The sequence below is a fragment of the Tinamus guttatus genome, unplaced genomic scaffold, assembly GCF_059628265.1.
Source record: "Tinamus guttatus ecotype Peru unplaced genomic scaffold, ASM5962826v1 Tinamus_guttatus_pri_ptg000079l, whole genome shotgun sequence".
Taxonomy (NCBI): Eukaryota; Metazoa; Chordata; class Aves; order Tinamiformes; family Tinamidae; genus Tinamus; species Tinamus guttatus.
In genome coordinates, this window is record NW_028288613.1 from 725230 (window position 1) to 868230 (window position 143001).

General features: G+C 49.2%; 1 protein-coding gene across 1 annotated transcript; it reads left to right on the forward strand.

Annotated features, from left to right (window-relative positions):
- The first annotated feature begins 8628 nt into the window (after window positions 1-8628).
- Window positions 8629-80362, forward strand: TCERG1L (transcription elongation regulator 1 like). Its single transcript, XM_088519990.1, has 13 exons — window positions 8629-8898; window positions 9337-9483; window positions 10476-10656; window positions 19358-19534; window positions 53679-53804; window positions 58753-58847; window positions 60337-60425; window positions 64989-65143; window positions 70217-70286; window positions 71973-72108; window positions 74585-74674; window positions 77437-77555; window positions 80100-80362. The coding sequence occupies exons 1-13, from the start codon at window positions 8629-8631 to the stop codon at window positions 80254-80256; spliced, it is 1812 nt and encodes a 603-aa protein (XP_088376116.1). The 3' UTR covers window positions 80257-80362.
- The last annotated feature ends 62639 nt before the right edge of the window (window positions 80363-143001 follow it).

The following is a 143001-nucleotide window of genomic DNA, read 5'->3' on the forward strand; positions in this document are numbered from 1 at the left end:
AAGTGCATGAGAAAATGATTATTAACTGCATGAGAAAATGATTTAAAAATATAACTCAATTATCTCACAGACAATATCTGGCCACACGAACAGTCATCCGTACAGAGATCCGCCGTGGATTTTCTGAGACCAGCTCCTGGAGAACTGGCAGTTTCCAAAGGAACTCCGAGTGCTAGGACATGACGAGGGTGTTCTGGCTGGCGTAGCCAGAGCCTGCCCACGGCACACAGCGTCACCGGGGCGGTGTGTGTGACACCCCGCTGATACCTGTGCCCTCCCGGCGTCAGGGAGAGGCTCCCTTCCCTCCATCCCTGCTCTTCCAATGCACCTGCCAGTGCCGCAAAGTGGCTGCACGAGGGTCAGGGTTTTACCCTGGCTGCATTGCACAGCTATCGTGTGGATGCATCCTGAGGAGGCCCCTTGCACGGGTGTTAGCCCTCCTCGCCTGGTCCACCTTGGTGCACAGGGAAAACAGGTTGTTGCAGTCCCAGAGCAGCGTGGAGACTCTGTGGGCTCATCTAAAGGAATATTGAGAGCCGAGTGGCTTGAGCCTGCTCTCTGGGGAAGGATGTCAGAGGCAGCTGTCTCTGCCCTTATGTTTCTGCTGCAATGGGATGGAGCTAAGAGTGGCTAACTGAAGTTATTCAGTCTGACTATATAGAAAGCAAATCATTCTTGCAATGAGTGTGCTCTTTCTTCTGCAGTTCGTGAAGTCGAATGTGCCCCAAAACTTAGTCTCTTGTGTGCTCATTAATAAACCATTTTAAATACTCATCTTTCTTTGAACCCCCTTCTATTTCTTAACTACCTGAATTTGTCTTGCTGTGTGCAAAATCCTGCAGAGCTTTATTCTGCACTGTGCTTTAGTTCTGTTTTTAAAGAAACAAGCAATTTGACTTCTGCATCCCCGATGATTAGAATGAATTTGGATTTTAGTAAACAAGGCTGGCTGTGCTAGCAGTGGTGGTTGAAGTTTGCCATCACCTGCATGCTCCCGTTTGCTGTTTACGGGGACACTGCAGTGCACTGATCTCTCATTTGTTTTCCCTTCCGAAATAATCAGGGTTGGAAGCATTGGTATCAATAACTCCATCTTTGTATAAAAATAACTTCTTTTTAGAGTCTTGTGTAAATCACTGGAAAACAAATTGATTGAAGTAAAGTGATAAGGAAATTCCTATTTTACAGTTCAGCTGTAGCTTGCCACTTAATCATCTTTGTGCAGTCGTGTGCTGCTCTGATAGCTGTCCAAACTGCTGCTTGGGTAATCTGGCACCCAGCAGGGTTAAGATTTGCTATAATTTCTTGATGTGGCCATTAAGAAAGCTGAAAAAGGCAAGTTCGAAGACAGGGGGAGTAAATGGATAATTAGGGAATATGAAAATGTTAATGGGAGAGTATTCTCTAAACCCTTCCTCAATATTTCATTTGAAAACTCCTGCTTCACCATATATAGGAAAGCAGACAGGTAGGAGGAGGTGAGGAATAATTGCACTCCATATTTAGCTAGGAAAAAAAAGAGGAAATCCTGCATTAAAATCTGTGCGTTCCGGTGCAGGCCCCTGTGCCCAGCGCTGTCCTGGGTCTGTGGCCGCGCGCGACCCGGCTCGCAGGGCTCTGCAGCACCCGCAGGCAGCGGTGCCGGGCACAGACCGGATCCTGCAGGAGCAGGAGCGGAGGCAGTTTCGGTGTGGGATTTTGTTTGGTTTGATGCCTTTGCTTTGAGGAATTTGCTCAGTGAGGGATTGATTCATGCTCTGAAGAGCCGTGGAACCTGCTCCATCAGCGGCGTGCGCATGTACTGCATAACTCCTCCTCGGGCACCTGGCATTAGCACTTAAATAATGCGAGAACCTAACAGTTTGAGACATCGGGTTTAATCCCTTCTGTTTAGGCGCTGGGTGACTACGCTCCGGTAGCCACCATTTCCAAGAAACAGGATTTATCAGAGCTTTGGAGGAGCTGCATATGAGAATAAAAATAGCATCTGTGATTCGGCTGGCTAGAACAAAAAATGTAAGGACAATCAATCCTTATGCCACAGACTATAAGCTGATCACTAGCTGGAATCGGAAGCTCATTTTCCTTCCTCGTATATACAGCACTGCACAATTAGGTGCATAGTGGGTTTTTTTCATACATTTGAGAAATATCTGCTATTTACTACTTTGGAAACAAATGACTAGTGCAGTAGATAGGGATTAACCCAAGAGACAGACTATTAGTCTATGTTTTTATGAGAAAACTCAACAGAATAATCACCTGGCTGGGTCATTTGTTTGCCTGGGTGTTTTGACAGCTCTGCTCGGGAAGGAATGAGAGCTGCTCGGATGGGGTTCCGAGCGCTGCGCTGCGCGGCTGAACCAGGCGTTCCAGCACTGCCAAGCCAAAGCAGCTCACGGTCACGCTCGCTCCTCGCACGGTGCAAGACACCGCGACGGCCGACGAGATCCCTCTGCAGTGCAGGATCACCAGCGTGGCCTGAGAGGCACTTGCAAAGGCAGCTGGAAAACTCGCTCCCGGCACTGCCGGTGCCGAGGCAGCGCGCTGGGAGCGCGGAGAGGCCGGTCGGAGCGCGGGGAGGCCGGTCGGAGCGCGGCGAGGCCGGTCGGAGCGTGGGGAGGCCGGTCGGAGCGTGACGAGGCCGGTCGGAGCGCGGCGAGGCCGGTCGGAGCGCGGAGAGGCCGGTCGGAGCGCGGCGAGGCCGGTCGGAGCGCGGAGAGGCCGGTCGGAGCGTGGCGAGGGGTTTGGTGCAGCCGTGGCGGTTCGGCTCGGCGCCGGCACGCGCAGGACAGCGGGCACAGCCTGCCTTGCGCCCACCCTCCCAACCCAAACCCTCCCGGGGGGCTGCTCTGCTCCCAGGGGTGCTTACCTGGCTTGGACAGTGCCATTACCGCTGGAAATGCAGTCATTACCTGGTATTGCCCTGTTTCATCACAAGACAGCCTCACCCACAAGAAAAGGGGCTAATAATTTCCTCAGTAAGAAATTCTATAGCCTAAGTCTATAATTTAGATCTTAAGTAAAGGCATCTCTCTTCGTATGCTGTAGACCCGTTTTCAGACTTGAAAATGAAGATGATGGGTCTAATCCTTTGCTTTCAGTGCTAAATTGGCTATTTGGATATCTAAAGCGCTCTTTGGGGTATTCAAGTGCTAATGTGTGACCAAACATTAGGCTGATTAGCTATCTTAGAGGCTTCTCTCTCCCCAAGGCACTTCCAAGCTGAAATTACAACAGTTGCACAAAGTTATGCCCAGACATTTCTCTTTCCTTCCACTGTGGGCTGTCTGTTGGTTCTCCCTTCGTCCCGTCCCCGTGGGAAGTGGCAATGCTGCGGTGCTGCGCGGCCCCGCTCCCTCCTCACCCTTGCAAAATGCCTTCTACAGCCAAACTGGATTTTCCTTGCTGCGATTTAAGACTATTGCTTCTTGTTCTATCCAGCAGGAGCATGAAAAACAGATTAATGCTTTTTTTCTTGTCAGCAGTCCTTTTGCATATTTATAGATGATTACCAGGTCCCTGCTTCCCCCCGCTTCTCTCTTCTTTAGTCAGGCAATCCCGCTACGAAGGCAGCAGCATCATTGTCAAGAGCTTCCTCCAGCTCGGAGCGCGGGGAGAGTCTTTCAGAGTCAATTAGGAGCGCGGCTGGAGTGACAGGAGGGATCGGCGCTGCCGACGGCCGGGTACCGCTCCGTCTCCTCAGCAGTGCAGGCACATCAGGCTCCAAGATGACAGTAAATGCTCCTTTGGTTCATGAAAATGTGTAACGAGCTTGTCAGCAGCGGAAGACTATCATTCCCAGGGGCACTCCAATATCATGGATTTTGGCATGAGCTCCGCGAGGAGCGGGGAAATACGACAACCTCCGTGTTGCTTTTCTCAGCTGCAAGGACATCCCTTGATCGCAGACCGACAGCGGCAGCGCGGGCGGCGCACGTGGGCCCTCCCGAGCCGAACCCCGCGATCCCGGTGCGTGTTGGCGGGGGAAGGAGCAGCGCGTGGCGGCGGCGTTGCGTCCGCGGCTCCGCGCGGCCCTGGGGGACACTGCGCGCCCCGGAGGTGAGCCCGGAACGCCGCAGGGAAGGGAGGCAGGACAGGAGAGGAGGCCTCCCGTTCCCAGCGCGCTCGGAGCCGGCCTGCGCGGAGCGCGTCGCCCAGCGCTCTCCATCCCTGCGCGGGTGGCAGCAGGAGGTGGGATCTCCCGGCCCTTGGCCGCGGGTTTTTCCCCAGAAACGCGGTATTTTCTGGACGCTGCTCTCAGGTGCCTTTGATTCATGCCAGCTGCTGGGGCTGAACTCAACAGCACCACGCTCGACGGAGCGGCCGGGAGGAGCAGAGCGGGAGCCGTGTGAGGAGCCTGGGTTTGGAGGCGGTCGACCTCGTCACTTCTGTAGCCATCTCCTGGCCTACCCAGCTACTGCTTTTCGACCACGTCGCATCTCCTGCATATTGTTATTTTGTTATAGATCTGCCACACAATTAGACTGGATAACAGCCAACAACGTCCCCAGGTCCGGTGAAGAAGCGAACCATAATTTAATTTTCTTGAAGTGTAGGAAGAGGAGGCCCAAGGAAAGAAAGGGCAGCTGGTGTTTGTGCGCACGGGCGTTCAGCCGGGCTGCAGGATGGTCGGATGGGAAACTCTCCTCGGACGACTGACCGGGTGAGCTGGGGCCGCCTGGAGTTGTGGAGCTTATACAGACTTGCCCACCTACTATTAGCAAAGCATTTAATGAGAAAGAATATCGGGAAGATGTTAACACACACCTCCACACAAATTCTGGCATTTAACGCTAGGTAGAGTCTTGTAAGGATATTCCATGTAGAAAACAACACGTGTGTGTTTCTGGTAGGAAGAGAAGATAAATATGACCAACAAACAGCACCTTGTGGCACGCAGGCAAGTGCATGGGCCCTTCTCCCTCGCCATCCCCTGATGAGGCCGTTTCGCCATTTAATTTTTGGAAGAGAATTGAGGCTCCGTGTTCACCTCCTGTTGTGAACATCGTCTCACCGGGTCCCCTTGCGGGGAGGCCTCAGCCCAGCGAGAGGGAGCTGCAATTGCTGCCAGCAACCGCGCCGGCTGCATTGCACCGGGATGAGGTGACAGAACCATCCCTATCCCACCACATTGCACTGGGATGGGGTGACAGGACTGTCCCTATCCCACCGCATTGCACCGGGATGTGGGTGACAGGACCATCCCTATCCCACCACATTGCACCGGGATGTGGGTGACAGGACCATCCCTATCCCACCACATTGCACCGGGATGTGGGTGGCAGGACCATCCCTATCCCACCACATTGCACCGGGATGGGGTGACAGGGCCGTCCCTACCCCACCGCATTGCACCGGGATGAGGTGACAGGACCATCCCTATCCCACCACATTGCACTGGGATGGGGTGACAGGACTGTCCCTATCCCACCGCATTGCACCGGGATGTGGGTGACAGGACCATCCCTATCCCACCGCATTGCACTGGGATGGGGTGACAGGACCATCCCTGCCCCACCGCATTGCACCGGGATGGGGGTGACATGACAGGACCAGCCCTGCCCCACCGCATTGCACCGGGGTGGGGTGACAGGACCATCCCTATCCCACCGCATTGCACCGGGATGTGGGTGACAGGACCATCCCTATCCCACCGCATTACACTGGGATGGGGTGACAGGACCGTCCCTATCCCACCGCATTGCACCGGGATGTGGGTGACAGGACCGTCCCTATCCCACCGCAATCCACCGGGATGGGGTGACAGGACTGTCCCTATCCCACCGCATTGCACCGGGATGGGGTGACAGGACCGTCCCTGCCCCACCGCATTGCACCGGGATGGGGGTGACAGGACCGTCCCTATCCCACCGCATTGCACCGGGATGGGGGTGACAGGACCGTCCCTATCCCACCGCATTGCACCGGGATGGGGGTGACATGACAGGACCATCCCTGCCCCACCGCATTGCACCGGGGTGGGGTGACAGGACCATCCCTATCCCACCGCATTGCACCGGGATGGGGTGACAGGACCATCCCTATCCCACCGCAATCCACCGGGATGGGGTGACAGGACTGTCCCTATCCCACCGCATTGCACCGGGATGGGGTGACAGAACCGTCCCTGCCCCACCGCATTGCACCGAGATGGGGTGACAGGACCGTCCCTGTCCCTGCCCCGCTCCCGCAGGTGCACCGAATCCGGCGTGTCTGTGTTCGCGGTTCGGGTTGCAGTCTATTAATTGGTGCTTGTGCGGGTCTGCATAATAACCCGCTGCTTTTTGCTTTAAATAATGAAGCAGATGTTCAATCTAGGCTAGCCTATAATAATTTCTGAGGGAAGAGGTTAGTCTGAGATGAGGCAGAACAAATAAACTGGAATGGAAATGTGTGGTTTCAACACAGGAAATGAAATGTCGAAGAAATGATGTTTCTCCTCCACCTTCAAGAGAACAAGAGAATTATGGTCCTTTCAAAAAAAAAAAAGTAATATCGTCAATGTTACATACATTGGAAAAGTATCTCAACGATTTGCAAGGCTGTACATGGCAGTAAATGTGTCTCCTAGAGCAGAGGGGAGCAGACACCATTGCAAACTCTTCAAATTGTGTTTTTTCTTCCCCAATTAAGCCTCCAGTATCTAAGACTAACAAAGTACAGTTTGCTATTTTGCTGTAATTTTCAGTACTTTATAGATGAACTACTGTATGTTAGACAGACTACTTAGGGACTGCTGCTTTTCCGAGGAAAGAACCTTTTATTTATTTATTTATTTTGTCATTACCTTTCTGTTTCTCTGCTCATTTACAATAATGTTTAACATGAAGTGATTTTTGTGCTTAAAAAATAGCCCAAGGACTAAAATATTTAGAAGTGATCTTCTCTTTATCTGATTTCTGTCACTTTGCAGATTGCTCACATCTGCATTTCCCAGTGGCTCTCTGAGTATAATTGTGAGCAATATATTTTCCTGAGCTTGTGTTTACCTGCATTTCATACAATAATTTGATTTCAAAGCTTCTTGGGAATTACCTTTGCTAAGGTTATTCACTGTCATTAGCGACTCAATTCCTTTGCACAGGAATAAATTTGGAGAGGCTGACGCGCATACATTAATTTATCCGACCTTTGACTTTGCTCTGTACAGCTTTAAGAAGTCCCGGGTTTATCTATGTACGGCTGAATAGGCTTGATGCAATAATTTTTCCATTACTTTTTGACAGTTTGGGAATTTGGCGATTTACAAATTTGGGCGTCAGTGCAGCTGGGTATTTGCTTTTCCTCGCTGTGCAGCATTTGGCTTGCCACGATGATGAAGAACTGGAATAATCCTGGTGGTTTGGCAGAGAAATGTAAGCAATGATTTTTCAACTGTAAAGCTGAAGCGCTCATATGTTCTGTGAATTCAGGCTCGGCTTGTTTTATTGTTATTCATTTCTTTAATTTCTGCGGGAGACGCTGGGAGCTGGGATGTCATTAGCAGTCCGGGAGGGAGTCGCTCCGCTCAGCGCCTGCTCCCGCGGATGAGGGGGGTACGTGGGCAGGCACCTTCCCGGGCCTGCGCTGAGCACTGCTTTGGGGCAGACGGAGATGGCGGCTGCGCACGAGGCCGCTCTGGAGGGCACGGGCTGCGCCGGGAGGGCAGGGGGTCCCGTGCGGATCCGCTGCGCGGGACGGCCGTGTCCCGGCTGCGCGCCCGGCGCTGCTGCCTGTTGGGCCTCGGTTCACCACGGCACCGGCGCGAGCGCGCGGGCGGCCGCGGCCCCAGGGGCAACGTCCTGCGCGAAGGTCTCATTTTTGACGAGCAGCGGGTGCCATCAGCAGCCACAAGGCCCAGGGAGGCCAGCGGCGCTCCTGGAGGCAGCGAGACGGCGGGGGTGGTTTATTCCCCCATTTATTTATTTACGCCTGCGTTTGGGGCGCGCCTTGCGGTGCTGGAGGCAGGAGGGCTGCTCAGGGGAGCAGCACCCCGAGCGGGAGGCGCGCGCCACGTCGCCCTCCGTGCAGGACCGTGCAGTGACCTTCCTGTTGGGATTTACTGTGGAAAGCAGCAGAGCCCATGGCCGGGCAGCCTGGAATTCCCCATTTTTATTAACTACTCCCTTGCCTCGGCAGGGGCCGGGGCTGGTGCCTGCGGGAGCTCCCTCCTTCCCGAGGGAACCGTCCCCCTGTGCCTCCTTCCTGGAGGAGAAACTGCTCCCCCGGCCCCTTCCCCGAGGGGAACCAGCCCCAAATGGCTCCCCCGGCCCCTTCCCCCGGGATCCTGCCCAGCACCCTTAGCCCTTTCCCCCCAGTCCCTTCCCCCGGGATCCTGCCCGGCGCCCCCGGCCCCTTCCCCGGGGTCCTGCCCGGCGCCCCCAGACCCTTTTCCGACACCCCCGGCCCCTTCCCCTGGTCCCTTTCTCGGCATCCTCAGCCCCTTCCCGCGGTCCCTTCCCCCGGGGATCCCGCCCGGCCCCTTCCCGCGGCCTCGCGGCCCCCCCGGCTCCTGGCGCCCCCCGCGGCGCCGCGGCCGCCCCGTTCCCGCCCCGCGGCCGGGCGGGGCTCGGCGGGGCCGGTCCCGGGGCGGGGCGCGGCGGGGCGGCCGCGCGGACTCGGGCTGCGCGGCGCGGGCCATGCGCGATGCTGCCGCCGCCCGCCGCGCCGCGGCCGCCGCTGCTGTGGCCGCTGGGCGCGGAGCCGCCCGCGCCGCCCTGGCTCTGCGTGGCGCCCGGCGCGCCGGGGCTGCCGCTGGGGCTGCCGCTGCCGCCCGCGCTGCTGCTGCCGCCGCCGCCGCCGCTGCTGCCGCCCGCGCCGGGCTGGCCGCTGCCCCGGGAGCCGCTGCCCCGCGAGCCGCCGCTGCTGCTGCGGGAGCCCCGCGCCGCGCCGGCCCCGCCGCTGCTGCGCGCACAGGTAGGGCCGCCGTCCCGCGGCCGCCGCGCGCCCCGCGCTTCCTCTCGGCTCTCTGCAAAAACGCGCCTGTCGTGCCGAGACTGACGGGTTTGGTTTGATTTATTTTTATTTATTTTTGTGTATTTTTCCTTTTTTTTTTCCTTCAATTTTGTTTTTAATCGCGTGCGCGATAAAAAGGAGCAATTTGGAGGCGTATTAGAGAGACGGAGCGCGCTGCCCGTTCCGTGCCTGGCTGCCCCTGCGCTCGTTTTCCAACGCCCCCTTCTCTCTCCCCCTTTGTTTTTTTTATCTTTTTTTGCCGCTTTTCACCCGCCGTGAGCGCGGGCCCCGCGCGCGGGGGCTCCCACGCGCGCTCCGGCTGCCCGCGCCGGCGCTCGCCTCCGCGCCGCGCGCAGCCCCCGCGCCGGCTCCTTCCCCACGCGCCGTCTCTGTCCGCAGTGGGTGCTGGGGGCGCCCGCCCCGCTCGTGGGCTTCGCGCCCTCCTCGGCCGTGGAGCTCGTGCCGGTGCTGCCGCCGCTGCTGGCACCGTCCGTCGCGCCGCGCGCCGGGAAGCGCTGGCCGGGGAAGCGGCCGCCGCGCTGCAAGGTGAGCGCCGCGCGTGGGGACCCACCGGGGGGCGGCGGGACCCGCGGGGTCTGCGGGGGGCGGCGGGACCGGGATGCTGCTGCGGGGGGCAGTGGGGCTGGGATGCTGCTGCGGGAGGGGGCAGCGGGGCCGCGGGACAGCGGGGGTGGCAGTGGGACCCGCTGGGATGCTGCTGCGGGGGGCAGCGGGGCCGGGATGCTGCTGCAGGAGAGGGCGGCAGGACCGGGATGCTGCTGCGGGGGGCAGTGGGGCCGGGATGCTGCTGTGGGGCAGCAGCGGGGCCGCGGGACAGCGAGGGCGGCAGCGGGGCAGCCGGCCCTGGGGTTCCCGACCTTCCCTGCTCTGGGCTGCTGGAGAGCTAAAGTGGCTTTAATAGCTGGCTAAATTAGATAAAATGTTTTATTGCCACCACATAAGGTGATTTTGGGGGCTTTCGCTTCTCAGTGCATCTTTTTTTTTTCCTCAGAAAAGGGCCGGAGTGGGTGAAATTCTGCCCCCCGTGCCGCTGCTGGCAGTTCTGCCCTTTTCATGAATTGCCCTTTCACAGCTCGGGCCTTCTCTTTGCCTGAGGTTAGGCACGTGTGTAAATCTACCTAAATAATTAAAATTGGCTCTTGTTGTTTTATCCCATTCCCCTTCTCCCAGGTCAGGAAAAGCTGGAACGTGCCCTATTGCAGTGGGGCTTGTCCTGGAGCCGCTGTGTCCGGGGCACAGCTGGCACGGCCTGTTACCCTTTGCAATGCTCTATAAGCTGATTAGTCACGTTAAAAGCCTGTCAATTTGGAACTGATCAGCTAACTGCTGCCTACCACGCTCGTGGCGCATAAATCAATCTTTTTCTTTCCTTTTTTTTTTTTTTCTCCAAGTTTACCCCTGAATTCAGATACTATCCATATCATAATATTGAGATAAAGATACAAAACTCAGAGAAATAAAAATGCGAACGAACTGTCTTCATCCTTAACACCATCTTATTTATTTATGTTGGGCAGATATATTTAAATAATGCATTTGCTCTGGATTCAGCCTGGATACATCCTGAGGAGTCGAGAATCTTCCAGGGAAATGAGAAACCCCTGTTAATGACAAATCAAGTAGCTATGGCTATAGCGAGGCCAGGCGCCGCCTCGAGGCCCCTGCCCGCCGTGGTGCTGGCACCTCAGCTCCTGCCAGGTCAGTGACACCTCAATTCTTGCCTTTCCTTGGCTATTCTTAACAGCTCCCAGAGCCGAGTAAGTCATTATCTAAAGTAAGAGTTTCGCTCTGTTCATATGGCAATCTTTTGCTAGAACCCTGATTGTAAAAAGCTTTTCATCCTCTAAATTACTTTAAAGAAAGAAAAGAGCATATGTAACCATAGAGGGCTGTAAGGTTTTCCAGTAACCAGCTGTCCCCTTCCAAAAGGCACAGGCAGAGCACCCGCAGGACACTTGGTATATTTTCAAACTAAAGAAATTGCTGGTGTAGTTTGCATGTATTTCGTGTCAGTTGCTAATTTTAAGATTTTGATGTGATCTGTGTAGACAGCTATTAGTAGAGAAGAGTAATTGATCCATCAACTCATTAAAACTTAGTTTGCAAGACAATATTCATGAAATAAATTTCATTAATCTGCATGACGTTACAGCTGTTAGCAGAAAATTGTTGCTAGTCCTACTACTAAGCTTTACCCTTGAAAAGAACAGACAGCATACTGCTCTAAAGATGGACCTGTTTTGGTATTGCTGTATTAATTTGAACTACCAGCTGTCTCACAGAAAAGGTTAAGAAGTAAAATGCTGCTGGTATTTAAACCGCCACCACGCACTCTCAAATTCAAAGTCAGACTGTTCTTAATGGCTTGCTGACATGAGTTTTGATCTAAGAAATGTGGAAACTGTGTTTATTAGTTGCTCACAAAGCCACTTGGTTGTCTTATTTTGCATATTTCTTATTTAGAAACTGCACAGCACACACAGTTGTCTTATATTTTTCCAGTAATGCAGAGATTCAGTAAGAGTGTGCTGGCAGAGATCTTTGTATTGTTTGGGTTAATTTGCCACAGCGATCAATTAGCAGTGAATACTATTCAGCATTGAAACATGCTGAACAGCTCAAATCCATCCGGTATTTTAATGTCTTTAGCAGTACTCTACAGTAAGCTGCATCTGCTCCTGCCGTTGTTTGATGCTCCACTCTAGTGCTTGTTGGCTTTGTGCTGCGAGTGATAGCGAGCATGGATAATAGTGCCACGGGTGAGAGAGGGAAACACGGATGTGCTGCGGATGTCGGTCCGCGCGGTGTCCCCAGCCCGCTGGAGCGGGTTTGGTGGCCGTGCGTGCGGAGGGCAGTGCTTCTCACCCCGCTTTGCTGGGTGGCTGCGTTGGGCGCCGCTCGGTGCTCACACCGCGCTCTGGAGCGGGGCCGTCAACTCAGGCCATGTCCACAGTGAGGCCCCGCAATGAGAGGGTTCGTCTGGCAGTGCATTAGGAGTTGCTTGCGGTGGCCTTACGAGCCCGCTCCAAGTTGCAGGAGAGAAGAACAGGTTGTTTCAGAGCATGTGCTTTGCTGCTGCTTTTGGGGTTTTTGGGGAGGGATAAGACCTCAACCCTGTGTGTCCTGGCTGCAGAGCTCTCGGGTGGCTGAGGCTGGTGCAGCTCCGCTTCCCTCCTTCCTTGGTCTCCGCGGTGGCCGGTTCTGGCAGGGCTGTCCCCAAGGGGCTCTTGCTGGCTGCGCAGCCCCGCTGTGAGCGCGCCGTCCCCGAGCCCCGCGTCCCGCGCGCCGGCCGCTGCTGCTCCCGTCCCTCCTCCGCCTCTCCAGCTCCTCCTGCTCCTGGTCATCCCCCTCTTCCACAATTCCCTGCCTCGCTGGCCTGGCTGCTCAGCCCTGCAGCATCCCGTCTTCTCCCGGGTCTGCAATGTTTGATCTCGGAGCCTAAAGACTTTGTGTTCTCAGACAGCACGTGGTCATCGCCAATTTTGTAGTGACTGTGAGTTTCTGTGGGTTTAGCATTTCTTTGTGGATTTATACAAAAAGGAAAACTCTGCTGTTTTTTGAGAAAATGCATTCGCCTTAGGGTTTCTCCTGAGTGCAGCTTTTCCAGCTTCTTGATGCTGGTTTCTGAGAGCCACGGAGGATGGCTAAGATGAGTAAGGTTAACTTCTGGATCCGCTCTGGACTTCCAAGGCTTTCAGGGCCTCGGCCTTGCGCGAGAGCCGTGACCCGTCACAGGACAACGCGTCCCCGGGAGGCCGCCGTGCTGTCCTGCTCTGGCCCGTGCGAGGCTCCCGGGGGCTGGCCCGGGTGGAGGAAACGCTCCAGCTGGTGCTCATCCAGTACCAGCCCCGGAGCTGCGGGGAGCAGCGCGGAGCTGCGGCGGTGCCGCGAGAACGCCAGGCCCAACGTCGGCCGCCCCGACCCACGGCCATGCACACGGTCACAGACATAACGCTTGGGAGGAGCGTCGCGCTAGTTCTTGAGCTATCCCCATGTCATCTTCACACCCAATGTAAAGATTAATGGAAGCACCGAGGGACAATTACAGGGATGGTTTAAACCGAAAAGTCCACAACCTTCTTGTGGACCATGTGGCTGCATTCATTTCGGAAGCATTTTTTACAGGAAGATTTGCCATCCACGGTTATCAGTAATAATGTAATTATTTTCTCAGTTTATCAGCAACATTAGATAAAGGAATGAAGTATTGAGTTAGTTGAATGTACATAATTTAACAGCTGGGAGAATCAGTGATTGGAAGGTGTTATTTGCTGATAGAAGAGAAAGTTGCTGTAATTCTCTAATATGTTAGAAAACATAGAATTATATACTTCAAATTTTGTGTATTTAAAGTGAATAATAGTATTTGAGTTTCTCCCTAGATATAACAGCTCATTTTATTCCTGTTGGCTGTTGTATTTTTGGGGAGGAAGGATTCTTGTGCGAGAGGCAGGAGCGGTGTTTGTCCCGCTGCGCTGTCCCTCCCGGCGTGAAGCCGCGGTGGGTTTGGTCACGCGTCGGATGTGCCTGCGTGTCCTGTGGATCCCCTCATCCGGCTGACGAGCAGGGCCGGGCGGAAGGCGCCGTGGGAGCTCCGGGCCTCTGCGGGGCTCTGGCTCTCGTGTAGCGCTCCGTGAGGGCGGGATGAGGAGCCACCAGCCAGGCCACGCTGTCCGCTCGTGCTCTGTTCCCTGCCCGGGGCGAGAGCAGCGCGGGGTTTGGCGCTCTGGGAGCCCTGGAGCTCCGCGTGGCTCCTGCCTGCCCCGAGGTGCCCGTGGACGCAGCTCGGCGCGGCCACGTCCCTGTGCGAATCGCGGCTGCCCCTCGTGCTGGGGAGGGAGCGCTGCCTTCCCCGGTGGGCCCGGCCGCTCGCTTTGGCGCCGTGGCGACGCGGGAGGGCAGCGAGGCCGCTCGTGCAGTGTCCTGCTGGGTTCCCGCCGACGGCTACGTGGGTTAGATGACATTCAACACAAAGCGGTGATAAAAGCTGCACGAGAGTTTCCTCCCGTTTCCTTTTTTCCCTGTCAGGGTAAGAGGTTCTGCATTTTGTGGTGGAAATGCGGATACCCAAGAGTCCTGCGGGTGGGGAGTGGTGCAGTCAGGGTGACACAGGACACGAAGCTCCTCCTGTTCCAGCAAAGGGATGGCCGGAGTAATGAAACAGATTCCAGGGCTTTGGAATGGCACCTCACAGTGCTTGGTGGCCCAGGGCAGATGCTGCCCGGACGTGGCAGCAGCCTTGGATGCTCTTTTTTGTCTTTTTACGTGGACAAAATAGAACCTGACTGGGAACTGTGGAAAGGGCCTGCTGCTTTGGAAAGGTTTGGAGAAAACAGCTGCACAGGTTTCACAACTGTTTGTAGCCCAAAGATGTCCCTCAAATACAGAGCTGCTGGCGAACAAGCAGGTCTCCATCCGTCGTAGGAAGGGAGAGGACGAAGAGAAGCACGAGGGTCACTCGTGCGGGTTTTGGTGCTCTTGGACATATTTAGCAGCATAGAGCAGTGCTTCTACTCCAGGACGTATAAAGATGACCTGTGATATCCCCTAATAAGCTGTTCATCCTTGCTGACTCTGTTCTCTTCGGTTGGAAGTTGCACCCTGGGCCCTGGTGCGGGCGCTGCAGCCTTCCTCGGCCTTCCTCGGCGGCGGCTCCGGGACTGATCCCTCCGGCAGGAGCGGAGCATTGCAGGAGTGTCCGGGAATACCCGGGCAGTGTCCGGGAAGCCGTCCCTGTGCGGGAAGCCGTCCCTGTGCAGGGTCGGGACTTTGTGTTGTGCTTCCCAAGGCCTGTGCTCTGTGGGTGACCTACCCGAATCGAGCACTGTTTCAGGCTCCAGTTACGATTGCTTTTCACTGAAGTTTATTTATGTAGAACTGTATGCAGTACGTTTATGGGAAGGCTGACTCCTCCGTAATATTGCCTTACTGCCATCCCAGGATCCCATTATGAAGAAAGTCTCGTCTTTCAGTGATTTGCAGGAACTGTTTTGATTTGGCGAGAACAAGGTACTTTCGTTTATTGCATATGGGCAGAAAAGTAAGCTATTAGGACTGCTGTTGTGTTACTGGCAGACACATGCAATATGTATATATAAAAACAAATGTGCTTTTTTTTCTTTTTAACTTCATAGCGCAGAAGAGCAGAAGTATCAGTAAGTTTTCTTTTGCATTGAGATATATGCGCTATTTAAGTCAACTCATAGCTTCATTTCATGTATTGATGGATACTGCTTCCCTGTTTACCACCTTAGATCCCAAGGTGTGTGTGCTGAGGTGGGAAGGCCACCAGGTTTTCCGTAACCCGAGTTCTGCAGGCCGGGATTGGGGTTTTCCGGTGGGCAGCGGGCACGGAGCGGCCAGGGCCGCGCGCGGCCCCTCTTCCCGGGTCCGGAGCTGTGCACGGAATGCCGCGAGGGGCTCCCCGAGCCGCGGCCGTGTCCCCGCTCTTCCCTTTGGAAACGCCTGTGCGGGGTTTTCCGCTGGAGCAGGCGCTCTGCTCGGGTGTCTGCAGGAAGCCGGGGCGGCCTCCAGCTCCGCGCAGTCGCTGCTCAGCCTCTCGCACAGCGCAGGGCAGAAACAAGTTTGAAAAATTGTTCCCAAGATGTCATTCCTTTTGGAAAAGGAAACCATGTTTTTATAGTTTGTGTGTATCCTCCTTTGAGCTGTGTTTATTCCTATGGAAATAGTGGGAACTGTTACTCAGCAAGTGAAATCTTAGACCACCTGCATGTAGCATATTGGTCCTATTACCTTCATGGAACCAGAAAATCATCTCTAAAATCGTAGAGAGCTGAGTGGAGCAAGCAAGGAGAATGCCTAATGCTTGATCCCAGTGATATGTAACAAACAGCCCTTTAATCCTAGCAGCGAATAAAACAATAATAAAAATAGCTTCTCTCTCCAGGTGCTATCAGTTTGTGGGGAATTATCTAAAAAAATTACTGCTATTTTCAACATAAAGAACTATAATGCGCACATCAAATCTGAATAATCACAGCCTTTCTGCAGATGTGAAGTTCAGCTCCAGGTTATTAAGTTTGAAACCCCTAAACTCTCTGGTTTTGAGCTGTGTCCTCGCTCTGCCTCCTGCAGGGGCCATTGCAGCTCCTCCGCACCGCGGGGCACCGGGCCCTGTTAGTGACAACCTGCTTGAGGAATTAAAATAAGAAACTTGTGTTTCATTTCAAAGAGAAGACTGTGCTCGTACGCCTGTCTGTGAGGTTTGAGACCCCGAAACTTTTGCGAACTTTGTAGTCAAAGTGTTTAGCTAGGTGAGGTCACCCCAGTTAAACCGCGTGGGTGTTCAGTTCCATGCACCCTCCGTGGTGCATGCGTTCCCGTGCAGCGCCTTTGCAATACTGAGTATTCCAAGCGCACGCAGAAGGCCGTGCGGGTCCCTCTGGACGCTGCTGGGTCCCGGGTGTTTTCCCGGAGCCGCGCGGCGCTGCAGGGCGCTCCGGCCACCCGTCCCCGCGGGCGCCGCGGCCCTGCGCCGTGCTGGGCGAGGAGGGAAGGCCGCAGGGTCCCGGGTGGCCTGGGCGCTGCGGTGCCCGCGGGAGGAGCGGAGCACGGAGCCCTCGCTGGGCGCCCGCAGCAGGCGCCAGGCACAGGGCAGCGACGCCGCGGTGCCTTGGGGAGGAGGCGCCGGGGCCTGCGCTGCTCTTCCTCCTCCGGGACAGCCAGGACATTCCAGAGCCTTCAGCCTGCCTGACGCGTTCTGCTCTCTTCATTTGTTATGTGGCTCTTTTGGGGAAGAAATTCCTATCTTTTTGAAGAAGATGTTTTCCTGCAGTCAAAGCTGAAGAAAAAGACCGAAGGACTATAATTGAGTGCATTTTTCAATGTGTTACCTGTACGCTAAATTTTCAAAATAAGGATTCTTTTTTCCTTAAGGAGAAGAGTAATTCCTGTTCTTTTGCATTTCCATGGAGGAAAACACAGGGATTTCATTTTCAACGTGGCAGGCAGTATCAATAGCAGCAGTGCATGTTCCGGTGCGCTCTGCCTCGCTGCAGAAACCTGCTGGGAATGCAGAGAGGCCGCGAGCGCGGCGGGAGGAGGCAGCGCGGTGCCGGGGACGCGGGGGGACGCCGCGCTCCGAGCCGGCTCCGGCTCCGCGCGCCCGGACACGCGGGAAGAGCTCCCTTCCGCTGGGGACAGCCTCGCGGTTGTCCTGCCCCGAGGATACGGTGCTCATAGTGTTCTCCTCCTAATTTCAAGGCATTTGGCTCTAGATGTTTGGGTAAGTGTTAGCCCACTAATAATAATGCGAAGAAGCCCCTTCCAGAGGTATTTGGCAGTGCTTATTGTCTTGCAAAGCCGGATTTGTTCCTAAGAAGATTTTTTTTCTCTCCTGCTAAGCAGAATGCAGGAGGAAATCCCTAACAATGGAAAAGTCGTGTTCTGGGCCACTTCCAGTAGGAACATCTGATTTTATGTAAGAGATTGATGAATCGGTGCGATGAGGTGAGTGCTGAGATAGGGGCTGCGCTTGGCCCCAAGGTGCCCTCCCGCTGCGTGTCCCCAGGGGTTGGCACCCTGGCCTTTCCTTCGAGGAGCTCCATCATGAGCAGGGAAACCACCAAAACTCCCTGCAGCCGTAAGGAAATGGACGGAACTCCCACGAGGAGCCCCTTGGAGCGCCGCCTGCCTTGTTGGGTTACTGGGAGCACTTGGGCTGTCCATGCGTGCTCTTGTATTTCTGTGTTGCTTTCCTGGGCCTCGAAATGAGGGCGCTTGAATGGAGCCTGCGTGTTCAGTTTAACCTCGTGATTGGTGTTATTCCTCCAGTAAGTAAAGCTGTGCTGGACAGCAGGGTTAGTTGGAGGTGGATTTTCTTGTTGTTTTAGTATTTCCATCGTGGCCCTGGTAGGATAATCTGTTTTTCATCTGCCCGTGGCTGCAGGATCAAAGCTGCAGCATAATTTGTTAGCGGGAGTTTTACTGTTGGGTTAGCGCCTGGGCAGGTGTTTTAAGGGAATTGTGTTTGCAACTGACAGATACAGTGGAAATAATAGGAGTTTTTGGTGATGCTTACTGAAAACATCAGACTTCTGGGTTGCTGATGCAGAGCTTGGTTTGTTGGCAAATAATTGCTGGGGGGAGTCAGAGGCAGCGCAGGCAGCAGTTACCCGGCGCAGGTGACCTCACGGCTCTTGGTTAGCGTAAGCAAAGCCCATTCCTTCCCAAAACCCCCAGCCCAGCCTTTCCCGCGGCGATGCGCTTCGGGAAGGAGGCGATGGGAACCCTGCAGCGCCCCGCGCGCGGCGCCCATCGCACCGCGGTTCTGCACAGCCGCCGCTTGGCTCCTCTCGCCTGGAGGATTCCGCGTGCACCGAAAACATTTGCTAAATGACATAATAAGCTAATGATTGCTTAATTTTTGAATACATAGCTCAGTGCAGACAGAGTAACAGCTGGTGTTTGTCAAATTAGGTTTTCTTCTTAAGATTTTTACTACTCATTTTCTTGTTTATTTAACATACTTAGCCCTGATTGAGCTCTGAAGGCCTCCTAAGGTCCTTACGCTGAGGGGTGAATGTTACACAGTGAAAAGTGCACTCAAGCCTGGTTTGCCAGGCTGGGTTTGCCAGGCGTGAGAGTTTTCATTTAAAATCACTAGAAGTTTCCTGTGGAAAATGTTTTCTAGCGGAGGGTTGCTAGTACACACGACTCTTACCTTGGGTGTTTGCATGCTTCGTGTTATAGGAAAGCAGTGCAATGTATAACACTAACATTAGACCAAAAAAAAATCAGATTTGAAATCAGGCAACTTATATTTAGGTGAAAACCAAGTAAGATTTTTCAGGCAAGGTTAGGAAGCCATTGGATTGAAAAAGGCCTCCAATGAATTCAAATATATATATATATATATATATATATATATATATATATTTTCTGTGGATTTATCATTTCAACGTGGTAACACTACACAGTTCATAAATGACTTGCATACGGTTTATTTTGTTTTATCCCTCTAGGCTACAGTGGCATGTTTAAATACATGGATGTTTTATTCTCTGAAGATGCCCCAACTACAAATTCAGATTTTCAGAGTAAGAATGATGAAAGGGGGATGAGCTGTTGCAGGAGGGAAACTGCACTGAGCGAACAGACAAACTCTTACATGAAGTCATTCTTAAACTGTGCTGGGGCACACTTTCCACATGGGATTTTATGTGACTTCTGAGTCCTCTGAAAATATTTAAAAATAACCAGTATTTCACTGAGGTGGAGATGCCAAAGATGGAGGCCATGTGAACAACACTGAGCACTTGTGTTTTTTCTTGTTTTAAAATCCAGAATGCTGAAGAATGTTCCGTGAACTCGTTTGCTCCCAACTGAATGAATCCATGCTGTATTCCTTCCTCCCTCCCTCCCTCCCTTCCTTCCGCAGGTGACTGCCGGAGCAGCCTGAAGGCCGTCGGCGGCGCCCGGAGCATCGCGGTGGCCGCGGCCGCCGTCGTGGCGCTGGAGCCGGAGACGCCGCAGGGCCCTTCGCCGCGCGTGCAGCCGTGCCACGTGCTGAGCCTGGCCCCGCTCCGCATCCCCGTCCTGACGTCCCCGCTGCCAGGTGAGTCCCCGTCCTGCTGGCGTCGGCTGCGCTGGGGACGCAGAGGTGGCCTCCGCGCGGGGCGCTCGGTCTTGGGGTGAAACACCCGCTTCTGGGGACTGTGCGGCCGTGCTCGGGGCCTGGAACGTTCCTTCTGGTGCTGCTTGCAGGGCTGCTCTGAAACTGTGTCCTAAGAACGCGTCAAAACCGAGTGCGCCATATAAACTGTCAGGTTTTGTTTAAGCAGTGTCTTGTATGGATAGATATGAAGTGAGTTGCTTATGACTGCATTTTAGAAATATTATTTACCAATTATTAATTAATTAAAAGTTTCTATGTGCATTTTTCCATCTTCTTTCGGTATTTGAAGTGCAAGATAGTAAAATAGTGAAATAGAAATTTGCAGAGAGCATCCAGCTATGGTTTGAGGTGTTTAAATGAAATCCTCGTGTGGAAAACTATCTATCTATCTCGGTGATTATTGTGCCTGTTGAGCTACCATCAGAACTGTCCAGGTGAATGGCTTCTAGGAAAGTACAGGCAGAAGAAGCTGTTCCCTATGTTGATTCTGTGAAACTTCTTGTGAGTTTGGAGGAGGTGGAGCAGAGCAACCCGTGCCAATGAAGGTGGAAACCGTGCAGACGTGTGGAGAGGCGTGTGCTTCAGTGCAGGACCAAGGCTGTAGGAGCAGCTTCGTGGGGCTTCGCACGGGGCTCTGGCTGGATCCCCTGCCGTGTGCTGCATCCCCGTCCTTAGGGGAGAATCCAGAATGGGAACAGTCATTCTGCAGCGGTGCTGGGAAGGGAGGAGCTGCCGGCGCGGCCTTCCCGACGGCCCTTCCCTGAATCCCAGCGCTCGCGCCCTGGGTGAAGCCGCTGCGAGACTCGTGCTTTACTGTACTAGCAGTAGCAAGAGCTGCCTGAATTGTGCTAGACATGCTAGGATATTCGGATCCCGGGAAGCTCGGCCGTTTGGATGCCGGGCCCCGCTTGCAGTGATGACTGTTGCTTTCCCTGGAAACGGGTGTGCGATGCTGGGCTGTCACTCACCGTGCCTGGAGTGCGGAGCAGTCAGTCACAGCATCTGCACGGAGCCGGGGGCTTCCCCTGCGGAATGTACAGTAGCTTTTAAAAAAACAGAAAGCCTGAGCTGCCCAATATGTGTAAAATAAATTTGATATTCACCTAAGCATTTTTCTCTGTGAAGCATCAGGTCTCCGTAGCTTTGCAAAGACCGCCACGAAGCGTTTTCAGGGCGTTTCTTTTGTAGCGAAGCACAGTTCAGTGTTCGCCTTGGATGGTCTCTGTCACACGGGGCTGCAACAGCCCCGGCCGCGCGGAAGCACCGGGGTCCTGCCTGTCCCAGGGACACGGCAGCTTCCACGGACGCTGCGGAACGAAGCGACTTGGACAGACGGGAATGAAAAGAGCCCGTGACTCCAGCTGAGAACACAGCACTGAAGCCTTTGCAGAAACATCTAAAACAGGGTTTTCTCTACGTGCTGCTGCTGCCTGTGGCTACCTGTGGTCTCTGCTGCTGAAATACAGCATAGACAAGATGCTGAAGTTGGGTTTAACTTATCTTACAGGAAAAGAATGGTCAGCTGGTCAAAGGCAGCTACCTGCTGTCAAAAACAAAATTATGTTTCTATATTGCAGTACAAGTTAATGATTGGGAAGGCACTGAGCAAAAGTAATCTAATGCACAGATAATCCCGAGTGTAGAACATATCTTACAGCCCTGTCTGCCTTTGAGTTAAAAACATCGGTGTGTTGGCATTTATGAAAGATGACTTATTGTTCTCCAAAAAATAAATCTTTGAAAGAACAAAATCTGCGGACCCTGGGGGCAGTTGCAAGATTTTTTTTACAAGCATTTTTCTTGTTTCATGTAGGATTTATAAAATAACATGGTAATTAATGAACTTCTCATGTTCTCCATGTCTAAAGTTTATGTAAGGCAGCGCTCACTAGTATGAATGGATTTAAGAAGCAGAAGAGTTGATTATTTACATCTTAAATCTACATGTATATCGTTATCTGTAACACTAAGCAATCGTGTGCCTAATTATGAACAGTTAATTGATTAGATGGGAGATAGCGATTACAGCACCCGCTTGTGTAAGGCTTTAGTTCCAGTTGCAGCGTGGGTGGGATTTGCTGGATCGATAGTGTTATAGTTGGCTGCATATTTATTCCTAAAGAGGCGTTTTAGGGTGATTGCTTACGCGCCGTCGCGGTCGCCTCTCCGGCTGTGCCGCAGCTTCCTCAGGACCTTGCTGATGACTGGGTGACTCGCTGACCCGGCGAGCTGGCGAGGCCGGGACGAGGTGAGCGGGTGCGTGAGGAGCGCGGGGCGGTGGTGGCAGGCCGCCCGTGTCGGGCTCCTCGTGCCGCCCGGCTCCGCGTTGGAAAGGTTGTTGTTTACGGCCTCTAGGAACGGGAAGGCCGCTTTAATTGCGGTGTCGCCCAGGCCGCTGGACAAGCCCATGGTGCTCATCCTTGGCACGCTGTGAGGGGTGGGAGTTACACCAGCCTGACTGTGGTTCGTGTCTGTGTTCCCTCCCGATTCGTGCGGTTGAAGGCGGTTGTTTCCAGCCCATACAAGCTAGTTTGGGCCATCAGCGTGATTGGAGTGCCTGTAAGTGCACAGCAGAATTACAGTAAGTATGAGGAATGCTCCTCTCCCCCGTTCACCACAGACGCATGCAAGGAACAAATTTGCCTTAAAAACAGGGCAGTCGAGGGTTTGGGGCTTGGCTTTGCTGTCTCCTGTGCTCCTCAAAGCAGTAAACGGCCCCAGGAAGGAGGGCGGTTGGGAGCTCCGGGGAGGTGCCTCAAATCCGGGTCTGCCGGGAGAGTCCGGCCTGTCCTGGGAGCGACGCATCCTCCCGGCGAGCAGGACGTGCTGCAGCCCCGGGGGCCTTTCAGCGTGTGGAATTCTACCTGGAAATGCATTTTGATGCTTTCCTAAGAAAAGCTGAGCATAACTAACTAGTGTGCTGCTTTGATGCCATGTTTGTTGATGAAAAAACTTAATTTTTTTTTCCTGACCTTTTTCTTTACCGAAGGTGAACATTTCCATTTGCCTTGTTGGCAGAGTCTTTGATACACTGATCTTCTGCTATTGAGCTTTCCCTCCCTGGAATCACTTCCAGCTTCTCTTAAAAGCTGTTTGGCTTTTGCTTCAGCAGAAAGCCGGAATTCCAGCAAAACGGTGTCCGAGGCAGTGCCAGGTAGGAGGTTGGGCATGTGGGAGCGTTCAGGATGTTGAAGGACGGGACGTTTGAGAGCTGCTGCAACGAGGGGACAGGGGCCTTTTCTGAGCTTTATTCCGTTCGTAGCGTTGCAGAGGGAGGATAGAAAGGGGATTTCTTCCTTTGTTCCTATTCATTCATCTGCTTACACGTGTGCCAGGCAAAGCATTCCTTTAATATTTAAATATTTTAATAATTAATCTTGCTATTAACGTAGTTTTTGTGCCAGGCTGGGCAGAAGGGCTGACTCAAACCCTTGGAGCTCAGGCTCGGCAGTGTGGCGCTTCCCAGCGCCGCCGGACGATCCCTGGGGAAGGCCCAGGGATCAAAACGAGGCCCTGCAGGAGCTCCTGGAGTTACCTGGTGGAATTCGGGACCCTGGCAATCTCCAACGCCCTCCTAGGGCTGCTGAATCGGTATGACCAAAGTTGTGATTTAACTTTTAAGAGTTGTGGTGTTTATTTTTATACTTTTGCATATGATTTCATAATTATTCAAGTGAAAAAAGGTAAAATATGAGACTGCGGTTATGGACTCTGTAAATTAGCAGCAAGTACAAATATTAAAAAAGGCACCATCTGCCGTATAAACCATTTGCCACCTGTTCTTTTGCTTTCAGAATTATTTAATGGTTTAAATCTAATGTTTTAGCCTGCCGCAGAACAGCTGGGAAGTGACTAAGTATTTTTCCTATCGGTAAGTTAAACCGCCGAGCAGCGTTGCACGTTAGAAGCAGCTCCCAATGCCAGGATTTTTCCGGCTGGCCTTTCATGTGTCTGTCAGCTTGCTTCATTAGGCAGTTCTGCTGACAGAAAACACGCTTTCCTCACAACAATTACTCAGTTGTTTGCACGGTGCTTTCTGGAGACGGAGGGAGGGTCCCGGCGCTCCGGGTGCTCGGGAATTGCAGTCTCCTAAAACATATCCATAGGAAATGCGCTCTTGGAGCCCTTCCCTTGCAGTGCTGGGTGCTCAGAGGGTTTCTTGCTGCTTGGGGGACTCTGTTTTTCCCTCATGCAATAAATATATTGCAATAAAAATATTGTATGAGGGGAAAGAAAGGGGTTTGGTTTATCCAGGGTTCTCTTGCCCAACACTCGCTGCGGTCAGCAGGGCCGTTCGCCCCACGGTGACCATCCCACCTGGGGATTTTAGGGGAGCAGGGCATAATGTTCATGGAAAATAAAAGGAGCAATTCCCAGATGCTCAAAATGGAAACATGATCCCTGTCTACCCAGGGAGCTGAGTGTCTGTGCGGGTGTCCGATACATCCAGCAGCTGAAAAGGCTTCACTTGGAATACTGAGCAGTGTTAACAGGGCTGTAGTAAATGATCTGCCCGGCTTTAATGCTGTGTAATGAAGCAAGCAAATGAATGTTTATAGTTATTAAAGTGATAACTTCCTGCTCGAGCTAATATTCAGCATAAAATTACTTCTCAGTTTCATATCTGTGTTGGCATGTGCCAGGAGTGCGCCTACAGGGGGGTTCTGGGCTAAAATACTGCCGGAGATCGCACTTAAGAACATTAGTTTGCTGCTGCTGCTGGCAGTGAGTCTGTGCTGGAAGCTGCCGCGCTCGGCTGTCCCAGAACGGGATCGTCTCCCTGCGGCGGTTCCGGGCGCCGCGGGAGGACTCGGCGCCTTGGTTCCTCGGCAGGACCGGGAAGGGGACGCAGTGCGGGAGCGGTGCAGGATAACACGAGGTAGGAATTCTTGGTGCTGCGGCTTCTCTACCACATCACCACTGAAAAATAATGCAACGTTGTGGTGGGCAGGTCTAAAGGGGCTTCATGGGTCTCCATTTGGCTGCTCTACATGGCAGGACAGCCTGTGCGAGTCTCTCATGGCAGCGTGTGTGGAAATACCCCCGGAGGCTCCGCGCGCTGCAGCAGCCTCGACGGGACGAGCGGGAGGGCAGGAGCCTCTGCCGTGGTAGAGCTGCCGCGGCGAGGGCTGCTCCGAGCCCGCGTCTCGCCCCTGCAAGGGCTGTGTGAGCTGGTTGTGTTACAAATTGGTTCTCCTTCATTCATACCTCTTGGATTAAAAAAAAAAAAAAAAACTCTAGTGTGAACCAAAAGAAACCAGTGTTTTGAATGTAATATCAAGATATTGACAATAGCAAAAACTTAATTAAATACTTCATGTAGTGGCGAGGAAAGGCAAACAAGGCAGATCCTTTGGTTCGTGCGCAGCTGTTTGCTTGGTAAATGTCATGGAAGTCAGACGTGCTTTCCCGTGTATTTAACTGCTCGTTAAAGCGAGCGGGAGGGCCTCTTCTCTGGGAAACGTCCGTGCAAGAGGAGTGGGGTTGAACCTGGGTTCCGCCTGTTGCTGGGGCGCGTTGTGGCCCTCGCAGGGTGTCTGGGCAGCCGTGCAGAATGGCCCCGCTTCCCGCTGCGCCCGGCCCTTCCCAAGGGCCCGCTCCGCCTGTGCCCGGTGGGATCGCTGCCGATCCGCAGGGACACAGGTCCCTTTCCTCCTAGCTTTGGTGTATGGATACAGGCAGCAGCAGTGCGAGGGTATTAGCTGTGTGCTGCGCTCGTCTTCGTGGGTGGTGCGTGTGTGTTATGTACCTGCTCAACCATTTCTATGTGTATGGAAGTCAATTGATGTCTCCTCATTAACCACGAGACACTGTTTTTCCTTAGAAGGACTTTTCCACAAGGAATTCTTCCTTCTATAGCAGACCAGAACTTAGTTGTGATTTGTGCAGCTGAGGCTGCAAGCTGAGAGCCTCCAGGGAAGGAGTCCCTGGCCCGGCCATTCCTGCACGGCAGGAAGGTTGCTTGTTTGTGGCCAGGAGTTGTTGTTGGTGGTGACCGTGAGGTTTGGATGGCCGTGGGGTAGACCAGCCGTTCTGTTCTGCTGCAGCGGGTCCCTCGGGTGAGCCCACGAGCGAAGCCCGAGGGAGGGACACGTGAGCCAAGGCCTGGTATGCCAAGGCCAAGGTGCTGCCCTTGGGACGGCCCGAGGAGCGCGGGGCGAATGCTGCCGCGGGCAGCGCAGGCGGTGGAAGGTGCAGCAGCAGGAACAGGGCTTCGTACGTGTTTCCCTATCACGAGAGAAAATGTTAAATATGCTGCCAGTGAGAAGACGTGCGTGCTTTTTCTTATTTATTTTCTTTCTGATGCTTTCAGCCCAACTTACTCTTTTTTGTGCGTATCTTTTTTTGGCTTCTTTCGATGCAGAAAGAGCTGCAGCGGGGATGTGAAGCAGCGTCTTCTCAGGGCTTTTCCCCTGTGGTGCTGAACTGGGTCTGTGTGTTCTGTAAACCAGTAAATGGGATGCAAACAGCAAAGTTGACGATGGCAAAAAACCTCCTCGGTCTCAGAGAAGGGATAGGTTCCTGTAGAATTTGCACTGCAGCATTTCCCATCTTGCAGAAGATGTTTAAGATGAAGATTAGTTGGGAAATAATTCTAGAGCAGTCCCTGCAATTGAAGGCATTTGAAAAAGGCTAATAATTTGTTAGTTTTTTTTCTCCTAAGCAGTTTGCTTAATGTAATCGTGAACATAATAGGCAGTGAGTAAATTCCACATCAGCAAAGCGTGCTCCAGATAATTTAAGAATGCTATTACCCTTAATCTGGGAAATTAGGAGTAATGCAGGCGCACCTCGCGCTTCGGGAGTGCAGAAGCGGAATGTGGATATGAATTTCAGGGAACCGCAGCGATCGGCGGCCGCGGGAGCTCCGCAGCGCCCGGCTCTCGCGGCGGTGCCGCCGAGGGGGCTCCGGCCCCGTCACTGCCGGAGCGAGCGGGAAGGGCGTTTGTGCCTTTTAGCCAGCGTTCCTTCATTTAGCCCATAAAACAGCTTTGCCCTTTTTGACCTCTTGGATGGCTGGAAACGAATTCACGGCAATTTTCATGGTGTCTTTAGCTAGTTAAAGTTTGGAGTCGGTGGGTGTTTTCCAGTTGATCTTCAGTGTTTCTCCATCAGGCCCCACTGTAAAAGCTTAAATAAATTTAATGAGGTAAAATGAATCTTACCTCATTGAATAGAATATAAACAAGAAAACTTAATTACATTCCACAATTTGAAGTGCTCCACAGACGTCTCCCTGGAGTGGCTACGCGGGATTTCATTGATTTCCTTGTGAGCTGGGTCCTGTTTGCTGTGCGCGAAGGAGGCGGCGCCGCTCTGCTCTGCAGCTCCTGGGATGCAGCCCTGGAATGGCTGGAGTGTCACTCCCTGGGACGCAGACCCGGAATGGCAACGTGCTCCGGGGAAGCACCAGTGCTGTCCCTGCGTGTCCGATACCCGGCGGTGCCGCTCCGCATGTGCCAGCCTCCGTGCAGGACCCCGAAACGAACGAGTCCTCGGGCACATCTGGGAATATGGCTGCAGAGAGGGGAATGGAATCGCTCCTGGTCTCTGCTTTACCAGTGTCAAAATTGCGGCCCTGCTTTATCACTGACATCCTCCCGGCCATGTGCGTTTGAGAAGATTTTTCTCTGAAATACAAACGGATTAGTTCATGCAGAAATAATTGCCCTGGAATAGCAGATAGAAATGTGAAGTTCCACAGATCTGGTGCTGCATAATTTATTTCTTGCTTTCACAACCGCAGCCTATTAAACCAAGGAGTTGGGGGTTTTTGCAGGAGTTGGTTTCCGTTAAGGCTGGACGTAGATCACAGGAGCTCTACGCACGCGGGTGTGTTAACGAGCAGCGGGAAGCGTCGATGGGATGAGCCGGGAAGGGGCAGCCCGGGCCGGCTCTGCTGGTGCGGAGGAGGCCGAGCCAGAGGCTCCGGGCGCAGGAGCGACACGGAGAAGCAGGAGCCCCGGCAGGGATTTGCCGCGGGATGAGGCGCTGCCGCCTCCGCACGGGTGCCCCGACCCCGGGCACGGCTGGGGGCTGCAGGAAGTCCCGCTCCCATCGCGTCCGAGGGCTGCAGAAAGTCCCGCTCTCGTCACATCCGAGACATCCCGCTGCTCGGCGGGGAAGCCCCTGTGGGAGGGTGTCCCCTGCGTGGACGCCGGTGCCCGGGGAAACTCGCCGCACTCCTGAAACTCAGCGCTGCGAGCGGCGTCTGAGGAGCTGGAGCCCCGTCCTGAGCAACGCGTGAGCCGGTGGTAGAGAAACCCTGTGTGTACATGGAAAGGGTAAACAATCCACTTTACTTTTGCAGGGAGCAGAAACGCCTGATTTCAATTCACGCACTGCTTATTTTTATGGTAAATCTAGAGGCTGACTTAATTCTGCAGCCTTTGCAAATCACACAATACAAGCATCCCATTTTAACAAAATCTAAACGTTTTAACAAAAGACCGGTTTGACTTTCTGTGCAGTGCTGCAGAGTACAATGTCCTTCCTTTCATTGTGCCTAACAGATGCTCTCGCGTTACCGTAGGCAAGGATGATTGTGCTGGGAGAACGGCAGTGTTTGCGTTTTTGCCAGCGTTAGTGAATTGTTTGCTTTCCAGAGGATCGCATTTGCTGGGCTGCTTGGTTTTTGCAGCCTGCCGTCGCTTTGAAAGGATAGGGATGAGGATAAGGATAAGGATGAGCGTCCTTCGCTGCCGGACCGTTCCTGCTTCGCCTGCGCGTGTGCCGCGCCGGCTGTGCGCCCGGGACGATGGGGTGAATCTGCTCACGTTGTTGCTGTGTGCTTGTGAGTTCAGGTAACTTATGGAAGTGAGAACGAAGGTTAGGCCTGATGCACGTTACAGCAACCCGTTCAGGGACAGTGAAGACCTTGCAGAGCAAGGCCCGAGCTGGGCCGGCCCCGTGGCACATGGAGTGCTGTCCGTGCCGTCGGCAGGTTACTGCTGTCTGCGTAGCTGCCAGCTACGTGCAGTAAACGTTGCAAGCGTGGAAAAGCGTATTGCAGGAAAAGCTCAATGTCATCGCGTAGACGGCGCGTGGGGCGTGTGTTTGTGTTTGTGTATCCAGGTGTGCATCAGCACGCGCGAGGCCGCCCCTTTCCCTCCCCGGGAGCTGTGGCGCGGGCGCCGGGCGTCCTTCCCTGCTGGGGCGAGGGCACGAGCTGGTCCACCCCTAACGTCCTTGGGGTGCCCTCGCCTTGAGAGGAAATTCCTGCTGAAACTGCTGCCTGCAGGTGCATTTTAGATCTGTAATGTGTCCAAACCAAATTAGTTCCCCCTCTTAAGGTCAATTCCAAAGCTGTGTAGAACAGTTATACTCGTACAGTTCGCCTGATAATCTGCAGGACCAGGAGCCTGGCTCCCGTTAGCGAGTGGTTTTCAGTGAGCTCCGAGGACAGGTTTCTGCCGCAGCCCCAGCAGAGCACATGGGTCCCGCGCGGTGCTTTGTGGCCAGTGCTCGTTTAGCACCGGGGTAACGGGGAGGCCAGTGTGGGGCGGCCCAGCCCGGCTCTGCCTTTGGAGCTGCAGGAACGAACCGAACCGAACGGGGCCGGCTCTGGCGAGGGGAGGACGGCTCCGTGCTCCTGGGAATGAGCCCCAAGGCCGCGCGCGGGAGCGGTGACGGCAGCCGGGATCGGGAGGAGGGGTGGCAGAGCGCGGGGAACGGAAAACTGGTGTTAATGTTTTGTTGGCTGGAATTGTGACGAATGTGTACTTTCCTTTTCAACAATTCATCTACAAGCAGGGACATTTTTGCATTGCTTTTCAGGAACGGGGTTAGGGAAGAAATTTCACTGGGCTGCAATTCCCTGTCACCGCTGCAATTCATTTGCAAATTATCATTGCAGTTTCAGAAGAGACGTCCACTTTGCTTACTTTCATTGGATGTATATGTGTTTTCTCTAGTCTTTCTGATACTTGTCTCCTTTTTTTAAACTGCCTTCTCTTTCCTGTTAAACTAGGCAAGATTACATGGAAAGGCATATGACCTGCTAAGGAGCTTGTTCCTGACGGAGGGAGCGCGCCCTTGTTTTAGTGTGGAATAACGACGGGGTCAGTGCAGGAGGGTCTGGGCTGCAGCCCGGGCTCCTGGGGACACCCCTGTGAGTGAAGAAGCCAAGAGCAGCAGAGTGCAAAGCCCGAGAGCCTCCCAGCCCAGAGGCTGGGCACGCGGGATCACCGGGATGGCGTCAGGAGCTCCTGGAAGCGCGAGGAGGTGCCGGGAAGCGTCCTGCGTCCTGCAGAGGTGTTGGAGCGTCCTGATGCGCACGAGAGACGTCCAGGCGCGCCGCGGAGCGCGGGCAGCGCCCCGGCCTCCTCTGCGATTGCCCCGGCGTTGGGTCGCCGATAACACGAGGACTAGAAATGTGGAGTTCTGCCTTGTCGCTTACCCCGTTTCTCCGGGCTGCACCACTGATCTTTTTAAAGAAGGGCACAGAAGAGCTTCCAGCAGCAGGAAATGCTCTTCAAAAATGCGTCCACGTTGAGTTTGCGTTTCTGTGTCGCTAGTGTTAGGACTGAAGTTTCCCAACAAGACTTGTATTTTCAAATCCTCGGAAGATACAGAAACTAAGGAGGCAAGGAAATTGCCTCAAGCATTGGGAATAACAGCAGCTGGGGCAGCCGAGGAGCTAGCAGGGAACCCTGGCTGAGACTTTCAGGGTTTGTGTAATTTACTTTTCTAAGTGCAGGTCTCAAAAAAGTTGTGGCAGTGTTCAGTAATCTTGTTATTTTTTGTTATTTAATATGTCATTTTAATAACATTAACATATAACACTTGTAGGGATATTGCAGTGAGAAATCTCATTAAAAGTTGGGAATGGTTTGTGCTAACTTTTGCCCGTTACAGAGGCTCTAGTTTCAGCCTGGCCTTTTTTCCAATTAGAGTGCACAGGTGGAGCAGATCAGTGTGTTCCTGCACAAAGGAAATTAATTCCTGGCTGGGATGGTGTGCGCGGCACAGGCGGTGCCGGGCCCGGCGCGCTCCGGTGGGGACGTCGCGCAGGAAAACTAGTGATTTGTGTCACCGCTTCCCCCAAAAGGCGAGAATGGGGAAGCTAAAAACCCATCTAAAAGTAATTCCACTGAGGAAGCTCTTAAATCGCAAAGTTTCTGCTTTCCCAAATGTGCCAACAAGACTTTCAGAAAGCAATTAGACTTTTAACTGTCTCCAATTAGGATCTTTTGAATGGCAAAGTGATGGAGGAGTGGGGACACAGAAAGGTTTGTGCAGGATTCCTCTTCAGCGGGCTTCTCACGCTGAAACCCCCCGTGCAATGAATATTTTAATGCCTAATAGATGCAGCCGAAGGGCTGCGGTTCAGCGCCGTGCCGGAGCCCTCCCGGCCCGCTGTCCCGGCTGTCCCTGCTGCGGTGGCCGCGCGGGGCACCGGTGCCATCCTCGCCCGGCCGCAGGGACGGGCACACGTGGCGATGCCTGGGCTCCCTCGGGCCGGGAGGAGGGTCCCTGCAGCAGCGCGTCCTCGCTCCGCAGGGCTCTCCGGCTTTGGAGACGTCCCCAGCGCGCGGCCGGGGCTCTCGGGCTTTGGAGATGTCGTTCCGCAGCGTGCGGCAGCCGGCGCGCTCGTGCGGGGCGCCCCGCATGCTCACTGTTTCCGTGCAGGCGTACCGGGTTCCTGTTCCGCGTTGGTCGGGTGCTGCTCTCCGAGGATCCCTGCCTCGTGGCTCCGTGTCCTCCATCCAAAGCGACGGCTCCGAGCGGAGCCGCGTGGAGCTGCCGCCCCGCAGGGCAGAGCGCGGTGATCACCCCGGCCAGATCCGGGTCAGCGCTGCGTTCCGCACCAGCCTGCAACAGCGTCGCTGCCGTGGGAGCGGGGGAACGGAAAAGGAGACCGCCCAGAAGTGGCCCCTTCCCTGAGATTTGGTCTTTTGGAACCTTTTACCCCATCCGGCTCTCTGACAAGTCCCTGTAGCTGTGGAAATGGTCGGGAATGGTCAGCCTGCGTGCGGAGCCACCTCTGCACTTCCATGGGTGTTGGCTTCCCTGGAAGAGTTCTTACGTTTGGTTTAAGCAGCAGTGACTGGTCTGTGTCGAGCCAGTGCCTGTGCACGGGGGGAGTTCGGAAACGCACGGTCAGTGTGCTTGGGATTTGGAAATGCACATTCAGTGTGCTCGGAGTTTGTAAATGCACATTCTGCATGCTGGGAGTTTGGACACACACAATCAGCGTGCTGGGAATTTGGAAACGCGCATTCAGCGTGCTGGGGCCGCCGTGCTCCAGCCTCCTTTGGTCTGGAGCTGCTCTCAGTCCTCGCTGTAAAATCCCCCTTGGGACCATGTGGAGGCTGCCGGCACCGGCTCCGGGGAGGCCGGGAGCTTCCCAGGAACACGAGCGAGCGGCACCGCGCTGCGGCGCGGGAGCCGGCGGGAATCCCTCTGCCCAGACCAGGGAGAGTTGCTCCTAGTTTCGCCTCTTTCTTTCTTTTTTCTGACGGCCACCACAAAACGTCAAAACAGAGAGGTTCTCCTTAGCTCAGGGCTGCAGCGTGCGGACGAGCCGCCTGATCCCCGGGCTCCCTTCCTGCTCCGTGCGCTTGTTCCGAAGCTTTTGGTGCTCCGGGGCTGAAGGCTGGACGAGGGCTTAACAAACCTCTTCCTGGCTCTGTCTTGAAAGAAATTGGCAGGAGTTTAAAAAAAAGGAAAATTATTTCAGTGTGTTACAGAAGGGCATGGTCCATATTATTTTCTGTGTTTTGTGTATTATGAAATAACATCTAGGTCAGGTGCAAAGTTAGTTTAAATACCGTCATTTTAACTGGCTGTTTGCACCTTGTAGAGCCGTTTCACAAGGTCCAGGGGAGTGGGAAATCAAACCAGATACACCAATAATTTGCACAATATTTCTTAACACAGAAAGAAAATGGCTGCGTTTCCTCTCATTCATCTCAAATGAGGAGTTGTGTGTGTGTAGTTGTAACATCTATTTGACACTAATCCTTCTGGAGGGAAGAATTTCAGGATCAGCTTTAGCAGATGAGGAGTACTGCGTGTCGAACCTGGGTTGCAGTCTGGTGTTTCCAGTCTCCTCCTACAGTTTGTTTCTTGTGAAATCTGTGTGGAATGAGATAATGAGCCGTATTTTCTCTTCTTCCTTTGGGATGAATCATCATGTTAAAACCCCAGTGAACGGCACGGTGCCGTGCAGGTAGTTCCGTGACTTGCAGCCGCGGTGCCCCGGGCGCTTCCCTGTCCTGCTCAGGCTGGACATCCATCCCTTCCCCTCCAACGGGCAGCAGCGGAGCCGCTGGCGCGTGGGGGCTCCTCCTCGGCGCGGTCCGGGCTGCCGGGAACACGTGGATGTTTCCTGCAGGTCGCCGGTGCCGGCGCTTTTCCTGCCCAGCGCCCGGGAGCCGAGTGGGTCTTTGGAGCCCGATCCCGGCGTTCCCGCCGCTCAGCTGGGGCTGCTCCGGGTGCCGGAGGGAACCCATGGGATGCAGGAGGCCGTGCCAGGTCGGGCTGCTCGCGGTGAAACCCAGGCTGCAGCTCTGGGGTTTGGTTTGTCACCCAGCCCTGACTCCGGTGACAAAGACGTGGGAGCAGCACCGTGCCGTCGTGATTCAGCTCCGTGTGATCACCGTCCTGCCAGGATTCGGCTCTGCTCCAAATACATCTTTCTTAATTATCTGAAACCGATAGTGACACTCAGCCTGCCAGTTATGTGGCACTATATTTCTGATTTGGGCTTTAAGGGACCCAGGGGTTAGTGCTCACAATAAAATGAAAATCATAAGCTCACAAGTGGCTTTCACACTTTGATAAGTTTCCTAGTACCTTATCAGCTCCCTTTCCAGCATCAGATCAGATAGAGCGTCATGCACTTATTTTTTTTGACAAAAAAGAATGAGATAAGATATAAGTTAGTGTTTGTGAGACAACAGAGGTATCGCTAGAAAGCATAGCCCAAGCTGCAGGGCCGTGGCGATGCCGGGGGCAGAGCGGTGCCGCGCCGGTGGGTGGAAGGGGCTGCGGGCAGGGAAAGGTGGCGACAAAGGCTGGAAGAGCCGCGGTGTGCATGGTGGCTGCGGGCTCCGCGCGCTCCGGGCACGGTGCGGCCGCCGATGGCACGGGGAGGCTGGAGCGGCGGCGCGGGCCGGGGCGGCAGGCGGCACCCGGACACGGCACAGGCTGCGGGTTCTGAGTCCCGGGGGCTGGCAATTAGCCGCCTTTAATTAGAATCCGGCTGTGGCAGCGGCAGGCGGAGGTGCCCCCGGGGCCGCCTCGTGCCGCGTTGGGCCCGGCCGGCGCTGGCCGTGGCCGCTGGCCCGTCCCGCTGGAGCGGAACCCCGCGAGAGGCGGCGCGGGTGCGGGCGGCTCCAGCCAGCCGTCTATTTTCTCAGCTGCAACTCGGAAATAATTGGAAGTCTGACTTGCGATTCGTGCCTTGGAATTCCCTGAGCACTTGCCAAGGTCCATGAATAATTCCAAGCATTGCAGGCAGAAAATTCTAGGTGTTCTGCTCTCATCCCCGCGATGGTTTGCTTGGTGTACAACCAAGCAATTGCATCTTCAGTTTAAAATGAGCGTTCCCAGGAACATGAAGCAGTGGAAAGTGAACGTGAAGCAGGGCTCGATCAGAAATAGATCTATGCCTGGGTCAGCTAACAGTGATCTGGGGTGAGCAAGAAGCGAAAGACCTCCGCGCGGAGTCCCCACGGTAAATATGAGCTTAAGACATGTAATTATTTATCATCCACCAGTTTCCCTGCATCGAGGTGAAACAAAACACTTTGGAGTCTGTTCTTCTCTTGATTCCTGCCCTGCTTAATTATTGTGTTCCCCTTGCTGATGTTCTGCTGATGCTTCTCGCCCCTAGAGGCTGAGATGCCCTGGTTGGGAATCCTGCAGGGTCCCGGAGTGTGATGGGGATCCCGGATCGCGCTTCCTGGCCGGCGCAGGAGGGGCCACGAGCTCTGGGGCTGGAGAGCTGCTACCCCGCGCTCCCTGCGGGTGCCGGAGCGGGGATCGCGGGGCTGGGTGGGAGGTTGTGTTACCAGCAGCTCGGGTGACCCAGCGTGGCCAGCGCAGAGCCGGGGCAGCTCCCCGGCTTGTGGGGACGCGGCCGGTCCTGGCCCGTGCTTGGCCGGGAGCTGCCTGCGAGGAGGAGCGCGGTGCGGAGCGAGGGAGGGACGCGGGCCGAGCTGGGGACCCGCGCCCCGAGCGAGGAGGAGCGCGGTGCGGAGCGAGGGAGGGACGTGGGGCCGAGCTGGGGACCTGTGCCCCGAGCGGGGACACCAGGGTTTGGCTCCATCCTCTTGGTCTGAAGCAGCTGCAGGTGCCGGGCGGGTTGGCTGGACCCAGAGCAGCGGTGCTGTTGGAACTGCAGGCGGTTCTGTGGTGAGATGGACGTTAACCGCGTCGGCAGGGCATGGGGACCTCCCCTACCTCCCGGGCTTAATTCTTCCCCACTAATCTTTGCATCATGTGCCTTGCACAAACACCCAAACCAGGAATGCCAAGGGGACCGGTTGTGTTGTTTCCATTTATTGCACCTGGAGAAGATCTGGAGCTAGAGACGGACCACGCGGGTGTCCTGCAGAAGTCAGGCAGCGTGCGTGCTTTTAAAAGCCAAAATGTGGGTTTTTACTCAGAAACTGTCCTGCTGACACAAGCTGTACATGCATGTAACAAATACGTTTCTGCGTGGTATTTGTCTTCTGGCATGTTCAATGAAGCTGGAGGAGATCACATTAGGAGATAAGGAAGGCAGGAGAGATGTTTGCATTATTCCACCATTTGTCTTTCCTAGTTGTCCTAGACAGCCATATATTATTGCTGTTGCCAGCTTGTTTTGCATCAAAATCTGAGTTGAGAAAAGCAGCAAGTTATCTGGAAATACTTTGCCAGGCTTGTGACACATGAAGGCATTTTCCTCCCAGCTGCTGCTTTCCAGGCCGGTCCCGGCGCGGAGGGGAGTTGGTGCCGCGCGTTCCCGGCGTTCCGCTTTGGAGCCGCTTCCAGCCGTGCGGTTGGTCCGTGGCTTTGAAAGAGTTCTTAGGGGCGTGGGGATGCAAAAGGGGAGCTTGTGAATCCCGTAAATTCTCAGTGAAACTTTTAAAATTTCCTCTTTAAAGAATATACAGGGTCAAACTGATTTAATAAAAATCTAAATAAAATTCTGCTCTTCGTACATGGAGGCAAAGCTGAAAAAACTCCTGAAATGGTTACCTAGCGCTGTCTTTTATTGCTATGATCAGAGCAGATACAAAATTCTCCACTCTTTTGCTGCATTCAAACTAATTATGGCTCATTAACAGATATTTGCTGAACATAATGGCCTTCCGAGGATGCAAGTCTCAAGTTCTGAAAGTTTATTATATTTTTTTTAATTTAATATACTTATCAGTAGGCTTATTTTCAATCTACATATAAATGAGTGGCTATTTTTACCCTCAGCCCATCAAAGCCGATGCAGACCTGTGTGTTTTGCTCCTATTCCCACCATCTGTTGGATTGTTTGCTCCGTGGTCGTTCAATACGACCATGCTTCAGCACCTCGGCTGCAAGCAGAAAATCTGCTGCTTTGGTAACACTGATTTTTATGGCTGGAATCCTAAGATTTGCGGTTTGGCCAGGACACCTGGAAATGTAGTTTATCCCACGTTTAGGATTGTCTTTGGAGCAAGAAGAGCCTGCGGCCGCGGCGGGGCCTGTGCAAGGAGAGCGCGGGGCCCCTCCGCGCGCCGAGAGCTTCCCTCCTCAACACGCTCAAATATCCTGCGGAATGAATCCGTCCCCACCAACAGCCTCTCCCTTCCTGCCGTTTTGCCCTTGGCGCTCGGTGTTCTTGGAGCTTCCAGAGCTCCGTGGCCTCGCGCAGGGAACCAGCGCTCTGCGTTGGTGCCATCCCTATCTTCGAGCTAGCAGACTAATAGAGTAGGTTAAAAGCCAAAGAGCTCCCTGGATCACTTAAGTAGAGCATCTCTAATTGAGCCTAATGACTGCAAATTACAAAATTTTGTGATTTCAGGGTAAGCGTCAAGTGCAATTAAAACTAATTAAGAATTAGAAAATTTACTTTGTTGACTTGCTATAGTATAGTTGAAGCATATTTCAGAATAAAACTAATTATGTGTTTGTTAGTGCAGATAGCATATTCTGAAGAGTAATATTATCCTTTTAATCTCAGAAACAAGGAGGTAACTGTGGCTTTGGGCTGCTGCTGATCTGCAGGGGGAGAGTTCTTGGATTTGTGTTGGATGTGTGAGAATGATTGAGCCTCCAGATTTTGTTGGTCCAGATTTGAGGTAAAAATTGATATTTATAATCTGAAAGGAAGTCAGAATAAGGTGCAAGGGTAGTTTTGAAGCAGAAATGTCCCCACACTCTTCCAGGAGACCTTACATTAATTGGCTTCACTAAGACCCCCAGCCAGGCCACGTCGGGGCTCCTGCTCCGTTCACGCTTGTGGGCTTCCTTGGAGTGCTTGGAGTGAAAAACTGCAGCTGGTGAATTCTGGCTTTGAGCAGCATCGATTTGGGTCACCTATAGAGGCAGGCTCCTGCTTTTCCGGAATGCAGGTGTTGGCTGGCCGAGGCCGTGGCTCGTTGGCACGTGGATATCCCCGCTCTCGGGGGGTTGGATTCATGGTGCACGGAGCCGAGCGGCTGCTGCGGCTGGGGGCATCGCGCGGGCGAGGGCCTGGGTGGCGGGAACAGCGCCGAGCCCGGGCTGTGGCACAAGAGCTTCCCGAGACGCGTCCCGCTGAACGGGAGCGTCCGGAGTGCGTGGTTCCTGTGTTCGGCAGCGCAGGTGCAGCGGGAAGGCCCCACGGCGGCGCTGGGTGCGCAGGGAGCTCCGTGCGGCTCCTTTCGTCCCGGAGCTCGGCACGGCTCCTTTCCTCACAGAGCTCCACACGGCTCCTTTCCTCCCGGAGCTCCACGCGGCTCCTTTCCTCCCGGAGCTCTACGCGGCTCCTTTCCTCATGAAGCTCCACACGGCTCCTTTCCTCCCGGAGCTCCACACGGCTCCTTTCGTCCCGGAGCTCGGCACGGCTCCTTTCCTCACAGAGCTCCGCGCGGCTCCTTTCCTCACAGAGCTCCACACGGCTCCTTTCCTCCCGGAGCTCCACACGGCTCCTTTCCTCCCGGAGCTCCACACGGCTCCTTTCCTCATGGAGCTCCACACGGCTCCTTTCCTCCCGGAGCTCCACACGGCTCCTTTCGTCCCGGAGCTCCGCACGGCTCCTTTCCTCACAGAGCTCCACGCGGCTCCTTTCCTCAGGGAGCTCCACATGGCTCCTTTCCTCATGGAGCTCCACGCGGCTCCTTTCCTCACAGAGCTCCACACGGCTCCTTTCCTCATGGAGCTCCACATGGCTCCTTTCCTCATGGAGCTCCGCGCGGCTCCTTTCCTCCCGGAGCTCCACACGGCTCCTTTCCTCACAGAGCTCCGCGCGGCTCCTTTCCTCACAGAGCTCCACACGGCTCCTTTCCTCATGGAGCTCCACGTGGCTCCTTTCCTCCCGGAGCTCCACACGGCTCCTTTCCTCACAGAGCTCCACACGGCTCCTTTCCTCACAGAGCTCCACGCGGCTCCTTTCCTCATAGAGCTCCACGCGGCTCCTTTCCTCCCGGAGCTCCGCGCGGCTCCTTTCCTCATAGAGCTCCACGCGGCTCCTTTCCTCCCGGAGCTCCACACGGCTCCTTTCCTCACAGAGCTCCGCACGGCTCCTTTCCTCACAGAGCTCCGCACGGCTCCTTTCCTCACAGAGCTCCACACGGCTCCTTTCCTCATGGAGCTCCACACGGCTCCTTTCTTCCTGGAGCTCCACGCGGCTCCTTTCCTCACAGAGCTCCGCACGGCTCCTTTCCTCATGGAGCTCCACACGACTCCTTTCCTCATGGAGCTCCACACGGCTCCTTTCCTCCCGGAGCTCCACACGGCTCCTTTCCTCACAGAGCTCCGCACGGCTCCTTTCCTCACAGAGCTCCACACGACTCCTTTCCTCACAGAGCTCCACACGGCTCCTTTCCTCACAGAGCTCCGCACGGCTCCTTTCCTCATGGAGCTCCGTGCGGCTCCTTTCCTCCCGGAGCTCCGCACGGCTCCTTTCCTCCCGGAGCTCCACGCGGCTCCTTTCCTCCCGGAGCTCCACGCGGCTCCTTTCCTCACAGAGCTCCACACGGCTCCTTTCCTCACAGAGCTCCACGCGGCTCCTTTCCTCACAGAGCTCCACACGGCTCCTTTCCTCATGGAGCTCCACGCGGCTCCTTTCTTCCCGGAGCTCCACGCGGCTCCTTTCCTCACAGAGCTCCACGCGGCTCCTTTCCTCATGGAGCTCCACATGGCTCCTTTCCTCATGGAGCTCCGCGCGGCTCCTTTCCTCCCGGAGCTCCGCACGGCTCCTTTCCTCACAGAGCTCCACGCGGCTCCTTTCCTCATGGAGCTCCACACGGCTCCTTTCCTCATGGAGCTCCACATGGCTCCTTTCCTCATGGAGCTCCGCGCGGCTCCTTTCCTCCCGGAGCTCCGCGCGGCTCCTTTCCTCACAGAGCTCCGCATGGCTCCTTTCCTCATGGAGCTCCACACGGCTCCTTTCCTCATGGAGCTCCACACGGCTCCTTTCCTCATGGAGCTCCACGCGGCTCCTTTCCTCATGGAGCTCCACATGGCTCCTTTCCTCATGGAGCTCCACGCGGCTCCTTTCCTCACAGAGCTCCACGCGGCTCCTTTCTTCCCGGAGCTCCACACGGCTCCTTTCCTCCCAGATCTCCACATGGCTCCTTTCCTCCCGGAGCTCCACGCGGCTCCTTTCGTCATAGAGCTCCACGCGGCTCCTTTCCTCACAGAGCTCCACACGGCTCCTTTCCTCATGGAGCTCCACACGGCTCCTTTCCTCCCGGAGCTCCGTGCGGCTCCTTTCCTCACAGAGCTCCACACGGCTCCTTTCCTCCCGGAGCTCCACACGGCTCCTTTCCTCATAGAGCTCCGCGCGGCTCCTTTCCTCATGGAGCTCCACGCGGCTCCTTTCCTCACAGAGCTCCACACGGCTCCTTTCCTCATGGAGCTCCACACGGCTCCTTTCCTCCCGGAGCTCCACACGGCTCCTTTCCTCACAGAGCTCCGCGCGGCTCCTTTCCTCACAGAGCTCCGCGCGGCTCCTTTCCTCACAGAGCTCCACACGGCTCCTTTCCTCACAGAGCTCCACATGGCTCCTTTCCTCCCGGAGCTCCGCACGGCTCCTTTCCTCACAGAGCTCCACATGGCTCCTTTCCTCCCGGAGCTCCACGCGGCTCCTTTCCTCACAGAGCTCCACACGGCTCCTTTCCTCACAGAGCTCCACGCGGCTCCTTTCCTCATGGAGCTCCACACGGCTCCTTTCCTCCCGGAGCTCCACGCGGCTCCTTTCCTCACAGAGCTCCACATGGCTCCTTTCCTCCCGGAGCTCCACACGGCTCCTTTCCTCACAGAGCTCCACGCGGCTCCTTTCCTCACAGAGCTCCACGCGGCTCCTTTCCTCATGGAGCTCCACACGGCTCCTTTCCTCCCGGAGCTCCGCGCACCTCCTTTCTTCCCGGAACTCCGCGTGGCTCCCGTGGGGCTCGTGGCCCAGGGTAGCGGGAGCGCCGCTGCCCGGGGACTGCCAGGCCCTTCGCAGGGGAAGGGGTGAAGGTTGAGGAGCCAGCGCGCCGCGAGCCTGAAATCCTGAAATCCCTGTTCTCCGGCTGCCGGAGCCGTATGCAAAAGGTGTCGGTGGGTTTGGCCCTCGCAGTGCGCGCTGCTGCTCGTGCTTAGCTGTTAGTGGCAGTGGTGTCAATAGCACCAGCACTAAGTGCCGTCGTTCACAAAAGGCTCTGGCTGCAGTGCGGCCTGTCGGTGATGCACGGCAGGCATTTCTGTGGTAAAAACACGTTGCCAGCCAGAACGGTTCCTATGGGTATCTTTTAGTAAGTGGGTATTGCTGTGGGTTGTTGGGCTCTGCAAGGAGCTCATTCTTAATCTTCTTCTTAAATTATTTTTTTAATAATATATTCGTTGCTGACTTGTTTCTTGAAAGAGAGATTTGAGCAGTGGTGACTGCAGCCTGGCCAGTGTGGGTACTCTGCTGGTGAGTATAGCTCACAGATTTGCAAAGGCATTGCAAAGTAATTGCTAGGGTCCTGAAAATCAGCTTTCCAGTATTTCCAAAGATGAAAAAGTACATAACATGTAACAGCAAAATCGTTTAGAAAGAACTCCCACTGCAGAGAATTCCATGGATTTAGCCCAAAGAAGGAGTTTGCAAAGGAGATCTGTAAGCTGCGCGGGGCCCGGTGCTTCCACCCACGTCAGCCTTGCTGGTTTGCAAGGCTTTGTCTGGATTTAGTCAGAAAGGAGGATTTGAGGAAACTTGCCTGCATGCGAGTCCATTTATGAAGAGCAGCAGCTGCTTCGCGCTGGGGCAGGGGGAGGGTTTGGAGGGTGGAAGGGGCTCCAGGGTTCGCCGGGGGTTCGTGTGCCCCTCGTCCTCGCCGCATGCAGGAGGACACCGAGCGCGTCCTGGCCGCCCTGCCGAGGCCTCGCTCTCCATCCTCGTCACTGGTGAGGGCTCTTCAGCAGGTACCTGTAAAATACGAAGCCTTTGCTCCAAACAAGCTCTTGGCACGATCTCCCGTGCGCCGTGTTGTGCCACCACCGAACCCCCGTGGCCTGGGAGCAGCCCCCAAGGTAACGTGTTAGGTAGCGTTTGCAGCCGGGTCCAGCAGCACCTTCGTGCCGTGAGGTTTGAGTTGTGTTATCAGCGCCGGCGGCCGGAGGAGGCTGTGACCGAGGACCCTGCGGAGCGCTGGGTGACATCCTGATGGAGAGGGGGACGGAGGCGTCCTCGGGAGGCACCCGGAGCGGAGGAACGGGGCTCACCCGGCAGAGCCACGATAACTGTCACCTGCGTGGAAAGGGGGCACGGTGGATGTGGCCTGAAGGTGGCTTTCCGCATTGTCCTTCTTTTGTGGAGCTGCATATGGGTGTTTGTGTGTGTCTGTGCGTACGTATCTGTAGTTACATGTGGGAGCTTGCTATTCTTCATTTAACCAAAGAGTGAAAACTAATTTTCTGTACTAATTTTCTGACCTCCTTCTAGGACAATTTATTAATCTAACGGAATAGCAACGAGGTGACTACGTTTCCGCGCTCTCCGTTATTAACTTAAACCTAATTTTGCAGAAGGCAACGATGCTGCCAGATTTTAAATTGCTGTTTCTATTTAAAAAAGTAAAGAAAAGTCTCGATATGAGAGGGTCTGCGGCCGCCCCCTCCTTCCCATGTCCTTTGGATACCCACGGAAAGGGACGTGTGCGCCTTCCGTCCTGGTGACAATCCAGCGTTCACCCGTCTCCGTGCTGTGATCTTCTCGCTGTAGCTTTGGCCCTTGGTGTTGCTTCCGTTGTGACAGAGCGTGGGAGCAGGGTGGGCAGCAGAACGCGTGGGGTTTGCGCACGTCGCCTCCTGCCGCAGCTGACCCCAACTCGTGGCCGGGCCCCGGAGAGCAGCTCTCTTGTTCCTTCCAGGTATGAGGCGTTCTTCATCCCGTCCCAAAATGAACCGCTACCGTTACCCACGTCTCCTGGAAAATCAGCAAATGCAATTTTCTAGGAGCCAAACTGATCTTCCATGGGACTTGTTCAACACAGAGTCACAATGTGATGGCTTGTCTCCTCTAAAGAAAAGCATGGAATTTGTCCCTTTTAATTAAGAATCTGTGTAAATCTTCTGCTTAAAAACAGAGAATAGGAGACAGTTTTATGCTTCACACTCAGCAAGGCCCTTGCTGTGCTAAGCAGCTCTCCAGATGTTCCCTGTCACTGCTGCCCTTTTGGTTTCTTTATTAGTTATGGGCCAGGACCTGTTTGGCTTTGGTTTGGCTTCCAATGCCTGGAACAGCCAAGGGGCAGCAGCGCAGAGCCCCGCTCCGCTTGCCCGCGGCGCCTCGGAGGTGGCCCCGGGCTAGAACCCAGCTCCACAGACCCTCAGTGCTCTTCATAGAGCGCCTGTCCTGCTCAATAAACAAGCAAACAAATCCCGATGCATCTTATTGTGAAATTTCCCTGGTTTCCAAATGAGAAGTCAATGAGCTATTAGAGTGTTCCAGGCGAGGGAGCGCTCGGAGAATTGCGCGGGGATGTGCCATAAATCATCGTTATCTGGTGGAAGCGCTTTGGTGCTGGATGCCGAGCGGAGCTCCAGGCAGTCACTGCCCCTTTCCCAGCTCCCGGCGTTTTCGGGGGGCCATGGAGGAGGGGGTAGAGCCGGAGTCAGCCTGGGTTTGGCAGCCCTGGGTTCAGCTGGCAGCAAACGGCCCTGAGGAGACACGGAGTGTGACCTTGATGAGAGCGATGGGGACGGAGCCGTGGGCTGCAGGCAGTCTGAGTGGTGTGGAAATATTGATTTTTTTTTAATTGTTCGATTCCTCTTTTGTTGCGGAAAGCAGCCTTCCTTTCTCCCTTGGAACGGGTGTTACCTCCCGCAGCGCGTGGCCGGTCCAGGGCACGTGGGTCCCAGCCTGGGCTTGGCCAACCGCTCGGGTAAGGAAGGGAGCAGGAGCAGCAATCGGCGTTAACTGTGCTGACAGGAGCGGGAGGAGGAAAATTCCTCCTCATTAGTGTTGAATAGTGGGAGAGTGTGCCCTGGTGCAGGTGTTTTGTGTTTCCTCACTACCCACCTGGCATGTGGCGGTCTCTCCTGCCGGGGACCTTTCTCACCAGCAGAAGGGCTGCATTTCTGTGCAATATTTAGTTTATATCCAATGCTGTGCGTTCTGACCTGCTTAACCCTAACGATGAGGTTCTTAGTGTTTTTTCCATTCTTTTCCAAGTGGTTTTTGAGCTGTACCCCATTTTCTTTCTCTGGTTTCAGCAGCAGTCCTCCAGGAGACATCAGCGGCTCTGTAGCAATGCGTTAGATGCGAAGCGTTCGCAGTGACCTTCACAGCCGAGCCGTGGTTTCCCTCCAGCATCGCGCGGTGGGTTTCATTCCGATGCCCTGGCTGGCTTGCAGGGAGGTGGCCGCCCGCAGCTGGAGCTCGGCATTCCCCGCGTTCCCCAAGTGTGACAAGGTCCGTGCTGGAGGGCTCGGATCCGGCGTCTCCTGTAGGACGGGCGATGCCAGCCGGGCCGGCCCCGGGCGACTCCTCCTCGTGAGCCGGGTAGCGCATGGTGTGTTCCCCTGCTTCGTCCCTTCCGGCTCTTCCTGGCAATGTGCGTAGGATTCTGCCACGGTTTAAAGCTTCTTGCTGGTGCTTTTTTTTGAAAGTGAATTGTGCTAAGGTAGCTGGTTTATTTTGGGATGAGCCGGATCCACTTAGCTAAATGCAGGTCTTGGCTGGGGTGTTTGGATCGCGCTGCTGCTGCAGAGCACAGAGCAGAGCAGAGAAGCAGCCGGGCGCTGTTAGCAGAACACAAGGGCAGCGCCGGGGCCGCGAGGGAGGGCCGCGAGGCCGTGTCCTTCCACCGAAGGAATTAGAAGATACAGAGCTAGAGACAGCGATGTGAGAGCAAGCAAGACACACACTGTGCAAATGGTGCACCTCCTTGCCAGTCTTTTTGAATAACAAGTATGTTAATGAAGCCTCCTGATTTCATTAGAATATCACAGCATTAACTTGAAATGCATCAAAACGGTGACACTTCTCTGTTGCAAAGCAGCGCTGGTGTTAGAGCTCCTGGACGTGGCAGCGGGCAGCGTTTGCCCACCCCACGGAGGGTTCCCGGGTGGGCACGTGTCTGCCGGCAGCGTGCGGGGATGTGGGGCAGTGTGTGGGGACGTGGGGCAGCGCCGTGGGCGGCTCTGCCCGTGCGTCCCTGCGCCCGCAGCCTGGGGAGCGCAGCGGGGCTCGCAGCATCCCGCTCACATCGGCATTCCCTGGGGAAAACCATGCTCTCTCCTTCCCTGTTTCCATGGTCTCCCCTCCCGTCTTTTAGCTGTGTTTTCTAGCAAACCATGAGGGAAACAGAGGGCTCTCCCGGGTCTCCCTGCCGCTCAGACGACTCTCCCAGGCAGCGCGGGCAGGTGGCACTGGGCAGATCCATGACCTCCGCTGGGCATTGGAGATCCGTGGGCAGATCCATGACCTCCGCTGGGCATTGGAGATCCGTGGGCAGATCTGTGACCCTCATTGGGCATTGGAGATCCGTGGGCAGATCCATGACCTCCGCTGGGCATTGGAGATCCATGGGCAGATCCGTGACCCCTGTTGGGCACTGGAGATCCGTGGGCAGATCCATGATCTCCGTTGGGTATTGGAGATCCATGGGCAGATCCATGACCCCCATTGGGCATTGGAGATCCATGGGCAGATCCATGACCTCCATTGGGCATTGGAGATCCATGGGCAGATCCGTGACCCCCATTGGGCATTGGAGATCCATGGGCAGATCCGTGACCTCCATTGGGCATTGGAGATCCGTGGGCAGATCCATGACCTCCGTTGGGCATTGGAGATCTGTGGGCAGATCCATGACCTCCGTTGGGCACTGGAGATCCGTGGGCAGATCCGTGACCCCTGTTGGGCACTGGAGATCCGTGGGCAGATCCATGATCTCCGTTGGGTATTGGAGATCCATGGGCAGATCCATGACCCCCATTGGGCATTGGAGATCCATGGGCAGATCCATGACCTCCGTTGGGCATTGGAGATCCATGGGCAGATCTGTGAGCCCCATTGGGCACTGGAGATCCATGGGCAGATCCGTGAGCCCCATTGGGCACTGGAGATCCATGGGCAGATCCGTGACCCCCGTTGGGCACTGGAGATCCATGGGCAGATCCGTGAGCCCAGCCTTCCCCGCGTGCGCCGGGGCAGCCGCCGGGGCCGCACGGGGCGTCCTGCTTTGGGTGGGCAGCGCTCCGCGCCGTGTCCTCAGCCGGGGCTGGGAACCCTTTGAGCTTCCCTGGAATGTCTTCCTTGGTGAAGAGAAGCCAGTTCGTTTGGCCAGTCTGTGCTCACGCACAGCAGCAACACTGCGTGTAGCTAAATTCTAGGTTTTTATTATGATAATAACTTGCCCGCTGAGACCTTATCTTTCTCTTTCAAATAAGGATGGTAAATATTATTTCAAATAAATATTCACAGTTAAGAAAATAATTTCACATCTTCCTGATGCTTGACATTTTCCTTTATTATTTCATCTGTTCTGTCTTACGCTAATATCATCCAGTGCAAAGAAACTGGGTGCAGGGCTGTGCTGACCTGCGTGTGATGCCCACCTCTTAATAAGCAGTGGGTGAGTATTGCTACCGGGTAATTTTTCAATTGATATTGAGTTAAATTCGAGCTGTTCTTCACGTGGGTTGCTGAGGAAGCAGGTGTCACTGGTGGGATCTTGCATGTTTCTCGGGTCATGGTTCCTGTGAAGCTGGCTCTGGGTTTGCCCTTAGTGTTTGTTTTAGGGTGGTCTCTTAGAGAGAGGCCTGTGACTTCAGCCAGCGAGGCTCCATTCAGGGACGTGTCTATGACAGGAGAACAAAACCGTGTGTTCCCACCTCTTAATGACAACTGCATCCAAAGGCAGCCGCAGGGACCACCTACCACAGACCAGAGTCCTGGAAAACAACTTGGGAAGGAGCCTGGCAGCATCTTATATAAGACCTTTATATAAGAACCTTATGGAGATGTATTTTCTCCTGCTGTTCTGGAGAGGATCTAAAATCCCCTTTGCGTACTGTGCTTTCCCCTTGGATTTCTCGAGCGTGTTTTGAGTAAGAAACGTTGCTGGAAATGGGTTCCCAAAGCGGTGTGTTTTCTCAAGCACAGCTCAGCTGTGGGAAGCTGGGACTCTCACTCACTTGCCATGGCTGCTGCTGTCTCCAGGCGGTTCCTCCCTGCTCGGAATACTTGGGTTGTGTTTCCCTTCTTGAATACGGTTTACTGAGGGAGCCTTGGCTCTCATCTCATCTTGGTGAAAACAGGAATCCTTAGTTTTGTCTGTTTTGTCTTACTGCTGGGACAGAATTTTGGCAAGCAAATGTAGGCAGATGATTATCATGGAAAGATACTGGGATGAATAAATATATATATGTATACGGGTTTTTTTTGGCTACAGAGCATTCTACCAGGGGAACCTTAGTTAGGGAAAGGGTGACCTGTAGAGATTGCGTGGGCGCTGGTGCCCCCGGTAGGAAGCCGGCCGTGCCCGGTGCCAGCGCATGGTGCTTGCCTTTCCACCATCCCTCTTGGCTTGCACGGCTGCAGTGGAAATCATTTGGTCTTGAAATCCATTAGACAACGGCTTCTAAATCATGATAGATCTCTTGATCATTCTCTTTAATTACAGTTTTAATGAAAGCATCTGCCTGTTTCTTGCACACATAAGAGTGTGGAGATGGAGGTCTTAAGTTGCCTGGCTCGGGGAAGAAATTGCCCTCACGTCTGGATTGCTGGAAGCTCTGGTGCAGCGGGGCAGGCTCGGTGAGCGCAGGCCGGGACGGCGCGAGCGCGGCGCCTTCGCGCACTCCTCATTCTGGCCTCGCTGCCGGGAGCAGTGCTGGGCACCAGGGCTGGAACACGAGCAATGCTTGCGCTTTCCATACTGTGGATTCGCCCTGGTTGAATGCTTACATCTCTGATTTCTCTATTAGTTTATTTTTCAGGAAGAATCCTGCCATCCGGACTCATAACAGCCAGGAAGAGAGATCTCTTTGGGTAAAACAGTCACCGCTTTGCTCCTAGGGAAGCTGCTTCCAAGGTCTTTGTGCATAGGTGGGCACAGGGGTAACCGTGTCCGTGGTCCCGCAGCAGCCGCCGAGCTTTCCTTGCCCGCTGCCTCGCTCCATAAAACTCAGCAGCAAAAGTCATCGCGCTGGGAGGAGCGGGGAGCTCGGGAACGCGGCACGCACACGGACAGGAGCCCCGATGAGCCGGCACCGCTCCCCCGCGCGCTGTCCCCTGTCCCTGGTTGCTCCGGAGCGGAGGATGGGAATATCCCTCCCTGCCCTCCGCACCTGTTCTCCAGAAAAACACAAGTAACTCCTTGGAAGACGATTCCTATCTCATGCTTCCCTGCCAAATGAGCATTCCAGCAATGTGGCTGAACTTCAGGGATTCTGGCAAGTATGGGCCAAGTTTGTTCACCCCTAGACGGAGAGCTTGGACAGGGTTGCTGTGCCTGCTAGGATGTGTGCAGTAACTCCGTGCACAGTGCACGTGCTGACACCGAGGAAGGGGTTTTATTTTAGAAGTGATCCCATTCATAAAGCACTCTACAAATTAGTAAAACAAGTTCTGACATATATTCAGCTGAACTAAATATAAATTACAAACGATGTTGTTCAATAATGCATTAAGATCTTTTGTCCCACGAGACAAAATGAATTTTAAAAAGAAAAGCTTTGGTTTTAAGAGTGTGAATCAATGCCCATGAAGCTCAGTCATGGGTAACTTCACCGGGTTCAAGATTAGGCCTGTGCTCCACGTATTTTTCAGTATGAATATATTAAAATAAATCAGGTGGCCCCTGTTCTTGGGGAGTACTACTGTTGTAGGCTTCTTAAATCCCAATAGGAAGGAGGGGGCCCAACCCCGCGCCTGGGCTCGGGCGACACGCGCCGCAGCTCCAGTCCATCCCACTGTTGGCCTGCTCTCCGCATGGATTCGTTCCCATCCGTGCCCTGTGTAACACAGGGATGATAAACGGGAGGTCTGTTAAGGCATAGATTAAGCATTATAAAAAATAGATTTCCCCGAAAAATCTATCCTTTAAAGTAGAGCTTGAACTCTGGCAATTTATCTGTTCCCTGTGCTAAGGTCTGTTTTGGCCCCAGGCGAGTGGGCTGGGGAGCGCGCGGAGCGATCCGTGTGCGCGGAGCGCCGTGGGAATGGAGAGCTTCATGGGAGCACCGGGGGGAACGCCGGCCGCTCCTCAGGAAACGCCGGAGAACTGCAGGCTGCAAAGGGCTGGCTCCTGTCAGCTGGTGGTGTTGCAGGTCACTGCAGCCGCTGCTTTGCCTATTTACAGCCCTGTATTGGCCTTTGGAGTGGCAGTTTGTGAGTAACGCATGGGATGTGAGTCCTGGTTTCACCCGTCCGGGTTGGGGAACACTGCATTTATTATTTACGGTTAGATTGGAATTGGGAATTTTAAAGAAGAGAAACCTGTGAAGTTAGCGAATGGGATTCATGTAATTAAAGATTGCTTTTTTATTTACCTGTCATCATCGCATTTGCTTTGGCGTCCTGGTGTGCCCCGGGGACCCGTGTCCAGTGGAATGCTGGGCTGCTGGTCAGATAGGGATGCAGGAATCCCGCTCTCTTCTGCGGGTGTTTAAGGGTGGCGGTGCCAGGTGGACATCCCACATAACCCCGGCGGGCCCCGTCCCCCTTCCCGGGGGCGCTCGTCCTTGCGAAGCCCCTGTTGTTGCTCCGTCGAGGCGCAGGTTGCTGGTGCTTGCAGGTGACAGCAGGATGGATCCGTGCATGGAGATGGAGCGAGGCCCTCAAAACGCCTGGTCAGGCTTCCTGGGCTCCACCAGCGCTCCGAAGCTTCATAGGAAAGGACAGGTTTATCCTCCCCTTCTCAGGACTGTCGTGCAATAAAATTTGCCTCAGCTTCATCACAAAATGCGCAGAGCACGTGTGGGGTGCCTAGGGTCTATACGGCTCTTTCTCCAGTGTTATCCCAGAGCAGGCTGTTTTCTGTTCATATTGAAAGCTCATGCAGGATTATGACATTAAACCAAATCCTTGGAGTTTATTTGACGTTTGTATTCCAAATCAATCTATTGCAAAGATTGCTTTTTTATGAACATGAAGTACTAAAAAGCACTAATATTTATTCCTTAAAGGTTATGATTGCCTTAAATCATTCAAGCTTATTTGAGGAGCAGAAGATATAATTAAATGAAGCAGTTGAACTTTGGTCTGCACTTATGAAATAACTAAAATATGTATGTGCTTGACTGAAATAGGGTGGGAGCTGTGAGCCAGCTGCTTGCATCGCGTTGGAAGCCGCACAGTGATTTTTTGTGTTTGTGAATATGGATGTAAATCCGTCTGAAAAAGCAGCTGCGAATGGTAGAGGGTCAAGTCATGTTTCAACACGCAACGTAATGTCACCACGATGAGCAGGGTGCTCTCCAAGGGCTCCGTGGGGCGCGAGGAGGTACCCGAGCGCGCGGTGCCCGCTGCGGGCGCACGGAGGGAGGCTCCGCGCTGGGGGTTGCTCCTCTGCATCTGCTCCGATTGGGCCTGGCGCACGCCGTGGTCCCCTGGACGCGTGAGGTGCAGTACGGACCGTGGGATCCGGGTGCTCTGCTTCACTCGAGTGGTTTTCTCGCCTGCATTCTGCATCAGTTTTCAGTAAACTGCAGCTTTCCTCCACCGGATCTTGCGAGGGGCACGGAACCAAACCATGGTGGCACCGGGCTAGGGGCCAGGCTAAGGAGCTTGTCCAGAAGGCAGAGACCTCTCTGTGCCCAGCCTGCTCCCTCGGGCACGTTCTTCAGCAGCCAGGGCAGGTGGGGACTAAATGGTGCTAGGCAAAGCTGGGGGCAAGCCCGAGCCTGGGGCTGCCAACACACGCAAAGGTGGCCGAGGAGGAGCCCGCTCTCGGAACCCGCTCTCGGAACCCGCTCTCGGAACCAGCTCTCGGAACCAGCTCTCGGAGCCCGCTCTCGGAGCCCGCTCTCGGAACCCGCGGTGTTTCTGCCTTGGTTGTTGTCTTTAAGGAGGCCATTCCGGGTAGCCAGGTGCAACCAGCCGGCCAATCCGGGTACTCCCCATCCCAGCCTGTGCCCGTGTAGCAGTGAAGCGTTGGGCATCGCGCACCTTGCCCAGAGCATGGGGCCCAGCAGAGCAAGGAGCCCTTGGTCTATCTCTGCTGGCTCTGGAAGTGGTGGGATGTGGGAGTAGGAGAAGCCAGGGAACACCAGCCCGGTTCTGCAAAACGCCATCGAAGAATTCATTGTGTAGCAATGTGTATCTAGGGTGCGTTATAAATCCCAGTTTAAGGAAGGGTCCCCATCTGTATGGGAGTCAGAATTTTGCTGTAGTCGTATCCTCATCCAAGTGCCTGTACTTGACACATGTCTACATCTGTCGGCAGAGCGGGGTGGGCTGTTTTGGATGCTCTGCCGCATGCAGATCGCTCCGTATAATTAGAGGCGCCTCACACTCAAATGTCAGAAGCTTTGTGAAAATCAGTGGTTCCTCAGAGCTTCCTCAGCTCCAAAGAGCCCATCAAAATTGAGACTTTTGCCAGGGGATTTGACAGAAGCAGAAGGGAAAAGAGCCACTGCTGCCCGAGGCCTGAACAGCAGCTGGAGCAGAAGGTGGTTCAGTGTCCTGGAGATGCCCAGAGCGCCTCCAGGTGCGGTGCTGGCTGCAGAAGGCTGCTCAGCCAGCGGCACACTGCCCTGCTCCTGCGAGGGCTCCATTGACCGCTCCTCCTTCAAAGGAAACGTGGCTTAGAGCTATCACAGTGCACCAAAGGCACATCCTTGCTCAAGCTGCTGGTGGCCTCTAGCAGGAATTTCTCTTTTTTGGTCTAATAGCTAAAAAGGAGGAGAAATAACGAAGTGCTTCCTGCCATGGTGTTTTCCTGGCGCGGGTTGCCCGAGCTGCCCGGTGCGTCCCGCGGGCCGTGGCGCGGCGACGCGGGGAGCAGCGCGGCGGTGCAGGGTGAGGGCGCTGGGGAGGGCGCGCGGGGCCTGGAGGACCGCGAAGCTCCTCGCTGCTGCCCTGTGCCCCGCTGCGCTGGACCCTGCGTCCTTGCTCCGCTTTCCCGCTCCCCTGCGCGCCCAGGGCCCCTTGGTCACAAAAGCGCTCGCTTCTCTTTCCGGTGCTCCCTGCGGAGCCCGTCCTGCTCGGCCTTGTGTGAGACCTGGGTAACCGTCGCCTGCCGGTCACGTCGTAGCTAAGGGGGATATCCAGCTGTGCTTGATTCCCATGGGAAATACCCCGCTGGGCGGGATCCGCCAAGGCAGCGCTGCTGAGGGCCCCGCGCATGCAGCGAGCGTGGCCGCGTGCGGCGGCTCAGCCCCAGGGCCACCCCAGCTCCCCTGGGGCCACCCTAGCTCCCCCAGGGCCACCCCAGCTCCGCCGAGGCCACCCCAGCCCCCTGGGGCCACCCCAGCCCCCCTGGGACCACCCCAGGTCCCACAGGGGCCACCCCAGCTCCCCCAAGGCCGCAGGGAAGCTCGAAGCTCGGGGTTGCTCTGATGGCGCTGTTGCGTCTTGAACAGAAACAACGCAGTATTTTCCTATATTCCGGGTAGTGTGGATTTATTATGTTGCTGTAGAAGAAGTGAGTAGCAAGTAGCAGTTTAATGCGTGGATCCCCCCAGCTGGTTGGCAGTAATAATCCTTTTCACCTTTTCCACATGGAAAAATTGCGGAGTATCAAAAAGGCAAAGGGAAAGGCAAAGGCAAAGAGGAGCAGCTGTGCACGGGTCTGCGGGAGGCTCCTGCTCGCAGGGAATGGCTGCCGAGGCTGCGGCCCGGCCTGCCGGCGGCTGCGCCGCACTGGGCCGCGATCGGGGCCTGCTGGGCTCCCGCTTCCTGAAACGCGAGAGAAAATGCATTTAAAATTAATAAATCATCCTTCACCTACTCACGTCTTTAAGCTCCGCTGGCTAATGGCAAGCTGATTTCATGAAATGCATTATTTAACATGCAGTGAACTTAAAATCCTGATCCCAACTTCAAATGCCTCCTACTGTTTTTTTTTGAAGATAGCTATTGTTTTTCACAAAGCTTTGCTTTCCCTGCATAGTTCTTTAGCCATTTTAATCCTTTATAACTTTCTGATTCCATAAAACCTTATTACTCTAACAAGATTTATTATGTTTGCGTTTCTGGGCTCTCTTACTGGTGCAAGTCGCTTTTGCTATAGCCCAGGTTTCTACGGTTGGGTTGCAGCCCATTTCTACAGTTTTATGCATTGGAACAATTTCTACAATTACCGGTTACCTGAACACATTTTGTCCTAGCGAGACAACAGCCCCCTGCCCTCGCCGGGCTGGGGGACGAGGGGGTGCAGGGAGAAGACGTCACCAGGACAGAACGTCAGAGCTGAGTCCAGAGGTGACGATGAGGATTCTCATGTTGGAGTGTGCTTGGTAACCTGCTTTGGAAGGTGAGACGGGACAATCAAAGTTTGTACAATACGAGGGAGCTGCTGAAATAAAGAGTGGAGGCTCCAGCACTGATCCGTGTTACTCCTGATGCCGGGAGGTGCGGATGGCAGCTCCCGGGGTTCAGCGAGCCGAGAGCGCAGCGAGGGCCGCGGTGTGAACGGTGCGTGGGGAGCAGCAGCGCTGCGGGCCCGTCCCGGAGCAGGGATCGCCGCGGGAGACGGCGCTCCGGAACGCACGCGCAGGCCACCGAGCCTCCATCCCTGAGGAGGGGACGGGAAACGTGTCCCTCATGTCCACGGGAGGTCTCAGCGCCCCGGCTCGCGGCTAAGGAGAGGCTGATGCTCAACTGACCTCCAATTTGGCAACAGCCCCAACTCGCTAGGACTAAGTGGCCTGGTTTCATTCACGTAGTTTTGGCAACAGACCTGGATGACTAATTTATCATAAATAATGTATTTGATCAATTTAGCAGTTTTCTCTTTTGTGACTTGCCTGTGGGCAGGCCGTGGTTTGCTTGGATAAAGCTCTTGTTTTAACTGATTTGCAAAATATTTTCTGTGAGTGAGTGAGATGGGACACAAATAGTTTGTGTTGAGTAGTTTATAGCAGCAACTGGAGGTGCCTTACTTGGTGCTTAATGAGAAAACTGATGTGATTGTATGTATGTTCTCAGTCTGTTAATAAATCCTTGTAAATTCTTGTTCTGGGAGACTGCATATTAATTAATTTAAATTTCCAACTAGGATTATTTGCTGAGATTCAGTACCTCTGTGGATATACTGGCCAGATGAGTAATTCAAATAAAACAAACACAAAGCCTATTGCTTTATGCTTAGATATCTAGAGAGAAATGTTTTAATTTACTCCAGTACTTTTAGCAGCAGGGGAAAAAATAGAAAAATAAAGAAAATAAAAGGGAAACCCCATGAAACCAGGCTGGAGAAAACGGTGAGTTGGTGAAGGCGTTGCTGTGCCGTGGGAAGCAGCTGACTTGCGTGTGCTTTGGCTGCAGGTTCTGCCTCCAGGATGGATGCTCACGTGAAGCCTCTGATGCCAGCTCAAGTCACCAGGGTGACTGCTCTATCTGCTCCAGCTGTGACTTTCATGGCAACCAATTTGATGGATCAGACGTTAGCAGGTGCGTTTCTGTTTCAATGTGCTCTTTTATCCCCGAAGCATATGCTACGTATTCGTCTGCTTCCAACTCAAGCGTCGTTCTCCGTAGTACACAGTAAAGGGGGACCCTTCAAAATCATCTTGGATTTTCTGGATTTTGCTTTAGCTGGTTAGGAGCGTGTTCAGACGGTCTCAGATCCCGTTTGCTGCCTGGCCATGGGCGGTCGATGAAGCGAAGGCGGTTTGTGGGCGCCCCTCGGCCCCGCGCGCCGGCGTGTTGGCGAGCGCCGCGGCGGTAGCGCGGTTGTCTCCGGGCTGGGTGCTCCACGAAGCCTCGGAGGATGCTTCGTGCTGTGCTGCGTGATGAAGCTGTTTTACTCACTACCATCTCCGTGCGTTGTACTGAAAGGAGGGGAAACGCTATTCCCAAAGGCTGGAAAGAGTCTGATGGCTTCATTTAGATTCCCATTTACACGTTGCAAACCACGACTAGAAAGAGATCGGTTTTTGATGGAGAATTGTGAGTGTCTTCCCTCATTAGAGGACGTCCTCACCGCGACGCCGTGGTTGTTGGAGGAGCAGAGCCCTGCGCGCAGAGGGGCAGCATCGGGCGCAGCCGCCCATGCACGTGCCAGCGTGCAGGGACAGGCACACGTAATGAATAATTCTGGGCGTTATCAAGAATTAATGGGCTGTAGCAGCCATGTGCTTTGTCTGATCTCTTCTGCCTACGGAATGTCAGCATTCTGGAGATGCTGGATGGTCCCATATTAGGCACGGATGCTCTAGTTCTGTATTTGCTCATATACAGATTTTTTTGTATAAAGCCTGTGACTTATTCAGCTAAGCGTTTACTCTGCGTGTCCCTTGCACTCCCCACAGCTAAAGCAGAAGTTACACCAGCCCTTTCGGGGTTAGCCGTGTGGGACCAAGCCATACATAAGCTGTAGGCTCCTTTTGAGCTCGGTTTAATTGCTAGTTGTACCTATCTTGAATAATTGAATTGTAATTGAATTTTACTGAGTATTCCTTTTCTGTGTGGAAATTGCTGAAAACTTTGTAACACAGACATCTAAAATTGAAGGAATGTTTATATGCATTTCTTTGAACTTACTTCAATTTAAAGTTTCCTTTTGGGTTGCTTTTGGTAAATACCTACTGTCACCATCCACCGCAGTTACTGTGCTTAAGGACCTGCGTGTTCCTCTTTAGGATCACTAAGGATTTTAACTCGCTGTCCTGCTGAAGGCAGGTCTGATGGAGGAAATATCACTGCTGTTTAGAAACGCCGTGACAGAAAGCTGAAGTCTGTGCAGGAGCCGCACGGATACACGCTTGGTTGCTAGTTGGTATCTGAAATCGTGACTTCTAATACATTTCATATAAAATATATGCCATAATCTTCCTCTTGATAGAGGGGAAAATACAAATCCTCCCGATTTTATCCATCACGCTGAGTGATGCTTGAGGAGCACAAAGCATTTTGATAGCTATTAAATGCCCAGCATGGCATTTGGTCAATAGTTTTCCTAAAGCAAATGACGGCCAGGCTTACTGAGGTGCCGTCGTTTGGAAGAGCAATCACTAGGTTTCCACATCTATACAAGTAATGTAAATAAAATGACCATTATATTTTTGTTCCTAGCCTTTTCTTGAAAGTACACAACATATGTCTGTGCCTGTTTGTCTTGTTTGACTTGCTGCCAACTTCATTTAACAGAAAAATGGCAATTTCACTGAAGGATAGTATGGATTTTCCTTTAATGGTTTCCAGGAGATCACACTGTTTTCTAGAGGTTGCTACAAGGTGTCATTACCCCCACTGGAAAAGCAATCCAAGAGGAATCACGGCCAGGGAGAGGTAGCGGTGCTGGCGGTGCTCCGGGAGCGAGGCCGGCGCGTCGGAGCGGGGAGACCCTCTGCACAGAGATCCCGCTTGCTTCCCCAAAACCAAGCTAATAACGTTCCCTTTTTCTCTAGCCCCGAAGCAGTACATTTTGCAGTGGTGCCAGGTTGTGGTAAGGGTTCATTTTTGAACAGAAAGTCCCATCTCAAGTGGTTCTTTCTCCTTTTATGCCCTGGTAGAAGCGTGGTTGTTACCTGCTGCTCTCACAGAGCGCTGCATAATCTTATCCGTACTCAGAGCTGAGACCGTGAAGTGCCTTGAAGATCAGGGCCAGCATCTTGAACTCGCTATTTAATCAGAATGCCAAGGAAGAGCAAAGCGCTTTGGGGAAGGAGCGAAACGGGCGGCTCGGGATGCGGCCCAGCCTGAACCGGCCTTGTGGAAGCGTGTGGGAAGCTGCAAAACAGTGAAAACGGAGTGCACAGAGGAAAAGCAGCCAGAAAAACACCGCAAAGACACGCGCCTAAGCTGATGCCTTAATAACAGTAATGGAAAGCTGAAAGAAGCGGGTACGGGAGCAGCCTGTGCCAGGGGAGTCCCCCTTTCCCTGGAGCAGCCGTGGGAGCCCGAAGCCTGGACACGTGCAGGGTGCTGTGACCTACAGGGACGCTGGGGACAGCAAAAACAGCGAGTCATTGAGGCGAAGGTTCAACCTGCTTAAGCTTCCTGTGAGGATAGTGGAAGCTTGGTCTCTAAAGAGCTTTTAGGAAACTGACTTTTGCTATCCCTTGCCCATAGCTCCTTATGGAATGAATCAATCTCGCCGTGCTTGGCGTGGGCAAAACCGCCTTCACGAACGTTCGGTGGAGGTGGAAAAGCAGATGACTCCTGGCATCCCGCGTGGCTCTGGGAGTGCTGCCCGCACGGTTTAATTTAAATTCCATTTTTTCCCATTGCCCTCCACGTGCGATGGTGACGTACGTAAGGATGTCCTCCTCCGTCAGCAGCGCTCCAGTGCCGGCCGTTCCCACCCGTGGAGCAGGGACCCGAGCAGGAGCCGGAGGAGCCGTCGCGCGCTCCGTGGTGCTCCCATGTGCTCCGTTGTGCTCCCATGCTCTCCGTTGCCCTCCCGCGCGCTCCGTGGTGCTCCCACGCGCTCCGTTGTGCTGCCACCTGCTCTGTTCTGTTCCCTCATGCTCTGTTGCGCTCCTACATGCTCCGTTCTGCTCCCCACGTGCTCTGTTACCCTCCCGCGCGCTCCGTTGTGCTCCTGTGTGCTCTGTTGTGCTTCCACCTCCTCCATTGTGCTCCCGCGTGCTCCATGGTCCTCCCACGTGCTCCGTTGTGCTCCCACAAGTTCCGTTCTGCTCCCTCGCTCTCCGTTGTGCTCCCGTGCACTCCATTGTCCTCCCACGCGCTCCATTCTGCTCCCCTCATGCTCCGTTGCGCTCCCCTCACACCATCCTGAGCTCCACGGCGCTCCCGGTGCATCCCAGCCCACCTGGGTTGCTCTTCAGCTCCTGCCTTCTTCCCATTGTTCAAATGCTCAAGCATTTGTGGTGGATTTCACATGTGCCACAGTTTATTTTAAATCTAGCGATCGATATGAATGTATTTTAATAATATATATGTCATTATTAATTCAAAAATGATGCTAGCCTGGTGAACAGACCTACTATTTTTCTTGTTACTGCTGTGTGTATATGTATGTACATAAAAGCATGAAAGATCCTGGCTATTTTTTAAAACAACATGGTAAATAGACCATAAAGGAATCAAAATAGCTTTCCTTTTCCCGTAGGATTAGAGCAGTAGCTAGGGAGCAGGTTGGGGCATCAGGATTTCTCTGCCCCCGTTAGGGCTCCCTCAGGAGTGTCCCGCCGTGTCCCGCTGCTGCTCGCCGCGGTGCAGGACGGGGTTTGTCCCCAGCATTCCCATGTGGTCCATGGCAGCACCTCGGAAGCAAGGGCTGTCCCAGGAGCCCCGCGCGTGTCCGGCCGCGGAACCGTGGAGCCCCCGCGCCTGGATGCGCCGCCCGCGGGCCACGTTCCCGGCATCGCTTGGGCATCGTTTCCGGCAGTAACGCGCTGCCAACGTGGCCCTTGGTGGCGGCAGCGGGTGCTGGCTGTCCCCTCTGCCGCCGCCGCGCGCCCTTCGCGGTGCCGCCCTCCTCGCACCGCGCAGACCCCCGCTGTTCTGCTGCCTCCTCCGACCTTCCCAGCCGTTCCGGCCATGATCCCTCTAACCTTTCCTAGATAGAAATAGGCGGGAGCACTTAGTGCATTAGGAGGGAAGATAGGCTTGAACATTTGCGGTCAAACTGAAGTCAGATGCAAATTTACCGTGTTTAATCAGAGATGAATTTATCAAGTAATGCTTTGATTCTCTAGTAACAAATGTCTAGTGAAGAATGCTAAATTTAGAGATGCTTTTGATATGTGTTATCCACTCCATCCTCCGAGCTCCTTTAATGTGGAAATTAATTGATATGGTTAGTAAATCTTCTTTTTCATTACCCATAAAAATGGAGTAAGTCGTCGTCTTAGAGAAATGACATATTTTAACTTTTATGATGATGTATTCATTGGTGAAGCAGAGTAAAATTCTTGACAGGCTCCAGCATTTCCATCCATGCGGCTCCTGGTACCTACCTATCTCTGCCGCTGCAATTGGAGTGTGAATTGAGCGTTATCCTTCCAGGTGCATCTCCTACATGTGGATCACTAGCCAAGCAGTGCTTTCCAATACTCTTTTTGAAGCTACCAGCCAGGTTTTGACTATTTGGCAGAAAGGAAATTCTCCCTGTCCCCTAAGCTGGCCTGGAGGGGAGATGAACGTGTCGTGGCTCCTCCTCAGCGCAGTGCTCTCAATGGTGGGACCTGCCACTGGCCTTTTAATGCTCACTAGGCAGCAGCAAGCTGAGGGGGAAGTGGATTTCCAAGGGTTTAAGAGGTGCTGCAGGGAGATCCAGGCAAGGGATGATTTCCAGGAGGTTTGTTGGTTCTCTCAGCCGCCCCGCGAGCGCTGGTCCCGCCGGCCGGGCGCGGGGCTCGGGGCGAGACCGTGCGGCGGGGCCTGCGGTTGTGTTTGCTGCGTGCCTAAAAACGGCGTTCTGCCCTCACAGGTAACGGCAAGGAATCGAGCAGAGCCTCCTGCCCCCCGGCCTTGATCCTGCACACCGACAGGAAGCGGAAGCTGCTGCACAATGGGGACGATAAGGTCTGTCGTGGGTTTTTCTTCTTTTTGAAAACAAAAAATCATTTAAAATTTTGCCTTGCACTAATTAGAGTGAGAATAAAGGACTGCTCTTCAGTCTGGAGCTTTGCTATCAATATAGCTGGTTCCCTGCAGTCGATTTTAAAGAGCTGTTTAATCTGTCTCGATCCGTTTAATCTGTCGTGGTACTTTCTATGAGCTCTGTCCCTGCAGCATGGTAGTATTTCGAGAAGGGACTTTGGTGCCTGGTTTTCTGCCCGTGCTAACCCAGTTAATCAGCAGTTCTCGATTCTGTCGTGTGAGTGTCTGTGTGCAAAGAAGAGGTGACACAGGCCGGGGCAGAACTCATGCACTGGAAAGTCACACTGGACAAACAGAACAGTTGGGTTTGGAGGGGCCTCTGAGATGGTCTGGCGTCCAGGACCATGGCCAGTTGGGCTTTGGGTATCTCCAAGGCTGGAGGTGCCCTGCCAGCCCTGCGAGACGTGCTTTTCTTCTGCTCTCTTTGCTTTTTTACCTTTGTGTTTTTGTACTGGGAGATAGGGCTGATTGTCCCATCAGCATTGCAGCTGGGGCAGGTCTGTGGCGCCAACGTAAAGGACTGGAAAAATAGTATTGAATTTCCCAGGTTGCAGCTGCCTGAAGAGCTCTGCGTTCGGTGCACATTGCTCCGTGTACAAGGAGAATTTTTTCTCGGGCTCTTCCTTCTCAGTGTTACGGATTAAGGATGCCATGCGCTTCCTAACGAATGTTGTGTGTAGCCCTTCTTTAAGGATCAGTCATGGGGTCCTTAAGTAGAGCCGATAGGCGAGTGGAAGTGGAAAGCAGATGGTGCATGCACCTTGCAGGTGTGTGAGCTTGTATTGCTGGAGCTTAACTAGCCGTGTTCAAACGCTGAGCTGTGAATACCGTGTGAAGGAGGTCAGGCATCACGCGGGGAGGTTCCCCGCCGCCACCCTTGTGCCTTGTGCCCGCGGCGCTCGGGCTCACAAGGCGCTCCCAGATGAGGCCCTCGGCACGGGCGATGCTGTTTCCTGGCTGTGTCTGTGCTCCCGCAGCTTGGCCGCCCGCTCCCCGTTGGTTTCCGTGAGCTTTTGCGAGACGCAGCGGGTGGGAGGGTTTTCCTGGCAGCCCGTGCCCTGGCCCCGCTGCTCGGGGCTCCTCGGCGCCGGCCTCGCTGGGGCTCGGGCTCTCCCTGCACGTTTTGCTCCTGCAAGGGCGATGCACAGAGCTGCCGCGCTAGCTGAGCGAGCTCTTGGCGTGGACAGAAGCACCTCTGCTGCGCTTTCCTTGGCACTGTTGGAAGTGGGACGAGTTTTACCATTTCCAGTTTGTCTAGGTTGTTCTCAGGGGAGCTGCTTGTTCCAACAACCACTAGTGGAATAATGGCGATTTGGGTAATCCACTCCAGGTTCCAGGGAATCATTTGCATGACAATAACATCCTTACGCATTGGCTTTGTTGGCTGACTAATCTCTATCTGTTTTTCAAGGACCATGCTTTAAAGCTGCTGAGCGAGGATGACAGCGCAGCAAACGGCAACAAGCCCGTGGCGTCCACGCCGGTGCCGGGATCGCCGTGGTAAGCAATGCAGGCACCCTAACAACCCCTCCGTGGGTATGAGCGCACTGCGGTGTCCCTGCGGGGCCCTGGGGTCCCTGCCACGCTCAGCCTCTCCGTGGTCGCTGCGGGGGCTGCGCTGGGGCTCGCCGTGCTCTGCGCCTCCGCGCGCTTCTACTGCGGCTTCGCAGCGAGAATCATGGACGTAATGAAAACGGGAGGGCTCAGCGACGAGCACAGCACGAGCCAGAGCCCTGAGATTTACGGGTAAGTGGAGAGCACTGCTGAGAGCCAGAAATCGATCCCTGCAGAATGTACATGGTTAGTTTTCTTTCTAATTTTGTTACTGTGCATTCCTGCTTGCGTTCTGTGAAGCGGTGTCGTATCAGGGATTGGCCTGGCTCTTTGGGGCTCAAACCTCACACATTTTGAGGATCTAGCTTGGAAGGTGCTTGGATGGATCAAGGAGAAGATGTAAGATCTGTTAGAAGTGGTTATGTATTTTTAGGACAAGATCCTCATCCTCTTTTACTTGCTTCATTTGTTGTCTTGCAAGGCAGGTATTGATTTTGGGTTAGCGCTGTGAGAATAGGTTGTGTCCCATGACTCAGGTTTCCTGTCCAGGTTCCCGTTCAGGTAATTACACGCCGTGTAACTAAAACTCTGGTGTGATTTTGAAATCACAAACAAACAAAAGTCTTCACCTTCTGCCCCAAATGCTTCACTAGATGGACCTGGCTTTTGTCTCCTTTACCTGTATGCATTTCATGCTGGACAAAGTAATGATTTTAGTTTATAGTCAGTCACTGAAACGTGTGGGTCTTTGGTTAAAAGTCTCTGTAAATAGCAGCCGTTATTTACTGTAATTACACGGTGCCCTTTGCAGTGCAGTGTTGTAAACGCAGCCTGGTGTCGTACGGAGATCAGACGTGGTGACCTGGTGATTGACGTTACCGGCCTGGGCTGCGGACGGTGCTGTTGGTGTGGGCTGGTGCAGCGGCTGCGGGGACCCGGCGCGGGACACGGGGCCTTGTGTCTCCTTAGCGGGAACCCGGCGCGTTCGCCGCAGCGGCGCGGGGCCGCGTTGCGCTGGGGAGCTGCAACGGGGAGGATGAACGGCCATGGCAGGACACGGAGTGCTGGCCCAGGCACCCAAACCTCGTCCTTTGGCACCAGAGAGTGGTGTAGCCCTCGTGTTGGCACTCGTCCCTCCTGATGTGACAGACCCGTCTGCACTGTGACTTGCAGTGGAGCACAGAGCATGTCTGTCGGCTGCTTCAGTCATAACATACAATTTATTGAATAGGAAAGTGTTTAAAATGAAGTGTGTGACACAAATTCAGCCAAATCCTGCATTTACTTCAACCACTCTCCACCCATGGGTTGGTCCGTGCTTCTGCGGGACCCGTGGTTGGTGTGGCATCACCAAGCTGATGCTGGGGTGTCATTCTGGAGCAGGAGCAGGAAAGCTGAGTGGGGCTGGAGGTTGTGCCCCTTAAAACAAATCAGAAGGTGAGTTTCCAGCTGTCAGTGTGCTGCCAGCCCTGCTCAGGCCCGCGGGACGGTCAGCACGTAGTGCAAGAGGCAGTGGAATTCGGATAATGCCGATTCTGATCTTCCACTCCTCATCCAGAAGTGTAGGATGGGCCAATTTGGTCAATGCTGGTCTTACAAAAATAATCCTTTTTTCCAAAAGGAACGAGTCGTATGTTTTAGGATACATTTGAATTTGTGGAATGCTGGCCATTTACCTTGATATTCTGACTGTAATTATGTCTTCTATGAATTAATTACTGCTATTTCCACTACTAAGGCTGACCACCTTGGTAATGGCAGTTTAATTTGACAGCCGCGATCAATGTCTGGAACAGACGGGTGCTGAGTGTACGGGATGAAGGGGCAGTGAGTGCGTGAGGAGCGTTTCTCATCCTGCTGCCGCCAGCTCCCAGCTCACTGGAGGCTGCTGGGGTGCCAGGGAGGCGCCTGGAGCACAGAGAAAGGTGGAGGCGGCGGTTGGAGGTTTCCGCACGGAATGGGAATGGCCGTGTGGAGGGAGTGGAAGGAGCCGCAGCGCTTGTGCAGCCGTCGTGACTCTCTGCTGCCGTTGTCACTCTGTGGTGCCATTGCGACTCTGTGTGCTGCTGTCGCGACTCTGTGCTGCCGTCGTGACTCTGTGCTGCTGTCGCGACTCTGTGCTGCCGTCGCAACTGTGCGCACCGTCGCAGAGGTCCTCCTGCCCCCTGGCTTCCCGGGCTGCATCCGTCACAGCCGTCAGCAGGGCTTGACACACGGCTGAGGATCTCAACGTGTCTGCAGGGTCTGACATAGCGGGGGCAGCAGGTGCTTTCAGGAGCCTGTGGACGCGCACGTGTGCCAGGATGTGCATGGAGATGGAGGAGGAGCAAGGAGAGAGACCCAGGAGGGGACGGAGCACGAGGAGGACAGAACCGTGCAGACGGGCGGCAGCGCTCGCGTGTCCTGCGCGTTCAGAGCCCGCGGGCACCGCCTGCCCCGGCACCAGCGGCTGCGCAGCCTCTGCTCTCCCTGCTGCTGCCCCTGCCCCTGCTCCTGCCCCTACCCCTGCCTCCTCCTGCCCCTGCCTCCTCCTGCCTCTGCCTCTGCTCTGCTGCTTCTCTGGCCGTGCCGGAGCAGAGGCACCTCATGGCAGGTGGCTGATCGAGGAGCCTAGGGCAGGAGTGCCCAACCCCAAAGCATCTGTGACTTAACGTGTCTCATGGCTGCTTCCAGGCATCGAGTTAACAAATCAATCCCAAAAAAAAAAGGGGAATGCAGGAAGATCTGCCGTCATTAGCTACAGTGTAATTTGTAACTGCAGAAAAAAAATCAAGAATATTACCAAACCTTACTTACCTTCTAAAATAAATAAGATATATTAATACTATCATTTTATAGCAGTTTTATTCCTAATCTTACTTGTACTTAAGTTACAGTTTCCTAAATGGAAGAAAAGAGCTTGCCAGTATCCGCAGTTCCAGGTAATGCTCTGTGACAAAACACCACGCTTCCCCTTGGATAACCAAAACTGTTGTTTTCCCAAGGAGGGACAGGTGAGATGTTATTCTGGGAAAGGTACACTAATTTTTAATTAAATGTCAAATTGCATTAGTTGCAGAAAAAAGACAAGGCGTCACAAGGGACCCCAAAGTTTCCAGCGTGGGTAATAGCAAGCGAGCCCCGGTGGCGCCCGGTGATTAATGAGCAGCATCAGCAGTGCGTGCGCGGCCTGAGCAGCAGCAAGTGCATCAGGAGACAAGCAGGGCCAAAACACGGGTTTTGTAAATACCGATTAGAGTCTCTGTCAGGGAATAGCGTGGTCCTGCGCACGTGCGAGCACTTCATCGATCCTAAACGCGCCGGTTGCAAGTTCACCATCGGATCTGCAAGTAATTCCCCTGGTGACTCAAATTCCAGTGTGTTCATTTGCCAATGGAATACATTACAGTGAGGGACGCTTCAAAGCAGGCGTTTGCACATGGGATTGACCTCCATCCTGATTGTAAGTCTAATATTTAACAAGAGGATAAATCAGCAAAATCTGCCCTTTTCACCTCAACGCTGCGCTGCTGCTCCTCTCCTGGTGTGACTGTGACATTCATGGCCCTGGGGAGTCTCTGTTCCAAGCCGCCCTGCAGGCGGGCTCCGCTGTGCCGAGAAGGGCTGAAACACCCTGCAAGAGGCCGCGGTGGTGCCTCATGGCAGGGGTGACCTGCAGCTCGCGGCGGGGGCCACGGCAGAGCCCGGCAGCTCAGCACGGCTAGCCACGGCCTCGGGGCTTGGGAGCCGCGCTGGGGGTCCAAAGCATCCGTAACCTCGAGTCATCAGGAGGTTATTGAAGCACTTGTCATGTCCTGGTCCTTGTCACGTCCTTGGCGTCCTGGTGTCGTCTGGGCCGTGGGTTCGGGCCGGGCCGGCGCTGGGGACGTGCCGGCAGCGGACAGGACGTGTCGGAGCGCTCCGGGAAGCTGTGTTGCCGTGCGGTGCCGTTTCCCTGTTTGCAGGCTTTTCCCCAGACCAGGCTTATTTTAAAGAGCTCTGTTCCCTGCTGTGCTAATAGCAGGTAAGCGCTGCAGAACTCCTAGTAATAAGATTTGTTCCTTCCAGGTGTCTGTGTTTCAGGAGACGAGCATATTCCCATTGCGTGCGTGCGTGTGTAAGTGAGCCGGCATATAGAGTGGCTGTTAGCTTTCTTCAGCAGCTATCCAGCGTTCTGGGCTTTCCCACTTTCAGTTACTGTCTGTAAAATATGAAATGTATTTTCCTGTTTCTTCTTTCTCTCTGAACCTTCCTATTTTCTTCCTATTTCGTCTCTTACCACAATAAAATATGGGATCTGCTGCTCTTACGGAGTGTTTTCTACCATTTCTGTGGTGTTTCGTTGACATGGAAGGAGTTACTGTACACAACATAACTTGAGTGAGGTAGCAGGGCCTTGTACGCGCTGCCGGTTTGACGTGGGTCTCAGCAGGGCAGCGTACGCCAATGTACGACCGCCCAGCCATGAGTTAATGTCTTGTTCGTAAGTGTGTTTGATATTATCTAAGCGTAATTTATCAATTGAAATAGGTGCGTAGTCTGGACTGGAGATGACAGAGTCTTCTTCTTCAACCCTACAATGCAGCTGTCCGTGTGGGAGAAGCCGATGGATCTCAAGGACCGCGGCGACATCAACAGGATCATTGAAGACCCGCCTCATAAGCGCAAACTGGAAACTTCAGCAAGTAACTAATGCTGTGATTATTTGCATTTATTTAAACTCAAATGTTAAATGAAACTTGATTGCTAAATGCATTCAGTGAATATTTGATAACCAATTAATTAGAATGGTTTTCATTCTGAGATTGCATGTAAGTACTGTGATAAAATTGATGCTTATTACTAAATATTTGTTTTACCAAAATGCTAAACTTGGGGATTGAGAACTTTTGTTATTTCCAATGAAGCAATAGACGGCTTCTTATTTAGGATGTATAAAATACATCCTGGAAGCCACTGTCTTTATTTCTTGTTACGCTTACCTTTCCAAGATGCACATTAGGAAGGCCTGAGCGTAGCTTCCTTTATCCAAAGGGCTCTCCTGATGAAAGGAGATATGCCATAGTTAAGGATTACTCAGCCACATTGTGGAGGGAGAGGAAGTTCCCCAGAGGGGATGTCCCGGGAGCGCTCCGAGGTGGGCTGCAGGCCTGGCTGCTCGGCGATGTCCCAGGAGCGCTCCGAGGTGGGCTGCAGGCCTGGCTGCTCAGCGATGTCCCGGGAGCGCTCCGAGGTGGGCTGCAGGCCTGGCTGCTCGGCGATGTCACAGGAGCGCTCCGAGGTGGGCTGCAGGCCTGGCTGCTCAGCGATGTCCCGGGAGCGCTCCGAGGTGGGCTGCAGGCCTGGCTGCTTGGCGATGTCCCGGGAGCGCTCCGAGGTGGGCTGCAGGCCTGGCTGCTCGGCGATGTCACAGGAGCGCTCCGAGGTGGGCTGCAGGCCTGGCTGCTCGGCGATGTCACAGGAGCGCTCCGAGGTGGGCTGCAGGCCTGGCTGCTCGGCGATGTCCCGGGAGCGCTCCGAGGTGGGCTGCAGGCCTGGCTGCTCGACGATGTCCCAGGAGCGCTCCGAGGTGGGCTGCAGGCCTGGCTGCTCGGTGATGTCACAGGAGCGCTCCGAGGTGGGCTGCAGGCCTGGCTGCTCGGCGATGTCACGGGAGCGCTCCGAGTTGGGCTGCAGGCCTGGCTGCTCGACGATGTCCCAGGAGCGCTCCGAGGTGGGCTGCAGGCCTGGCTGCTCGGCGATGTCACAGGAGCGCTCCGAGGTGGGCTGCAGGCCTGGCTGCTCGACGATGTCCCAGGAGCGCTCCGAGGTGGGCTGCAGGCCTGGCTGCTCGACGATGTCCCGGGAGCGCTCCGAGGTGGGCTGCAGGCCTGGCTGCTCGGCGATGTCCCGGGAGCGCTCCGAGGTGGGCTGCAGGCCTGGCTGCTCGGCGATGTCACGGGAGCGCTCCGAGGTGGGCTGCAGGCCTGGCTGCTCGGCGCAGCCGCGGCTCTGCCCCATGTCTTGTTTTCTTCCAAAAGAGAGGCCGTGGCTGCCCCGGCTCCAGGGGCGGCCGGGGGCTTTTCCAGCCTGGTTTTCCTCCCTGCCTCCCTTGATCCGCGCTGCCTTCCCTGCTGCCGTTCCTGCCGGCTCCGTCATGGAGCTCTGGTCGCTGGGCCCGTCGCGGCCCCCGTGGCTCTGTGGTGCCCTCTGCCCTGGCCCTGGGGCTGCTCCGGCCGCTGCCGGCCGTTGGACACTGTTTCCCTGGATGTCCCGGGGCTCCTTCCTTGCACCACACACCCATGTTTAACTGCATGGGAGCTTCCCCCCTGCAGCGGGCCCTGCTCCTTAGCGGCGAGTCTAGAAACGAGGAGGGGGCACCAAGACCCCTCACAGCGCCGCGGGGGACGGCTCCGCGCCGCGTCAGCGTTCGCCTGGCCATTAGTGAAGTTTAAGAGCTGATGATGCAGAGAGCCTTTCTACTTATATATCCTTTAGCAACCTACACTATTAGTGTGCTTTTCAATATAAATGTATATTGTGAGAGGCTTGAAACAAAATCAGGTAGCTTTTTTTTGTGCCTTGAGCAAGTTTTGGTAAATACCTAGTAATCCCAGAGTATATCTGCTGAAGTTCATTTCTCAGGAGAAAAATACAGCATAAGTTTTATGTTGCAGGGTGTATCAAAAGATGGATTAACTACTGGCTGGGGGGAGCATGATAACCAAAGATAAGCCCAAGGGCCATTAGTAATAGTCTGTCATTAACTAATGAGAAGACTCTAAAGCCATTGCTGATACGTGTCATTTCCAAATTTTAATTTTTGCGTTGTGTTTCAGCCTTTACATCATGTATATGTACTGTTAAGACTTGATTGATGCACCGGGCTCTTTGTGAGCATGGTTTTCATTGTTGCTAATAGTCTTCATCTTCCTTAATATAATTGGAACTTGTGGTTGCTCACTATTTGAGAAAAGCAGGTTATAATTTGTGTATATTAGCTGGTGAGGTCAAAGGAATTGCTCTTACATTGTAATCTTGGGTAAATAAATAAAAGAAATGAGCTGCGTGTTGCAGCAATGGGTGCCAAATTTATTTAGTTTGGCGGCTGCTGTGGAGTTTTAATTAGAATTTTTAATCGAGGGCACAAAAGATGTGAGTGAGCCTAATAATTCCTGGAGTGTTACATTTTATCTGTGCATCACTCCACTGGAAAAGCGAGTACATTTATAATCCAGGCATAAATGAAAAATTATTCATTTATCAACTCTTTTACCTCCACAAAGTGTTAGTTCTTCAGAGATTTATGGAGGTGTCACAAGCCTTTACTAAAGGGTTGGCACAGGCTGGTTTTTGTGACTGCGAGGGAGATTTGCATAGTCTGATCATCCTTTTTACTGAGTTGGAGCTTGCTGGCAGGATAGTGCAACCGTTGTGGTTCATTCTGTCATTCCTCCTCTGTGTTTTAGGGGAATCAGGTACTGACCGTAATATCCTTGTCTCAAAGTTCCTTTGAAATGTTTCTTATTGCCAGGGATAAAGGCATTTTCCTCTCCCGCTCCTGTGGTACTGGGATATGCCCGTATGCTGGGATATGCCCAGCTAAGGCAGGGAAAAAAAAACGTGGTGAGAAGGTGAGAACAGCCAAAACACGGGAAGCTCACGGACCTGCAGCAACTCCTACAAGGGACAGGGACAAGCAGGAGAATTCCACATGAACCCCCCTGTAACATCAAGAAAGTCTGCTTGGAAAAAGACTTTCTTCTTTCTCTCCTTTTCTTTTTTTTTAGTGGTTTGTCTGAATGTTTAGGCTGAGGACAAGTTCCCCCTACCCTCAGCAGAATAAAAGAAAACTGACATTTTAAACATGCAGAACTGCATATTGGTTCATATTTGATCCTTTTGCGTCCTGCAAGTTATGGTTTTGTCCACTCTGTTCCCACAGATATTTTGGATTCTTAAGATTTGAGATAAAAATATAAATAAAATAGGATGTTGGGTAATGGGTAATAGCCATATAAATAAGATAGGTAAACTCCTAGTCTTAGATGAGCTTTTTTTATGCTGAGCTTCTTTACAAAATCATGAATGAGATTTGTGGGTTTTGCCAATGGGTTAACAATGCTTTAAGGCTACTGCTAACAAGTGGTGTTTTCGTTTTGTTTGGGAAAGCGAGCTGGAATTCATTACAGGCCTGGAATTAGTCGAATGATTTAATTAATTAGAATTAAGCTTGGCAGCCAGTCAGGCTGGGCTAGCGCTCAGCTCCATGACTTCATGGCAAGATTACTGTCAAGTAATATTCCTCCTCCAGCTTTAAATCAATTACGAGGTTTCGTGCTCAGTTGCCTCTCCTCCCTTTCGCGGTCGGTGTGTAATCCTGCGTGGAGGCCCCGTGTGCAGGATGGTTCAACAGCTTCCTAAGCGAGAGCGGGGGTATCATTTGCCACGTTTTACTAAGTTTTCCACTGCATGACATTCTAAGTGGTGATGCTCGGTCTGGTTTTGCTCCATTCAAGGCAGAATCCTCATGGCAGCGGAGCGGGAAGGAGCTGGCGTCTCCCCTGCAAGCAGGCTGGCCTTGGAGAACGTCACACAGGGCACGTGCGGGAGAAGGAATGCGAAAATCAGAGCAGATCTTGTGGAAATAAGGCAGCGCTTGCCCGGTCATTACTGAACCTCCAGTCACCCAGGTTCACCTAGTCTAGCAAGGAGGATTCTTGTACTTAATGCAGATAAATGGTGACATTTGCTGAAAGTGCACTCATATATACAAGCAATTTTCCCAAAATAGGGAACCAAAACGAGATAGGAACAATATTCTGTCCCATTCAGAATAAACAGCCAGGCTGTTTTACCTTCAGTATTACAAAAAAATGGACCCATGCAAATAAGAACTTGAAGTTAGTTTATAAACTTAACAATAGTTACCATTCTTTATTTGTATTTTTTTTTCAAGTAAATCCCTTGGAGGTGAAATCGTAAATGAGCTGAAGTCTAGGGAGGTTGATTGACTTCTGTGAAATCAGATTTTACCATGTTGAGTCATTCCAAGCTGCTCACCCACCTGTTCTTATCTCTGTAATCTAAGTTTAATTTTATATTTATTTTTGCCTTTTTTTTTTTCTTTTTGTAGTTCTTATATACCAAGGCCAGTCTCTATTACCAGTCTGACAGATAAAAGCTGAGGTTTGGCCTCTGGTTTTCGAAGCCAACCACACGGGGTTGTCTTGGCTGTTCCGTATTGGAAAGCCCCAGTGCAGTCGAGCCGTGGATGGACACGGGCTCCAGCGGCCTGTCCGCCTGGGCTGTGCTCAAATCTCTAGTTTTGTACTCAAAAACAGGAGCATTTTAAGATTCCAGGAATAAATCTCTGTTCTGTTTGCTGCACATGTATGCTGGATAACCACACCACTTCAAAGTCCAATGTGGAAGAGTGTCCAGGCCAGAGCAGGAGTGGGAGGCTCCCGTTCGGCTCTTCCGGAGCCCTGGGAATGTGGAGGCTCTTCGGATTCACGTAGTCTTTCCATACTGTTGCATCGCGTGCACTTATGTAAGAAGGACATGTAGGAAAAGAGAGGAGTTCTGATGTGAATTCAGAATGGAAATGGTGGGTTTGGTGACTTTCACTCAAATTTTAATGAAGGCTTTTCTGAGCATCTGATGAAATATATGTTATTTTTCCAAAACACGATTGGAAAGGAGGTACCAGAGATCAGGAAGTGAACTTAATTTGGGGAATTTTTATAATGATGCCAATTTTATTTGTTTTCTTTTAGCAGATAGAAGCATTAGTTCATGTCCAGGGGATGAAAGTGATGATCTTAGCATCAAAACTAAGAGAAATAAGTAAGTGCCAAAGTTTATTTATCCATATGTAATGTTGGGAAGCTAAATTCATCTACAAATAAGTGCAAAGAGAATTTTTTTTTTATGGATAAATTATGAGAGCTGCTTTTAAGGTATCCGTTTATTCATCGAGCTCCATGATTCTCTAAAACACATATAGCCATCATTCATTTTTTGTCATGTTTATCATTCATTTATCACTCATTTTTATACCTCAGTGCATTTCACTGAGGTGTAACTGGACTATTTAAGAAACCTCAAGTCCTGTTCTTATTCCAGCAATGCTGCAACAGTACTAAATGGAAAAGAAACCATTCTCCAGAGAAATTCTGTTTGTTCCTGGAAAAAAACCCCAGGGTTGAGGCTGGAGGGTGCCCTGGGCTGGATCAAGGGGCCGCAGGGCCCCGTTGGGTCGTTCGGGGCTCTGGAGGACGGCGGCTCCGCGGCCGCCTGCACAACGCGCTGCTGCGTTCTGCCTTACGCTTAGGTGAAATTTCCTGTGTTTTCCCTTGCCCCCTGGCTGGATACAAGGGCGTGTGGGTTCCAGATGCAAAACTGTGTTATCGTGGCGAGCAGAACGGCAGCGGTGCTGTCCTGCCTGCTTCGAGCTTCCAAACGGTGACAGCAGGAGCCTGAGAGCAGGTCCGTGTGCGGGTCCTTGGAGCCAGAGCTGCTGTTGTATTCTTTGGGCTACAGATTATTGTATTATTCGACTAAACAGTGTATTTTTTTAATTGTAGTTCTTGATACAAAAAAAGAGAAAGTCTGTCTGATTTGCAGCATCATTTTCAATTATCCATACTAGAGAAGATCCTTTCTGATGATTAAATGATGGAAGAGCATGCTATATTTCCCTCCATTTCAGCTTGAAAAGGCTTTTTGTGCACACGAAAAATTGGATTGGGTGTTTAATGGATCGTATTACAGAATAAAAATTGCTAATACAATAAAAAGCCACTATCATTCTGTGAAGAATAACAATTTGATATCCTTCAAATCACTAATAGTATAATTTTAGTTAAATTTAAGAGTAACGTAATTATTCACAGATGGAAGCTAATATGTGAGGATTCATATTGCATACTGATATAATTAACTTTCTCAGAAGCGAATCTTGACTTTTGTATCATAGAACACATTGCAAGTAGAAAAGTGTTTCCATGTCGAGAATTCAAACCAAAGTTTTATTTAATATTATTGAAAATTGCACTGCAATAAGTGTAACTGTTCCTTGTGGGATGCTAGAAACCCAAGTGCTGTGCTGCTCTGCACAGTGTCATCGTTTGCACAGCCCTGGCCTTTAATGTTTTGTTTAGCTTGAGCAAAGCTGGAATCCGTTCATTGCTCAAAGTATTAAAAAAACAATGAGTGCAAGGGGGCAAATCAGCATTTTGAATTCCAGATCTGAGTTCCCCTGTTTCTTCAAAGTCTGGAAGTTCTGAGGCACAAAAAAACAGAGAAAACAAAGGAAAAAAAATAACAAGAGGAGCTTCTGCAGTGACGCCTTTAAGATCTTCACTCCTTGACGTGTGGGATGGGAAACGTGGCCTTGCTGTGGCCTGGACAGCGCTGGCGTGAGGCCGGTGCTGCCTGCCGAGCCGGGCTCCCGGTGCGGGAGACACCGGGAAGGGCCTCGGGAGGCTCCCGCGGGGCCGGGCTGAGCCGCTTCCCTCCTTCCTGCTGCAGGACGGAGGATCCCCGGCCGGCCGAGCGGGACCGCGGTGGCGCGGCGGAGCCCAGTGTGCCGGCGTCGGCGCGGCCGGCCGCGCTCCCTCTGGAAGAGCGCGCTGCGCATTTCCGGGACATGCTGCTGGAGCGAGGGGTAAGAGCGCGGCGCGGGACGCGGCTCGGAGCCACGCGCTGGATCGCCGAGGCGGGCGGCCTCCGCACCCCTGTCCCTTATGGGTTACTTTTCTGTAACTCTCAGTCTGATGAGTATCGTCTCGTTACACGGTTCATAGTATGGCTTACTCTGCGCTTTAATGTAAGTGAGAAAAAATCAGATCTTTTGAGTATTCTTACACTGGCAATGTTGTAATGGAATTGAGGTTTATTTGAGAATATTGGCTCCCAAACAGCTTATGCAAAAAAAAACGTTAGTTGGCACTGCCATAAAGTCACCTATTTTAAAAATATTTTCTAACTTCGTGTCCAAAAATGCTAGGTTTTCCTGGTTTTTTAGGTATCTTCTGATGCCATTCAGTAATGTACAGTCATCCAGAACATTACACACGTTTAAAATGTAACTTTAACTAAACCCATACACACATATAACTGAGCATGGTCATTCGTGGAGCTCGGAGCAGACTTGGCAGCGGGTGAAGGGATTTGTCGTGCACAACCACGGGGTGCCAGGGGAGCCCCAGGAATGTCCATCACCCCTGGCCGAGGGAGGATGCTCCTTGTGTGCCAGCCGAGGCCGCACAGGACCAGGACTCGGCCTGGCGAGCTCGTTGCTCTTGTTCCTGTGGGAAAACGTCATCGGTGTCGGCTCTGCTGATCCCAGCAGTGGAAACCAAATTCCCTGCTTTTCCTGCAGCGATGAGCAGCCTACGCTCCCATCCACCCTGTTAAGAGAGGAGATACCCAAGTCACACGAGAGTTAGGAAACCTGTCTCTCTGCCTTGGGTTTCTCACCCTGTTGAGTGCACGGTGGCTGCAGTGGGTGCAGGAGGTGGTGGCAGGAGGTGGTGGCAGGAGGTGGCACTCGGGGGGCCTCACGGGCCAGGGCCCCTCGGTCCGGAGGGATTTTAGCCAATTTGCCGTGATCTAATCAGGGTTATGAGCAGATAGACGAAGCACAAATTCAATTTACAAATAGGAAGTCAGTGCTGTGAGCCTCGTGGCCAGCAATGGAGCAGGAATTACAGATCACAGTAATAGCAGGCAGGATCGGGTTCTGTAACGCGCTGCAGCTCGCGTTTATGTTCTCCAAGAGCAGTTGCAAACCGTGTTGGACTGACCTCGTAAAGATTGCCATCAATATGGAGAATTTTGCATGCAATTATTTATAGACATAAAACCAGCCCTGCAGAAATCCAGCTCACTGTGTCCCGGCCCCTTCCAGAGAACTGATGATTTTGTGCAGAGACATTATGAAATTAATGCACAGAGCACATTTGGATCCTGATCCTGCGAATGGAAATGAGTTTGTAATGGACTAGTGTGTGCAGATGTTGCATCTCTCACCAACACTCTCAAAACATATTTTCCATACAAATCTGTGTAATTTCCATTTAAAAAACCAAGGTGGCTGTCGTGAGGCAGTAAAAGCTATAATATTTACCATCAGTAATTAGTAGACTTAGAAGGTGTATGATGAGTGATTTGGATGTCAGAAGCTTAACTATTTCAGGGCTAGAACTGTTCTATTAATATATTCTGTTATTTATGCTCAAAAGGAAAAAAAAGCTTAATCCCATATATGAAGACTGACTGAAGGTTTCTGTTTGTATATTTTAAGTCATGGGAAGAAAAGTCTAAATTTAAATAATGAGGGCTATTCCATAATATGATTCTTTAAGTATCAGATGCAGCCTGGTTGTTGAAGTGAGAAGTTCAGTGACTTTCCTGTTTGCTTTGCTGTTCTTTAAAGGCAGGTGGGTGAGGGGCTCAGGGTTCCTGCACCTTGTGGAGTTGAAGAGCTCATTTGTGAACACAGAAAAGGTTCCTTATTAATGTAACATTGTCGTTTCGTATTATCAATAGAAAAGTGATGCAGTTAGCTTGTATTAACACCTAGATTCAGCCTCTCGGGAGCTGGAGTCTGCAGGAGCTGGAGTAAAAGGTAGTGGAAGAGCCGAAGCGGGCGCGAGGTGACATCTGTGCAGTGTCACTGTGGGAAGCGTTACGTTTACACAAAGCGTAGTGCTTTGGAGATGATTGCTGGTATTTCTTCAGTGTGGGCATGCACAGAAAGCTTTATTTTGGTTATAATATAAATTTGCTAAACAGGGACTAAAGCTGAGATAATTACTTAAATGGAATTCAAAGCTGCTGTTACCAAAGGATAATGATAAGGGTAAATAACAGGGGTATTTCCTTTCCTACTACAGATTTTTTCCATCCACATTGTGGAAGGAGTATCTGCTAGGTACTGCTTCAGGTGATCTCGATGAGTAATGGTGTGGGAGCACAGGAGCACTGCCAGAAACGTGAAGCTCCCCTGCCTGCTACCCAGGACATCCTTGGAGGGTCCCTTCGCTCTCTGATCTGCTCTTTGCTTCACCTGGCAACATTTCCTTATTTTAGTTCCTTAATAGAATTGTTCAGTGCAACCCTCTCTTTATATTTTGCAGGTTTCAGCATTTTCTACATGGGAAAAAGAATTACACAAAATAGTATTTGATCCACGCTACCTTCTACTGAATTCTGAAGAACGTAAACAGGTGAGTGTTACCTGTACTAGAGCTTCTGATTGCCAACAGATGTCTCCCAAATTAACAGTAATAACAATACAATTAGCTTGGTAGGATAAAGAGTAGAGTGGAATTGAAGTGTCCTTCCTAAATTTGTCCATGATACTCACTTGAGGCTCTGCTCATCACAAAATGCTGCCTCCTCCTTTGGAAAACAAAGTGGAGGAAGCAATTTGCACACAGCAAAGAGCAAGAGCCTCCTGGGCTGGAGGAGCAAATCCCACTGAGCCCAGGAGCCTTGGCTGCAGGAAGGATAATGGCCATAAGGTAATGCTTCCACCGTGATTTATATTCTGTATTGTAGAGGGACTGCTTCATTTTTATTACTTGAGTGTTTTCCAGGAGTTGGTAGTATTTATTGCTATACTTTGCAATAACTAAACTCGGTGGATATAAATGGATGGAGCACAGGCTCTGCCCGTGTCTGTTTGAAGGGTGTTATTTGTTCTGTTCCTGGCAAGGCACGAGGGAAGCAGTGGTTCTGGCTGGGCATTAATTACCACTGGGGATCTGAAAGGACCGCGGGGTTGCAGATTAATCTCAAAATTTAGGAGAGACGCTAGGATGTTGCAGAGAAGGTGAACTCTTTTATTCTGCAGTTATTTCCGTCCCTTATTGGCCTCTTGTCGTCTTGGAGAAGGAAGAATTTGGAGTGTGGAATTGTCAGTTTTTGAAAGAAGCAAGGTGAAAAATGAACTGCTATTCCTATGCCATTGCACTGCGGCTCTATTGTCTTATTGATTCCCCAGGGAGCTTCCTGCGGGTATTTACTAAGGGAGGGGGGACATATATTTTCATTTTTTACCTTTCCATTTTTTCTTTCTAAGATTAAAAAGTAAAATAAAATAATAATGAAATATGGGAATGAGAATGTGAGACAAACTGGTAGAATGGAAAATACTGATAAACAAGATAAGAACAGGAATTTTTTGCTTTATTTCAGTGAGTCAGGAATGACAAAATGTACGCCTTGACCAGTCGATCAATATTTATTACTACTTATGTTTTATCAACCGTAGAGAGGATAGAATAAAATTATGTAATGAATGTAGATAATGTAACCTGGACTTGCAAAACCCTGGTTAGCATGGCCCTCATTTGTGGGGTATATTTAAGGCTCAGAGAAAGCAAGCAGTTGGCAGTTGTGCACACAAAGACGTGCTCGTGTTGATGTTGTCTCTGAGAGGGGTGGCAATTGAGGCTCAGAACTGAAGTAGAAGGCAGCGATCACTAATTGCTGTTCCACAAAACAGGGTTAAAAATATTAACTTGGGAACACATGGTATATAATACATTTTAACAGCTAAATTTAAAGTAATGAATTTATGGACACTTGCACTAAGCAGATGCGTTTAATTAGACCCCATTTTCCTCCAAGAGTAATTTAAAAAGAAAGTTAGACTTGGATAACTGATCACTGATTTAATGGGTGTGTCTATTTAGACGCAACTAAAATTAGTACGAAAAATTATTCCGCACGCCGATTCCCCTCCTCGCCGGTGTTTCCCTAGGGTTTAGGAGCTGTGGGAAGATCCTGCAGCGGTTAAGCCAGGAACGGTGAAGGGTAAAGGAGCAACTGTGCTGGATAATGAGCTCTCTGTTAATTTTGATTTATGATGTTCATTAGGATACGTTCAGTGCTACCAGAAAGGCAAGCAGTAACAGCGTCGCCTCCGTTATTTCTTCCATTTTTTGCAGAATGCTCTTACAGTCAGCTTAAACACATTTAGTATAATAAATTTAGTTCCCCTAGGTCTCCACAGTACTTCTTTTATAGCCTTTTCTTGTTTGATGTTTACCTTTCCCATGCCCTTTTTCCCTTTCCCTGCATACCAAGCTCAGTATCAGTTCTGTTCCAGTTGCTTTAGCTTTCATGAGTTGTAGGTGTGCTCTTGGGTGTCCTCATGAGCAAAGAGAAAGTAACCATGGTAGTAGCCATACTCGATGCATGTCCTTTTTGGCTGTAAAAAGAAAAGGATGGAGAATATGGAAAGTGAAGAGCATTTTAAGGAACAGCTCCTTTGATTTAGCAGGCTCGTGTGCCTCGCTTTGCAGAGCACAGGACTGACAGGGCCGGGTTTGTGGTATTTAAAAATGTGATTAAAGCAGCCAGCAGAACCTCCAGACGTAGCTAAAAGTCCTTAACTCCTCCAGATGAAACCCCAAATCCTGTTGCTGACCCCCCCAGCGTGTATTTAGCTGCCAAACCCCATGAGACGTGGCAGTGTCCACCCTTCCAAACACATCAGCGCTGCGTGGAGACTTGTGCAGAAGCGGCTGAACCAAAATGTCCTGGGGGCTGCTTTTCTTGGGGCCACTTGCAGGACATTGATGCTCAGCATTATGGATGGACTTGGGAATTTGGGAAGGGTGCTAGATCCAACCAGTCTGCCGCATGGATCCAAGCTAGAAGCGGTAATGCTGTAAGCATCAAGGTGTGAGCAAGACCAAGTCACCTTCACCTCGGTTGGGAAATCTTGACTTATCTTATACTTGATGAGTGAATGAGGATATTATCTCTCCAAAGTAGAGCTTTTTTCAGTCTTAACTTTATGAAAACAAATCCTCAGGCATCCATGAAGCAGATTCAGCCACATTTGTTTCAGAAAATACTGAGCGTGGATAAGAATTGTAGTTCTTGAGATTTAAAAACCCTCTGATCAGCTATAAATAGTATAAAATCATTGTTAGTACATAACAATTCTTCTCTCTTGTTTCCCTTTTGTGAGTAGATATTTGAACAGTTTGTCAAGGCCAGGATAAGAGAAGAGTACAAAGAGAAAAAAAATAAGCTATTGCTAGCCAAAGAAGAATTTAAAAAGCTCCTGGAAGAATCCAAGCTGTCACCAAGGTATGGCACTATCCGATGGAGGTTTGTTAGAAGGAGTTTTCTCAAATTAGGCTGTGATTGTCCATCCTGGGGCTCTGTAACATTGACCCTGTTCTCTGTGTCAGCTTGATGTATACAGCTGTTCTTATAATGCTGTCTTGGCTGTTTCTTCCTAATGTTTTATAGCTACTTTGTTATATTACAGGGAAAGGAAATTTGCCATTTCTCTGTCTGCCTTTCTGGTTTAGTGTATATAATATTGTACATAATACATTTTATAATATTTTCTTAAAAAACATGCATATATTATATCAAATTAATACTTGAATTCTAAATCATGTTATTATTAGGCAAATATATAGAATTCAAGACACTTATTGTGGGTTGGTTTTTATGGAAGAGAAACATAATTTAACCAATTTGTTATTAACGCATCAGCAAATTAAAATAACACCTGCAATGCAGTCATTTGTTTTTCTACATTGATTTTCAAGTAAGAGACCCAAAATCGTATCATAGGACATGCAGTGCTTCAGATAACACTTTCATTTGGAAATTATGTGGAAAAATAAGGAGTTTATGTATTATAATTGTGGTTGAATTGTTGGAACAAAGAAATTACAACTTTCTCTTACTGAAATATGCAGAGAATTGCATAGCACCACCTGCCTAGATGCCGAGATAGCGGCAGCACATGAGACTGGAGAAATTGCATGTAGTTTGCACCAGGAATAATGTGGGTGTATGTAGCAGCTCAATGGTAGCCCCAGCAGTTGTGTTCAGTCTGCAAGGGCAGAACCTGCAGGAGCAGGGAGCACTTGACAGCTTGATGCTTGTTTTGAGCCCACTGCGAGAGCCTGAAGCCCAGGGCGCTCCGTTGCCTTCGGAAACCTCTGCCTTGGCGTTGATTCCGCAGGAAGAGTCAAACCGGCCAAGAAGAGCCCTTTGCCCGGGTGCTGCGGGTCCGGGTGCTGCCCCGAGCATGCAGAGAGGCTGTGGAGGCCGGGATGCGCCGTGGCCACCTGCGCTCGGCACCCGCGTGACGAGAGCCGGGCAGCGCAGGCGCCAGCGGGACTGCGGCGTCCCCGGGAGCCCGGCGCTCGGCTGCAGTGACAGGGGCAGCGTAGGGTAGGGGTTAATGGGTATTTTTAAGATAGGCTCAGAGTCTGAACATGAAGGATGGGGGTGATTATATTTCTGTCTACATTAACTTGGCTCCACGACAGTTTTATAGAACCGTCCAGCCATTGGTTGATCAAGAAAAACTCTGGATCTTTCCATAATTACATTTTGATAGTGTAGTCCGTTTTCTCCTGATAATAGTTCTTGGTAGTCACTCATTACTTACTATATACTCATTATATTTAACTGCTAACAATCATCCCCCTTCTTGCTTGCATCATCCCCTCTGCTGCAAGGTGCAGCCCGTAGGATCATGGGGACATTCCAGTTGGATGGATGTGATCCCAGGGGTCATCTGCTCCAGCCGCCTCCTCGAGCAGGTCACACCAGCCGCCTTGGGGCTGTCCAGTCCCAAGAAACACCCCTGGGTGAAGGCGTTCCAGCGCCTGGGGGCAGCGTGTCTGCCCGCCCGCCTGCCCGTCCCCATCGGAGCGTCCTCTGGCCATCCCCAACGTTCTTGGTCCTACTCCCTCCGGCCTCGCTGCCGTCCTGCAGCCTCTATCGGGCAGCAGCTCGTCCCTATCCCGGGGTGCCCGGCTCGTCTCGGCACGGCAGTATCCGCCGTTTTCCACCTTCCGCGGGAATGTGATGGGAGCTTAGAACGGCTGCTAGAAAAATGTGCAGCTAAGTGATAGAAAAAGTCCAAGAGTTTAAAACATAATAACCATCATTTGTTGTTAGTCTTTGAATTACAGTGGCGCTCTTGCCATGCCTGGCTGTTCTGCCGCCAAATCCCAGGGCCTGGGGAAAGGCGGCGGTCCCCGCGCGAGCCGGACGTGCCGACCCGGATACCCGGAGGTGTCCAGCAAAACTGGCAGGAGCGTTTTGTGAAGAGCCCTGGGGCTGGCGCAGGCTCCCTGGGCGCTCGCCTTGCGTTGTTGTGCCTGTAGCTGTCACATTGACAATTAATTTGTTGAGGAAAGATCAAGTGACTCTAGTATTTGTTCAGGTGTCATAAACTACTGATAGTCAAATTGCATTTGTTTTAATTAGTTGCTCAGTTGCGTTTTTCTACTCCATTAGAGGCTAATCATTGCAATACCAGGCATAAGGCACCGACGAGGATAGATGGAGACAGCAGAAACCTGCACTGGAGCAAATAGTGTCTTAATTAACCTAAATTGCCCAGTAAATGATCACAGAGATTTCTCACAATCAAAATGGAAGTAGCTGTTGCAAGCTCGCCAGGTGCACGGGAAGCACAAGGGATTTCTGCACGGGTCTTGCTTTGTCGTGGGCGTTACCGCGATGCGCTTGTAAATATTTCCCGGGGCATGTTCTTGTTTTTAATATCTATATCAGAAGTTAAGTGTGGCATCCAGGACAAGGAGTCTGAAGTGGATTGGCAAAGTTGCAACTTTAAAATGTCTTTCTTTTCTGCAGAACAACGTTTAAAGAGTTTGCAGAGAAATATGGAAGAGATCAGCGGTTTCGACTTGTCCAAAAGAAGAAGGACCAAGAGCATTTTTTCAATCAGTTCATACTTATTCTTAAAAAGAGGGACAAAGAAAACAGGATAAGGCTACGGAAAATGAGATAAATCCTGAAACTGGCAATAAATAGACAAGTTAGTGCTGTGACTGCAGTAGAAATAAAACAAAAGAAAAGAGCATTTGGGGTTAGAGTTGCAACAGCTGAAAGAAGCAGCGGATGATATCCCAAAGGAAAGCTCTCAACAGGAAGATCGGGACCGACCGTGGTTTGGGCTTGGGAAGCCAGGTTGTTCTGCAGGAATCTGAAGGATATTTTGTTCTCAAAGAATTAGTGTTTCATATTGAAGCTCTCTTTTTGTACAACATTCAGTTTGATGCATTTCTAATTGCCATGATATGTCAATCCCTTAATTGTTTTAATTATGCAAATTAGTTGTAATATACACAAATTATAAATCCAATGCAGATTTGTAATTAAGCAGAAACAGATGTCATCCATAACGATCTCAAGATATTTCCATCATTTAGGGGAATTATCTGAAGCAATCTTTTGGCAACTTTCTGCATTAACATGAATTGTTTGGGAGTGCTGTGGTATGCGGGGTTCATTCCTCAGTGTTCATATGTCCGTGTCCAGTTTTCGGAGTAGTAGTAATAAGATAGTAACTGTTAATCATAGTGAAGAGTGTGGAAATTTTGGCATATGTTCCATAGCAAAACCATAAATTTCAGAAATAGCTTTCTAATTACTGTGAATGGTGCTTTCAGGCACACAGATAATAGCAACACGTCTCCGTAAGAGTTACTATAAAGAAGTTATTTTGTAAAGCCATCATAGTGCGATCTGAATTATGTCCTTGTACGTGAAGAGTCTGCATGAGATTTTTTTCTTATCACCTTTGTACAAATAAATATTTAACTTTTTTAATTAATAAATATTTTAAGCCAAGTTTCAGATGTTCTTTAAGTTTCTAAAGCCTGGGAGATACTGGACAGAAGACGACGATTCTCCTGGTCTGTTCCCAAGAGGCACTCCGGGAATCCAGGCGTTCCTGCTGCTCGTGCTTGGTGTGCAGGTTCCCATGAGCTGCCCCTGGAGCCACGAGTGGTTTGGGAGCAGCGCGGCCTCTCTGGCTGTGAAGGTAACGTGGTGCAGGCGGAGGAATCAGCAGAGCTCCACGGAATTTCCACGCGTTCCTCTCTGTGCTCCGGGGAAGACGCGCTGTCCTCGTTCTCTGGTCCGTGATCATCACCATTTTCTCAGCGGTCGCAGTTTTTCAGCTACAGCTTATTAGAGCTGTAGGTTCTGCTCGGCAGGAGCAATTTTGGTATTTCTCCAACTAATGGTATTTCCTTCTGTAGATGTCAGCTGCTTGTGTTTTAATCAAGTGTGTTTTCTAGTGATTTGGAAAAGTGAACTCAAAATGATTCACACAAGAGCCCTTGATATCAGAAATGTTTCAGGATGTACGCAGGGGTCCAAAGCTTGCTGCCAACCTTGATCCCTGTTCACGTTTTCCAGCTCATCTTCACTTTTGCTTGGATTTTTTTTCCTGCTATGTCCATTTTCCTAGTTTCTTCCACGCCGATTTCAGCCACACTTCTGAGCCTTAGGTGGTGGAGAAAGAGGTGGTCAGCAGCAGGTACGCTCCTCTTCATGCAATCAACGATTTCTGTAAGAGCAAGAGCAGCCCCTAAGTTTATATAGGTGTCAGTGGGAAAATGTGTCGCAGTGTTAGAATTGCCGGATTAAGCAGATACCGTGGGGCTTTGGTGTCGTCTCTGCACGATCCGGTGTTTCGGCCCGGTGCTGGCGCGGGCAGATGCCGCCTGGTTGTGCCAACCTTGTGTTGCACAGAGGGCCAAGGCCGAGGGTGTCCGAGGGGGAGGCCGGGCTCCCTCCGCACCGCATGGCTGGGAGCGTTGGAAGGAGCCTGATGGATTGTCCTGCCCGGATTGTTGCAGGGACAAGTGCAGGTCCCCGGGAGGTGGGTGCAGTGGGACAGCAGGGACCTCTCACACCGGTCAAAGATGAACTTCATGGGACAGTTGTAAAAACAAAAAATATATGCATAAATGTATGTACATATATAAATACATATATATGTATCGGAAACGGGAAATTGCATGGAGCAGTTTCTCTCTTCTAAGAGCAAAATGCAAGACCAAAGGAAGCTGTGACTCAAAACGAGGGTGCGAAGCAGCACCAAGACCTTGGACTCCTTGCATATTCCTTTCATGTGCTGATAAAACACTAATAACCACCTAATTTGAATAATGTGTTTTCAAAAGTAATTTGTCTGTTTAAATTCTTAGTAGAGGTTGGATACAGCTGAAACTGATATAAATGGAAAGAAATAAAAAGGGAAATAATGTGATGTGCTTTGCTTTAGGTAAAAATGAAAAACAGAGGAAAATGTGTGGCTATTAAATTCTGGCAGTAAATTCTGGGCAAGGTGCAGTGCCCAGCAGGCCGTGGCTGGCAGGGTGCGTGTTTCCCTTCCTGCTTTTTGGCCTCCCCTGCAGCTGGTCAGCATCAGGGGCCCAAGTTCAGCGGCTGGGTGATAGTTGGGGCCTTGGGTTTTGCTTTCCCGAGCTTGTTGGTGCTTTTTCCAGCTCCGTTCCTCCAGGTTTGGTGTCCAGGCTGGGGTGCAGCTGGCGGACGCTGGCGCCCACGCGGGGAGCGTCGGGCGGCCCCGGGCAGAGCCGGGCTCCAGCGCAAGCGGCGTCACAGGAATGGAAACAAACGGGGGCATCGTTCCCCAGGGACCAAACGCAGCTTTCCAGAGTCACGGCGAGATGCTTTGGGTTTGCTCCCGCGAGCAATTTAACTTGATTGATCCTTCCAGCCATCAATGAAGTGTCTCTATATTGCGTTTCTACAGCACTGCTGTGGCATCGCGAGCTGCTGCCTCTCCACATGCTCTCTGCAGCAGGCGGGTTGGCGTGGGAGCAGGTGCCGTGTGAACGCTTCAACGTGTGTTGATGGGGTTTTTAGAACATGCATGCACAATACAGGGTATTGCACTGAGGGAAGCAGGTGGGCGCGTTTTCAAGGATCTGCGTTGCGCGTTGATTCCGAGAGCCGGACACGGCAGCGTCCCGTGCACCTGAGTGTGCGTGGAGCGAGGAACCGAGGGCGGTTTTCCCGAGCACGCGGATACCAGGAGTGTGAATGCAGAGGGAGCAGAGCCGGGGCTGCTCCTGCTCCCTGGCTGCGCCGAGCGCCTCGTCCCGCCTCTTCAGCGGGGTTTCCTTTTCGGCAGAAAAGCAAAGTGTAGGAGTGTTAATTCTTTCAATGATATTTAGATGGCCTTTCACATATCGAGAGCATCGTGCTCCCCCTTGGGTCCTCTCTGTGTGTTTGGGTGTTTGTGCAGTTTGCCAGTGTTTGCTTGGGCAGTTTTCAAGCACTGTCTGAGGATGACTCTGTGGGGCTGGGTTTTTTTTTTTTGAATTACCTTCTGGCAAATCTCACTCGGCCAGTTCAGCATCTTTCTTCATTCATGGGCTCTGGGCTCTCCCCTTGAGTGTTTTATTTATGGCGAGAGGAAGGAAAAGCCTTTCCTCGTACGTTTTCCTTATTGCTCAGGTGCAGCTTCCAAGTCGCTTTTCCAATGAGCCGAAGATCTCCCAGGTCTGCTCTGTGCACGAGTCCCTGACACACAACCCCAGTGTGTGCCCTGATTTCTAAACTAATTCAGCATTTGGCTTCTGGAAGCCACGTGTGCTCGGCCCCCCGTGGACTGAAAACCTGCGGTCACGGTGCCGCGTGCGGAGCGGGCCGAGCCGGTGCCGCTCGCCTTTCCCGGGCGCAGGAAGGGCCTCGTGGAGCGCACGCTCCGGGCGGGAGCTGCTCCCTGTCCACGGAGCCGCTGCGTCCCGCTCCAACGGCCTTTTGCTTGCGTTAAAGGTGATTTGGGGTGATTTTGGGCACAAGGCGTTGGTTTAACGAGCCAGGCGTGTTGTCGCCAGAGGTCGGTGTTTCCGGGCAGCGGAGCCCCCTGCACGTTGCAGCCCCCAGGTTTGGGCTTTAGGCACCAGCTGCCGCGGCCGGGGTCTCGCTTGGCTTCCCGCAGGAGCACGGCCCGCCCGGGACGGCCCCTTGGGAATCCGGCGGGATTTCCTGTGCCGCAGAACCGCCCCGGGGCAAAACCCCGAGCCCTGGAGAGCTGCGAACGCCTGGCCTGGGGGCACAGCGGGCAGGGCCTCGTTCCCCTTCTGCTGCCTTCTTTAATCCTTAACGAGATTAAGCACACTTAATTCTTTCTTTTTTTTTAAATAAGTGGCCTAGGGTGGAATTCTGGCCTTAATTAAAATATGCTATTTGCAGACTGCCATTAGCTTTCCTCATTTACTCTTTCCTAGTGGGAATGTGTATTTGAGTTAAATGACTCTCCTGCCCAGCCCTAAGGAGCAGCACGGGCTCCTGGCCACAAAGAGGCTCTAAGGCCGGGTCATCCTGCAGCTAAACGTGGCAAGAAGTGGCACCTCCTCTCTGTGCCCAAACCCACAGGATTCATGAGCGTTTGGCAAAAACGCAGTATCCCGGGGTGCAACGCGGAGCCTCCCACCTGAGTATCCCAAAATTCCTTTGCACCGGAGTATCTCCGATGGTGCCCGTGCGGTGACGCCTCCGGGGGCAGAGCCTGCCTGGCCCCCAGGTGCCAGCAGCAGGGCTGAGGGTGGCCCGTGCAATCTGCGGGTGATGCTCTTGGTGCTGATTTGCACAAATACGGGCTAATTAAAAACTATTCCATCCTTCAGATCTTTGCTGTCTCCTTCTAGTGCTAAGTTCTCTGCGGTTGCTGCAAACAAAAACGGTTGCTAGAGTGATAGTTTTTTAAATTATTGCACCCAAATCTCTCTTGGCCCCCTTTGTTTTTGAAGGAAGCCCATTAGCTTGTTTTAAAATTGCAGCGTTTGCTTTAGGCTATTAAAAATGCCTTCTATTCTGCATATTTCATTTTCTCCAAATTGCAAATCCGGTGTGGAATTAAGAGCCTGAACATTCTGCTCAACAGCTCCATGGCGCTGTCTTCTGCTGCAGAGACTGGATTGGAAAACTGCAGCCTTTTCTGTACCTCGTATTGTAATTCCCCACAGGTAAAGAGCACAAATGTTGCAGAATACCAAAAATAAGGTGAAAAGGTGGTCTGTTTACGTCTCTGTTCCTTCATCCAAGCACAAGGTTGGGTTATTTGCAGGGAGCGGAACCAGGCTCCATACGTGAGGCCCAGAAATGCAGCTTGTTGCTCCAGCCAGCTCCGGTATCCAATAAAACCCCTGATTCCCAGTTAAACACAGAGGGAAAAGCGAGGGCGAGGGGAGGCGCCGCTGCCGCGCCGGCCCCGCTGGAGCTGGCGGATCAGGGCCCCAGTAATTCAGATCCTGGTGACATTAATGACAGAAGCAGATGGCTTTGCACATGTTTTTATTTCTATTTCTATAAACAGACATTTATTTTGATTGCTATGCTAAATATATGTTCTTTATTAAATGATCTTGGCTGTTGCTGTGAATAACGGTAATTACCATTTCCATGTGTTGGGTTTATAGCTAGTCTGACACCCTCTTTACCACAAATGAATAGATATTAGGTGCATGATATATGAATAAGGTGACATCAGCCTGAAGTTAAAAATCTTTATTTATATATATATTGACAGGCTTTTGGTTGATGCCCCCTGTTTTTTACCTTCCCAAACTGGAATATTGTGCGAAGCCGCTCGATGCCCCCTACCAAGGGCTCTCAAATATGGAATATGCAGCAGCTCTGGTTCTTCCTTGTGCTGGTTACGTGATGCTTTTAGTAAGAAAATATCCGGTGATATTTTCCCCCAATATTGTTGAGGGATCCCAGGGCAGAGTCAGGGAAATCTTCCCTTTTTTGCAGAAAAAGTAGCTGTGTGATCACAGCTTAGCCCGGCTAATCTTGGAGGTCTTCTCCCTCTCTCTGGCCACAGATTTGTTTCCTAATAGGTGATTTTTGCCTGGAGGTCTGGAAAGGACCCACTGGTTGCTGAGGCTGGGGCAGCAGCTTTGCCAGGGCCATTTGGGCCACCTTTCCTGGGTGCAAAATTCGAATGGCAAAGAAGCCAACTGCTTTGGGTGCACATGCATTTCCCATCAAACGGGTTCGTGCACCTATGTGTCACCAGCCATTTCCAACATCTTTCTTTTGTTCCTGGATGGAGTTTCCTACCTTGTCTGATGCTCCGTTTCTCCTCTGTGGGATATTCCTCTTTTCCTCCCACCCATCTGCATTAAATTCAAGGACTACACGGAATTAATCATTAAGCCGTTTGATAGCTTATCTGAAGATTCATATTCTTTTTCTCAAAGAAAAGAACGTAGCCTTGTGCAACTGGATAGCTGTGAATCATATTAGTGTTGCTGGCAGAACGGGAGAATTAATGTTTATTTTATTTTTAAAATCTGATATTTAGGAGAGGAAATTCTTCATGGAGTTTAATGCATCACGCTGGTCATTGCAGCATTTGCTAAAATCAGCTTTCTGAAGAGGAGCAGCTCTGGACACCACTGGCTGCTTTTGGTTTGCGCAAGCCGTGCCAGGCAGCGTGTTCTCAGCATGGGTAGAGCCCGTGGCTGGAGATGGTTTCCTCGCTCCTGTTCAAACCCGTTTCCTCCTCCTCTTGTCTCCAGCCATTTCAGTGACTTTCCTCCCTAATGGTGGTACCTGCAGCTTTCTGGGGTTCCTGCGTTCATGAACAACAAGGACTGAGTTAATGAGAATGAGTTAATTTAGCAACGCTAATTTCCCATATCATTAAATGGCCTTTAGTAAATTGGTTTAAATTTGTTTTTTTTCCAAATTTGAAATTAGGATTGCAATAAATCCGTCTCACGGGCGGGTTTGCCTTTGCCATCATAACTCCATTTTAGCAGTGATGTTCCAATCGATCACGGGGACACCGATGGCGTTTAGCACAGCTTACCACGTTAACCCTTATGGCCCCACCAGAGACGTTCAATTTACCACCTGAGCCGTCCTGGGAGCGATTCCCAGCTTGTGCATAGAGCAGACGTGTTTCAAATCCAGAGCCTTATCCCGTGATCGCGCTTCTTCACCAGGTTCTATGATCCATGTCTGTTTGTGGTGATCCATGTTAGAGGAAGCCCCATGTCCCCGGCAGCGCGTCCTGGCGTGGGGAGCGTTCCCGATGCTCCGAGGGCTGCTCCGGAGCTGCAGGGCCCGTTGTGCCGCCCCGTGAGCAGGTTCCTCCGCTCTGCAGAGGTGCGTGAGGACCCCTCGGACACCAGAGCGCATCGGAGCGAGGACGCGCTCCTCGGTCCCGTCACTGTCACCCCTCCTTGCGCTCGGCATCGGGAAAACCCGTGACCGTTCCCTGCAAATGTTCTCACATCCTCTGCCCACGCGGGGATCAGCTTGTCCCGCGCTGGCCTAACTGCTTCACTGTGTGTGAGCTGCTCCAGACGGGCACGGCCTCCGGCGCGTCCCGTGGATCCGTCCGTAGGGAAGGGAATCGCAGCAGCCCCGAGGGCCCGAGCTGCGGAGGAGCCCGCGGGACACGGGCAGCACCCGCGCACCAAAACGGGAGGATTCGCCCTAATTCCGCGCGTGCAGCTGTGGGGCCTCTCGTCTGCAGCGCCGGCAGCTGTGGGTCACCGTGGGTAACTACAACCAAGCCTTTATTTTGGAATGTGCTTGGAAATAAATGTGTTCAGCCACCTCCATAGTATTTGCAAGCCCCCTTTATGCTCTTCCTCATGCACGTTCACGTGGCTGTGTTTTCCCTGGTAAAACACACTGTTTCCAGGCCTCCCATTGGTGTGGTTTGGAGGTGGGATAAGCACAAGATATATCACAGCTATATAGTGCAGAACTAGCTCTGGATCGTGCTCTGAAGCTTCAGTCCTCTCCCTCGGAGAGCTTGGATGTTTCTTTAATGCCATGGAGCACGATGCTGCCTGGAACGCCGCTTTGAAACCCAATTTTGCTCTTTCTGTGTTGCTGCAACTTTACTGATTTCCACTGAATTACCTCTGATTTCCTCTGATTGGATACCAATCAGAGACAAATATTTCTTTATTTAAGTAAAAAGCTTGGGTTTACTATTTTTTAAAATTACCCAAGACTGTTCTTTTAAAGGCTCTGATGAGTGCATTCTGCTCGGAGAGATTTTCTTTTTTTCCTATGTTCGACTTGTGTGTTTGGAGATTATTGGAGAATTGGATTTTTCTCTGGATTGACAAAAGTCCAGATAAAATATCATCCTTTGTCACCTCTAAACCACAGAGATGCTTTACTGTCACTCCGCTTAGTTCATTTTTCAAAAATGTTTCAATGCTCCTTTTACAAGATTCCAAATATCTCGCCTGTTTTTGTGCTTTTTGAGCAAAGAATGTGCTTGGGGTGTTATGGTCCCCGGCCTTTCAAGTGCAGTATGTTAAGGAGCTTCATCTTTTCTTTCCTCCCTGCAAAATGAGGATGTCAGGAGGAGTCTGGCAAGCAGGAGGACCTCAAGCAGGAGCAGTGACGGCTCCATTGAGACGTGGGCAGGGAACGCCGCGTTTTCGTGAGGAGATCCCCGGTGCTGCCGCTCGCGCTCGAGCAGCCTTGGGTGACGCGCTGGAGCAGTGCCCTAACAGGGGGAATTAATTAAAACATACTAAAGGAAGCACTGTGTATAAAAGCAAATATGGTAATAATAAAAGATAAAATAAAAAATAATGGAAATTCAGCTGGATGATTCTCATAGGAGCTGTGGTTTGGAAGCTGCTACCAGCAAAATAACTATTCAGATTAATTTTTTAGACCAGACAAGGGCACAGGTCCTCTATGTTAATGTGGGTACTTTAAATACTAACATTTTTCAGTACCTCGACCCTCCAAAGGGCAGCAGAAGGATTTCCAGCCAGCCCCAGGCTCCCAACGGTGGAGCCCTCAGCGCTTCCAGCCACGTCCCCGCGCCGGGAACCCCTGATGGCAGCAGGAGAACGTGGGAAGGGGCCAGCGCCGCGGGGGCCGCGAGCTCCCCCCGACATTCCCACTGCGAAGGTTCCCTTCAAACAGTGGTTAACCCCAAACGGTCCTGGCTCAGAATAGCGCCCGTTTCCCTGGGGGATCACCACTTCCAAGGAGACTTCAGGAAGGACACGGGAAACCATCTTCCCTCGTTAACCAATTCTGCAGGATCTGAAATCGAGTCAGTTCCTCCAGAATCCAATATATGCATAGATCTGTGTGTGTGTTGTTGACAGCTGTGTATCACAGAGAGAGAAAATAGATATATTTAGTCACTGCGTGCAGTTGGGAATTGATACCTGGGTTATTCAGGATGTATTTGTCACTTAAGCACATTCACATACATGCCCACTGTGCTAGGCTTTTCCACCCTGTTTTTTTTTTTTTTTTCTTTGCATTTTTTGGTATAAATGCAAACTTTGCTGGAGATGTGTAATTCGCTACACCTCCAATAAAGCTATTTGCTAGCAGGGAAATGAGCTGCTCGGCATTAGCCTGGGTTAAAATCAGCCCTGGTGAGACCTTTGGAGACTGTTGAATGCCGGGGAAGCTGATGATGCTGTTTTACTGACTCCTATTTCTCTCGGGCTATCAGCACACTGTATAAATGTCTTGGAAATAAAAATCAATGAAAATTCACTATGCCCTAAAAGCTAAGGAAATAAATCCTCGTGTTCCACAGATAGAAATATGGCAAGTTCAGTAAAGGTGCCGGTAGTGAGACCAGGTTTATTGGCTTTTCCTCGAGTTCAGTGGCTGTTTTGACTAGAAAGCTCGCAATTGTAAGATTTTAATTTTTTATTACGGCCTGAGCAAGGGTGGGTTAAACGCACCGGAGTCTGGGAGGTGAAACACGTAGCAATGCAGCCGCTTTGGGTGGAATGTGCGCAAAAACGGGAGCGTTTGGCACCTGCAGAACAGCAGCGCTCGGGCCAGGGCGTTGGAAGGGATCGATATCCAAAGTAAAAAAGGAAAAAACGTATCTTAGTCTGAGAAGATGAGAGGGAATTAGAACACGGCTGAAAATTGTCAAGCAGAGGATTTACTGGAGAGGCCAATAGCAAAATATTCTACTGTCACCTTCGTGTTACGGACAGAAAGTCACACGTTTAGCGTGGTTGGAAGCACAGTTTGGGCTGAGTGGGCCTTGATTGAAGGTTTCTTTTGAAGCCCTGCTGCTTTATTTGAGAACAGCAGCTAGAATAAATAAAAAGAACATCCATACGGTCTATGAACTGAAAGATAAATGCCATATGATTTTTTTGGAGAATAATATGAAATTCAGATGAGGGGCACTGATTTAAAATAGCAGTACAGAGAGTGCAAGCATCAAGAAACGAACACGGGAACAGACTCGATTCATGACAGAGGAGGGAGAAAGGATTAAAAATGATGCAGAAAAACTCCAACCTAGGTTCAGTTTATTGCTGCCTTCTTTCAGGTAAGAATGATCCTTATAATTATCCACTCAAACGCCTCACAGAAAAATTACAGCAATAGGATATCATACCATGTTCCAGCACTCTCTTCCCAAGTCCTAGTTAATAAGTTTTATGCGTGTGAATTAGGATATAAATATAGGGAATTCCAGACAATTCCCACGTCCCCGGGTGGCTTCGAGCTGGCGGTGCCTCCACGGGAGCTGCAGCCTGGATGTGTCTGGGACCCAGAAGGGCAGGGAATGTTCACGTGCTCGTGGGCACCATCACCACCATATGGCCACCTGCCTCTCCTGGTGTTGCTGCTGCCACTGCTTGGCAGGCTCCTATGTGCATACACCAATAGCAGAGGTTTTTCTCTCTTTTCTTCCGCTGCGGGGCCAGAAAACAGGATGCAAAATAATGAATTCCCAAAACTTAGAAATATGCATTAATAGGGCTATGTTTAATTAAGAAAATTCCAGTGATTAATAAGTAGGAACACTTTCGCAGTTAAACCTGCTAATATCCTGTATCCTTAGGGTAGTTCAGCGCTGTGCTGGAAACTTCCTGGAGTTTCAAGGACAACTAAGAGATTTCAAGAGGTGCCAGAGGATTTGCTTTTGAATGGTGCTTCCTCCTGGGATCCACTGCTGCCACCGGTACCACGGGCCTCCTTGTCACGTCCTGGAGCCACAGAGAGCCTGAAAACCAAAACCGCCCTGAAAAGCCACTGTCTGACTGTGCTAGCCCTGTTTTCCAAGGGAAAAAAACAGATCTTCCTTATTTTTCTGGAAATTGAGACTTGGCAGGCGGGTAGGAACACATGCACTCACAAACCCAAAAGAAAGCACCAAAAGATGAAAAATGCATGTTTTGCATTACTGCATTTTTGCAAAATGCAGGTGTTAGCTCTTGCACCAGCAGTGCATGTGCATTGCTTCCCATCTGCACAGGTCTAGCTCGCAGCTCTTCAGAGACCCATTTGCAAGTGTTTAATTGATTGCTACTGTGTCAGTAACTCCCGGTCGTTGCTTTTAAGGAGAGTAATTGTCTGTGGCATTGCGGTATTTTATGGAGCAGTATTTCGTCCGAAGGGCAGGTGAGTCGGAGCGAGGCAGCTCGCAGGAGGAGCGGTTGGAAATACGTCCCTTGATGCAAACCCCTGCAATTCACTCTGCAGCATCCCTGGGGTCAGGATACCCCCACCCAGCAGTGTCCAAGGAACTTAGAATTTAGCGATTCCTCCCCCTGCTCCCACCCGCCTTGCAATAGGCTAAAAGGCCTAATTGATTTCCTTGAGGAGAAATGAGCTTTGGGTGGTAACTTAGCAACTAGCGGCAATTTGCCTTTTCCTTTTTATTCGGGAGGACTCGCTTCAAACTTTACAAGAGCGCTTTCATTTCATGTTTATATTCATCATGAGGAAGCTCTCTGTAACTGTTTTGTTAGCTTTCCAAAGCAAAAAAAAAAAAAAAAAAAAAAAAAAAAACCCCACAAAAACACCCTGCCAAATCACACTTTAATAACTGCATCATTACGGACTCTTCCTGCGCGCAGGGATGGGCTGGGGAGGATGGTGCTGCTTGTTGCATTTGCACCAACAGAGGAAACAACACGAAACTCACACATAAGCACAGTCTGGGTCCATCCTGGCAGTGACGTCCAGTGTTTCTGAGCCTGCAACACGGGAGAGAAGCCAAGCAGGGAGGTTTTCTCGGAAGAACGGTACGTTTTGCCCCTTTTTCCCAGCACACAAGCTCGGGGCATCCTACACACGATGCTCCCTGCAGACATGGGACGGAGATGTCAGTACAAGAGGTGCCCATGGCTCAGCCGCAGGATTTGCTGCCCACCACGGGCAGGGCATTTGCTTCCCAATCAACCCATTTCCTACCCATTGCTGTGCATTGCTTCCCGCGCTCCCAGGAAGCTCTGCTGCAGCAGCCACCAAGACAGATTTCTGTTTTTATTATTTACTTTATTATTACTTTTTGTCATCCACTTCATGTTGGCATGCAGAGACAAGCAGCTCAGTCCTGGTGGCTTTCTGAAAGACACTCTGAACCTGTTCCTCAAGAAGAGGTGCTGGATGTTTACAGGCCGCCTTTGAGCTCAGGGTTAGTGCAAACTGAAGGAACTCTGTTAAGATGTAAAACCTGGTGCTGTGTTTGACAGAGTCCCCGTGGGAAGGTGGAAACGGAGCTGTGCTGCGGGCGCCTTCCGTACCGGCTGCTCTCAGCTCCCGAACCACTGCCGAGCCCTTAGAGGTGCCCAGAGCGCTGCAGCTTTCCCAGCACAACATTATTTCCCTTCCTAAACACCAGCATTTTGTCCAAACCAGGCTAAGACATCGGTACGCAGGGATGAAACCTTCAGCAATCGGGGGCTTATTTATAGGAAAAATGCAAAGATCTTGAGGACAGAGCTGTCAACAACAAATGCAGAGCGGGGAAAGCCTGGAGGAGCCTGCCCAGCTTTGGCACCTTGAAAAGCAGGGCCAGAGGAGTGGATCTCCTTCCTTCCTTCCTTCCAGAAATGCCACCAAAACACGAGTCCTGGAGGGGTGAGAAATGTCCTGGGGCCCTGGGAACTTCTGCTTCCAAGCTCGGGGCTGGCAGGGGAAGGTTGGTGGCCGGGGAGGCTCCTCTGGGCTCGGACGGGCTTGGGGACGGCCCCGGCAGCGCATCCCCCTTCTCCAAGGCCCCGTTTTCCGTCTCGGAGCACGCGGTACCCCCCGTTGTGCACGGCCGGGGTTGGTGTCCGTGACATCGCGTTGAGGGTCCCCGGGACCGCGTGGATCCCAGCGGGAAGCGGCCGCCGCGTCGGGAAGGGGGGGAGGACGCCGCCTCCGTGCAGCCCCCGGGCACAGAGACAACGTGCACGACACAGAATTGCTTTGGTCTTGGAAAACAAAGCGAGAAAGCGCTAATATTTACTGGGAATGGAGGAAATGGGAAATGGCTTTCACCATGGGAAAGCGTCCAAAGCGGGCGGCTTCCTCCAGGCACCACCGCACAGCCCAGCGCTGCGCACCGGTCAACCCCCTTGTGCAAAGAGGATCTAAAGCTTAAACAGGGCCCAGGGACAGCAAAACCGCTGCTTTTCTCATACGCACTTCGGTAGCTGAAAGCAGCCACCGGCTTCACAAGGAATGGGTGAAATATCCAGGAAAAGAACACCGAGACCTCCCTTCTTCCAGCCGCTGCTCCCTCCTCCTCTGCCCTTGCCTGCCTCAGCGGTGGCTTCTCACATCCCAGCTCAGAGAGAACCCAGGTGACTCTCAATAATTGCTATTATCTATATATATAAATGAACTTCCAGGGTCATTTACTTACTTTCATGTTTGCGCTTTTCTTCCTGCTCATTAAGCCTGATTTTCTAGTGCATGAAAGCTTCTATCACACACATTATCAGGAAAAGACGACAGCATGTATTTGGAAGCAAGTGTTTTAGGCTCTTTCTGCTGCCACTGACGGGGAGCAAGGGCCAGCAGCATGGGAGAAGGGGACATGGCCACCTTGCTCCTGGATGTACATGCCTCCAAGGCCTTGGGGACAAGCCATTTTGCCTTAATACTCTTCTTTCGAATGAGTTACTTGTTAGCCCAGCACAGTAGCAAAATAATTGATCTGAGACACAAGAGACAGCAAGAAAACGAGTAAAACAGTCTCCAGAAAAGCACTTAAATGGGTTTTGTGAATCCATCAAGTGAAATAACAGCTCCAAATGCTATGGTGTCTGCTGCGAGGCTTATTGAGTTTCTTACCAGGATACGATCACTTTGTTTGTAAATTATCACATTAATATGCATTTTCTGATATTTATGAGATACTTTCCTAATATTAGCTAACATTTATTGCTCTTAAAGCTGCAGAGCTTTAAGCTCTAAAGCTACATTGATATTACTCAGCCCTACATCTTACGTTTCAATTATCCATTAAATATGACGTACCGTAATTTTATTGTACTTTGAATTTTCCCCTAGCTTCTAGAGAAGTGTGCCCAGCTGGTTTGCTGTGGGGCTTCACAACTAGGCTTGAGCTATAGCTGTATAAGCAGTAATAGCTGTTTTGAGAGCAAGGGGAACTGCAAAGTCACCAGACCAGCCAAGAAAGCGCTGGGCTCTTTGACATTCCTATTTCATACAGGAACTTAGCTTTCACCTTGATAGCACAGTCTTTTTTCATTTTATGCTGATAGAAAAAGTCAAGTTTGTTGTTCTGGTTGAAGCTCTGCTAAGGATTCTTTGTTAAGTTGCCTTGTTCAAATCACAACCACAAGTCATTTCCACTCGAGAGTGTCTTCCCTTGGGCAAGGATAAGCTTGGGATACCTGCACTTGAGTGTCTGATAAAAATACATTTTTGGAAACTGCTATGGCCTTGGCACACGGAGATGATGGTTCTTCACAAGCTGCTGCTGTAAAGGTGATTCCCCATTTCTGCACCAGGACCCACAGCCTGGGACCGCGTAAACCCTCTAGATCAGGGCTGTCCCCCAGCAGAGTAGAGGATCTTAATTTTTAACCAAAACAAGAGTTGCTGGTTTTGCACAAGCAGGCAGAGACGCACTTGGATGAGTTTTCCTCACCCCAAATATCCACGTTCTCAATTCCTTGGAGGCCAGTGTTGAACGTGCTCTGCAGCTTGTCCCGGAGACCTCCCCTGCACCCCCGGGCCTGCATCCCAAGCACCGGAACAGCCAGGATCTAGAACATGGTCCCAGGGTTTTAAGTTGCCTGGAAAGGGAAAAATACCATTTTTCAAAGTATTTAGGAACCAAATGCCAAAGACCTGGGTTACTAGAGACTAATGATTTAGGTGCTCATTTTCAAAGCCCTGGGAGAGGCTGAACAATTTGGCAGTTCCCACTCCTTAGCGCTGCCTTGGCGGTCAGGATATTGCCCATAAACACGCACGGGAGGGATGCGTGGGGCAGTGCCAGCCAGGAGCTGCCCTGCACACGGAGACCCTGCACCCGGGACACGGGATCGGCACGCCGGGAATGGGCTTTGCTCAGGGTTCATCACCGCGCTTTATCCCATGCTCTTCCCTCCTAAGCTCCTGAACCCGTTACCTGGGGCTTGGGAAAAGGGTTTTTTTTTTTTTTTTTTTTTCCTTTGTTTTTGTTTTACCAGGCAGGGAAAGGCTTGCTAGGTGCTGGAAGGCTTTAACAAAAATCAGGAGTCTTAATGGGGAAATTGTTGTGACAAATCGTCTCCAGCAGAAGCTGCAAGGGCTAATAAAAATTCCATTAGTGCTAATTATCAGCTCCCTTCAGCTGGCACCGTAATGTGCTGGCTCCTCCACCTGATCTCTGCGAGATGGAGGAAAAAACCCTTTTTTTCCGCATGGAAGTGTCCCCGGCAGCAGGTGCAGCCGCTGCCTCCAGCCGCTCCCGAGGTCCCTGACGGGCCAGCAGCGCGTGACGGACTCCAGGACTTGTGCAGCCAGGTCTCGGCCACCAAATTCCACGGATTTTCCATCAATTTGTGGTCGGGTTTAGTCCCAAGTCAAGGTGGAATCGCGTGGATTGGGGTGCCCAGCCCATGTGCATGGTCCCAGAGCCCCGGTTCGGAAAGGGGGCCACTGCCGGTCGCTCCCCGCAGCGCCCGGGACGTGGTGCTCCACCAACTGCCATGCTTTGAATGGGCACCTCTGAGAGAAAGAACGTGGAACTTGTACTTAGGGTAGCAGCAGCACGTGTAACATAAACAGCCCTGGTTGTTATTCCCGTTAGGAGAAAAGGGAAGTTACTGTTTTCATGCTAACGAGCCCCATTTGCTTAGGCTGATCGCAGCATCGTTACCGATGCATCTCGCTGCTGGACAGACCGGGGCAGTTTAGCCCTGGCTGCAGCTGCTCCAGTGTCCCGGGCTTTTTGAGGTCCCACAGTGGACAGCAAGTGGTGGGCATCTACCCCATCCCTTCTTCATCACCCCATCACCACTATCAACAACAGCAGGGCTTCCCAGCAGCAAAACCCCCAGCTGGGAGCAGCTAAACATGCACCAGGCAGCACTGGGGCTCCTTAATGATGCCTGGTGTTTTAATTAACCTTGAAAGTGACTATAAAGCGATCACAGGAAGCTGGTGAATCTCCATTTGTCACCTTGAGGAGCAGAGGAAAGTGATGGTGTGGGGTGGTGCAAGCTGAGGTCAGTGACGCTGCAGTGTTGTCTTGGTTGAACATCCATGGTGAGTTGGTATCCTGAAAGCCACCCTGGAGAGTTTTCCATCAACGTGACCCACGGCAGGGAGGAACGGCCTACCAGGAAAAGGGAAAAAAAAAAAAAAAGTGTGCATGTGGGAAAGCTCTCCCTGTGCTTCTTTTGGTTTGGTTGTGTTCAGAACGTGTCAAATAATAGATTCAAAACTTATTTCTATTCAGAGATGCTCTCAATTTGCTATGAAGGCAGAGCATACCAGTTGGTGTGTGTGTGGGAAATATTGTTACCCAAATCTTGCTTTTTTTTGTTTTAAATAATTATTATTTTTGATGTGCATGAGTTACAGTGTATCTTTCTAGATGACTCATGTTGCTGGTGAGAAAACGGAGAAGCTCACAGATACGCAGGTGTTCTCTGGTTTAGCTTTTGTGTATGCATTTTCTTTTATTTATTTTTATATCCTTTTATTTATGCTTTATGCATCATACTGCTGCCAGAGTGCACAGCAGCTGAACTTCTAAAGGTGCAAATGCCCATGGGCAGGATGCAAGGGGCTGCAGCGCTCTCCTGTACGGGTCGCTAGGTTCCCTGCATGGAAAAGTGCCCTTCATTTGTGTGCTCTCCTTTTAGTGCAGCTTGGTGGGGGCTGCGGCAGACACTTCCTTCTGCACCAAACTTATCCCTGACCAGAGGACAACAAGCCGGAATATAAACCTGGAATTGGCCATAATGCAGTCTGAAATAAAGTAAGAAAGATCTGCTCTGTATTGGTGTCACAGACTTAAAGCATTTTCTTTGGCCTAATAAAACAATGCTAAGGGAAAGCAATGTCACAGATAAGTAGAATTTTATTTTTGGCAATTTTAAACTACATGCACATGTTGGTATGGCCTTGACTGGTTGCTTGAAGCATTAGGAGAAATAAAACCTGATTTCAGTCACTTCCATAGACTAAAAGAGAAGCAAGGTTTCTCCAATACATGTATGTATACATATATATGTATGTGTGTGGGTATTTTTGTGTATGCTCCCTGCTCAACAGGATGCCATCCTGGTGCCAAGCTCTTAGCCAGGTTCCCGATGCCTCTGGCCACGCCGTCCCCAGGGCAGCAGCATCGTCCCCGCTGCTTTACACCCTGCCCCATGCAGGTCCATGTTTCACTTCTATCCTGACTGCTAATAAGGGATTTAAGCACGCGGCTGGATTAAACAGCGCCGTTTTTCTCCCTTTACAGGGTTGCTGCCTGTGGCAGCCTTAATGGAGAGCTGTAACTGGGTTTTCTTCTGCTCTTTTCTTAAAAACCGCTTACATTTCACCTGGGAGAAGTAAAATTCCGGCATCGGTCTGCATTCATCTCCTGTGTCCTCCTTTCATTAGGTTCTCATATTTCTAATGCTTCTGCATCGCACAAATCATGCAGAAAGGAAGCAAAGAAAACCCTGGCATCCTTTGGGCCCTTTGGGCCTGCTAAATCCATGAGTTTACCTCTTTCTGGGATATTTCATGTTGTATCTCCAAGGACTTGTGCAGCTCTGTGTAGGATGTAGGTCTGGTTTCTAAAGCATGGGAACAGTCACATTCCCATTTGGAGGAAGATACTTGCTCTGTTCTTCAGGAAAGCTAGAGAGTTGGAGACTGGAAGCATAAAGATACAGAAGATATTTTTATGTGTATATATCTTTGGGTGTGTATATGTGTATGTGAATATATATATATATATATATATATATATATGGCTCAGCATGTCCTCAATGTTGCTGCAGGACATGGTAAGCTGCTTTTAGAACTGCCTTTGAACATATTTCTTTGCATGTGGGAACGTGTGAACTTTGCATACATGAACATATTGCTTTGCCCAGCAGCTCCCTTTCCTTTCCGTGTCTCCCTGTCTGACAGATGCCATCCAGCTGCATTCCTCATCCCTGCTGGTTGCATCCAGCAGGACCTCCAGAAGAGCCTCTATTTCAGGTATTTTAAGTGTTACTTTAGGAAATATTCCCATGACTTACATAGTATCGACCAGGTGAGGAGGTATGCCCGTGGCCACATAAATACATGGAGAGGACCAGGCTGCTTGGAGTTTTATTAAGCCGCGCTTGCATTAAATCAATTGATGCATTTTGCTAAACATAAGCATGTGTTTAGTGATGCAGGATCCCTCGCTAGTCCTCCCACGAACGCCGGGTAGTGTGTGCAGAGCCGCAGATACCGCAGACTTCTGTAAGAGCAGATGGATGCTTAAGTTGTCTAAAGCCTCTGCGTGAAAGCTGCAGCCTTTATAAAGGTTGTGCTGCAACATGGGAATGGCTGGTACGACTAGAGGTATCCTTTAAAGTGCTGGAGTGAGGATTGCTCCCACTTCAGGAGAAGCTGAACAGTGCATTAAAATGCATGGGCGTTTTCTTCTGCAGAACGTGCTCAGAGATGATCAATTCCTGGGTTTATTGTAGCTTTTCTTTCTGTTGCTGAGAAGCACAATAATGCTGCAGAATTCCAGCCATGAAATCCGTAATATAAATGTTTAGACTGCAACATGGATTGTCTCTAAGCATAAGCTAATACATTATTTAAGCACTCTGGAATAATCTTTTTTGCCCCTGCCCCAAGACATTGTTTTTGACTTCTGTTTGTTTTGGTGGGGTTTTTGTCTTGGCTCTGTTAGTGTTCACTGCAAATCCAGGGATGCTTCAAGTGAGTGTGAGATAGATACACTCTGGAATCTCCCTGCACTTCTAAAGATATTAGAAAGTAGTTAGACCAAAAAAATACAAAAAGTGTCCTTGTGCAAGATGAAAATTAATATTTTTATCTTAAACAAGTATTTTGTCTTTAAAAACTGTTATTAATTAATCATATATTAAGAACAATAGCAAGATACTGATATGAAAGGCTATTTCATATTTGTGTCCCAGCATGAAAGTCAATCCCTAGAGGTGGTTGGTAAATGAAGCACTTTGTGGAAGAGAGCAGTGGGCTGGTGCAGACGTTGTCTCTGGGGTGTCCTGCAGGCCGGGGCCTTGCAACGGCTTTCCCTGTTGGAAAAGTGCTCAGTGCCGGGAAGAACCAGCTTCCACCCTTGACTCAACCCATCAGCACAGAGAGTCCTGCTGCATGGTTGAATATCTTCAACAAGTCAAGCTTAAACCCTCTTTGGGTCCCCAAAGATTTCAGTGACTGAGGCTGGACGGAGTTGAAATTGTTTTGTGTGAGCTCATTCCATCTGGGAAGTGGGGGATTCCTGGCTCAGTGGACCCTGGCATGAGCTCTTGTCCCTGCACTGTGCCAAGCACTAAACAAGAAAGTTCCTTGCCCTGACATATTGTCAGCCTAAATAAACATAAAAACTTGTTTTAAAGATGGTTGAACAAATCCAAAGGGGAAAAAGAATATTTGTGTTGTATGGGGGAAAGGTTGATATTTGGATGTTAATGTTTAATATTATTAATAATGTAATATATGATAACTTTATTATAATATAATATTATAATATATGATTATAATTATAATATTATAACAGTGCATTATTATATCAATAATAATATAATAATATAATGATATTAATATTATTATAATATTTAAAACCTGGGCTAAATACTTGGCTGTCATGCAGGAAAGTGGGGTGCCCCTGCTGCGAATGCCCTGCCGTGGTGCATGCAGAGGGCATGTGAAACCAGCCCTCGTGCTCCCGGGGGCTGCTGCCCTGGCCCTGTCTTCTCAGATCTTCTGCAAGGAGGCAAAAAAGTCTCAGAAATGAAAAATGACCATTTGGAATCAGTGCTAGTGAAAAGGCAGGAAGGTTTATGTAAATTGGGAGTTCTGGGGAAAAAGTCAAACTTTATCATCCTGGGCTGTCAGGAGCCATCAGGAGATGCCACCACACAGTGCCACAATACTGCACAGTCCGAATTAATAATATAAAAGTGTTTCTCGTATCCTGGGTAACCACGATAATTTTCTTAAGCTTCATCTGAGGTCCCGAAGAGGAGATTCGTCTCTGCCCCGGACCATCAGCTGCATCCCGACGTGTCTGCACTTCACTGGAGCAAGGACAGGACCCCCACTTTACCTTCTTCTGGTGGCTGCAGGTAAATATGGGCACTGCTCTGTACGTAGGGAAGCTTTTTAGACCTGGCAAATAACTCAGGATGTTTTCTATCAGTTAAATACACTCCTTCCAAAGGGCTTGTGTGATCTGACATGGATGTTTTGGTGGAAAAAAAATTCCCAATGAGCTGGATTGGCTTGGGATGGAAGGTGAGCTAGAGCTCCTTGTAGCTGGAGCTGCCTTGCAGTGATCGTTCCTCTCTTTCCCAATGACTTCCAAGGATATCGGAATGACTTAAACTCTATTTATTTAAAGATGAAGAATCTTTCCATTTGACTTTTCAACCACTAATTATTGTCCAATTTTAAGTTTTTAGTCAGAAAACTTTTAGTGTAATTTTTATTTGCATTAAGGTACTATCAAAACAAATTCATAAATAATTTGGTTTAAGCCCAAAATGTCTTCATATTTTGCAAGCTTCTATGGGCAACACCTAATATTAAAATTAACATTGAAAATATTAAAATTATTCTTCCTTTTGTTCTTACTCTTCTATTGCTTCCAAACATAGAAAACTGTAGATTCGAGTAATCTTAAGCTGATGAATGCATTTTACTTCATACCATGAGATCTTCCACCTTGCAGCCATCTGCACCAAGACGTTCTTGTGGCCTTATTGCCGGCTCCTCAGTGTGGGCATCCATCTCACTCATGGACTGCTGTGAAGAGGTTAACTGCTCTTTTGATTCCCAGGGAATCAGGGTCCTGGTGGAAAACATCCTTCCTGGCTCCTAGTTATCAGACTTGAAAAATGCATTTCCGAAAATAAATGCAGCCTTTTAAGAGCTGTGACGGAGTGGAACAGAAGCAGAAGAAACATTGGCCAGGCATAGCCATTTCTCAGTTCATGTCCCTTCAGGTATCTATTGCAATGAGCCTCCAGGTTTAATTGCTGACAGTAATTAACCATGTAGGAGTGTCTCTTTAATTATCCCCTTTAATGAGTTGGTCTGTGCTGCAAGCGGCTGGAGATAACACCATGCATCCGTGTTTTCCATGGCCATCACCGAGCCTATGGGAAGCTCCCGCCTCACTCTTGCTCCCTGCATTCAAACACCCCATTACCCTTCCCAAAGTCCTCCCTGAGGCCTCAAATTCTCCCAAACTGACCAGGAAGCCTAAAACCAGGAACCGGGATACGGTTCCTGTCTCATACCTGCAGGCTGAGGAGCAGTGAGGGTGGGGAGATACAGTTTTGCTGAGGGAGGTTTCAGATTTAACACTTGATAATGTGTGTTGTGAAGTCCTTGATGCTGGGCATATATGTTCACTTTCTGTTGAAGCTGAAGTCCCAGAAGATGCTATACTTGTTAGCAATCCAAGAAATTAACAAAACAAAAAAGGAGGCATAGTGTTTGTGATATAGCTAAAGAACACTTGTATGAGAAAGATTGTTTGTAACTTTCATATATGTTAGAGCATGGTGAAAGCTCTGTGTGTGTGACCCCATGAACACCCCAGTGACGGTGATTTGGGGCCCTGAGGGCCGTGCCTGCAGCTTGTCCTTGCCCGCTGGCCCCTGCAGCTACCTGCACTGCTGCTGCTTTGGGTGTCCTGCACGTAGGGACCCAGCCAGGGACATTGTCACCCGAGAGCCTGGCATGGGCGCTGGCCTCCATGGGATTCAGTTAGCCTTCCATGTAAAACACGGATGTATAAAGCTATTCTTCTTTAATTTGTATAAGCCATATAGGTAGCCATGTATACATATATACTTATTTTTGAGGTGAAGTCACTTTCTTCGGTAAGTCATTCAAATAACTAGTTATGCAGTAATATACATTCTTATTCCTTTAGTTTACAGAGTTGTTGTGAAAACTATTTGGCTAATATATCTAGGTATGATATGCTATTATCCTCAAAACAGTAATATTCTACAAATATATATTTAAAGCAAACAATTGAGCACGGAAAGGTAGAAAAGAATGGAGATGTGCTCACTGCTTTGTGAACACAAAGACAAATACATTGTGCTTTCTGCTTTCTGCCGATGCAAGCCAGAAGTCTCTCTATCACGTTAGAATAAATGGCACTTTCCTAACAGGCAGTTGTAGGAAGTGATTTTATTAATGTGTGTGCTTAATTCTGATAGACAATTGCCTATATCCTCTGGCGTGACAAAGTAATACCGCACTGTAGAAGGCATCAAAAATACGGATGCACAATCAGATCACTTGGGGTTGTCCTGACATTTGTTCAAGTAGCCCCAGTGCGGGGCTGTTGCTGCTCGTGCTGCACTGACGCTGCCTATTCCCTGGCTTCCCGACACCTCGGGGCAGCTCAACGGTGCCGGGTCAGTAACCAGCAGTCATGTCCTGCTCTGTTAGGACTGAGTTTAGGCAGGACTTGCGGTGCTGATGGCCATGCCTTGGACTTCGCTCTGAGGTCTGGGTTCAAGCTTGGAAATGGATCCTGTTCCTCGGAAGACGACAGCCGTGCGTGGACACGATGGTGCAGAACATGCTGAACTCATCCAAGCTGCTGTTGTCTTCCTGGAGCTGTTTTTAACAGCCCAGCTCGCCCATTTGCTCCATGGGTTTTTAATTAGTGCTGACATTTGCTGCAGTTTGACAGGATGGGAAGGTCATCAACCTCTGAATCGGAGGGTTTGGAAATGGCATAGCAGCAGCATGCTCTATCACAGCGAGTCGGGCTGATAAGAGCCAGACATATTTGGCTCAAAAAGGCAAATTTATGAAACAGATATGGGTAATTCCAAGTTCTGCCTCCAGCCTGCACTCTTGCAGGCCATCAATCTACAGTTAGGAAGAAACAAGGTCTCTTAAGACATCTAAGCAGTACCCGGCACCTTTATTGCTGTGCTTGAGCATCGTGTCTGGAAGACGGCAACAAAATCAGAGTCACAGCATGGATGTTGTTAACTTAGATGTGTTGCAACACCAGAAATAGCAACTAGGAAAGTAGCTGAGAAATAAAAAATGAGACTTAATTCCTACTGACGGGAGTCACCATCCTATTCTCTGTCTCCAGGCTCTGCACAGAGTGGGGTCACCTCCATGCCACTCAAGGGACGTGTCACTGAGTGAGCAAGTACAGGTGCCACTAGGACCTCCCTCTTCTGGGCTCCTTCCGAGGGAAAAACAGGAACCACAATTCAGTAAGATTTTAAATAACAATACAACTCAATCTGCTTTTAATCAAATAGCTTCTATTACATTTGAAAGAGCTGCTATTACCACTAACAAGAGAATGGAAATTGTAGTTAAAGAACCTGGGCTTTGACGCTATGCTGAGCTCGTGAAGTCTGCAGAGCTTGCAGAGCACTTGTGTGCAGGTACTTTATAGGCTTTGAGAACAAGCGCCAAGAGCATTTTGCAAGGAAGAGGCCATGGGGAAATTGTTGCTGCAGTGGGCATGGTTTTGCACCATAATCACTGTGGCTGGGAATTCAGCTTTGATGATGCCTATAAATACTGTAGCAAAACGCATGATTGTGAACAACATTGCCCTAACATTTTCTACGACGTTCGTTAAGAGCTTTTCCCTGAGTGCCTATGCTGGATGCCCTGTGGTAGCTGGGCACTGTGAAATTGTGGAGTTTCTGTGGCTCACCAGCTTGCAGGATGCAATTGGAAAGAGCCCACACCATGCCATGCTATACGTCTGTCTTCCTTTGCACGTATGGATATTCCTTTTGGCTACTGTAAGACTCAGTGTTGCTATGTGATGCCAAAAACAGGCTGTAAAATTTTATTTTGAAGCATCCTTGAGAGTCAGCAGTCTTCTGCATTTCCAATGGTAAATGAGTTTAATGAAGAGACCTTCGCTGGCATCCTGAGCATCAAGTAATGCAAAAGTGTCCACAGCGAGAGCTGCAACGGCCCTTCCTGCCCAAAGCAAGCGGCTGCGCAGAGGTGTGTTAGTGCTGTGCCAAGGTTGAGATTCATAATGCAGGCAATGGGGGCACTCCTTGGAAAACAGCATGATAAATAGCAAAGGCCACGGCGATAGGTTTGACAGGAGCACAGAGCCTGCCGTTGCTGTTTTATCTGTGCGCCGCAGATGAGCCTGCCCACCCTGCGTGTGCTCCTGCTTGATAAAAGCCTTCTCGGAGCACACGGAGCCATGTGATCCCATACACCGGTCTGCTTAATTGAAAATAGACTTTGCAAATGAGCTCCTGAGCTTTGGAACAGAGGATACTTTTGCCTATTTGCAATTTGTAGTTCAAACACTGACAGCCGTGAACCTCACCGTGATGCCGGCATCGAAGTGCTGCGCTTGGTTTAATTCTTAATTGTGTTTTATAGATAAAAGGAATATGTGCACCAATATAGTCTAATAGCACTTATTCCAGCATGGAGTTATCAATTATTATTCAAATTTCTCTTTTATCTTGCTCCAGTCTAGCTGTCGTTGCAGATAATTCAATGTTTCATGTGATAAACTTTAACGTCGTTTTTGAACATGATACCTTGGCGAGATCCCTATTCCTCCTCAGAGCACTCCCTGGGTAAATACAGTGTTTGTTGCTATAATCCCTTCGATAAGGATCATGATACATCAATATGATGCTGTCCGTGAACATGCTCGCAGCTGTTTGCAGATGCTCCTGGTAAATGACAACCTCAACATCTCGCAGTGCAGAGACTCGCAGCAGCAGTGATGACTAGTGTTATCCTACTGCAAAGGGATAATAATAATAATAATAAAATCCTATAACATTGCATATAAAACTAGGACTGAGGGAGTAAGCAAGAGCTGAACGTACCAAGCATCATCTACAGCTATTAACATGCTGATATTTGTCTTCTGTTCCTCTGCCCATGGGAGATCTACCAGTGCTTTGCACAATTCCCTCCATTTTGTCTTCATCATGAGCCCTGAAACAAAACCTCACCTTCATTTTTACGTTTTTACTCATCTTGGGTGGATTACACTTGGCTTTTGTATAAAACCCTTTTTCTAGCTTTTCGCATTTTGTAGATCTCCATCTCTATTCTTACGTGTCTAACTTAGGGATTATTTGTTGCTCCTGAAGAAAGAGAAGCAGCAGCCTGGAGCAGTGAGTAGGGCTTGAAGATGGTGTCGTCCCTCGTGCTTCGAGTGGCGCTGGGAAGTGTGCTCCATCCCTGGAGCAATTAATAGCAAGTGCTAGCAAACCATCATCAGACTCATCTAGTGCTAATGAATAGCTTGGGCTGTCTGTGAGCCCGAGCATCGGGATTGCTTGTTTCTAACAGCTCGTACATTGCTCTCTGAAAAAGTGAAGCCCAAATACAATTAATTCTTTCAGGTGTGCCCAAAAGACTCCTGTTTTTTCAAAGTATTCCCAGCTATCCGAACAGAAAACCTGTCAGAGCAAGAAATCATTAGAACATAGGTTCTAATAGCGTGTTCCTGAGCAATGAGCACAAAACTCCTGCACGGGGTGCATGCTGCCACGGGATCTGCACAGCCCCTCTGCTCCGCTCCCAGTGTGGACGCGCTCATCGGAGCCCGGCTTCCTGGGGCCGAGCTCGTGGATACGCGTTCGGCTTCCAAGCCTGGGGATTTCATCCGAATCTGTTCGCTGCAGACCCGCCGACTCTCTGTTTGCTCTCCATTTGGGCAATATTGGGCCTCATTTGGAAAATCCTACACTCTACGAGTAGTTGTCATGCATTGAGCTGGCCTCGGCAAAAGCACACTGCAATTATATGAGCGCTTCGCTGAAATCAATAACGAATTTCAATTCTGCGGGGCCATCTGAGCCTGCCCGTATGAATAACGTGAGCAGGACTGGCCAGCCAGGTGGGAGCTCCGCTCCCAGGAATGGCTCCGGACAAAGGGATTCCGGCTGAAACTGGGAAGGAGCTTTTTAGCAAAGCTGGGGACCGAAATTACACATAGGCATAGAAATGTGATATGTACTACTTTTAGATGGCTATATTATATAGATCTAACAGGCATTTGTGTGCAGTGTTCTTACTATGTAATCGCTATTGCTGAGGGCAGGCAGGTGGGTCGATTCTCAGCATGGCAGGTAAGCTGTCGAGTTTCTCAGTTTGAAGCACGATGGGCCAAATTCCAAAAGATTTAAATCACCTTTGTTCTCCTTAAGACTAATTATAAAAGTTGCAATTCAATTTCACTTTTTTTTTTCTTAAGCAAGAAAGTTATTGCCTATTCCAGGGGAAAAAAAAGGAAAACTGTGAGGAATATTTACAATATTTTGTCTTGTTTAGGCCTTGTTGTGGCAACTCTCAGCCTGCGCATAGGGCCAAGTCTGTATTTCTTTGTGGTTTTAGTACCATGACATGACACCCTGCCTGTGCTTTGCCAGAAGAGGATAATAATTCAAGCCCGGGGAACAGTCTGGGTTTGATTCCGAGCGCTTGGACGTGCCCTGGGCAAGGCCAGCCCTCCTTAGCGAGTCCCTGGGAGCACTGTGCACCATGGAGCCTCACGAGGCTGCTCACATGGACCTGCAAAATGTGACCTGTAAGAGCACAGTTTTATGAGACCCTTTCTGGAAACTGTTCCAAGAGATGAGGTGAAGAGCCAGCATCAAAACGTCATCCTCATCGCGGCCCTGGAGCCCCACTATTAAATCCATCCCCTATGTCCTCAGGCCAGACACACTCATTAGTAAATTATATAGGATCCTTGTCATCGCTCTGCAAACTCCTTGTGCGATCCTGTATTTGTTCAGCCTGCCTTCATGGGCGTTTATATCACAGTGTCACTGAAATTATAGACCTGGCTCATCAAACCCTCTAAGTTAACGCACGCCCTTCCATAAAACGTTTTCTCTAAGGAGCAAACCAGCTTTCCTCCATTTAAAGACACAGCATGAGATTTATTCTCATATTTATTAAGAAAGATGTGCATGTTCTAGCTCGAAAGTATGAGAGCAAGGTACCTTTCTGCCCTTTTAGGAATCACAAACCCCCCTGGGCCACTAAGGTTGGTAATGCTGCTGGTTTGAGAGCCCTCTTGTCACTCTGTGTGTCACCAAGACCTCTTGCTGTAAAGACACCTGCAAATGGGCTGGAAATGGGCTGCTTTGTAGAGCTCTCCTTGTGCAGCCTTCACTACACAGGGCTGAGCTTGAAACGTTATACGGATGAGGAAGGTCATGCAAACTCCACTGATGTCTTTTAAACTACCACTTTGAAAGGATGTATAATCACGGCAATGCATTAAAAAAACAGTTAAAATTGATACCTTCTGCACACTAAATGTTCTCGTTTTTTAATGATGCAGGTTTCACAGTGTTCCAGCTTGTTAAAACCAAACCGATCAGACCAAGAGTTCTCTAAGATTAAATAAGATGGGGGGGAAGGAGAGTGGAAATCTGATTGAAATAGTTGCCCTAAGAGTTTTCAAAAAGCTGTGAAAAGATCATTCTGCTTCCCAAGGCAGCGATGTCATATGTCATCAATAGCACATCAAGGACAGAAATGCTAGTCCCATAGGTGGCCTTGGGAGCCTACAGGGCTTCTTTTACGCTTTTAGCTTAAGTAGGTGTTTAAGTGTCCCGTGGGATGAGCGTGTCTGTGGGTAACGTTGCTCCTCTCGGCAGCCGGGGAGGAGGGAGCAGCGCGCGTTAAATTACAGGAGCTGGAGAGCGTGAGCGGAATTCCCCGCGTCCCTCCCCGGGCGCTGCTGCTTCGCTCCGAGCTCTGCACAGTCAGGCATGACACGGACCCTGGCTAAGGCAAGCGCAGATGCCCTCCCTGATATTTGGTGTAAAATCCCTTCTATTTTCTGATTTAGTTGCTCTTGGAGTTTGGGTGGTGCCTTCCACTCTGCCATGGAGACCTTGGCCAGATGTGCTCCCACATCTGGCTCTGAGGGCCGGAGGAGCTGGTGAGCCCTCAGAAATGCACCATGGCCCCCAAATCTCGTCCTTGGGGAGCTTCACCCCTTGGAGATGTCAGGAATTTACAGCCTTCAAAATTTCATGCATTTTGCAGCATAAGGCTGCTGCAGCTCGTAGTGTGGAAATAACTCCAGTTTGACATTAAACTTTATTACAATTCCTACATCAGCCTCAAACAGTTCTCGTCTGCTTGACACAAGTTACCAGCACGGCTGATTATTCATTTGTACTCGCTGCTGGTGATGGCAATAAAGCGTTGACAATGCCTTGGGGTAATGCTTTCCAAAGTGTGTTTTAATAAACTGTGAAAACTGTTGTTTCAGCAATTGGAAAATAATTAAGAAGCAGTTATAGAAGCAAACAGAAATCCTGAGCATATAGTCAAGCTATTAAAATATGTTCTCTGAGAAATTATTATAGTCACACTAAAAAAAATATATACGTTTAAATAAGATTATGGTTATAATAAACTAGAAATGAGAGAGGAAAAAAGACAAGTGGAAATCAGGAAAAAAAATCTCTGTGATAGCTTCAGACCCTGAGCATCCTTCTTGCTTCATCAGTCGAGCAGGCATATAAGCATGCACTAAAGGCCTACGAGTCATATTCTACTTTTTTATTTGTATTTTATGTGCTTTCAGCAAAAGCCTGGTGTGACAGTCCTGCACCGTGAGGAGTCTGCAGCCACGGGAGCACTTCTTGCTCCAGGTATGGCCAAATTAGGCCCGTCGCTGCCAGAACGGAATGGCTTATTATAAAATCGATAAAATACTTTGCAATAAAAGTCTTGCCCGTTTCCTACGCCAATGTGGGCAGTTGCTCCTGGTTGCAAATCCGTTATGCAAAGTGCCCGTTATCTCATTTAAAAAGTAAAAAATCAATGGTGTTACCACTCATAGAGCACATTTGCTGCTGCACTGATTGTAATTCTGTGCCTGTCCTGCAAGTTGCACTGGAACGAGAAAACACAGATTCATGGAGGCTTGAAGAAGAAAGGGGTGCAAACCCCCCTGTGCAACATTTCCCGCTTGCTTCCAGACCAGATGCTGGCCAGAAGCTGTGTTTTTTTCTAACTTTGTTCATTTATTTTCGGGGGCTTATTAAAGAAACAAGTATGTGAAGCTCCATCAAAGCCTTATATCTTTTTTTTTTTTTAAATGTATTAGAGATAAAAGCATTTTCACTCTTTGCCATATCTCCTATTAAATAAAATGCTGGCAATGAGTTTATTTGTCAAATGTGCTTTGAGCTGACGCAGCATTTGTGTTATCTGCTGCGCGTTATGTTGCCGACTGTGCGGAGCCTTTCTTGCTTCCCCGGGTGAATAAATTACAAATGCTAATTTCCAGGAGAGAAGATTAAGACAGCATAAGAGACAGGCATGCCAAAATAGCTATTGAATAAATTGCAAAAGCAAAACAACAACAGAGAAAGATCATATATTTCAAATTGAACACATAACAGGACTTCCCAGCTGAATTTAAGACCAGTTCCTTTATTCACTAAGGATGCAATTTAGTGGAAGTATAATATATCCAACAGCTGTGTTGTGAAATCTAGTGCTGAATTAGCTGTGAAAAATCGCATTTTCCCTAGTTTCTGCGTATACCTGCACATATGTTTCTTACTAAATCTCATCACTGGCTCTAATGCCACTCGCGGGACCCGAACCCTTGAACCGCGTCCTCCCGGAGCCCGGCGGCTCTGCGGCTCCATCCGTCACGGCCCTCCGCAGCCTCACACGAGCTCCTGCAAAATGGGTAGGGAAAACAGCCAGCTTAAAAACATTGCAAAGCACCAAAAATATGTGCTGACATTTCCATGTTACCCTTACATTGCAAAGCACCAAATACATATGCTAACATTTCCATGTTACCCTTGTGTCCGTATTAAGAAACTGGCTTTTGGGGGCCTTTCGGGGGTGCATTTATAGCAAATAACTAGATATTGCCCAGCAGGTGCGTGGCTTCACTGGTGCTTGTGTTTCTCCCGTGTTCGTTCTTTAGGAATTGCAAGGAGTCATGTAGCTGGAAAGATGGTTGGAAGAGACCAAAGTCATATGAGATGATATTCCCTGGAATTAAAAGTTCAGCAGGAGCATTTCAGCAGGGTTGAAAGGAGGAGGTTCTAGGAATACCACTGTTCATGCTTGATATTAAATTTATATTAGTATTTGATTGATATTTCCCTTGATGTAGATTGATGCTGTTATTTATAAATTTTCCTTGCTATGAAAGCTTCTAAAACTGAGTAAATCACCGACTGTGATTTCAGCTTTATCACTGATGCTACTTCTCTGTTTTCCTTCTTTCTCACCCAGGCTCATGGGACTGTTCAGCTTTTCCCAGTGACAAAGTGGGTGATGCTTAGTAGCAAAATAGTCTACTCCGACCAGACCCCATTTACTACTTTTTTGGTGAAAGGCAAGTTGCCATGACAACAGAGCAACCCAAAGTTCAGTTCCCTTGCAGGGCATGCAGGACATGGGCCGGTCCCTGCCAGCACAGCCCTCTCCTGACTCTAACGCATTACCCATCAGCTAAAAATGGGGAAAATGCAAAGAAAATGCAAACTGCCCCCATCCTTTACTGGCGCGTCCTGTCTCTTTGGGCCGCCATTTCAGCCCGGGGATGCGGCTGGTGCTAAGAGCAGAGCCCTGACGTCCCTCTGACAAGTGCCATCAGCATTAATTGGCTTCATCCCTCTTTCGGTGGCTGCGTGCTTAATGAGATTTGTGATCTAATTTTTCATATCTTTGTCATATCAGCGGGGAGTAATTTTTCTAACAAACATTTATGGACGTAATAGGCACACATTCATCTAACATGTCTTCTGCAATCCCGCGTTCTCCAGAAACTATTTTGATTCTGACAGATGAGTTTAATAAAAAAATCTCAGAGCTGTTTCACGACGTGAGACCTCTCTTCCAAAAGATGTGTTCCCTGCACCAGCGTTTCCCATCGCTCGCAGTACAAGGGCTGCTGCTCCTTTTCCAACCTGAGCCTTCTAGACTCAGGTTCTCTGACCCAGGAGCCACAGCTGTTTTAACTGTGCATATGTTTTCCTACGTGATAGATTATTCTCCAAATACTTGGAGTTTAAAACAATTTACAATTCAAGGAGGTTAAGCAGTTGTTAACCTCTGAATCATTTTCCCAAGGAAATCACTGCCAAATTTGCATCTCTGCACCGTTACAGTCCTTGCGTGCACCATATAGAATTACTTGAAAATGGAGATTTGACCTGTCTGATTCGTCATTATCCTCAATTATGCCTGCAATTATGGTGTATAGTGTCTAATGCAGCTCTTTGCCATGCAGCCCCAGACCAGTGCCTGCTCGGATATCGCTGGTGGGAGATACAGTGCTGCATGCTCAGGAGTTTGGCAGGAAGGACCCTAAACTGTCACTGTCCACGCATGAAAGAAGATGTCTGTGATGTTTCCTGCTGGCTTTTGCTAGCCCAGAGCCCTTGCCACATGGCAAGGGCTGACGGGCCTCATGGCTGTCATCAGAGTCAACCCTGAATGCTCCCAACAAGACCAAGCCATGTTGCACCTGCACAAATGCAACCTCCTGTTGCATAGGACACCTTAACCTTCCAGTGCTAAACGTGAAGTTTTTCAGTAAAAAGCATTTTATTCTGGGACATTACCCAACGGCTTTGCACCTTCCACATGACCTCTGTGGGCTCTGAACTCCCTTTTTCAGTAGCTTCTATAGTTGCTACTTTGAGGTGTGGGCCAGGAGCTGACCAGAAAGCAATCAATTCATGGCTATTGTCAAGTAAAGGATGAACATAGTTTAACACACCTAGTTTAAAGCCTGTGGACACCTTTTCAAGCAAATATTCCAAGTGTATATTTCAAAGATTTATGAAATATCTCAGGGAATCGCTCCTGATTTACATCGCTTTAATCCCATCGTCTGATCGTTGTAAAGCTGACAAGTTTTGTTAGATCTATGCGCCTTGAAGTTTTCACAGGTGATTAAAATACAGAAACTGATGTCTTTTTTCCTTTGCAGCATAATAAAAGGAGAAAATGACTAAAATGCAAATTTTATAGCTTTTAAAATACAGTGCAGGTTGCTGTTTTCCCTTTAAGCATCTCCCCTGTAGGGAAGCATTTGGTGGACAGAGCACGACTGGGCTCTGTGTCCACATTTGGGGTCTGTGGTAGCATTGCCTGGGGCAGATCCTTCTGCTCACTCAGGAAAAGCTTCACAGCTCTCGAGGGGAGCAGGGACCCCAAAGGGGACATGGGTTTCTCCTAAGGCCACCACAGCTCAGCGTGACCACCACGAAAGCCCTCCTTCCCTGCCCAGGTTTCTTGCAGCACGGCGAGTGTCCCTCCTCACCAGCAGCTCTTCTGTGATTTATATTTTAGCCACTGATGTGAACAGCAGAAACTCCTGCTGGCTTCTTCGGCAGCTTAGGAATTTAGGTTCCCATTGAACAAGTGGGAGCCAAGAGCTGAAATACCTTTAAAAACCATGGCGATGCCCTGGCTCAGTTTGGAACAGAGTCAAACACTAAGGCGCACGTGCCCTGCAATGCTAGTGATGGACTGTGAGTGATTTACGGGAAGCAATCTGTGCATTTTTTCCAGGGCATTTTTCAGGTAACTGAGCTCTTTCATCGATGACTGGCAATGTTGCTAGCAGTCTAAAAAGTGCAGTTCCCCAAACAACGCTGGTGCCTGCTACAGCAATGTTTCAAAGGTCCATCCGTGAGCCCCTAAAATGAGTTTACTTTTTGGTTTCTCAAATGCACTGCTCACTGCCTAGATATTAGCCCCACTTTTGAGGGTAGCAAAGAGAATTAAATGTGTGGCTGGGTCAGATGCTGTGGAGCAGTAAGTGCCATCGGCTGCGCATGTCACAGATGGGCTCGTACCCGGCGACGTGGGTAATCATGCTGGAAACATCTCCCCGGGGAGGACCAAAACCGTCAATGCAACGCTAAAGAAATCACACCATAGCACCGCTCAGAAAATTACAGGATGCAGCGTATTGACTTCACAGTGCCTGGTTTTTACAGCGCAACGACAAGAAAATGCTACCTGAATAGCACAAAGCCTTGCTCTGCTCAGATGAAAGCGAAGCGGAACCACTTCGGCTCTGCAGCGGGATTGCTCCGGGCAGAAGCTGGATTAAGTGGGAATAAGGCCCGTGCAGCCCGTGCGCGGATGGCAGCGGGAGCAGGGGAAAGGAGGAGCTCACCAAGGCACACCCTGACTTTGCAAGTTAATCTTACCTCTTGCCCCACTACTCTTTAGTCCTTAACAGCCTCTTGCAATGCTTGGTGGAGGCATTTGGCAGTCTAAATAGTTACAGCAGGTGCTTTATAACTCATCTCCTCACTATTTCTTGGTGCACTGTAGAGCGATCACTAGATTGGGGAGGAAAATTCCACTGCAAACACCACGCTTTGACTTTTGGGAAGTGTCTCATTTTTTATCACTTGAAAAGTAAAAATATATGTTCTTAGCAAAAGGAAAAGGTAGGTATCCTTAGTGGCTTCTCTATTACTCAGCACAACTGGAAAAAAACACCAAAAAAACAAATAAACAACAACAAAAGCAGAGCTGTTCACATTGGAAGGCTGAACAGTGAAAAAAACCTGTCAAGGCACAAATCCGCACTCACATCTCATTTTTTTTTTTCTTGAAGAGGCTGACTCAGGCGTCGCTAGAGGAGTAAATCAGTAGAAAACCTGCACTGATGTTTGCTTTAGAGCAGTGTGACTCTATGGCTTATGTGGCCCTACAATTACTCAAAGGTTAGAAACAGCAGGACTTCAACAACCACGAAAATAAAAGTAATCTGCTTTCTTGATGCAAGTGCTGCCCACATGAATATGACTCTTGATAATTAAATGTGCTCTCTATTAACTTGGGAAAGACATCGAGCAAAGGTTTGGGGCTGCAGAGGGGATCTAAAATTAGATTCAGGTGATGAGAAGCATTCCTTGGGGAAGGCAGAGATGCTCCTCCCCAGCTGCAAGGTCCCTAATGTTCCCAGAGAGACTTTCTCCTGCAGCACCATGTTGAGAAGGGAGGTGTTTTAAGCCTCCCAAGGCATTTAGGACAAGCTGCTCTGCTTCTGGCTATTGCTGATCTCAGAAGGAGGAAGTTACTCACCGGTTGTTTTCCACTTTGCACAAGTGCAGGGGCAGCTAACGCACCCATGCAGTTTTTAATCTCAGCCAGGCACCATCATCTCTATTTTTCATTTCAAATATGTGACTTTGTCTCTTGGAATGCTGCTGCTCTTCCCTCTCCTCGCCCTATTTAGCCTCTTCCCAAAAACCTGACTGCTCTAGGTTTCCCAGCATCCAGGGAATGGGCTCTAGCAGGATCCAAGTGAGGGGAGGCAACACCAACACTAGCTCAGTGGCTGATCCCCATGGTCTTTTAGTTCCTCCTCTCTGCTCAATATCCTCACTGCTTTAAAAGCATTGCAGTACATTGAGAAAGCAGTGATCTCGATGAAGCCTGTGTCACATAACTGGTTGCCTAATGCAGTCTTTTCAGCTGCTAAATTCAGGATTATGACAGGAGAAAGATGCCTGGAGGCCTGGCATTTCCTTGAAAACAAGCATTTTTACCTGCATGGATGTGGTAGCTGGGAGTTTTCTACTCTGTGTGAATATAGTGGGACTTCTTGTGAACAAAGCGAACAAAAAGTTTGAAAAGAAGGATGAGACATGGTCACCAGGAAGAACATGCAGATTAAGCCTTTAATTAATGCCTCTTTCACCTGAGCTTCATCTCCCCTCTCTTCCCTTTTCTGCAACTGCTCTCCAAGAGCATGGAGCTAACTAGGCTCAGAGCCCTCATAAGCCAAACGAAAGATTCATTAATTTTGTGGCTTTAGAAGCTGAATCCTGACTCCCACTACATCCAAGCAGCACAATCCAATGCCTGATGATGGGCAGTGTCTAGGAGAGCTGTTCCCATCAGCTCCTGCCTCCGCTGCCATCCATCCCCAGCCAGGTGCAAGCAGCAGAGTCCCACGATGCAAACGTGGCTGATGAGAAGTGGCACCTTCCAGCAGTGTCCTCACACGTGCACCCTGCCCAGGAGCTTCATTTGGCAGTGCCATGATGGAGGAATTCCCTCCTGATGTTTGTTTCTTCCATGGGAACGTTTCAGTCTCTGGGCAGTGCACAAGGAGCGGCACACGCGGCTGCCAGGGCTCCTGCAGCCAAAGCACACATGGAAACCGCCACAATACAGAGAAAAGCAAGAAATGGGTGGGCAACCTTGCAAAAGCAAGAACCAGCCAACACTTCTCCCTGCACAGCCCCATAACACTCAGCCAGAGCGCCCATGTGTGGCTGCACAACAAGGACTTTGCCCTCCCCTTTGCTGCTGCTGCTCGGTCTGTCCTGCCCAGGTGTGCGCCAAGGGCACCAACCAGCCCTGCTTGCTAAATCAGGCTCTAATTCTGCTTGCTTCATTTGCATATTAACCTCATTTTTGTCAGCACTGCTATAAATGCTAACAAAATACACGAGGCTACTATTTTATATCCATAAAATCAGTGTAAATTTTGGCCTTTTTTGATTATCTCTTAAGTTCTATTTCAAGCCAGCAGCAATGCAGAGTACTTGATAGGAGCAGCTTCCTGGAAACTGCTTTTATTACATTGCAAACATTAAATAACAATGATGGTGAATGCATTTTGAAAATATATGCAAAACTGTTCAAGCAAGAAGCCTGGATTCCACATCCATCCAATGGCTGGGATGGAAAACAGCCCCCAGATGAAATACCAAGCGCGAGATGCAGCAGGCATCTTTCATAGCACGTACAAAGCGAGCTATTTACAAAAGTGATCTGGAAACTAAAGCACATATAATTGAGAAAAATCACGAGCTGTTTCAAAACAATTTGTGAACAAAAAGGAAATAAAAATATCTAAATAAATAATTTGCATTAAATGATTCACCCATCTCTAACATCTAGTTTTCTCAGTTGGATTCTTTTATCTTTCCTTAAACAAAATACCTTAGTCTATGGCTGATTCGACTGATTTCAACATCATATTTTTATGCTGAATTAATGTAAAATAATACTTTTTACTAACTTATACTATAAATTATTTAAATCTTGATCCAGTAAATATTCAAACATGATACAAAAACAGGCTGCCATAAAAACCTGAGTTGATCTTGCTACTGCAATGAGTGTCTCTTGAGCCAGTTCATGTGGATACCTTCCGGCCAAGGCTCCCACAGACTTCCATGGGGTCATTCCTGGGCTCATCTTTACAACTATCATTTTTATTCACTTAGTAATATTCACAAATGCAAAAACACACGCTATACACTAGAAAATACAGATATACTGTGCATAGAAAATGAATAGTCACGCCTGAAGGGAGACCCCTGCACTGGACAAGTGAGGATCAGCAGTGACAGCAAACAGAGGAGAACTGGAGATACCCACAGAAACGCTGTGCCCTCCAGCTGGCTCGAGCCCCAGGTGCACAGCAGCAGACCCAGAGTGTGCTGAGCTTTTAGGACAGCTGACAGCGTCAGGGACTTGCTTGGGCAGCAGGGCAAGACGCCTCCGTGCTCAGGTCCCGTGCGGTTATGGCTGCAAGAGAAAAACATGAGCTGGAGAGAAGGTGGCAGCCTGTCGAGGCACGAATGTGCTTGACATGGCACTTCTTATACTGGAGTATGGGTTGTGCTGGACAGACAGGAGATGTCAAAGAGAGCGGCTGACAGATAGAGAAATCCATTACCCAAGTGAGAGGAGGTGAACTCTGAATGTATGAATCAATCATGCAGTGCTTTGGTTGTCTCATCTCCTTCCTTAAATAACAGGGAATGGATGACTTCCTTGCAGCAGACAATGCTACTGGAATTTCTTTAGCTATATGTATAATGGCATCATGAATATGCATCCTCTGAGTTGAAAGAAAACCCTTTTTCAGGCTCCGACACACAAAACCCTCTGAATTTGATTATTTAAATCATACTAAATTATCAATGCAATTATCACACAGACAAAACAAGTAGATTATTATTCTGTGTGGTTCTTGATGAAGTGAACAGGAGAGAAACAAAAGAAAAGGGGAAGCTGTCGCAACCTTCAGAACTGAGCTCCCAGTGCATTTCCTCCAGTATTCATCCCTCTCCTCAAGGTGAGAAGTCTTTTCCCCCCCAGCTCCCTGGTCTTCTTTCCCTTGCGAGCATCTCTGTTTTCCCCCTGCTTGCAGACCTGAGGCAGCACTCCAGCACAGGACATCGGGTGTTTGGGACACTCCAATAGCTGCAGGGCAGGGCAGGACCCCTGCAGCTGCTCAGGCATCGCTTCCGAGCGACATCCCACCAGGAGATGCATCGGGAAGACACACAGTGCTCAAGGAAAAGCGGATTTTGGCGACTGCACTAATGCAGATCTTTCTTTTCTAAGATTCATTTTATATATGATTACGTAGGCTTTGTTTTGCTTTTGTAAATAGTGGTGGTCATACACAACAAATCCATTTCCATTTCCCTATTGTTTAAGCCACTATAGTTGTTACAAATCTTAGAGATCAGCGTGGAGCTCAGATTAAAAAAAAAAAAAGAAAAAAAGAAAAACATTGGGAAGGTTTTTCTTCATATGCATTTATTTGAGCCCAGCTATACTGGAAAGACATATTAGTCCAACCCAGGAGCGGTATTTGCTACTTGTGGGATTTTATGCTTTTCTCCACCTTTGACGTTTTTGGGTGCATTGGGAGCCAGCTCTCTTCCCCAAGGCTCGCTATGCCACGCTGCGGCAGCTGGGACCTGCAATGCTTGGGACGAAGCCCAAGAGCACAGAGGTACAAACGGTTCTTAACACCGCCGTAGATCCTGATCTGAACTAATCTAGTGCAAAGGGACATCAGAGGATGCTCTTCAAAGCGCCGCGCGCGCAGCAGGCGACGGAGCCTGGCAGGACACGCGCCGGGTCAGCGTCACCGCGGGGCGCAGGGCAGCACCCTGTCACTGCTCATCTTCCTCTCGGCTCTGCGGCACTTGAGCCCAATGTGAAAGCTCAGGGGCACTTCTTAATTTGAGCTTTACGATGCGTAAGGCTGAAGCCTCGTAACATGGAAGAAAGGAGGTCATGAATAAGGACAGCTGTCCAGTGCGATGGAGAGGGCCCCGGCGAGCCGTGCGATGCTCCAGGACAGCGGAAGGTGAACCCCAGCCGTGCTCCTGTTCCCAAACTCTTCATAGAAAGCCCTATTGCAGCAGCCCCCCAAGCACACTGTGCCAGTGTGGAGCTGCGTCCCTTGCAGGCGCTTGGCTCCGCACTCCAGACACTCGTGCAAGCTGAACTCCTCTTTCATGGCTTAAACACTGCGGAAACCTTCATGTTTGCTCACGGAACACAGCCATAGCAGCCACATCCATTCCAGGCACCAGCTGCAACATCTTTTTTTTCTTTTTCTTTTCATGCAAACTAAACCTGTTTTGTAATATTTACCGAGAGTGACAGATCCATTGGATCTGCAGGTGGATCTGTGGTCACCCAGGGAACCTCAGCACCCTTGGTGCCACCTAATGTACAAAAACATATGCAAGGCTGTAGGTGTTTTGGTTGGTGCTTGCAAGACACAGGCCATGCAAACACAGTGCAAACAGGTCTGTGAGCAACAGACCCAGCAACCTTGCACCGAGACTGAGAAAGGACTGACCTGGGCATTGGACTGGCTGCTTGGGAAGAAACATCCAGCCCTGCTGGACAAATGTCTGACAGCCCCCTTGATGCAGTAACGGAATATCCCCGCGCTCAGCATGGAAATCCTCCCGGCCTTGCGGGGAAACGAGCTTCATTATAGCACGAAGGCTGAGGGGTCAAATTCTCCTAAGCTGCTATTGTTATTAAAATTACAATGAACTTTTCTGTACATCAGAACAATTATAAGTGAACTTATTCTCAACATTTCCCTAAAGCAATAAACGAGCTGCCAAGCTGCTTGATGTGAAAAAGGGAACCAAGAGCAAAAAAAAAGGGGACAACATCAGATGCGGCAAGCTTATTAACAGGTTATTACACACGGAATGCACTGCCTGCGTTCAATAATAAGAGCTAGATGGAAACCAAGAGGTGACATGAGGCAAAAACAAGTCAGTACTAACTGTAAAAAAAAGCAGAAAACCATTATGAAAGCAAAGTGCTAATAAGTGTCTTTTGTTTCAAGCACACCTTTGTGGTTTAAGCCATGTTAAAAAAGAGAACAGCTCAGGTCACCCACCTCATCACACAGAATTAGGCCCGGGTAAAGTGCAGTGAGCAGGCCCACTGCTTTGATAGGCGATTAATGCACCACTGCAAGTAGACCTACAGTATTAAATAAGAGGACATCAATTCCTGACTCATTAGAATATATGTTTTTATCCAAGATTATGTTGTGTACATAGTGTGTGTGTATATATATATATATATATATTTAATAATTTCCTTCTCCATACAGAAGAGGCCTATTATTTTCAGAGTTTCCTAGTCAAAGCACTTCTCATACAGTTTAGTTGCTCTTGATACACAGGTAATGGCCATGCACGAGTGGCTCTCTGTGTTTTACCGAGGGGACAAACTGAGGCAGAGACCTCCTAAATGACCCGCAATAGCTGTAGACAAGGCTGGTACCTCCGCGTTCCCCGGCGGCAGCATCAACTCATTCACACCCCAAGCTCACGCACACCCCAAGCTCATGCACTCTGCAAGCTCATGCACACCCCAAGCTCATGCACACCGCAAGCTCATGCACACCGCAAGCTCATGCACACCCCAAGCTCATGCACTCTGCAAGCTCATGCACACCCCAAGCTCATGCACACCCCAAGCTCACGCACTCCGCAAGCTCACGCACACCCCAAGCTCATGCACTCTGCAAGCTCATGCACACCGCAAGCTCATGCACACCCCAAGCTCATGCACACCCCAAGCTCATGCACTCTGCAAGCTCATGCACACCCCAAGCTCATGCACACCCCAAGCTCATGCACTCTGCAAGCTCATGCACACCCCAAGCTCATGCACACCCCAAGCTCACGCACTCCGCAAGCTCATGCACACCCCAAGCTCATGCACACCCCAAGCTCATGCACACCGCAAGCTCATGCACACCCCAAGCTCATGCACACCCCAAGCTCATGCACTCTGCAAGCTCATGCACACCCCAAGCTCATGCACACCCCAAGCTCATGCACACCCCAAGCTCATGCACACTGCAAGCTCATGCACACCCCAAGCTCATGCACTCCGCAAGCTCATGCACACCCCAAGCTCATGCACACCCCAAGCTCATGCACTCCGCAAGCTCATGCACACCCCAAGCTCATGCACACCCCAAGCTCATGCACTCCGCAAGCTCATGCACACCCCAAGCTCATGCACACCCCAAGCTCATGCACACCCCAAGCTCATGCACTCCGCAAGCTCATGCACTCCGCAAACTCATGCACACCGCAAGCTCATGCACTCCGCAAGCTCATGCACACCCCAAGCTCATGCACACCGCAAGCTCATGCACACCGCAAGCTCATGCACTCTGCAAGCTCACGCACACCCCAAGCTCACGCACACCCCAAGCTCACGCACATCCCAAGCTCACGCACTGCACAAGCTCACGCACACCCCAAGCTCACGCACTGCACAAGCTCATGCACACCGCAATCTTTCTGCAGCTCTGGACGTTGTGCAGGACCTTCCAGGAGCAGGTGGCTGCGGCACCGTGGGGACCAGCACCACATCCCGGTGCCAGGCCCGGCGCGCTGCCACCAACAGCACGCGGCCAATATCGAATTAACCAGGACAGCAAAGGCTGGCCTTGTCTGCACATTATTGTTGTAGTGCTGCCAAGTATCAGTGTGCTTTCCGGGAGATGCCTCCCAATGAACTTATTATTATGGTTATTATGAGTGCTCTTTGCGTCGTTCAAGGAATGCCTTCAAACAGATTGGAGGTTGAGTTCCTTTAGCAATTTCAGTCCTAAAAGTCTTTACCAGTGAACCATGCACTGTAAATAAGATGAAAAAAAATCTCATTTCTCAAAATGATAAGGTCTGGACTTTTTCCTGGCTGAAAGTCTCACAGTAATCAACATATTTGCATTACATCAGCAGTCTCACATTATAGACATCCATTCTGTAGAGCTCTAACATTTACAATGCACGTTCTGCTGTCTGTTGTTAAACTCACACACAGACTCAATGACCCAAAGCCTGGGGAACATCCCGACTGAAATACAAGGAGGATAAAGCAGCAGCGTGCACCCTGTCACCTGTAGGCAGCAGAATCAAAACACAAAGAACATTGCAATTTCCACCAAAATGAATGGCAATGCACCTCTGACTCCCGCCAAACTTTTCCACAACTTCTTCCTCTTTGCAGAGTTCTTCCTCCTGCTTGTAGAGTTCTTAACTTTTTCCTAGGGTTTCGTCTCCTCTTAGATCACAGCGATGGTAACAGGACCACAGATTCTTATGCATCTTGCTTTGAATAGTACAAGAGCCCCAGCTCTGTCTGCACTGGGGTGTGCTCTGCCTGACGGCTCTGCTGGAGCTGGAGCTGTGCCAGGGTCTCACCTTAGAGGAAAAGGATGGTCCCTATGGTGAAAAAGCCACAGAGAAGGTTATTGACTCCGCTACCAGTGTTCATGCAAGAAGCTGGGATCTTGGAGGCAGGAAAACAGGAGTCTGCTCCTTCTTTAACCCGTGTACCTCTTCTCCACCCAATCTGCACCTAAAATAAGAATTAAGTTTGGCAAAGTGACAAATGTGTCATATATTGACCAACTTGCTTTAGTTTTGCCTGGGAGATAGCTCTCAGTCTATGATTTGTTTTCACTGGGTCTTTTCTTCATGAAAACTTAACTTGTAGTTGTCAATCATCCACTTCTAGATGTCTTTTGGGGGAAATGACAGGCAGAAGAGCTGTAGTTGGGCAGTTACAGGGTTTGCACAGATAACATATTTCTTGGCCGACTACATCTGATGTACTTAAGCAAATAACCATTAAATAAGCACAAGGGCACTTTCTATCCAAATTCTCCCTCCATAAGATATAACTGTGCTACAGGAAGCTGAAGGAGCGCATCATCTAGAAGAAAGTGATTTTCTGTGAACCTCAAATCCCCATCTCAGCAGAACAGGATATATTTTAGATTTTCTCATAAAGATGATCTAAACTGCTGGGAAGATTTCCACTTGATAAGTCAGAATTACTTTTTTATGATTTAGTTACAATAAATTTATATTTTCTCTTTCCAGATGTGTCACTAAAAGCTCCAACACAATTCTTGCAAAGCAGCGCCACAAACTTTACCTACAGGGGAGTCTAAACATGGGAAAATATCTTCATTTTCTCTGTTTCTCCTTGAAGGATTATTTCTGCCCTCCATATATATGTCTTTTGTTAAAGGATGAAATATCCTATTGAATTAAATCATGAAAAAGCGTGTTTTTAATTTAGAAGTTTTCTTTTTCCACTCTCTCTCCAAAAAATGTCTGTTCTTCAAACCTTTTAATGTTTCCTTAGGTGATACTAGTGTACATAACAATATACCATAACAGTTCCCAATGCATTTATGAGGAGATGGTTTTATATTGAGAGATATTTCAGTTCACTGAGCAGAATATTAGAGTCTATAGAGCTTTGATAGAAAACACAGTGATAAAGATGTGGAAGAGATATATTAAATTTCTTCCTAGCAAATGCTAAAACTGTTGAAAATTAACCCTTCTTGTGTTAGTCAAATTGTTATTTTTTTTTTTGCTCTTATTCATTCATGAGAAAGCATATTATATTTGCAAAAGCACTGCAATGTCTGTCATTTTGGTCTAGTGTTTATAGAGGTTATATTCTTTCTTTTACATCTCCAGAATGGAAACTTATTTGACAATTTAGACTTATGTGCTATTTTTCTAAAGAATAAATCATATGATCTGCCAACAGAGGTAACTTCTACCTGTGACTTCTGTTCATGCCCAGTGATTTGCTGAAATCCTGGACAGAGGAGTGAGCAGCTGCCCTCACTGCGGGAAGATGGGAAGAAGAGGAAGGTGAAGGAAGCGAGAGCATCATCTCCTCCTAGAGCCCAGGTGTCCCCTGGAGGGCCATGAGAACAAGAATCCTCTAAATTGTCCAGGAATTCATTAGGAGTGAGCCAAGCTTCACATTCCCAGCACCAAAACCATGGGGGGCTTCAGCACGGGAGCAAAGGGAAGCTGCATCAGATGTTTTGAAAAACATTCAAATCCAGACATTTGGGTTTAAAATACAGCCCCATACTGCAGCCCCATGGTGAAGAAAGTGGGATTTTTCTCTCTCCTGCCATCCTGGATTGATGCTGAAAAAAGGGGATTGCCATTTTGTGTTAGTAACAGAAAATACAAGCTAAACTAGAGCCAAGAAGTAAGCCGCTCTCCATCCATCTCTTCACTATTTATCATAATGAACACTTGATCAGTGACTAACACACTAAGTAATAGCGTTTTATTTCTTATAAAACATAAGTAACAAAATATGACACCATGAGCATTATCAAAGAGACAACCGCAGGAGGGAGCGTGGGTGCATGGCAGAAATGGGCAGGAAGGACAAAATTGCAGGAGGAGCTCAGAGAGTGAAGCATTAGGTAAAGGAGTACTGAAAGGAATCAAACCCTCAGAAAAAGAAAGCAACAGAAAAGTATGGAAATCAGAAACTCTGACCTTTACAAAATGTGCATTTTACAGTGCCAAAATACAGCCATGTGGGAGGGCATAGAATACAATTTTAGCACAATTAAATACTTTTGCAATGCACAGCTTACTGTGGCTTGCTGGCATAAATTCAGTCTTGCTGTTTTCCTTTTTTTCTGCTTGAATGCAGCATGCATAATATTAGACTGAATCTCAAGATTAAAAAAACACAGTGGATTCATACACAAGCTATTTGTTTAGTGGACTGCTTAATGCTGGAGGCAAACAGTATAAAAAGAAATCCTCAAAGTCAGTAGCAAATCAACACGTCACTTTTAATCTATCCTTTAATAAGTTGTGCAGCAAAGTCTGCAGTTTCTGTCAAAACAGAAAATACATTTCTTTTATAAATCACATCAGCAAGGCCATCTAGATCCAGTTAAGATCCTAGGTTTTCAGGTCAGCATGCAAAACAAAGATCATCTACCTATATAATGTAATTAGCACAACTGGTATAACCATGGCTCTTTAGCAATGGTGGTGTCCAAACCCACCACGACCCACAAAACTAACTGAGGATTTCTCAGGCAGGTTGTTAGTGCTGTTGAAAGGATGGAATCAAGGCTGCTGCCTCCAGGTTTTCACCTGCACAAAACTTCATTCCCGGAGGGATACTTTGCTCTGTCCTGCTGTGAGCCCAGGAAGGAGCGGGAGCCCGGGCATGTCCATCACTTGGGAAGAAAAAAAGAAAAAAGGGGTAGGTTATGAAATACTGGCAAAACTTAACTTTTCCTTTCTCTTTAATGTCCAAGAAGGATTTCTCTGAATACTGTTTGCCTCCAGCATTAAGCAGTCTACTGAACAAATAGCTTGGGTATGAATTCACATTTTTCTTTAATCCTCTGATTCATTTTAACCTGATGCCTAATAAAATTGCCAGTTTTTATAATCTGAAACACGTCCTATTTCCACTGGGCAGAAAGACTTTATCTCAACACCAGGATGAGCTGGCAGCACCACAGCCTCACATCTACCTCTGAGGCAGAGACTTGCTGGACTTTATCATACTCATCATAGTATTTTGTGGAAAAAATGGAAATAAATGGAATACAAATGGAAAGAAAAATGGACAGAGAAGGGCAGACAGAAAGAGGAAAGGAGAGATTCAAGGGACTCAAACAGCAAAGGAAGAGAGAAGGATGAAAGTTCCCTGTTCATTGGGCAAACCTGTAGAAGACATGCTGAGATAAGGCTCATGCCATCACAGTCTGTCCAGCCTCCTGTTCTATAAAACCAGGTTGATCAGATGCGGATCATCTTAATTTAATAAGCACCACTACGTATGCAAGTATGAAACACAATCTATGGAGCAACTTACTAGTCAGTCTGATAAAGAAGAACACATTCAGAAGTATATAGAAGTCTTCAAAACTTGTAACACTGTAGCACAGTAATTCTGAACATAACTATATGAAAAACTTATTTTTTTTTACACATCCAGCAGAATTATCCTGGAATTTCTACACCATTAACCAAGTATTACATCCTTGCTATAGAAAAATAAAGAGCTGCTTGATCTTTTCCCAAGTGTGTACATGATGGCAAAGGAGTGGAAAAGAGGAGGAAAAGAAAGAAGTTTTGAAGTGCAAAACCATCATTTTTTGGAATGTGACTGTACATGTAGCAAGGACTGGTAGCTGTTACCCAGATGTGTTTGCTGAGTAGAAAGCAGTTTTCATGTATCATTCAAACTGCCATTTGCTTGTGGCTAAATTTGCAGAAGTCCATCAGGCAAAATGTGTATTTCCTTCAGCCAGCCATGAGAACTGCAAAAAAAATTGAATTTCCACCTGCTGCTGGAACAGGTTCAAGAGAAACCCTGTTTCTCTTTGTTTGTAGAAGACTTTTTCTCCCCATCGCCTGAGACAGTAGCTGGTAATTTAGAAAAAGACAGCAAATAGAAAACTTCCCCATTGGTCCGCAGGAAATAAATCATAGCATTAACCAAAAAAAAAAAAAAAAATCCCGATGTTGTTTAAATTACGTAATTCCCTGGAAAAAAGCTGCTCTGGAAATCCTCTGACAACAGCTCCTTAATCGTGATGGATAGCAGCTCATTCCATGAGTAATCCCCGCGTAAGGTGCTGGAGACCTTCAGCTACCACGAGCCCTTGCACTGGACTACTTCATTTCTCTTCTTTCTCTCTATTTTTTTTTTTTTTTTGCCTTGGAAACTACAAATCAATTGTTTGTTATTTATTTGTTATTTCATATTTATACAAGAAAGAAATATTTCCTCCCTAAAGCAAATCAGGGCGAGAGTAACAATCTCTGAAAGGTCAGGATCTATCCGTCCCCTTAATTGAATCTGTCTTCAGAGCGGCAATGCCAATACTTCAAGGGCAGGAAAGGGCACGGATATAATAATAATCGGAGCAAACGCCTCCCTGTGAGCGGGGATTGAGAGCAGAGAGGCTCAAGCCAGGTGCTGCCTGGGCTCCAAGCCTTTCCTCCAAAAACCATCCGTCCTGGAAATCCATCGTCCTCCTCTGGGTAAATGACTCGCGTAGTTGTAATCCTCCCAGGCTTGTCCCAGGGGTGGAAATCAGCCCTAATGCCTCATTATTTACAGTCTGCTCTGCTCCCAACAAAAAGATCCTCAAAGAGTTACAACCGTTTTCTTAAAAGTGCTTTGTACTATTTTCATGTGCATGAAACACCTGGTTTGTCAAAGCATCTCTGAAGGAAAAAAGCAAAAATGAAGCCAACTGGTTCTCTCCCTTGGAAGTCCGGTAAGGTAGAGATGAGAGCCCCATTAGGGGCTTCATCCACGGGTGTTTTTCTACTGGGATCCTTGTTTCTGCCCTGCACTGGTATGGCACTTCCAAGAGATTCTTACAGAAACCCCAGGAATTCAGGCTTCAGAAGGAAAAGCATTTCAGTAATTTTTGATCCTAAACCTTTTTATCCCTTTACCCAAGGGGGAGAGTTGAGTTGAAAGAGCTTCCAGTAGGCAAGAAGATATTAGAGGGGCTGCACTAGGCAACTCTCCTTCTAACCAACTTTGGGAAAAAATTATGCAAATTATTGTGGAGTATTGTTGATGAAAGAATTTAATTATTTGGGGGATATTGCAGGAGTTTTTGTGTTAATTTATTTGGACAAGTTATTACGGTTAAGGGCTCAGAATTGCAAACATCTTCTCATAAATTATCTGAGCTGGTTAAATAAAATCCATGGACAGAAAGACATCGCTCTATTTATAAATTGTTAAAGGTCTGCAACTGGATTAAGATAATTCTTTTGTAACAAATACATTAATCCTGTTAAAAATAAACTAAATATTTTCCTTTTGTTTTATTCACTAAGGACATTCACAAATGGCTGGGTTTTGCATAATAATGAAATATTATTTCAGAGAAATGAGCAGTGATCTTTAGTTAAGAAATTAGAGAAATAAATCACTGCTCACAAGGCACAAAGCCGTCTCCCCTGTCTCCTGTTTTCACCCAACCGGTCACATTCAAGAGGACACAGGACCCAGCACAACATCCCCATCATGGGGACTGAACATGCTTGGAGATGCTGCCAACAGCAAGAGGGGAACGCATGTTGTGGAAGCCACCAGTGACCCTCTACTCTTTGACATTATGTCAACAGTGGACAACCTCCCCTTCACCTTGGCCTGAACTATGATGAGAAGCGGTGGCTAAAACATCTCAATTTTAACCAGGTATCACACAAAATGATGGAAACTATCCAAACGAGAAAAGAAGGCGTTCCTACCAACCTACCTTGTGGGCTACACCCAGCACCAGTCCATGCCACTGAAGTCAGCAGGAATTTTGTGAGGTTGAGCTTGGTCTTCGTTGAAGAAAGGCAAAATAATAACGACATCGTCTCACTTCTCTCCATCCGTGCACAAGGTTTTCTGCCTGTTTTTTGCTTACCTGGACTGCAAATTCACTGAGGTTGGTTAGGTGATACTGTGCCTCTTCACAACTTCCTTCTCACTGGGGGTTTTGCACCAGTTTAATTCACTAGCGTCTATGAAATTTCTCAAGTATTTGGCATAACATGCCAAGACCAGCTGAATACATTGCATTTCATATCTGTTTGTCCTTAGTTAGTCACTCAAATCCTTCTAGTCTTATACTGGGGTGAGTGCTCACAGCTCGTATGTACCTTAGCTGATGCTTTCCTCTTCCTTTGGAAGCTGGACCATACCATGGGTTTAGCAGTCTAAATGTGCCACTTTGTGCCAAACTTCAAACTTCCATGGCTGACATTTTTGTCACAGACCTACTACTCATTGCACGGTTACATTGTTTTGCAACCGAGCAAAACTAAGATCTGCTGTTGTTTTATCATCTTATTACTGCATTTATTATGACAGCTTTACTTTCTGGAACTAGTAAAAAATAGTTGTTTAGAAATCAACGTGATGAAATAATACATTCAAGTGAAATTAAACTAAAACCAATTGAAAGCGATGCTGGCACAGCCATTAGAAATAGTCGCATGGGCCAGGGGACCACTTCCCTCTCCAAGCAGAAGTCCTTTTCAATTTGCTTGTGTGCAATATAAAATAACTATTATTGCCAGGGTACCCTTTAACTGAACCAGGAGTGAGTCTGGAGATGAAATCTCTCATTTCAATAGGTTCCTGAATTGATAGTGCTGTCTCGCCAATGAATAGGAACACAACATTAAGCACTATATGCGTTTCATTGCAGCCAGCACATAAACAAAAGAAGTACTCAGACACTTTTTATTACAAATATCTGCAGGTAAAACGCAATCTTCCAAAACAGTTTGGCCTTCAGACACAAAATGAAGATGACACACTGTGGTGTTTTGATGATGATAGCTTCTTTTTGATGATAAAATAGCCCATAATGGATCTTTACTTTTAAAGAAGCTCGTCTCAGGCTCGCACACAGTTTGGCATGGGTGGCCTAAGTGTGCCGGCTTCCACGTTGAGTAGTGTGGGATGAGGACGAGGAGTGAAAACACAACCCCTCAAACCAAAACAAGGGGTGCGGCAGGTAGGAAGAGTTTTCTTTCCTTTTTAAGTGCTTAAAATTATTTCTCTGAAAATATACAAAGGACATAAAATGGATTTTTAGGGAGGAAAAACAGACTTCAGAATGGCATTAACTTTGAATGATGGTGTCCTCAGGGCTTGGCTGAATGTGCCTGGAAAGGAGTGCAGAAGAGCAAGCAGCCACCATTATAGACAGACTTGTTCACACTGGGTGATTTTCTCTTTTTTTTTCTAATACTGAGCTTGAATTCCTGAGCTCCCATGGAGCAATTCTGCCTTGCCTTGATAACCAGGTGTGTGAATGAACAAACCAGGAGCAAGGAAACTCCCAGGTGGATGGACAGAATTAATAGGTTTTGTATTTTTCAGATAATGATCCTTTTCATACCACTCATTTAATGTAGCCTAGAGGTCACATGCCTCCATTTCCATTCTGTTTTCTTTATTGCAGAACATAAAAATGATCTATTGACTTTGCGTGGTGTCAGGCCTCACGCACAGGGCTAATGGCACATTGATAAAGCAGTAATGCTTTTCCCCTTGTCATCTTGACACCCCAGAGCTGTTTTCAATGTCAAGCCTCTGCGAGATTGGGCAAAACACCTTTATTGTGTATTAACACGACGCATCGCATGCTTCCCACATCCAACATGCATGCACTGTTCCCAGGCTGAAAGAATACTGTTTGTTTTGCGTGCTATTAATAATTGGAGATTACTTCAAAGGTCAAGGTAACAGGCTTTAAAAGCTATGAAAACTACTTTATTAAACATGCCCCATATGTATTTACGTTTACTAGTATAGATTAGATGAATACAGGCATTTTAGCCAAAATAAAGAGCATGATGTTTTATGAAAATCAAAAGGTTCTACGTCTATTCAGGCCATAAAGATAGACTCAGAAGGAGATGAACATTTTAGCACCAGTTGAGCAAGAAATGCAACTTTCCATTTTGTCCAGCAAAGATAGAGCAGACATTGATGTGCACATTAAAGCTGCAGGGCTAATTAAACTAATTACACATATGAGGCTCACAAATTGCTCGAATCTCACAGTAAAAAGAGCCTCACATAATTTAAAAGGCCAATGATTTTTATGCATAAAATTGTTGGGAAAAGATATGTAAATGAAATGTAATAATCCATTAGCCAAAATTATACCCTTGCTTTGCTTCACTACAAGACTATTTTCCACATCAGGCCAATAGTTTTTAAGCTGTGCGAGTAGCAACATAAATGCGGCACTAGAACCATGAGGATTCATAAATATCTTTTTACTGAGCCAAATTTCCAGGTCTGGATAGATGCTTTTTACCAGAATCTCATCCACTTGCCTGTTGTTGATGGATTATAGTCACAGCAAGCATCAAAATTATTCTCCTACAGAGGAGTGACACTGGTTTCAGAATACACCTCACCTGTTTTCTCCTCTGTTCTATCAGTTCAAGAATATCCTCATTTCCACTCTATTAAAATCTATTAAAGGCTGATGAAGCACATGCCTCGTTTCCAGATGCAGGGCTTCTTCCCTTGGGAAAATAATTCACCTCCTTAAAAACATGGAGTTGGATTCAAGCCACGTGTACAAAGCAAGCACGCTCCCAACCTGCAAATTTACACAGCGAGCTTCACCCAGGGCAAATGCGTCAGCTAAATTATTAAAAAAAAAAAAAAGAGAGGAAGTGATGAAAAAGCAGATATTCCCCTTAAATAAGTGTAATGGCACCACTGGGTCTCACCATAATGTCTCCTGTATGTACAGATTGCATTTTTTGCTCTTTTTTGCCATGATACATTGGGTTAAGCACAACCTAGATGACACTCAACAGTTTTCAGAAAGACAAATAAACAAAAACTCCCCTGTAACCAATTTTTCTTTTTCCTATCAGAGAAAGCAAAGACAAGCCAGTCTGCTGGAAACAGAATTTCATCCTGGGTATATATGACCATAAGAATTTAAAGACATTTTGTAGTTGTAACTGTAAAAGAAATCGCCCTGCTATCTTTCCATTTCTCCTTGACACATATCCAAAGAACATCAATATTTCTGTTAAGACATTGCTAGACTTGACTGCTGTGATGCTGCTATTACTCTTCTCTTCCCTTTAATTATTTTCTTCTGTATCTAGCAATTTGTTTTCCCCAGCTGATAAATACCATCAATTTACAGAACGCTACAATAATATAAAGGCATGAATATATTTAGCATATAGAAAGTATGTTTTCCATCATTATAATAGAAATGCAACTTGATTTATAATATTATTTGCTCCTACCATGGATTCACTTTTCAGTGAAAAATCTGCAGGTGTGGAGAGAAGAGAAATCCCCATTTCAGCAGCTCCTGTGATCATGTTGTTTTGCAATTGAAGGATTTACGTATTGAGGTGCTGACAGGTCCAGGTGGCCAGTCCAAAGTGGCACCACTGTTTTGTGGGTCTTCAACACCTGCTTTTGTTTTGAAGGTATCATTTTCCAACTCACAGGGTTTCTAGCTCTCTGTTATTTAAAATATTACCTATTTCTCATATTTTTTATATTTTTTGAGCTATTCAAAACTCACCTGGACAAGTCTCTAAGCCACTAGCAGTTCTCTTGTTAAAGAAGCCAAACAGCACTTGAAGTCAGAGAGTTGCAACTTCGGGGGAAAAATGAAGACCAAAGACCTTTGGACTTGCTGTAACTCCTATGGAGCTGGGAACTGCCAAAAGAGACAAAATGCATCTTTGTTTAGTACTTTGCTGAGCATGTAACCACATCTGGAGATAAGTCTTCTAGAAGTGGAAGGGAAAAATCCCAGGGTCATCTGCACTGCCAACTGTGCTCTGGCAAAGGCAAAGGCAGATGCCCTGACAGAGGTCTCTCCCAGTGCATTCACATCACCCATGCAGAGGGAAAACTCATGCAAAATACTGGCTTGAAACTCTTCTGTCTATATAAAAGACTATAATACTTACCTCCTGTATTCCTTTCCTAATTAGAAATGATAACCAAACTATCTTCATAGCGAGACCTTTCGATTTTTGTCCCAGTTGCTCCTATTCACAGATTTATGTAGTAGCAGTTATTAAAAAATCCTTCTCTTTCTGATATAAATATTCACTAGATGCGGTTTCTTTTGTCTGCTCAATAAATATCACCGTAGAGTTCACCAGGAAATTAAAGCAGTGCCTGAAGCTGCCTGTCCTTGGATGATGTACAGCGAGTGAGCTGTGTCCTGTGGGGATTATTCCAGTCCCTGAACATCACACTTCTTGTATCTAAACATCAAAATATGTTTTCTTCCAACTTCCAAACCACAGTTCACATATAAATTTCCTAATGGATTTTCTGTTCAGCTGTCATTTTAGCTAAGCCATTAGATAGCAACATAACAGGAACATCCACTTATTTTAAGAGTACCTTGAAATTTCCAAAGTTTCTTTCAATTGGGCTTGATAAACTGATACTTTATTTAATAATATTATAAATTTCGTAATATGCACTTTAAAGTCCTTTATGTTTTTCTTTAGGAACATTATCAGATGGAAGCATTTTACGAAAGCTGTTAAGCCCCATGCTTTGAAGCAGGTCTTTCAAATGCAGTAAAGGCAAAGCCTTGGAGTCTGCCATGTGCATTTGCTTGTCTCTTCATATCGTTTTCAGGTTCAGCTGAGCTATGAACTATCAGAAAAAATGTTGTTTTCTTTATCTCAATTGTATTCTTCAGGAATCTCTCAAAATAACGATGGAACAGACCATTCCACATATATGACTCTATGGCACAGCAAAGGCAGAGACAGTTGCTGGACACATTGACACAAAGATGGCTTGAAACCAGTGCTATGGCTTCCCCTTCAGCCTCAGCTGCTGGTCTCGGCAGCTTTGCAACCTGCTCTCCTCCTAGGGATGGACTTTCCCTGCAAGTTCCTATGCAAGTGGAAGATGGCAAATCGAGCAATCAGGTTGTGTCATGGACCAATCTGGCCAGAACCTTGAGTCTTGTAGAACCTCATGGTCAGGTCCAACAGCAGAAATCATAGAATCATAATGGTTGGAAAAGACCTTCAAGACCTGCATTGAGTCCAAACATAAGCCCTTGAACACCATACCTGCTAAACCATGCCCCTAGGCACCTCATCTACACGCTTCTTAAACACTGCCAGAGACAGTGACTCCACCGCTTCCCTGGGCAGCCTCTTCCAATGCTTGACTACTCTTTCTGTGTGGAAATTCTTCCTAACGCCTAACCTCTTCTGGAGCAACTTTAGGCCCTTTCTTCTTGTCCTATCTGCAGTTATTCTAGAGAAGAGCTTGACCCCCATCTCACTACAACCTCTTTCAGGTGGTTGTGGAGAGCGATAGGTGTCCCTTGAGCCTCCTCTTCTCCAGACTAAATAACCCCAGGCCCTTCAGTCGCTCCTCATAATGTCTGTGCTCCAGCTTCGTGAATGTCCTTGACTAGCTTCGTTGTCCTCCTTTGGATACGCTCCAGCACCTCAATGCAACCTTCTGTAATTGCTGTTTGGGAAACAAGGTGAAAATGTGTCATGTTCTTATCCATTTTGCCTCTACTTTGAGGCAGGACTGCATGCTGTGGTGGTCTAGAAGGGTAAGAGATAGGTATACTCCACCCATCAACACCTAAAGAGCGTTCATCAGCATCATGAAAGCTGCCTCTGTCCTACGTCCTGGCCTAAGTCCAGTTTGTGCTGGGGCTGCTCTATTAGTTTTGGATAGATTAGCTTGCAGGCAGTCTTGAGCTGTCTTGCTGAGGAATTATTGCACTATAATACACTCTGTAATTACATGCTCACATGGTATTTTTTCCATTCAGTGCACAGGACGGAAATGTATGCTGAAGCATTAAGGTTGAAGGGGCAAATATGAATCTGACCTTCAAGTGCTTGACTTCACTATCTAAAAAAGCTCCCTTTTAACAGAGCTTTTCTAAAACCGTGTTCCTGATCTAGCATTCAAATTTGCCCAGCTATGTACAGCAGTCAAGAAAAGGAAGAGTAAGGGGTATGAAGTGTGTGTTAGCACAGTGCTGAGCAAACCCATCCTGCTGCTAGCAAGAAAAGTGTCCTGGGGTGCTCCATGCCACAAGGGCATCCTCCTGCCTATGCCTGTGGTGCTGCCTGAGACCTCACACAGCTCAGCGTGGTGGAGACAGCATGGCATGGCAATGCTGCCTGAAAAGGTGGCCAGGAGCACCAGAAAGGCTTCCATGACTCTTCAGCTCATATGGAATTAAAAGCAATAAACTGAATAGATAGGAATAGTGCTTTTCTTTTCTTAAATGACTCCTGAATCCACTATTTAAACAGCAGATAACCAGCCATGTGCCCGGAACACCTGAACTGTCAAAGCTCCCCATGAAGCAGGAAAAACTTGGACTGATGTCAGTTGACTAGAGAGTTGTCACCACAGAGGTGGCTATGGAGGAGGCATGAAGTGATTTATAATCATATTATAATGAAAAGGTCTGAAAATATATTTAGCATTGGCATATCCTAGGTTCACTCTCTGGACTACAGAAGAAGGAAAACCTTGAAATTCTTCATTTGCCATAAAAAAAATATTCAGATCATAGCTTCATTTTCATGTAGATGTTAGGCTAGCCAGGGTCTCCCTTGAGCACAGCTAAGCTGGACCTTCCTTGGAGCCTCCGTTATCTTAACCGTGTAGCTAATTGCCAGCAAAAGGACTGGATTCAGTGGCAGGTTGATAATAAAAACAGTGCTTTCCTCAGCACTGAAACAGGCTGCTAAATAATTCTCCCAGATGACTTCAAAGTGCAGCTCTATCTCTAACCAACATAGTTAGAAAACATAGCTGCAAATAAGGGAATACAACGATGATACTGTAGCTCATTACACTGAAAACCTATTTTAAAAGCCATTATATTTATTTTTATAGTTCAAAGATTATCATAACCAATTTTGGATTTTAATGTTCAGATGGCAAAGCAAATCGTGGCAGCAAAAGCAGCAGTGCTGGTATGTGCAGTGCTGCGTATTAGCAGCTCTGGCTCTGCTGTGTTCTGTGTGCGTAAAATAACTCACTGCAGAGGTCAATGAAATATCACTAAATGTGTCATAAATAATAATAGCCTGAGATGTGCCAAATTTATTTGTTAAGGGGAAAAGCAATTAAACCTTCTCCTAGAATCGTGAACATGCCCTGTGATCGTTAATAGAGGGCGGGTGATGCCGTGTTCTTGCTGGGAGCTCGGCAGGGGGGATGCATCGGAGCACGGCCTCCCGCTGGGCTTGTTGCACCGGGGTTTACCCGAGGAATTCTGCCTTCTCCGTAAGGGGAGCTTTTGCTCACCCACACATCTCCTTTCCTGCCCATGCATCTCCTTTTCTGGGGTATGGAAAGTCTCTTTTAAGGCAATATGGGCCTGGCTGCTATCTAAGCCAACAGATAATGACAAAGTAGAAGCATATTTCATCAACAGAAGTAACAAGTAGAACATTGCTTGCATATCCTAAGTCAGGAAATAGATAGATTCAACTCCAGTTCAGAGGAAAACTGCCTATGAGCCCAATAATGCTATTTTATAATGCGCTGTGCAAAAATTAACACATTTCACTGTACCAAAAACACTAAGATCTTCTCAGCTGCAATGCAACAATCCTGTTTGCACCACAGTTATGCCCTTGCAAATTATTGGAGAAATCCATTTTTAAATAGTGTGTTCTTTAGAGGAAGAAAACTTGTAAACAGGATGCATTTGCCTGGACTAGTTATTTCTATTGCACAGATGGGATGATGGGTTATATTGATGCTAATTTCAGGACTCATATCTATTAATAAATAGCGAGCAGATTCAAAGATGTCAATGAAAGGGAAAACATATAAGGCAGTACTCAAATTGCTAAATGAGGACCTGTTTCAGAGGGCAGAAGATGTACACTAGCCTCTGCATTTTTCCATTGAGCTTTTTGGGGTAGAATTATTCAAAATAGAGTCAGTTCCCATGGGAGAGTCTTCCCTGGGGACTAGTCCGTCTTTTGGCAAATAACTCCGCTGCTTTTAAGTGGTCAAATAAAACAAAACCCACTTCATCTTCCCCCCTCTGGGCCTGGAGCACTTGCTAACGGTGCAGAGAGGGTGATTACATCCTCATTTCAATTCGTATTTTTGTCTTTCCATATCTCGCCATGATGTACATCCAAACCCGGAGGGACTTGTGGAACAACACATGGAACAGCAATAAAGAAACCTGCCCTAAAAAATCCGCTTTATAGACCTCTTTGGCCCTTGAAGTTCAAAGCCTGGCTATACCTCTGAAACTGGCACTTCAAGGATTTCCCACCTGTGGCTGCATCACGCTGTCCTTGCAACAGGAGAAGTCTCCAGTGGAGATGAAGTTCCCAGATGACACTTGAACCTGCACTCGTGTATCAGGGTGAGGTGGAATCTGGTTCAGTCACTCCATAGCTCTGAACAACAACAAAAATTAGGAAATATTAAGAAAAATTGTTCTTACACAATTTGCAAATCATGAATTAATCTTGTAACACACATCTCCCTTTCATGCTCCTCCAGCCTGCTCACTTGAACTTGCTTCCTTGTTTGGTTGTGTTGCATCTTTGGTCACTTGAGAGGACTCTCTGTGGCCATGGAGGACCACATGTAGCCACCTGCATCAAAAACAACCCCAACAAAAATAACTCATGGCCCTAAGGAGAGCTGAGCCTCACCTGGACCTTGGATTGCCTGGTCACCAAGCAGAACACTGATCTAGATGGAGTGGCAGCATAGCTGATTTTCAGTCTTGGAGCCTGCAAAAGCAGCTCTCAGTATGTGGTTTTGGTGATCGTTTTTGTGTACATTCATTACTTAAATCCATTTTCCTGCATACCAAACTTGCTAGTGTTAGTTAATCCCCTTCTGTCAGATAAAACTTAATATAAAATCTCAACTTACACAAATTTCTAGATAGAGGCATTGTGAAATGCTAGAGATTTCACAAATAATTCACTTGACATTTATCTACAGTTAATTTCCTTCATTTTCATTTTACTGGCATCTCATTTTCATGGCAAATTCTTCCATCGAAGTTGTAAATTCTGCAAAATGTGATAACAGTCAAAGATGACCCTTTCAAAACTATGTAGGTGACACAGAAAGACAAGGTTCAGCATCAAAAATGAGTAACACCACCTCATTGGGAGTCAGCTCAGGTCTCCAAATTGCTCGACCCCTTCTGAGGATTTTGCCTGGTCATCTTTCTCTTCTAGAAGCCTTTTTTTTTTTTTTTTTGGTCTTTTCACTCCTCCTTCATTTTCTGTTCCCCTTCGTGTCCTCTCCTCTTTTCTTAGGTGTAATTCCTTCAAAGACATGCATGGCTTGGACAAGGCAATAGTAGGAGGATGCTCCCAATCTCGCATTGTCCCAAGATCACACGACACCCGCCAATTTGCAGCTGCTCATAACGAGTTCCGTGAAAATCCCCAAGCAGGTCCGCAAGGATTTAAGAGATCTGCTTGCAGAACGCTACGCTCTGAAACCGAGGAGGTGAATCCTTCACGCTGAGAATGTGTCAAGCAGAAAAACAGGGCGCATACGCTATTTAGCCCTAGCTCTCTGATTGCTTCCGATGCTTCTGACTGTTGGGTTGCGTTGAGTTGTTTCCGTAACTCAAGATGTCAATAGTTCCTTTTTATGCCTAGGAGTCCCTTGAGTGAAGACAGGTCCAGGGGAGCTAGTAGATCTTCGAGGATTACCTCCTCCAAGCTCAAGAGTGGTCCACTCTGATGGAAATGGTCCACCCTTGGGTGGATCCTTAGGGTCCGCTAATGGAGCGGTCCACCCTCAGAAATTGAGTACAGGCAGGAGGAGGCCTGCATGGATGAACAAGAAGAACTGCACTAAACTCAAACATGAAAAAGAAGTGTATGAGAGCAAAGCGGATGCAGAAGGACGTGGAAGAGGCAAAACTTCGTGACCGTGAGAGTGGTCAAATGCTGCAAGAGGTTGTTCGGAGAGGAGATGATCTCCACCCTTGCAGATGTGCAGAACCCAACTGAGCAGGTCCTGGGCATCCTGATCCTACTGACCCTGTTTGAGCAGGGGCTGCACCAAACCAGCTCCAGAGGTCCCTGCCAGCCCCAACTGCTCTGTGACTGTGTCACTTGGTAGTTCTTCAGAAAGCTAAAAAATCTGAGTCCAAGACAAAATAATAACAATATATCCATCTCCTTTCGCATGAAAAATTCATTTACATCCAGGAATTTCCTCTGAAAAGCTACTTCCATTATAAGTTATTCAGAGGTATTATCTATCACTTTTTACCATCCTTCCTTTCCCAGCTGAACTAGGCATAAAAATTGGTCCTGTAAAAGCTTCTTGTAAAACCACATTATAATGTTTTTCTCATCATAAAATTACTATGAACCATGATAAATATGACAATATCTGGATATCCGTAGTACACAAGCAATTTCTAATTGTTCCGGGAATATTGTAAATGAATTGATGCAAACTGACTTTATGCTTTACTTTAGTTTTTAAATATAGCATTTCCCTGTTCCATTTAACCAAAATTTGATTGCTGCAAAAGTCCATTGGTTTGACATAAGTCAATTATTTATACTTTTATTTGCTCCTTGGAGGGCAAACACAGGCATGACATTTTTGTCAGAACATTGAAGCTCTTTGGTAATCTTGCTTTCCATATTAATTGAGACCAAGGTTAAGCAGCGGTGATGTAACTATGGTAATAACTAACACATGCCGAAGTGCAACTGATAAAAATATAAATTAGCAATTCATATAGTCAATATGAATATATGAATATATTGATACTACAAGGCGTCACAGTTAAGAAAAGCTTGCAAAATGAAAGGCAGATAAAATACAGTGGTGGAAGACTTGTTCTTCAGAATTTTTCTTACTTTTTTCAAAACCATCCATTAACACATTGTGTTAATTCGAATTTTGCTGAAATAAGTGTGTAATTTTCTGTAATTCCAGTGTGAAAGTGGCGCTTAAGTAAAAGAACAAATATTTTTTCCTAAACTCAACCTAATGCAACAATATCATTATTTTGCAAGAAATATCAATTAAATGTACTTTCAATCAATATTTTATGTCCCAGCCTGTTGGTGGTATGCCAGTGTGAATTTACAGGTCCTTTCTCCATTCTCACTCCTGCAAATCATCCCTTCTGACACTAAATTGCAGTCCCCAATGCTCTTTTTCTGCCCAGAAATCTGAGATTTATGTGTTAGATAAGAAGGAAGAAACCTATGGAAATCTTGCACTGCTTAGCAAACACAAGGGACCTTTCAGAGGACCCCAGCCAAGAGCTCAGGACTCAAAACCCACCTTTTTGTTCACTGTGGCATATTTCCAACACACAACATCTCTTTCCTAACATACATAATTACTTCTCCCTCCGGTCCACTGTGGCAGATGGGTGTATTTAACACCAGCATAAAGCTGGATTCATACAGCCAGAATCGTGCTGCCTAGGACAGAAGATTATAATCTGTAATGGTAATTACTGATATTGTTTCTCCTCTTCTGTATGCACCCACCTTGAGATTTGGCATGTGCTTTGCAGATAGGTTCAGCTCTTGCCAAAGATGGGGGTATGATGCAAAAGATACTAAAGATAAAGGCATACTGCTGCATATCCATGCCTAGTGGGCGTGTAGAGGGGTGAGAAGCTGCAACTCACCAGAAAAATAATTAGAAAGTTCTGAGAAAATGCTCTTGACCCATGCAACAAACAGTTATTTTGCAGAAATTAAAAAGATTCTATTTTCATTGACTTTTTCTTTTATCTCATTTATCTCCTGGCAGATCAAGCAGTTTCTTGGTGTATTATCCTTGTTTCCAGCTGTGCCGACATCGCCTCTGACAGGGTCACTGCTGTCCCAGGTTCCCCCAGGTCCTACATCTGCCAATGTTTGCATGAACATTTAGCAGAGTCGGTTCCAAGACCTCTCTCTAGTCAGCAAAATGTGGGATATTTGCCAGCTGCATCCAAACCCACACCACCTAAAAAGACACATTTTTCAAAGATCAAACCAGGGTTTGATCTTCCAAGCAAGACAGCTATGGTGCGGCAGGGCCTCCTTACGTTCTGAGGAAAGACTACCTTGCACCTCATGCACTCGCTGCTGTCACTCTCAGAGAGCATTGTTTGAACCGTTTCACACAGCAAATGGCGTGGAAAAATTCTCATTTTCTCAAAGACAATGTATTTACAAAAAGAAAAAAAGAAGAGAGATATTCATCTTGCGGCCCACAGTCAAAGCACCAAAGTGCAAGTAACCAGTTTGTATTGACTTATTGACTTGCTAAGACCAAGGGTCTCTGTATCACCAAGATCTAAATGTCTGCAATGAATAATTTCACTAGCTTTACTTTTTATGACTCCCTTTTCCTCATTACTAATTACAAACTTCCTAGCAATCTTAATTACTGCTGCTGAGCATTCAGCAGTCATAAAATATTGATCAGATTAGCTACGACGACTCCTAAAAGTTTTTTTCCTGAGATATGGCTAATTTTGCATAGAACTGGAAGCAGATAATGTGATCATGCTCAGCACAAGCAGTACACGAGGAAGCATTAGTGGATCCAGCCATGAACAGCAACCACCAGGCTTTGAAAAATCCTCCCAAAGCTTTGTGCAAAGGTCCAGGGACACCGTGCACAAAGCGCAGCCTCCCCAGCCGCTTCGACAGCCACCGCGAGGTGCCTCCAAGCTGGGCCACGGACCAGACACAACCTCAACAGGAGGATCTGATTGCCACCAAAGCAAGACCCCCAAGGCCACCAAAGCAAGACCCCTTCCTCCCCAAAAGCTCCAGGGCCTCATGTCTTTTCCCCAAAGCATCCAAAAAAAAAAAGGAAAAATCCACCAGTTATCATAAAGGATGATTCCATAAATGGTAATAAACACCATAAATGAATCCTATTTTTACACTTAAGAAGAGCATATACCACAGCCGTTAGTTTTAATAGTCTTTTAAAATGTTTTTATAGCTGGCACTGGATTTTAGTGGTATATATTATATAAAAACATTTATGATCTACACAGAATGATTATTTTGTATAAAAATCGGTCTTTTTCATTTAATTACCAACTATGATTTATCTTTTTTGTTCTCTTGTAGCCTCTTTTTCTAACCTATTGAAGAAGTTTCAAGACTCACTGAAGTTATCACAATTTTAGGATTAAAATACTTGTATTCATTCATTATACTCCTTCAATAGAGCAAGAAAGCATTTTCCTCTCAAACGTAAATACATTTACCAACCAAAACACAGACACAGAGAAAGCATTTGTGAAAAGCTGCTGGTTTTGAAGTCAGAGACAGAAAGGAAAAGGACAGGAACGCTGCCGCAATCAGGGAAAACTAAACAAAAGAGCTCTGAGAGCTCAGCTTTGACCCAAAGAAGGCTACAGAAGTGGGAGATAAGACACTATTCCTTTTTTGAATCTTCAAAAATAAAAAGAGACTTTCATGTTCTCTATGATAAACACACACCTACCAAAAATGCCTGATGTTGAAACCAATTTCTCCTACAAACTGAGAATCCACAGAAGTGGGCATTTTTGGCAGGTGATTCCCACCAAAGTTTCCCAAGCCTTCCCATGACATCTTTGGCATTTCACATTTTGGTGGTAACTATACTAACTAAGCATTTTTGTTGTTGTTGTAACAAAAAGATGTTGGTTTGCTACAGAAGATGATATTCACAAAGTTCAAGCTCAGATGTTTCTTTAGAGAGACAAGGAACTCGTTATCCTGTTTTCAGAGTGAGTTACCTTATTTTAAAGGTAATTTGTGCCAGGGGTAAGTTTACCACATACGTCCATCCCTCCATACCCAGCAGCTACAGCAAGGCCCCTAGAAAACCCTTTTTCCAGGTTGTGAGCATATCTTGGCTTACCATTTTGCTAGTCCTTGTCTTTTCATAAGAACCCATCATTCAGATTTCTTACCCAGAGGAATTCTGACGCCCTCACTCTTAAGCAAGAGAATTCACACAGAAAGCTTTCTCCCCAGTAAAGTGCCGTATTAATTTTGCCAGAAGCAAATGCTTTCAGCTCCTTGCCTCAAAGCCGTGTCCCGGTGCAGCAAACAACTCAGCTGGTCTGGAGAGCAAATGAATCTGAGCGCTGCGTTGTCGGCCCCGGCGTTGTCCCTGGCTCTGCTTGAGGAGCTCGTGTTCATGGGGCTGTGAGGACACGTCGGGACGGAGGGCTCCTGAGACGCAGAAGAGCCCCTCGATGCCGGGGTTTGGAAGGACCTGGAGTGCTCAGTGCCTGTGCTGAGACACATCTCAGCAACGGACCTCAAAGGAGGCAAGAAAAAGTTTTATGAAACACAGACGAGATGTCGTTTATCGCTATGGATATTGGTGTCCAAACGCTCAGTCCTTCTTGATGACCAAGATCTTTAGTGCATCTCCTCTGAGAGAGCTAGGATCTGTCTCGTTGCCACTGAAGTCAATGACAATGTCAACATCAGTGAGGTTACTGACTTGAGTCACAGCTTTCACTCCTCCCTGCTAGTCCATACTTAGGTTTTTAAGTGCTTTTGTCAGAATGCTGATGCACTTCGCTAACTTGGTGGGC

What these genes read in the sequence shown, in the direction of transcription:
- TCERG1L (XM_088519990.1), top strand. Translation starts at nt 8,629, where the DNA reads ATGCTGCCGCCGCCCGCCGCGCCGCGGCCGCCGCTGCTGTGGCCGCTG. An exon ending in TGCACAATGGGGACGATAAG is followed by an intron (nt 58,848 to 60,336) that starts GTCTGTCGTGGG and finishes CTGTTTTTCAAG; the next exon opens with GACCATGCTTTAAAGCTGCT. An exon ending in GAATCCAAGCTGTCACCAAG is followed by an intron (nt 77,556 to 80,099) that starts GTATGGCACTAT and finishes TCTTTTCTGCAG; the next exon opens with AACAACGTTTAAAGAGTTTG.